Below are 119,891 nucleotides of genomic sequence, written 5' to 3'. Positions count from 1 at the left end.
CTAGAGCAAAGGTTTTGGTTTACTGTGCCAGACTGTACCAGTGTAAGCTGGGACTTACCCAAGAGAAGCCATCATTTGCTTGGTCTTATAGAAAAGTTCCTGTAAACAACCTTGTCCCGTAAATAAACTTCCAATTACCAGTCCCCTGAGCCATTTTTCATGAATTAGAAACACGAGATATCGTCTCCTCAAGCTGAACTGGAAGAGATGGGAATCTTCAGCTTTTTGAGACACCGTCTCTCCCTTGCCTACACACACAGAGGTTCACATTTGTAGCTTTGAGTCTGGACCAGATATTAACCCTGACCAGGCATCCAGGTCTCTTTGGAAATAACTATTGCTTTAATTTCTGTTGTCACATTTCTTCATGGGTCATTTACATGTATTATCTTCCCACCTGAACTGACTTAATTCTTAACTACTCTGAAGACCCTAAAGAAAAAAATGGGGGTAGGGGGAGACTGCAGTATTCAGTTTTTAATGTCTGGGATTTAAAATACAGCTTTCATTTTTAAAATAGAAGAATATTTTAATTGAAAGTTCAGAACAAGTGTTTGGTTATAGCAAACTTACCACTTATATGAATTCTTTGAAAGCCACTCTTACTATTAAATGCTATACAAGGAATCCTCATACACTGATGTTTGAATTACAGTGGTACTTTAATAGTCACAAGACTTGACACTTGTAATAAATAACAAAGGCAGAATGCTTATCAGAGTTTTAACAGACATAATGTTAAACTGAGAGTCAGTTAACTGGAGTAAGGCTCTAAGGGACACCAGAGACGTTGATACCTGCTAGAATGTGCCCTACCACTTTCTTACTCTGGGTTACGGAAGAGGTTCTTGGTGGTTAGTTACTGCATAAAACCAGTCTAACCTGTACTTTAGGTATGTTTTCTGTAGTTCTAGAACCTACAAGAGATACTAAATGTCCCCTTGACAGAATTCAAATTACTTTTCTAGAGATCCCTAGAGTCAATAAACATGATCTTATGTTCCTGTAGCAAGTTATTTTATGGTAGGCAAGCCCATATTTAAGAATTTGAGAGAGAAAAAAAATATGGGAGAGATTGGGGTCAAATGAAAATACATTTTCACCATTGTTAATTCTCAACTTCAGAGAATGGTTAAGCCACAAGACTACTTTAAAAAAAAATTTAGATACTAATGCACACTAGAATCACTAAAATCTAAATGCATAATTTCCTTTATAGAAGCAGGATATAGGAATGCACTGACAGAGCAGAGAAATGCTAACTCCTTAGTGGGTGCCCACACTACATCTGCTTCTCAGAGTATCTCCCTCCTGACAGCAGCTTGGTTTCTTCCCTGCGCCTTCCTGAGTGACATGCACAAAGCCCTCTAGTGTGTTTGCCGCTCTGGTCCCTAATCCAGGGTGATTGCTTGTGGTCCTTGGCTTACACAGCTGGAAATTTGCTAAGGTCCAGACTCCTTGTAAAACAATTGCCGATAAACATAATTAGAACCTGAAATCCCTAAACTCAACACAGGTGAGAGGTGAAAACTTCATCTTGGACTTTTAAATAAAAGCCCAAGAACTGACTAAAATCTAAATCTGAATTATTCGTGTCTGGCATTGTGTAAACATATTTTTAAGTTCATTTTGTTGAATTTCGTTAACCACTTCGGGTTCTGCTGGACTCTTCTGAACTTTGGCAACTGCCAAGTTTATCCCATGAGTTAGCCCAGCTTGGGTAATATTAGCAACCTGGACCATGGAGCTGCGGATCTTTGCAAAGGGAGAGACTGCTCTGCTGCTGCTCTCTGAAGAAGGAGTTACGCAAAGCCCTGCCTCAAGGTCCAGCAGGCTGGACCCGGAGCCGGGGGTCTTCTGAGATACCGCTGGATGTGCTGGTTCAACTGATAACAACTGTGGGCCTGTCACAGAACAAGAGACATTTAACTGAGAGGGCCGAGAAGGCATCTGTTCCACTGATTCTGACTGGGTTTCTTCATTAGAAACAGGGTTAGTCTTGTGATTTCCCTCCTCGCTGTTCTGAGCTACAGCCCTGACCTCCGACAGCGCGTTCATTTTGTTCTGTGCATCCTGCACGAATCTCTGGCAGTAAACGTCCATGGGCTTTGCAAAGCCAGTCAATGTGTGTATGTTGTCAGCAGAAGGGCTTTTCTTCAGGGGAGACTCCAGGCCTTTTCCGAGCTCATGTCCATGACCAACAGTAGCTTCCGAGGGAGCATGGATGCTAACGTCGGTGCTGCTGGCCGACTGGGACCGGCTGCCTAACCGAGGCGCTGAGGCGATGATGCCACAGCTCGGGAGAAGGTAGTCTGTTGGCCCTGCGCTCTCCAAAGAGTTGGCTAGCTGCTTGCCTTCCTCAGACCTGGAGTTTGTAAGGAGTTCATCAGAGTGGTAAGAGTCATTATCTGAGGACACGTCCCCATCAGACTCCCCCTGGACCTTGTTACCCATCACTCCTGGGTTCTCCATGGTCTCAAGACTACTATCTGATTTCCAAAGGTTGACTTTTAAGTTTGGTTTTAGAAAGTTCACTTTCACTTCAGGCTTTGTAAAGTTTCCTAATTTGCGTAGGTTGCCAATGTTCACATTGGATTTGGTCTGCTTTACTTTTTGATTTAGAGATGAAAATTTGCTCATTAAAAAGCTTTTCCCCTGGGCCAGAGAGCCTTGGTTTTGAGATCTGATACCAATGATGTCTTCATGAGGCTTGCTGCTCTTCCTGTCAGTGGAAAAGAAAAAAAGTCAGTTCCTCATGCAATTCAAAATAACCCGGTCAACAGTAAACTCCACCATCCAAACGGCGGTGGGCGGTGGGCGGTGGGCAGTGTTTTCAGTTACGGATGTAACTGAAACTTTCTAGCAGCTAAGAAAAAAAGAGAAAGAAAAAAGATGGAATTAAAAAGTTTTACTTATATTAAAAATACTATACCTCAATATAGATATATAAGAAAATTTGTATTTTGGTTTTTTTTTTTTTTTTTTTTTTTTTGCACCAGGTCTGCACAGTGGTCAGTGTGCAGTCAGTCATGTGATCACAGCATACCTGAACTGGGACTGGTCACATTTCAAAGGCCAGAGCCTCGGGTGGCATCCTGAGAAGCGCAAGGCTAATGCATGCTGAGTGACACTGACCTCTCGAGTTTCCTCTCGATTATGGGCACATGCAGCCCCATGGCCTGCTTGGTGATCTGCAGCATCTCCGCAATGCACTGGAGAGTATCTGAAACCCAAGCACAGCTCTCAGCAGCCGCCCCAGACACTCCCACAGCCTGCAGCCAGCCTGGCTACAGACCAAACACTAGTCTATGCCTGCACCTACAGAAAACTTGTTCACATTCTCCACCCTACCGATTCAAAGTGTTCTAGATGGTATTTTTTTAAAGGTAAAGTTTTATGTGGCTCTGCCTTCTCACACTTAATGCTAAAAACAGAGACCATGTACTTCTGCCTTTGCCAGTGCACAGGACAAAAGCAAACAAGCGAACAAGCCTGCAGTTCTACCTCCCTTTTAAGTTCAGGGTGAAGCTAGAATAGAGCAGAACATGAATTCTCTGTGTTACACCACCGAAACCACAAAGAACACCATCAAGCAGAGTAAGCACTATCTGCTGTGTTTACACATAGCTAAGTGGACCATATCAAATGGCCCCATATTCCAAGAGGGGCTCTGATTGAAATGAGTCACCTGCTCACAAGAGCTGGTCAAAACTGTCCACTGAAGCTTTGACTTTCTTGGGTTTGATTCGTTCCCTCAGGGCAGCTTCACTCACATCTTCAGTCTGAGGCTCAGAGTGCTCAGGCATTAAGCACAGTATATGAGGCTCAGCTGCATCCTTTGGGAATACTCAGGATGTTGCAGCAGCCTCTCCAGACTTCTTTGCCAATAAACACAAAGGAGGCACAGCAGATGTTGGTGTGAGGTAAGGTCATCTGGTGTGGTACGGTGCAGCTGTAGGACCCCTGCTCACTGTGGCTGCAGTGCCTGAAGCACAGCCACTGTGTCCCATGTTTTCTTTGTAGACTTTTTATTTCTTCAATCTGTTATATCTGTTCCTTCAACCTCTGGGAAGGATTCACTTCCAGGATAAAGTCTGCAACAGAGCTCTGGGTCACACACACCTGCCCCACAGTGGTCTGTAGCAAGACAAGCCTGCTGTAGAAGGGCAAAGGGCAAAGGGTGAGCAGCCACTGCGGCTGCCATCGTGGACCCTTCACAGAGCACGTTAGATGATGATTTAACAGGTGAGTCAAGTGCAAAAGAGCTAATGAACAGCAAGTAACTGGAACTCACAGGGATCTAAGCACTGTGCTAGGCGCTGGGGCAACACTCAGGAAAAAGTAACTGCGGCCTCTGGAGGCAGGTGAGAAACACTTCACAGCCACTCAAATGGCAAGGATCTCAGCTACTCCTTGAGCCGCCTTTCTAGAAATCAGTTGTTCTACAGTGCCCCATGCAATGGACTTGCAATAAACAAAAAGCCATCACAAGATTATCTGTGAATAACTCGGTGTTTTCCTCTCACCTTTCCCGTCTTCTTCAGGACTGCGTGGTACGGCTCTCAGTGTGTGGAAGTAACCACCTGCTTCTTTACACGTGTAGTGCAGCCGCATGCAGGAGAACTTTGGTTTGCCAAAAAGAGTAGGCTCGGGACCTAACGCAAATGAGTGTGTTTAAAGTTGTTTTTCACATAACGTCTTCTCTCTTTACTTCCAATACACATATCACTTAACTGTGAGTATACTCCATTCATAATTTAAACAAGTTTATAAACTTAAGGCCATTTGTACAATGTCTTCAGAATGACATTTGATGCATGCACGTATCCCAACCATAACAGAGCATCCCTGTGTGTGCCCTCTGTTTTATCATGAACATACGACTTTATGAGGCCATAAAAACACTTGTTCAGTTGTAACTGTTCTCAAGAGGCACAGGACGAAGGCAACCATGCCCACTGTTAGTCTCTGAAGAGGAGCAGGAACTCTGCCCTCACGGATGGCTCGGAGCACCCTCCTCGGTGGTGCCAACCCTGAAGCACTGTGGTGTGTTAGTTAGCATTTACCTATTTCTATCTTTTCCAGGTCTTCAAGGCTCCGTCGTTGATACTGGCTTACTTTATCAACTTCATCATCATAACTAGGGGAAAGGAGTACAATGAAGGTTAAAAGCAAGTGTTTGGCTTTGGCTTCAAAGCTGGGGTATAATGTTACAAGCTACCACATGCACTTAAAACAAAATCTTTCTAGCATGCATTCCAGAATGAAGTGAAACATAAAAAATATATAAAATAAGAGGACTATATAAGAGGGCTAGCCCAGCCCTCAGGAGGCAGAGGCATGCAGATCCCTGTGGGTTCCAGACCAGCCAAGGGTCTCAGGGGTGGGGGTGGGAGTGGGGGGTGCCGGGGAGAGTAACATAATTTAACAGCTAAAGGGGAATTTTACATATAAATGAAAATCAATTACAAGGCAAAAGTAATTTCAGTTTTATAAACAAAATGAAAACAAACCTAGTTAAAATGAAAGCAATATACATTGAAATGCTTTAGTTAGGGAATATACAGCAGATGGATCTGATACCCCAAATCAAGGAAGAAAACTCATGACCTGTGCCAGAGGTATGTGGAATGACAGGAAAACAGCAGCTTAAACCAAGCTGAGAGTAAAGGCTATTTTACTCAGGAAACACGTGTTAAACCTGCATCCGGGATGAACGAGCACTTCAGCTTCGGCAGTAGCACGTATAATTGCCTTTGGAGATGGTGCTAACAAACCACCAAAGTCACATAATTGATCATATGCTTGTAACCAAGGAAACACTGAAAGTCACATAATCATATGCTTGTAACCATGGCAACACTGACGTGTGCACATGCGCACATACAAGCTGTGCATCTGCAGAGCTGAATCATTCAATGGCAAAAGCTGCAGGGAATTCAGTGTCGAACAATGGGAAAAATACAGTAAGACAAGCCATGATACATGGCCATCCATGATTAATAAAACAAACTGTAATGCCCAGGTCTTGATAATTCCAAGTAATACTAAGCTAAGACAGTAATAAATAACCCAAAATTTGAAAGATTATTAAAGGGCTCAATGAAATCTCATACATGAAGGCAAAAAAAAATGTTAACAATTCTCAAAAGCAAATGTTTTACAAAAACAAACTAAAAGCTTTAAATCAATGGCAACTTACTAGGCCACATAGTAGGCAGAATTAGAAAGCAGCAGTAGCACGTCCACATCTCTGTGAGCAGCATCAGTGAGGCTGTACAGATATGACACCTGATAAATTATTTTTATTCACATTTTTTGCAAGCATATTCCTACTTACATGAAAAGACTGCCCGGGGGAACAAGTGAAAATGAAATGGTTGTACTTCTGGTGTTAAACGTAATATAAAAACAATCTATATTCATTTGGGGGTAGCAGAGACTCAAATACCTTCCCCCACCCCCACCGTTAGGAGGGAGCAGATTTAGGTAATGACGAGCCTGAGTGGAAGGGAGGTCTGTTCCAGACATGACCAGAAGAGGTCGCAATACTCAAAGGAAAGGGAATAACATAAAAGAGGGAAAGGAATGGTGATAGAGAGGTGGCTACTGGGAAGAAGAAAGAAAAACGTGACACCCAGAAGGAGAAATCATGTTAACTCGCATTTGCCAGTATTCAAAATAGCATACTAGACACTGAAGATATTTTTGCACTACTAGAAAACAGCTATTCTGAAATAGCCTTAGATAAACTGCCGTGAACATGAAGACAAGCCACACACCGTCTTTCTCACTATAGATTTCCCTTGGCTTTCAAGGAATGAGTAAGCACTGCCTTATGGCCATTTTGTCACATTACCCACCCCACCCCCCATCCACTGAGCATTCTCTTTCTCTCTCTCTCTCTCTCTCTCTCTCACTCACACACACACACACACACACACACACACACACACACACACACACTCCACCACCACCATCACAACAGCAGATTAAAATTCAGGTGAACTGTTGAATCATTTTAAACCAAGGGTATAGTAAAATGCACATTCTTGAGATGGTTCTAATAAGAAAATGCCCAAGAATTAAAGGATACAAATAATAAACAAGCAGGCATAATCCAAACTCAAGTGGAATTTCAACCTAATTTCTAATCAGGCATGAATAGCCTTTCCAGCCAAGTTGATAAGCCCCAAATTCTAACTGCTGACCTTTAGATCCCACCACCAGATTTTCCTGCCACGGATCGCAAACCCATCCACTAGCTCTTACTATTATAAAAGCAGCAGCAAAAACAAACAAATAAAAGACCCAAAAAGGAAATATCAATTATAGATGGAACGTAAACCACTAATTTGCCTGAGAATGAGGTCATTGTTAGATGGGACTGCTGAGAACTCTGTTTTTACCAAAACCTTTACTTTGGTTTTCTGCATCAGCACCACCTTGTTGCAGCCTAAATTCAACAGTTTAATTTGAAATGATTTCCTCAGTTTTCGCCTACACTCTAGACCTCAATGAATGAATGGAAGCACCTAATAAAACACGGACTGATTTTGGCAGCCAGTATCTGAGTAAGAGAAGACCATAAATTCAGAGATGCTGGCGGCATTGCAGAAAATGACGCAGAATGATATGGTAAATGGAATTGAGCTTTACGCATACTTACTGCATTCTGAAAACTGTGGCTTGAGCCGAGCCACACCACAAAAATTACATCACAACACAATTTTTACACACACACACACAAAAAAATCTAATTACAATGTCACTTCCATCCTGGCTGCCTATTCTAGAGTTAGTATTTACATCAGTCAGAAACATTATGTCCTTACCTAAAAGCATTTGGCATGAAACAAGCGGTCGAATGTTGTCGGTCGAATGTTGTCGGCCTTTTTTCCCCTCCTACCCCATTTTTACTGCAGTCTTAGGTGCAGTAAATAATCCCTCCCCGGCCCATACACCCACCCCCCCTACCCTTTTAAAAAAGAAAAAGCACATTTGATACGAACAAGAAAAACAAAAAACAAACAAACAAAAAAACCCTATGTATAACCTACTCCCACCCCCTGCATTGCAGCTCCTTACTGCTGCACTAATCATTTTTGTTTTCCCGCCACTGTGGCAAACCTTCCTCCCATACTATAAAAACAAAAGTTGCCAAAACGACATGCAGCCCAACCACGGAGACAATGGTCGCATAAAAAGCGCTGTCTTCCGGGGACATTAACATCAAGCTTTGGAAAAGAAGTAATTTACAGGAAAAATACAGCCCCACCGGTACTTTAACCATAAGTCCTGCAAAAAGGAGGAAAATCTTAAAAGTCATAGCGAGAACACCATCGGACTTAGGTTCCACAGCGTTGGCAGCTGGAGCGCGAGGCACAGGGGGCGGCTGCCGATGGGAGCACGGCATCTTCGGTCTGCACTGCACCTCGCGCCTGCAGAGAATGGCACTGCGGATTCTCCTCCAGTCATGCCCACTTCCACTGTGGCAGGCTGCCACTGTGCGTGCGCACTGTATCTTGCGCATCCTGCGCCCTCCAGCCCGTGGAGCTGGGGATGGGAGGGCTTCTGGCTTGCACCTTTACCACAGCTTGGTGGGCAGACGGTTACCAAGTTGTCGCCTTCGCTGCGTTCCAGTTGTTGCAACACCCTGCGAAGGGAAGATAAATGGAGCAGGGGAGAGTCGGAGCTTCTGTAAGTGCTCAGAGTCCTGTCCGCAGCTCTCCTAGTTCCTTTCCAACCTAAGCCCCTTTCTAGGTGCTAAAGTCCGGTTGTTCTGTGGCAACTGAGGTGGCCGAGTGCACAGACAGGAAATTTACAAAGTTCACGAGGGCTGCTTCAGTCCTGTGTCTGCCAGAATGGACTGTGAAGCCAGCAGAGTGCTGCGTTGCCGCACTGCGTACCTGCCGCAGCATGGTGCCGCGCTAGACAATTCCCGCTGCCGTTTCTGGTCTCCCCTGGCTTAAGACTCTGGTAAACTGCTTTCCAGACAGTTTTCCGTTGCCGATACTGCAGTGAATGCGGTAAAATCTGTTGCACTGACGAAACAGTCCTTAGGATAATGCATTACGCAGTATTTTAAAAATACAAACACTACAATAGCATAGAGAATAAAACATCAAATGTTTATGAAAAGACGCCCACTCCTGCATTTGCACAGTCCTGCTTTACTCCCCAGGCCCTAGTCCTAGCCGTGATCTTGAAAAAAGCCGATTACGGCTCAAGGACAAAAAGAGGAAAGCACTGGTGTTAGTACCACCAGAAAAGGCATTTGCCATGCAAGACTGAAGACCTTCTTTCACACAGGAACACACGTTCACGCGCATGGACACACACGTATGTACACACGCACAGACACAAACACACTAATAATAATAACAATAACAATAATAACAATGCGTTGTTGGTGGAGTCACTGAGTAATAAACACCCTAGGGAAATCAGACTGGTCTCAAAATCAGACCTGCCTGCCTGCCTCTGCTTCTTGATGCTGGGGCTAAAGAGTATGCAAGCACATCTGGCCTAAATACATTTTTTTTCCCAAAACAAAAGCTACCGAACTAAACTGGGTGGTGGAGGCACACACCTTTAATCCCAGTACTGGGGAAAGCCTCAAAGAAAGCAGTGTCTAACAACAGTAAGTGGGGGGGAGGAGGCTGGAAAATGGCCGAACACCTCAACCACGTATGTAATGCAGCCTGTCAACCTAGCAGAGAGCCTTCTGGGGCCTGAGTGGAAAGTATCAAGACTTGGCAGCCCTGGGTGTCACAGAGGAGCAGACCATGTATCTGTTCCAAAAGTCTGCAGCCCTGATCCTCTGTTCCACAGCCACCTTGCGAGCAGCAACAGTGTTCTTTCAGACATCCCTTTTGCACTACGGAGAATGCAGCTCCCAGTGTGCTTCTATCGACCAGAGGCAAAATCGGTACTAAAAAGCTGACAAGCACACCCAGTCTGGCTTAATGTCCCAGAGGAAAACGAAGAGTAACAGTAGGGACTCTGGCCAGTGAGACAGCAAACACATACTCCCATAACAATTTTTGGTGACTGACCATCCAAGGAAGAATTGGACAGCGTTATTATCAGGAGAAGAAGTGAATCTAATAAAGAACTAGAGAAGAGCCAGGAGCCGTAACCCAAGGCCCATGCCTGAGGATGACCTAAGGTATGAGAAGAAGTATATTTATGCCTGGTGACGGGTCAGGAAAATGAAGGTGAAACAACAGAAGCCTAGTATGGATCTTTAAGAAGCCAGGGATTAAAGGCATGTACCGCCACCCCTGGCTGTAGCATGCTATTAATAATAAGTATTCTTTATGAAGGCCTCCCAGTCACAGTGTGCAGAAGATAGTCACTGGCTCCCTATTATCAGAACACCAAATTTTACTGCTATTACAAAGTAGGGAGTGAGCGAGGCATGACAGAGAAGGTCTGTAATCCCAGCACGTGGGCGGCAGAGGCATAAGGATCTCTGTTAGAGGCCAGCCTGGTCTACACAGAGAATCCCAGGACAGCCAGGGCTACATAGTGAGATCCTGTCTCAAAAAAAGGAGGATAGGGGAGGGGGAAGGGAGGCAGAGAAAGAAAAGAAAAGAGAAAAAAAAGGTGTGGGAATAGAGAATTGTTAGGTCGTGCTAGTGGTACACAGGAAAAGAAGCAATTGTGTTCCTCCAAGTGTTTGGTAGCTGAGAATTCAAGATCGCCAACCATTCCCTTTGAAGCTGAGGACAACTGTGAGCCTCTGAAGCTCCTGCCTCCCTCCATCTTCCACATACTGGAAGCCTAAGGTGCAAGTGACAGAACCCAGGGCTCCATGTCTATGAACTGAACCCCACTCCAGACTTTGGGGGCTTCTTAAAGATCTACTACGAGACTCACCGCTTGCTCCAACACTAATTCCATAAACCCGGTCATCAGTATTTCCGGGAATCTTTGTAGAAGGTTTTAATGACTCTCCAAAAAGCACTTACCCTAATTTTGAGGCATTCAATATCAGCTCTTAACCACTTCAAATTCCGTTTAAGATTTGGTTTTATTGTGTGTGTTTTGCCTGCCTGCATGTCTGTCTGTGCAGTAGCATGTGGGGAGAATGCCGTCATACCATATTTAACAAATGAGGCCTGGCGGTGTGCAGGTGACTGTGTAGATCCTCTTGAATCCTTCTCCTGTACGTCTGGCTGACTGTACTGAGGCACACGTGTGAAATCACCAACAGGTACAAGGATGCTTTTTATTTTATTGGTATAAAGAGGTCCCATGCTGGGGTTGGGGATTTAGCTCAGTGGTAGAGCACTTGCCTAGCAAGTGCAAGGCCCTGGGTTCGGTCCTCGGCTCCGGAAAAAAAAAAAAAAAAAAAAAAAAAAAGAGGTCCCATGCTTTCATAGAATAACTAGGCCAACTCACACTTGAAAATTTAGAAACAAAAACACCTTGTTTTGAATGTTCTTCAAAACATGGATGCAGCAGAGCCATCTGAATGCTGTTTTGTTTCACTTTTGAGACCAGACTCCTCTGCAGCCCAGGCTGACCTCAAGCCCAACCAGTCCTCCTGCCTCAGCCTCTAAAGTGCTGGGATAACAAGTGTGAGTTACCATTCCAGGCATGACTTTTTTTAAATCAAATATCATATTGAAGTTTCTTTTTTATGGCTGACATGCTTGTTCAGACCCCTTAACTACATACCCGGTATGCGTTTGCCTTGCGCTGAACTGGCCATGCTTGATGCAATAGAGCCCGCACGTTATGGACAAGAGCAGTGTTAATGGGACAGCTTATCGACCCAGAACATGAAGCAGGCCGAGTGCTCACCTGGGGTCACAGTCAATGAGGGCCCAGCCCCCGTGGAACTTCTCATCCCCCGGCAGCAGCAACTGCATGTAGCTCTGTAAGAGCTGGCTGATGAGCTCTTGGTGGCTTCTCTGGGTCTCCTTCTGCAAAGCTTCATGCTCCTTCTCCTTGGTAAATATGGAATAAAGATCTTCCGTCACTGGAATGCCTTGCATCAAATCTAGGGTAGAAAGTGTTAACACTGTTGTCACCTTAGCTTTACTAATGTATCTTCTAAAAAACAGAGACTCCAAGACCTAAAGCTACAGAATTCATCAGAGAAAGCAGAGGCTTAAATAATTTTCCCTTAAAGCAGGCTCAAATTTTTAGACTGGATACCAAAAATATAATAAAACAAAACAAAACAAATCAGATGTCATCAAAATTACAAACTTCTGTGTTTCTGCAAACATTTTAAGGGTGAGAAGGCTAGGCTTTCCCTGGCCCCATACGTGTTGTCCCTGGGGCCTGGTGACCGTTAGCCATGGCATCAGCCACTTCCTACTGTTACTGTGTACAGCACTGTGCCCTTTCCTTACAAGCTCTGCACTATTTATTGCCCCTGCATGTAAGGACAAATATTTCAAGATGGACCTCATCTCGGACGTAAACTTTGTACTATATACTCGAGTGATGAGCTCTGATTGGTCACAGCTAGCACCTAATAGGAAGATAGTATTCTGGGTAACAGGAGACATAATCCCCCAGGGGGAAGTCCAGTTGAAACAGATAATGCATAGAGAGCATGTGAACTGAGGAAGATAAGGCTTCTACTGACAGCGGTCACCCTCTGCTTCCACATCCTGCGGAGGAGGGGTTGCTCATGAGGCTGCAGGAGAGGCCAACAATCTATATGGACCTGATGCTGAAGGAACTGGCCTTCTGGGTCCCAGGAGAAGGCAGCTCAGTTGATGAAGTCATGCACATCACCCACTCCTTAGTGGGAGATACTGTCCACCTGTTAATGAGGCTGGCCTTTGTGCTCAGAGCACATCTTCAGTGAGTGTCGGTTTGATGGAGACTAGGGGGCAGCTCAATGGAGAAGTTCTTAAAATGAATCCAAGGTTATTTTGTGTATGTGATTTTTTTTTTCCAGAGCTGAGGACCGAACCCAGGGCCTTGCGCTTGCTAGGCAAGCACTCTACCACTGAGCTAAATCCCCAACCCCGTGTATGTGATTTTTTAAATTAAATTTAAAAATGCATTAACAGAAAGTGAAAAAGTCCACAAACCCCTGAAAATATTTACAACTGTTCATCTTGTGGGGGATCTGCATACTTAATCCACGAAGAACTCCTGACAGCTCGGCATACAAAGTATATCCAATTTTAAGACAAGCAAAAATCTTAATGGACGAGCTAACTTCCTCCCTATGGGTTATGGAGCTAAAGCTTTCTTAAACCACTTTGAGTCTATTCCTTAGGAAGGCATTTTGGACACTAAGACCTAAGGCAGCTGATGGGGAAGATCTGCCAACCCCTGGCCTCACAGAAGGACTCAGTGAGCTTCTACTGCTTCTGGCCTCTCCCTCAACCTTGAGGAGACCGATCATCAGACCAAGACGAACAGACAGCTGAACTGAGACAGGCACATACCCAGGTTCTCAGTGACATAAGTACACAGACACATCAGCCGCTGGAAGCAAGACCTCTTTTTCCCTTTGAATATACTACTAAAATCAAAATCTCAGCCAGACGTGGGTCACAGCTTCAGTCTCAGCACTCAAGAGACAGACAGGTGCATCTCTGAGGTTGAACCAGTTACAAGTCGGCCAGCCATATAAGGTTGGGATCCTGTTTTAAAACTCCAAGTCTCTAATCACACTATGAACTTATTTCTGGCAAATGAATAATACCTGCTGTTTTGTTATGGAGAGTAAAGCCTCATATTCACTAGGTAGTACTCCAAAACTGAACTGCAACCCAGTTCTGAGTGCACTTCCTCACGTCAGATGCCTCCAGTTCCTACCTGCAATGTGGCTGGGGTCATTTTACATGTGCTAATAATCAGGTGAAAGAAACAGATTTTTAAAAATATTCTTAGAGACCACAGATCACCTCTGTCATATTTGTTTCTAATCCAGAACACTGTACTTTCACTTTAATCCTGTAACTTTTTCTTGAAAATTAAATAAGTGTTCATGTAGGAATTTTATGGGCAATCTACCATTCTGCTTCCTCTTCTAAAGAGTAGTGACTTGGTTAGGATAATCAGTAATTCCTGCTAAATCATGCTTATGGAAAAGGTTGGGGTATTTGTATGACAAATGACTAACAGGAAAAGAAAATCCTATGATTTCATGGCTTCAGCAACTGGAAAACAAAAGAGCATGCAGACTGTACATGCTCAGGTTAGGTACCGCATCCCACACATGAGCAGCCTCAATCCTGCTTTTCAATTACTTAACAACTGACTAATACATATGTAATTATCTGTTCCTTTGTTGCTCCAGCCAAAAACATTTGTCAAATGCTAAGCCTGTAAAAGCTTGAATTTGATATATTAGAAGCACGAGTACATTACAAAACATGGTAAATGCAAGAAGCACAGTTCTACAAACTATCGCTCACAGAAGGAGAGAGCAGCCCTGCCCCTCACCTATGACGGCGCCCCCTGCCCCTCACCTATGACGCGCAGCCCCTGCCCCTTACCTATGACGGCGCCCCCTGCCCCTCACCTATGACGCGCAGCCCCTGCCCCTCACCTATGACGGCGCCCCCTGCCCCTCACCTATGACGGCGCCCCCTGCCCCTCACCTATGACGGCGCCCCCTGCCCCTCACCTATGACGGCGCCCCCTGCCCCTCACCTATGACGGCACCCCCTGCACCTTACCTATGACAGCTTGCCTGTAAGCATCCTTGAACCGGCTGAGGTAGTACCTATTTGCTGAGTTAACTCCATCTTTCATAACTCCTGCCAACTTCCTTTCTCCTGTTCTTGTAAAGTCGCCCTATCAAAGAAAAGTTAATTGTGGAAATTTATTCAAATGTAAGAATGTTCTCAAAATTCATTTTGGACTTTCAGTTTAAGATAAGAATTCCAGAGACTTCCAAATTATACATTTAAAAACTCCTAAATTTTATAGTAAAATAAAATATGTACTAGTATTTGACTCAGATCTAAGCTTGTCAAATAATTATATGTAATATTTACTCATGGCATCAACCTTGAGTTACATGGAACTTTAGGACAAAACTATTGCTAGCAACTATTGTAGAATTTCTGAAATTTCTAGGTCCAAACCAATTATATACCAAAAAGGCAAAAAAAAATTTTTTTCAGGGCTCATACTGGTATAATATTCAACACAAAAACTTCGAGGGGATAGGAAAGAGTTTGAGACAACTCACATGTAACCTAGACTGGCTTTACTCTGTAGCCAAGAATGACCTTGAACTCTTAATCCTCCTGCCTCCACATCCCCCTTTTATAAGAATTGCCTTGATCATGGTGTTTCTTCATAGCAAGTTTTAGGACACAGACTTGTTGGAAACTAAACCCAAGAAATTTAGGAAAAACATATTGCCAATAAGCTGGCCACTTTCAAAAAGTCTTAGTTCAGCAACACTTATAGATGGAAAAGCTTGAATGTGGACTCCAGAGAGTTTTAACTCACAGGAAGAAAATGAGATAGTGTTTGATGAGGCTTTATAGAACTTATTTTCCTTAATTATTAAATAAAATGTTTTTGAGCCAGGCAGTGGTGGCACACACCTTTAATTCCAGCATTCAGAAGGCAGAGTCAGGCAGAACTCTGAGTTTGAGGCCAGCCTGGTCTACAGTGAGTTCCAGGACTGACAGGGCTACACAGAGATACCCTGTCTTGAAAAACTGAAAGAAAATTTTTGTGGGGCTGGGAAGATAGCTCAGTGATTAAGAGTACGTGCTGCTCTTGCAGAGGACCTGGCTTCAGTTCCCAACACCCATATCAGGTGGCTCACAGGCACCTATAACTCCAGGATCTGACATCCCTAGGCCTCCTCAGATACATAAATGTATGTGATGCACAAAAACTCACAGACAGAGACATACTCCAAGCCAGATGAGGTAGCTCACACTGATCATTCTAGCTGAGGGTGTACGGTGCCAATATGGCCTACACAGAGGCCCTGTTGTAAAACAAGCTTGTTATATTTATTATTCAACCAAATCCTAGAGAAGCTGATATCTGCTGAGCCCTTGGTCCCACTTATTTTGTTTGGTTTGGGTTTTGCTGGGAATCAGCTCCAGGCCTCACACATGCCGGCCAAGTGCCCTACCAACCAAGCTATACTTTATTAAAAGAGATACGGCCCTAGGTGAAATAGTGTCTTGAAAAGAAATCAACATAAACCTAATTTAAACTGACTCAACCACTTCCTACTGCCTATAAAGAGTACCCATAAATTGAGAATTTGTTACCAGAGATTTACATTTAAGTTTCTAAGAAGCTTTGTGGGCTCTTCAAAACACTTAAAACAAAACAAAACAAACAAACAAACAAACAAAAAACCCTAATAAAGCATGCCTTCAGCACACATTCGGTGTCGCTGAGCCCCAGCCCTTACAGCCCCTAAGAATCTGTGACAGAAGGCCTGGTGTCTCCACAGAACACTAGTGAACAGAGTGGGTAAGTGACTGCCCAACGTTATGCTGAGTCAGAGGCAGGCTTAAGATTCACATTCAGAGAAGACGAAAGTGTCCCAGGACAGGTCATAGAGGACATGTTTTGTTTGAATACAGTTCTCAGTGAGTTTCGGGAGAGTCAGGTCTACACAGTGAATTCTAAGACAGCCCTGTCTCAAAATAAAATAAATGTACATGGAACTTAAAGTTCCCAGATTCCATTGAACAACTAGAAGACAAAGCAGCAAGGGGCCTCCTGAGAAAGAACAGCCTTCTTCAGGGACAGGCCCACACAGGCCACCTACACCTGACTTAAGAGCAGGCTCTGTCACAGTCAGACATTTCAGAAAGAAATCAAGTGTGCAGACCTTTCCCTCTGGGGCCCACACCCTTTTTTTTTTTTAAGTCAAAAACAAAGCTTGTTTTGAACCTCAGATAAAATGATCCACAATGGCTGCTACACACAGTTACCTTTAGAGCAGCTGTGCCAGCATACTGTCTGCTGATGGAGTCGCCGTTGTTAGCCCACATTATCTGGTAGGTCCGATTACATTTCACAGGTAGTGGCTGCTCAGGGGGCATCACACCTAGTTTTTTAAGCTAAAATAAACACATTAGTGGGTAAATAATATATGAGAAACCACAGCATGAACTCTGTACTACAGAAAAACAGAAAAAACTGACACAATTTAGGACCCTTGTATAAAAGAAGTGTTTTCAGATCTTACTTCTTTAACTACGGGTTGAGATCACGGGGAGATGGGAAAACAACTTTGGGAAGTCACTTCTCTCCTTCTTCCCAATATCAAATTCAGGCTTTCAGGCTTGGTGGCAAGTGTTTAGCCACTGAGCCATCCCGCTGGTTCCACCAGACTTTATTTTTGAGACAGTCTTGCTATGTAGCCCGAGTTCTGGATCCCCTTGACTCGGCTCATGAGTGCTAAGAAGACAGTACCAGGGTGCCCAGCTCACACATGTCTTTAAGATGAAGCACTTCCAGATGTGTGGCACATGGCTTTGCTCCCAGCACTCAGGAGACAGGGGCAGGTGGGTCTCTGTGAACTCCAGGCCAGGCAGGGGTACATATGACACCCTGTTTCAAACACAATTGTTAAATAAAGAAAATACTGCTATCAGTTACTATAGCTAAATAAATGTAAGAGTTACAGGGCTTTTTTAATGTATAGGCCAATACTACTAAATTTTGCCTATTTTAAATTTGCCTAAGAAGTAGAACCAAATACCAGAAACACATAAAGAAACAACAGCATTAGCAGTGGCCGAGTTCAGGGGGTTGGGATGGGCTGTTTGTTTTGTTTTGTTTTTAACATGAGTTATCTCATTTACTCATCACAACAACAATAACAACAACAACCCTCTATTAAAGTTGTTAAGAATCAACAAGGTTTCCTGGATTCAAATCCCACATGGTGAAGACAGAATTTAAATTCAAGAGCCTTATCGACTAAATATACTTCAAGTAACAGACTGAAGTCCTCCAAGAATTGTCACAAGGCTCTGTGGGGGGCAGTAAAACAAACCAGAACTACAGTCCATGTCTCCACTGTGGACTGTAGCGCAGGAAGCTGGTCTCCAGGTGTTAGTTAGAAGGCTGAAAGACCTACAGTGGAGGAGCACCGAGGCAGCAACATCCAAGGGAAGCAGTGCCCACTCAGAGTTGGGGTACAGGGCAAGGGACCAATGAGTCCCAGAGAGCCATCGGCTAATGGGTGCAACAGGCTTTGCTGCTTTCTGTCCTTGATGGAGAGCTTCTCTAATTCCCAACCCCCAACAGCCCCACCCCTACCTCATACTGCCAGGGCTAGCTAACCAGAAATGCCACTGCAGATTCCCAGCCCAAAACACAGAAGGGCAGGTTTGAAATCCAGAGGACAATGGAAAATAAACACATAATATCCCCAACAGACTTCAAATGTTTGCAAGTTGAATAGAATACTTAAGAAAATGCTATCACATTCTATTTAATTCTAAGTTACATTTCTCAGGTTTTTATGTAACAAGAATATTTGCATGCTAAAAAATGTTCCACAAAATATTTGAACTTTGAGAAGACATTTCACTATTTACTTACACGTGAAGTTTAAACCATTTTAAAATTTCAAGTGAATATCTGGAATCAAACGGACTCCAGATTACCTGCTGTTCCATGACCACTCGTGCAATGGCAGCTTGGACCACGTTGGTGCGATCCAGGCAGTCCATGCAATTAACTCGAAAAATTCCTTCTTGCTTACATATCACACCAGCTTGATCAACCCTTGTCAAAAGAAGCATGGGATTAATTTACAACTTCAAAAAAGTTTTCGAGAAACACAACTCTTAAAACTATGGCAACGACAGCCACAGCATCAACTGCCAGCTGTGTAGGAACATCCTTAACTGTCAGACAGTGCTGAGCCCCACGCACTTTACTGCTGGTTACAGTAACTTGGCAGGGAGGGATTGTTATCCCCAGTTAAGAACTCAAGAGCCAAGATATGAGAAACTGGGAGTGGGCAACTTCCCTCCCTCTCAATACGGCAGAGCTGTCACAACTTTGGGGCAGTGAGGTTGCACACATAAACATTTTAAACACCATCTTGTCTTCCCTTTCTAACTCCAAGTGGAATTCTCTAAGACATACTAATTGACTTTACCCGCTGCCAAGGAGTCATGCAGTAGGCCTCTGCTCTCTAGTCTCTCAGGCCATCCATGCAGTCTTGACATAAAATCAAATGTTCCCTCCTGGCCTCTAAGACCATATTTTTTTGTCCTTACACCTATCTCCTAGACTCTGAGCATCTTTTCCTTCTCTGTTACTTTCAAAATGCCTAAAATCTGAATATCTTTAAGCTTCCCTTTCCCTGAGGGATGACAAAGGAAACAAAATGGAAGTCACAGAGTGAGAGGAACACACTTAAGTCCTTCAAGAGCAGCAGCTGCATTCCACTTCATTTTCCAACTATCTGACACTGGTCCTGTTCACAGAGCACTGCCTAACGACCATACTCACAAAAAAGGAAGGAAGAGCAGAACACACACACACACACACACACACACACACACACACACGCGCGCGCGCACACACGCATGCACACGCATGCACGCATGCACTGTGAGCAAATGCTGTCATGTTGATATTTAGATGTACTAGATGAGCACATGATTTCACAAACCAAAAGTCCAAACAACTCTTTGTAAAATACTGTGGTAGTTTGAACAAGAACGCCCCAAAGGCTCAGATAGTTGAATGTTTGGTCCCCAGTTGATAGAACTGTTTGGTAAGGATTAGGAGGTGTGGCTTTGTTGGGAGAGGTGTGTCACTGGGTGAGCGTCCATCCTTCCCAGGTAGTCTCCTCTCTCTCCTCTCATGTGCTTATGAATCAGATCTATCTGCTCAGCTGCTGCCCTAGAGCCTGCCTGCCTGTCTGCTGCCGTGATCCATGCCATGGACTCTAACCCTCTGGAACCATGAATCCCAAATTAAATGTTTTCTTTATAAGCTGCCTTGGTCACAGTGTCTCTTCACAACTGTTAGAAAAGTAACTAAAACAAATACCTACCAACACCACTTCATATCAAGGATGATGTCATGAATGGCATCCGTTAGGGTTTGAACATTCTCAAACTTCATTCCTCGGCTAAATCCCATTCCCCCAAAACAAAAAACAAAGAATGGTCTTTAGTATTATAACAAAATTATTTTCTAATTTACTTAAAAGGGGTGGGGCTATAACTTGGTGGTACAGCACTTGCCTCGTGTGCACAGGTTTCAATCCCCAGCACCATCAAAACAGACAGAAGCTGAGTGTGGGAGCACACCTTTAATTCTAGCATCTGAGAGGCAGAAATGACCCTGTGAGTCTGAGGCCAGGGCTGTATAGTAAGACTCTGTCTAAAAAATCTTACTAACTGTTTTAATATTTAAATCACATTTTATTTACTTATTCTTTTTGTGTGCATGCGTGAAGTGAGAGGCACATACGCCGTGGTGTGCACATGTGGAGTCAGAGGACAACTTTCAAAAGTTGGTTCTCTCTACCATCTGGATTCCAGAGATCAAATTCAGGTCCTCTGGCTTGATAGCAGACGTCTTCACCCACCCAGCTATCTCTCCAGCTCCTTAGGATCCTTAATAAGTAGCTCAAAATCCTTAAGAGTGAATATAGACACTTCTATACCTATTTGCACTTGAAAGCACGCATACAAACACACTGAGGCGATGCACAGATGCCTCTTTCCCCACAACTCCTTACAACCTAGGCAACTTCACAGGCAGAATGAGCACTGCAGCCAAGGGATCCTGCTTTCAGAATACACATAAATTAAAGGTGTCCGTGACAGGAGTCACCTATCACTGACCAATCAAAGCAGACTAGGAGGTATCCTAGGGACAGAGAGGTTGCTAACAGTATGGAGGCAGTCAGAAGGTAACTAACTGGCTTTCAGTGGCTGTGATTATGGGTCCTGATACATTCTGGAACAGAAAGACTGACTGTAAATACTTCAGCAACAGCTTAAGCAAGGCTCACAGACATGAACAGCAAGTAAACATCACTTCCTTCCCTTCTGAGCAGAGAGGGGACATTTTCCTTCCCAGGATAGAGCAAAGAAAGTGAAGTCGCTTCCCTCTGGGGAAGCCCTTACCAGTGCTCGTGGAAATCAAAGGAGACGTAGGTGAGCCTGGGGTTGTTGAAGAGCAGCACCTGCTTCAGGTAAGCATCACCAATGATCTTCTCCCTTCCAGCCTGGTCCACCAAGTTAACAATAACCTGTGAGAATGGAGAGTGACAAAAGACACAATATTAACCAGACAGGCCTCAGAATCGTAAGGCAAGTGTTACCAATTCACTTGGAATTACATTTTACAAATATAGCTGTGCATAGATAGAAACTGATCCACTCACACACCAATTTTCCCATAAAATTAAAATATCTGTTACATAGACTTAGCTGTATGAGAACTGTTGACACCAATGGTAACAGTCCTATAAATTTGCAACAGCCAACCACAGCGCAAAATGAAGCATGCTTCTTTTTAACAGCCACTTTTTTCAACTGTGTGTGTGTGTGTGTGTATGTGTATGTGTGTGTGTGTGTGTGTGTGTGTGTGTGTGTGTGTACCCCTGGGGGTCAGAAGTATCAGATCCCAGATCCCCTAGTTGTAAACTGCTGATGTGGGTGCTGGGAATTGAACATGGATCCTTCTGGACTTTCACGGTCTTGACTGCTGAGCCCAGCTCAAACAATGAGTATTTTGAATAGGTAGGATAAGTTTTGAAACAACCTACAAATTAAACATCATAAAACTACTGAAATATGTAAAAGGAATTCTGAATAGACATAAATATGTACCATGTTGCTGAATCTCAAGGTCCAATACTGTAAAGATGTCAAGTCTCCCCAATTAATCTACACACTCAACAATCCCAATCAACATTCAACCAGGATTTTTGCATGGACAAGATAAGTTAATTCTAAAGTTCATCTGAAAGAATAAATATTTGGAAAAAATTGAAAAGCAATAAACACAGAGGAACAAACTTGCCTCATTTGGAACAATTCTATGAAGTCTACATAGCAAGCAAGCCTGTGAAACTAGAGACAGGCAACCGACACAAGAGAACTCAGCTGAGGGACAGAGACCCGAGTCCACCGAGCATAAAGGGCGGCTAAGCACAGCACTGCGGGCAAGCACAGCACTGCGGGCAAGCACAGCACTGAGGGCAAGCACAGCACTGCGGGCAAGCACAGCACTGCGGGCAAGCACAGCACTGCAGGCAAGCACAGCACTGAGGGCAAGCACAGGTGGCTCAGGGGCGCTGGGAGGCTGTCTACAGGAAGAGATTTACAGTAGCTCCCTACATCTCTTTAATGAAACACAAACGCTAGATGCATCAATGACCTAAATGTTATGAGAGAGAGAGAGAGAGAGAGAGAGAGAGAGAGAGAGAGAGAGAGAACTTAAGAGTAGTTTTTCCACAGCTGTAGGTGGAAGCATGACCTTCCAAGCATAATTTAAAAATCAGAAGACAGATGAACAGATGTGACAACAGGAAAAATGTAAATCTGTGTATAATGACATTGTCAGCAAAGGTTTAAAAGGACAAAACAACAACAAAACAAAACAAGGAACTCTCATGAGAACATACGAGCCACAAAAAAATCAATACTTGATAGAGTGCCATATATAGAATAAGAAAAAAAATGGGTAAATTCACAAAAGAACCCAGTAAACAAGATGCTACCATCCCATAAATAGTAAGTTGCAAATGTTAAGATGTAAAAGTGGTTTTAACCTACAGACAGGTAAATTTAAATACTAAACAGAGTCAGCATTGGTGAACATGGGAAACCAACAATAGGGTACCACTGTTTCTGGGAATATAAACTGTGTGATCTCTTAAAAAAATGTTTTTAAATTACTGTTGTTTGTGTTGGGTGGGTAGAGATCAGAGGACAGCCTTGAGGAATTTCACTGGTTCTGGTGCAGTATCTCTGAGGGCAACTGAGTGCTAAATATCAACTTTAAATGTATATGCTGCTTAATTCAACAAACTTGCTTTCACAAATTTATTCTGCAAAAACAAGTACCCTAATTCTTGGACTTTTAAAATTGTATTTACCATGGGGGGAGGGCATATTTCCCAGGACACAGGGGAAAGTTAGAAAACTTACTAGAATCTGCTCCCATGCCCTGCCCACTTCCATGGGTTCCAGGGATGTAAATGTACACATGGGTGGTCAGGCTTGCCCATCAAATGCTGGACCTGCTGGGCCATTTGCCAGCTCTTTCCCTTTGTTTAATTTTGTTTTGTTTTTGAGGCAGGGTCTCACTGTGTAGCCCTGGCTGTCTATGAACTTGCTATATAAAGACCATGCCAGCCTCAAACTCACAGAGATCCACCTGCCTCTGTGCTGGATTTAAGGTATGCACCACTATAACCAATTTGTCTTTTCAAACTGAGTTTTTATATAGCCCAGACCTTGAATTTACTGGATAGCCTAGGCTGGATTAATCCCCTCCACAATCTCTACAGCCTCCTACTGAGTGCTGGGATTATAGATACACACCATCATTCCCAATTTAAAAAGTTCTTTTTATTTCTGCCAGCCTCTGCCTCCTGAGTGCTGGGAGTAAAGTCATGTGCCACCACTGCTTAGCCTGAGAGTTCTTACAATAGCAAAAGGTACCCATATATTCTAAAGGTCCATCAGTGGGGGGAAGGCTAACAGCCAGAGACTTTACTGCAGAACAGTATGCGTGCACAGGTCTCTGTGACTTCAGTTCACTGAGTGTGCTGGTGTCAGGTGACTCTTGCTACAAACAATAGATTGCTAACTCAAATCTCAGAATGCATCCGTAATGCGTCAGAATGGAATCCGTAAGGCTGAGCGCAGCGACTTCAGAAACTCCTGAGGACTCGGGTTCTTTCTGCCTTTTCCTCTGCCATTCCCTCATTGCTTTTCCCCAGCAGCATACTGGATAAATGCCCGACTGGTTCATTCACCATCTTGAGACAGATGCAAAAGTCCCTGACATCAAATCCTGACAAAGCAGCCTCGGGGGCACTGTGGGTTCCGGTATATCTTTTATTAGAGCAGGAAGCTTTTCCCCCATCAGACCTTCTGTCAAACAGCCCCAGCCTAAACCAATTATGAGCTAGAGCAATGCAGCCACACGGATGAGTCACACTGACCGTGGGCCCCTCATTGCAGAAAGCAATTATCCAGGAGAAGGACACAGATAACACAGATAAATGAACACTGCCAAGCTACCGCTGGAGGCCAGGAGGTGTCTGCTCAGCGCACGCCCCTAGATATTGACGCGAGTCAACAGGGAGCAGGATCGAGTGTGGGAAGAGGTTATTTCCCGGCATGCACATCTCAGTATTGCTCCTTTTTACAATTTTGTGTTGCATTTAAATATGGCTTATTCTTTCTAATGCTACTCTCAATTGGAATATCAACAATACATGAATCAACACATGATTAAGGAACTCAATGTAGAATAAGACCAAATCACTCCTGACCACTGCCAGTCCTTCAATCCTCCCTCAACAGCCGCCTTGTTCTGATGCTGCAGTGAGAGTTCCCGCATAAGCGGCGTGACTGACCACACTTGTAGATGTTTTTCTATTTAAGTGCTAATTGCTCTGCATCCTTTCCCTACTTGATGGTCTCAGTGGTTTCCCTCAGCCTTCACCGTGTGAATCATGGCTTTAATTTGCATTTCCCTGATGATTAATGAGATGGCCCACCTTCTCTCATGGATCTGACTATAAAATACCCTTGTACAGAAGGATCCTGTTGCAGTACTGTGTCCAGTGTTTTTTGTACTGTACATCCTTTCTAATAAATTTAAAAGACATTTAAATGTGCTGCAAGATAACAGACCAAATCTTAACTATTAAAGATTTATTTTATGTGTGTCTTGCCCACATGTATCTATGTGTACCATGTGTGTACTGCTGCCCTTGGAGGTCAAAAGGAGGTGTCAGACTCCCTGGAGCTGAACTTACTCATGGCTGTGAACCACTACATGTATACTAGGGATTGAACAAGTGCTCTTAACTCTCCCGCCTCTCCTACTCTTTGAATAACCTTCCATTCTCTTCATAATGCCTTTTTCAAAGTGTTTTTTAATTTTATGCATGAGTCTCTATTGTGCATAATCAGAAATAATAAATAATAAAAAATTTAAAGTCAAAATCAAATTAATTTTTTCCATTATGGTTAGCGTTGTTGTTTTGTACATGTATGTATCTTTGTGTGGTGAATGCACAGCACGGCACATGTGCAGAGGTCAGAGGTCAACCGTGGATGTTGGCCCTTGTCGTCCATCTCGTTTGGGGCAGCCTTTGTATTGTGTAAAGCAAGCTGGCCTACACACCTCTAGGATTCTCCTTTCTCCATATGCAAGCTCCTGAAGAGCCCTGAGCTGACAGACCATGGCCCTCGATTGTGCCTGGCTGTGCATGAGCTCTGAGGACACACTCAGGTCCACGTCACACCGGTGGGTCACTTTACCTGTGGAGCAATCTGCCCAGACACTGCTTTTATTTTTTTAAGTAACTGTTTTTGTTTTGTTTATTGGGACAGGGTTTCTCTGTGTATCCCTGGCTGTCCTGGAGATCACTCTGTAGACCAGGCTGGCCTCAAACACACAGAGATCCTCTTGTACCCGGCTCCTGAGTGCTGGGACTGAAGACATGTGTTATGTTACTACTTCTCTTCTCTCCTCTCCTTTTCTGTTTTTGTGAGTGGGTGCTGAGACCCACGCTCAAGTCCTTGCGGAGCAGTACATACTCTTAGTCACTGAGACATCTCTCCAGCCCAAAAATAACTATGAATTATTCTTTATTAGGTGACTAATACAATGTGATAGGCAATCACACATTTGAAACAAAGATAAGGTAACTGCTTTTATAAATCCTGCTCATGACTCACAGTCAGAGACACCATGCTGTCTCCCGAAATCTTCAATGTTTAACCTTTTACATTCAGATCAAGAGTCTGTCTTAGAATTATTTATATATATATATATGAAGTAGATAGTGGGTGTCAAAAAGAAAAGTACAGTTAAGCATATGTGTTACTTTAATTTGTAACAATATTCAAAGTGCCTGTACTAGCTTTTGCTATTGCTAGCAATATCTAAGTTTCCATTTTTAAAAGCAAATGCCTGCCTTTATCTATTATAAAACTATCTAAAGTTTGAATATGATTATTAAATGATTGAAATAAATAAATAAATAAATAAATAAATAAATAGGATGTTCTTTCCTGATTTTCTTTTCTTCCTGCTGCCTATGAGACTCTGGCTGACACTATGTGAATCTAGATGCTAATCTGGGAAGAACTGAAGTCATGCAGCACTGAGTCTGACCTTCCTGATCTAGAACTCAGCATCTTCTCTCTTTTCTCCTCTCCTTTATTTAAGACACGGTCTCACTATATTGCCTGGCTAGCTGGCCTGGAACTCTCTGTGTAGACCAGGCTGGCCAGGAAAAAATGGCTCCCATGTCATTTACAGTCAAACTGGTCATTCCTAAGAGACAAGGACATTGCTGACTTTCTTATGTTAATCTTGTATTAAAATTATTGAACTTGTTTTCTACCTAGAGGTTTTCAGTCCATCTGCTTCGACTGTCCTGCATGTGTGTGTATGCGAGGTCCTGAGATGCCCATCCTGGTCTGTGACAACTGACAGCACCTACTCCATCTTCTCAGTCTAAAGCAGCTGACTCCAGAGCACTCTCAGCTTACTCGTGTTTAATCTTCATGCTAAAAGTGCCTATTTACTTATGAACTGTACATGTTTTTTCATGGAATTCCACATGTAAGGAAACTATTCTTACTACATATTGAAGCCCACCTGCTTTTTGTAAATTTTCAGTTGTTCTTCAAAATGGGCACAGAAACAGTCGACTGTCTCCTTCTCACCTGCAAAAAAGCAAAGCAGAATCCATTTCTCCTTCCAGTGCTGTGCAGATGACTGCCTCCTCCAGCTTTTTTTTTTTAAGATTTATTTATTTTATATATGTGAGTACACTATCTTCAGACACCAGAGAAGGGCATCAGATCTCATTACAGGTGGTTGTGAGCCACCATGTGGTTACTGGGAATTGAAGTGCTCTGAAAGAGCAGTTAGTGCTCTTAACCTCTGAGCCTTCTCTTCAGCCCCACCTACTCCACCTTTATTCTTACTTTTTATTTATTTTTCGAGACAGAGTTTCTCTGTGTTGCACTGGCTGTCCTGGAGCTCACTCTGTAGATCAGAGATTCACAGGCCTCTGCCTCCCGAGTGCTGGGATCAAGGGCATACACTACCACGGCAGGGCTTAGTCTTACTTTTTAATAATTCAGTAACGGTTTAAAGCACTTCAAATTAAGATTTCTTTTTTTCCAATTAGACTGAGCTAAAATATATCCGGAAGTACCAACTGTGAAATTATAAACGCACACACAGGCACATGCACGGATGCACATGTACACATGCGCATACACTCACACACACTCTAGTTTTCAGTAAAGATTTTGTGTGATTTATAATAAGAAAATGTTATTTTGATACTAAAGTTAAAATAGTCTAAAAAATATTAAATATTTCAATGACAACAATGCCCCCCTCCCCGCTGATTCCCTGTGTACTGCTGTCTAGTTAACACACTCCCTGCTTCTACAGACACTGGCTACATTCGTCCCTTCCCAGAGTGAAATGTTCTAGAAGGTAAAAGCATCAAAGCACCAGCAGCTCAGTATCTGTGAGGTGAGGTGCTTTATTGCTAGCTGAGAAACTGCGACATCCGGTAAAGTCCTCAGTCCTGAGGCTACCACCTCACCTCTGTCACCTGTGAGGACACACCACAGTGGGAGGGTTGGCTTTTGTTGTGCAGTTTTTAGTACAGGGATTGAACAGGGCTTCCAGCTGGCTGGTCAGCAAACCATTCCTCAGTCACATCCCAGCCCTGAGAGTTATTGTTTTAAATGAAACAAATTTATACCTATCTGGCACCTGATTTTTATTTAAAAATTCCCATGGAAACCTTCACTTGCAAACCAAATAACTGATGTGCGTACTTTTGTCTAGTCGAGGTCTTGGATTATAGCGATACCCAACCTGGCTCCAAAAGACGGGCACGGAGCCTCGAGTTTGAATAAACGACAGAGTATGATTATGAACATGAATTAACTGCTCAGTCTCCACATAATTTGCAACATTTCCATTTTTATCCACTCCTCTTCGTTTATACCGCATTCCTGGAAGAAAATTAAACGGAAAGCAGCAACAGTTATAAAAAACATGTTCAGTTTGGCTTGGTACTGGAGCACACACTTGATATTTCAATGTTCTGCAGGCTGTGGCAAGAGAACTACAAGTTCAAAGCCAGCCTGGGCTACATAGCAAAGCTCTCAACAAAACTATCTGATTAGGTTGTGCTTCCTAATGACGAAGCTACAGGAAAACCTGGGAAGCCTACACACACTGACAGACAAACAACAACATGGCCAGGATCACAGCTGTACCCACCACTGCTAAGTTGAGGCCTCTGAATGAAAGACAACAGTTTTCCCAAAGGGGCTAGTTAGCACTCTGAAAGGATTTATCACTGTGACACAGGCTTTTACTTGGAACACTGTCCTCAGACACATCCCAAGTGATTTTCTTATCGTCTGTATGCATGCTGCCTGCTCTGTCTGACTCGCTAAGCCTCCCCTCTCCTCCACAGCAGAGAGCAGTCTCTAATTGCACCCCAGTCTTTGGAGTTTGCAGCTAACTGTGCTTTCCAGTCCATGCCTGTCACCTGCATTTCAGCACATCTGCGGCTCCTCCACGCCTGCCTGCAGTTCATTTGCATGCTCTTACTTACCTGCTCTGTGCCTACTCCTGCGAGATATAAGAGCCACTAGAAATCGCGGGTGAATGTCATCTACACAAGTGGCCTCCTGAGGGGGCGTCTCTGGGCTGCTCTTGTCATCATCAGATGGCTCGTAATTAACCACCAGTTCTTCAATCTGCACAAAACCCTGGATAATGGGGATGATCCAGAAGTCCACGTCCGGAGTCTAGGATGGGAACAGCATCATTATTTGTATTCCGCACAGCACTGCTACTTAGACCCAAACAACAGTGAGCAGATTGCTTCCAGCCTGCCACAGCACAAGCCCTTCCTTAGCCCCATGTTCTACTCACAGGATGTCAGGGGAGGATGAGGACTACAGGCCTTCCCTTTCCTTTACCATGATTTCCTCCAGACTTGACTGACAGGGAACACAGCCTGAGTGCCAGGTTGTTCCACACAAACGCAAACTCCACCACCTGACAGAGTGGCTCACCCCCCTCACTATGCCTCAATGTCCTCCTCTGTGAAATGGGACTACTACTGCCTCATAAGGCTGTAGTGTAAAGTGAAGCTCACTGCCTGCCATGGAGTAGTTAACAATGATGCTCTTATAACTGTTCCTTTTGGTATAGGAAAGCACAGCTTTAAAGTTGATTTTCAAACTTCAACTGCATTTGCCTATAACAAAATGCAATCAATCCCGATCGTCCATGACAAAACAGTTTACTACTTAAAAATAATAAATAAAAACCCCACTTTTTATTATTATGTCTATGTGCCTGCTTGTCTGTATGTGCACCAGGTGTGTACAGTGCCTGCAAAGACCAGAAGAGGGCGTCAGATCCCCTGAAACCGGAGTGACGAGGGAGGTGCTGAGAACCAGACCCAGATCCTCCCCAAGAGCACCCAACGCTTGGACCTGTGTAACCATCTTCTCCAGCCTCTTCTTACTTTGAGGCAGAGCTTCCTCTACAGCTCAGACAGGCTTGGAATGGTAGGTGGTGCCTTTGCCTCAGCACTCAGGTACGGGCTGGCAGACACATGCTACCTCCGCCTCCACATAGTTGGCAGCAGGCACACGCTACCATGCCCCATTGTTGCTGTCATTTGTAGGGCTGGGAATCAAACCCAGAGCCCCAGGCATGCCAAGGAAATGTTCTGCAGCTGAGCCCTGTCTCGGCCCAGCTTTACTTCACAAGCTACTTTAGGGAGACACTTTCCTCACCAGTCTAAAATTCAAATAGTAAATGAACAGCAGAGAGTGTTTCCACAAATGTCTCATTTTAAATGTCATCTAACTAATTAGGAGAGTCCTGTTCAGAGATTCTTCTGTTCCTCTAAACTAAACACATTCAGACTTTAAACCAAGCACTGAGAGGAAGAAACACAGTGGAAAGTTCAATGTCGTCCTTAGCTACATAACAAGTTTGAAACTACACTGAGCTACATCAGATCCTGTCTGGAAACAGCAGAGTAAGGCTGGGGAGAAGCTGGGTCTAAAGCACTTCTGTGCTAAAGCCAAGCCAGGCATGGGCACTGCTTTCTGACCCAGTGCTGGTAGGTGGGGGTAGGTGGATCCCTGGGGCTCATTGCTAGGCTAGCCCAGCCTATTTGGTGAGCTCCAGGCCAGTGAGAGAACATGTTTCTAAATAAACCAGGTGCCTGAGACACAACATCTGAGGTTGCCTTCTGACATCCACAGATACACACACAAATGTGCACTCATGCACACATGTGTGTATGTGCACACACACGCGTGCACATACACACACAGTGTACTTTGAGAAAGGGTCTCCCTGAGTAGCCCAGGTTGTCCTGTCTCAGCTTCTAGAGTGTGGGATTACAGACATGTGCTATCACATCCCTCCTTCAGCATCAGTTCCAAATCCATCTGTCCTCTGTACTGTGCACTGTGGGTCCCACCCTGTCCTCTGTACTGTGCACTGTGGGTCCCACCCTGTCCTCTGTGCTGTGCACTGTGGGTCCCACCCTGTCCTCTGTGCTGTGCACTGTGGGTCTCATTAATTTCACAGCTTAGCTTTGCTTTTTCTGTAAACCAGACCTTCAGAAGGCTAGTGATGGTAACAATTAGGTAAAGGGTTGGCCTAGTTTATTATTTTACTAATATTCTTACTACTTATAATTTTGTTCTAGCAATAAATCCAAGTTCTTGACAAGAACATAGAAACATTTGCCATATTATCCCGTCATCAGCTTTAACAGTAATGTGAAAGTGTCTGACAAAAGCTCACCAAACACTGGAATGTCATCATGAAGACAAATATTCATTATAAACACCCTTATCTGACTCTTGTCACTGAGTTTTGAGGGTCACAGCACGGTTAGTTTCAGAAAGCTAAGAACAACCCATGCCTCAGCTTCAATAGAGACATGGTAGGTATCTGGCTAGGATCTCAGTAACTGCTATGAACCATCTGTAAAGGGGGAAGGGAGGAAGGGGGAAGGGAAAATAGCTGAAAGCTAAGAAAACTGGCAGATGACCCCACTCCATTACTTCTGTCCAGTCTCAGTGTCTAAACACATAGCACACAGGAGCCCTGAGCCATAATTCTCCAACACGTGTAATAGGATCTGATGGCTAATCTCCAGTCACCTTGGCTGGACTCAGAATCGCCTAGAAGAAGAGTCAAACCTCTGTGTGTGTTTCTAGAACTAACTGCACATGAGTGGGATCATCCCACCATCTGAGGCCCAGACAGCGTAAAGGGGGAAAAGTGAATGTCCGTATCCCAGTCTCTCTATTGCCTGGGCTACCATGGCAAGATGCTTTCCCTGACAGGACAATGCTCTGAAATCAGCAGCCATAATAAACCTTTCTTCCCTTAACCTGTCCATCTCAGACATCCTTATCACATGACAAAAAGTCACTATGCTCAAGTACTTCTGCACAAAGAAAATGAAGAAAGTAACCATCACTCCAGAAAGAAACAGGCAAAATGGCTCAGAGGGCAAAAGCAACTGCCAAGAAAGCCTGACCACCTGACTTCAATCCCTGCCTGCCACAGTGAAGAGACCCAACCCCAAACGTGGTCCTCTGACCTGTCAGCGTGCATCCACTCACACACGCATGGTACACGTGCATGCGCAGGTACCAGACACTCCATGCTGTCCGTCTGTCATGCCACCACCCTATAGTTTGTAACCACTTCAGTACTAGTCAGGCCTTAAAGATCCATCTGCTCCGAGCCCCCGGAGATAAACCAAAGTGCTGTCATTACAGAAAACTAGGCTTCTGCATTTCCAATGGAGGTAAGAAAAAAAAAAAAAAGATCTTTACAGGAACTCTATGGACATGACTGGTTCCTTGGGCTTATTAGTGCCCCCACTCCTCCTTTTCTGATGGTAGATCCTGCTATATAGCCTAGCATGGAGTTGACCATACTTATAGAGCCCAGAGGACCTGGCACTGTGATACATCCCTTGCTTTGGCCTGGGATTACAGGTGAATGACACCACATTCATCTAAACAAGTGCTGAGGAGATCGGCTGTGGGACTATAAGCTACCTGAAGGCAACACCTTCATCTCCTTTAGTTAAATGAGTCTCTTCCATGGGAGAATCTCCTAATAAAGTCTCAAAATCACCTTCATCAGTCACATTTGCTCAACAGCTGCAACTACCATGTTTTAAAAGCATCTACTCACACCAATCTCAGAGAGGTCTTGGATCATGTACTTATTCCAGAAAAATCGATCATCAACCTAGAAAGGTAGAGGGAAAGATCAGCTCAGGAACACTTCAGTTCCCTATAAAAGGCAAACAGGCACTGGTCAGGAGCCAAGACTGCCCTGTGCCGTGAGCATACCTTCTGCCACAGGGGGCGGCCATCCTTCTCCCCAGTGCTCTGCCTCTGCACTGAGTTGGTTAGGTCATAGGTCAAGCTATAATAGAAGGACTCTGAGTCCATGAACATCTTCAGCAACTCCTCAAGCAAACGCCTCTCCAGTTTCTCCTTTTCTTTACTTTCTTTAACCTGTAAGAAAGCAATCTGTAAGTACAGGAGTCAGACGTAAAGTTAAGAAATGGTGCGACACTTCAAGTAAGGACAATCCTCAAAACACAGTCTTCTGATACATAAAAAGAAAAAAAAAAGGTTTGAGATAGATTTATTTGCCCTCAACTTCTGACTAATCAATGATGGATTCAAAGCCCATGCCAACCAAACTCTTACTTTCTTTTTGTTGGGAGCAGACACATTGGATTTGATATTTGTGAATGTCTTCAGTAGAAACTTGGAGTCATCAGGAGATGGTACAATCTTCTCAGGCTTGTTAATTCCAAAATGATGCTTCTTGCAGAGCTAAATAATGTTTTAAAAGGATGATTCATTATTAATTATTATCTGCGTTGAATGTTCAAGTATGAGTACAGAAGTGAACGTTACTGCTTGGGCATTTGGGTTAAAAGTAGACCCTAAGAATTAGTGAAACGACTAAGCAGGCAGAATACAGTAATGATTTCAATAATTAGAAACTGCACTACAAATAATACACAATACAGGCAAGGGTGTACTTAGGTTTGGTTAAAGGCAGCAAACCCAGGTTCAGAGCATAGCTTACTCTTATCTAACACGTCCAAGGGATACAATGTTCTGTTCTAGCCGAGGTTATTAATGCTTTGAAAACTGGCATCTAAGAAGAAAATATTCCAAAATACACACCGGCTATGCCTCAAGGTCATTACAAACATCTGTAACTACCTGAGTGTTTTGGTTGAGAAAATGCCCTGAGTCTGCTCTACTGGGAATCTTAGAAGCTGGACCTTTCAACAGTCTCTCCTCCTATCTTTACACACAATAATGAAATCAGTAAACAACATGGTTTGGGTCCAGACCTTGGTTAAGTTTAAAGAGCAGTAATTAGGGGAGATGTACCACACACACACACACACACACACACACACACACACACACACACACACAGTGCAATCCAACTGGCACAGGAAGGAGGAAGGTAACATGAATATGGATGTGTTGAAGCAAGAACAGGTACACGAATGATAGCTAGTGAGACAATTAAATGTTTTATTTTATAAGCTGCCTTACTCATGGAGATCAACAGGTCAACAGAACAGTAGCTAAGACAACTATCTTTGTTCTTATTTCCTCCATCTGCTTTGTGTCTACTATCCCTTAGCTTCTTATCAGAAAAGCATAACACTCTAAGAGCTGAACATTTATTTTTGAAATTTATTAAAATTTCATTTCCTAAGGACTGGAAAAATGATTCATCTGTTAATTGCATTGCCAAAGGACCCAGATTTAATTCCAGGCACCTACATGGCTGTTGGACACTCCTGTCCCAGAGGACCCAACACCTTCTTCCAGTCTCCAAGGGCACCACACATTCATATGGAACACAGAATACAAGCAGGCCAAGCAGCCACACACAGAAACCGCCAATTAAAAGGAGTGCATTTATAAGCTATGCCCTGAGAATACATAGCAGCCATCATTTACTAGTTGGCATAAATATTTACTTATGAGTTTTCAGTATAAATACTCATCTGGTTCTTTAGGAAATACTAATGTCTTGTGGGATAAGGCTTTAGATTCAGTTAGGGACATAGATAACTACATGGAATAAACTTTCTGATATGGTTTGAGAAGAGAAATGCCCATTAGCTCATGTATTTGAGCTTAGTCCCAATTGGTGGCACTGCTTGGGAAGGTTCTGGAAGCTCTGGGAGGTGGAGACTACTGGATGAAATATGCCACTGAGGTGGGCCTTGAGGTTTTATAGCCTTGCCCCATTCCTGCTTGCACTCTCGTGCTCAAGCGCTCGCACTCGTTCTCTCTCTCTCTCTCTCTCTCTCTCTCTCTCTCTCTCTCTCTCTCTCTCTCTCTCTCTCTCTCTGGCTCTCTCTCTCTCTTTTTTCCCCCAACCCCTGACTCACTCTCTTGGGTGAGGATGAGAATGAGATGAGAGGGTTGGGGACTTAGCTCAGTGGTAGAGCGCTTGCCTAGCAAGCAAAAGGCCCTGGGTTCGGTCCCCAGCACCGAAAAAAGAAAAGAAAAAAGGAAAAAAAAGAAAGAAAAAAAGAGAATGAGATCAGTCTTTCCTTGCACCTGCTAAAATACTTTACCTGTCAGTTGCTATACCTTCCCTGACATGATGGATTATGGCTCAGAAACCATAGCCAACTATCAAACCTGTTCTAATTTGCTTGCTTTATAGTATTTTATTACAGCAATAGAAAAACCAACTAATATACTGTGTGTGTGTGTGTGTGTGTGTGTGTGTGTGTGTGTGTGTGTGTGTGTGTGTTTTCTGAGGGTAGGGGTGACAGAGAGACAGACAGTCAGACTCGCTCACTCCCTATGCATCCCTGGCTTGTCTGTTATTTGTTATATAGATTAAGCTGGACTTGAATTCACAGAGACCCACCTGCTCCTGCCTCTCAAGTGCTGGGATTAAAGGTGTATGCCACCATGTCTGGCTAATACACTTTTTTTCTAATACATTTTTAATATTACATGCAAGTCTGTGCACAAAACCAACTAAAAACAGAACTGTAAAAAGTATGGATAAAAACATTCAGATAAGAATTACAGATCTGTGGAACAAAGCATAAACTCACTGAACTACCTTAACCAAAGCTCATGCTGATGAATATTCTAGAAGCTTCTATATAATTACTTTTAGAAAGGACAAGTATAGATTACTATACTTGTTATACTGAGCTAAAAGTCAGCCCTATCAGAAAATAGTGATAAGAAAAATGATTTCTTGGAACCCTTCCAGTCAAAGTATTTTGTTTGGACATGATCCTCAGATGTAGACACTAGGGTCATCTTCCTTTTCCAGCAGACTATAAGCTCTCTAAAGTGTATGAGAGGCCCTTATTACAACTTTGATTATTTTTTAAAATTTTCACTACCATAATCTCCCACAGTTTTTTTTTATTCTTCTTACAAGTTATACTTCACAACCAAGATTAGAAGCTGATGCTGAATAAAAGGAAAACAAATGGTTTTGCTTTCAAATTTGTTATCTATATCCATTCTGAGATAAAATTTTAAACAGCTTTCTGATGGGAAAGTGGAAAACCTTGCTGCACTCTATTTCAGCAATGAGATACAGCACATATGATATGCAGGCGGGAGCAGAAGCCCTAGCCGCTTGAAGGGTGTTTTCTCAAACTGCATAATGCATGGTCTCTCATTTTTGTGAGCCCTAAAGTTCCACCCATCACCATACACACACATATATTTCTCAAATGATACTCTATACAGGAAAACAGTATGGCAATTTTCAAAAAAATTTAAACAGAATTAGCAAAATGACCCAGGAACTCTATAATCAGGGGAAATGCAAACCTCTGTATACCAAAAGCTTGTTATGCATAATAGTTTAAAAATGAAAACAACTCAAATGTTCATCATCTGATGGGAAGTTAAACAATAAAAGCACACTCACACAGAGAAATATTATTTGCCAATAATAAGGAAAAAGTGCTGAGAAATGCTACCACATGTAAACTGGCAGGCAAATAAGCCACAGCCACCTCAGTTCAAGCACAACTAAGGCAGCAACTTCAGTTCTAATACTAGAATCTGCAATAAAACCATTTCTGCTCCAATTACAGACAAGAGCCAGGCTGCAGCCAACCAAGGAGGCTGACCTGACGGACAGCTGGAGCACTGTGCTGGGAAGGGCGACAGTGGTGTGTCATCCAGAACAGTAAATCAGAGGGGTGAGCTGCAGAGAAGACGTGCTCCAGCTTCCCCTGACAAGTGCTTATGTTAGTGCCCATGAGAGACAGAGGAGTTAGGTGGGAGAGCTCCTTTTAACTGAGTTTACATGAGCAGATTTAAGTTAATATTAGACGATCAGAAACACTTTTATGATTTTCAGCATCAGTGTCCTTGCCTCTCCTGTTACTCACTGAGGCAAAGCTCCTTCACTGTGATATAAATCAAAAGTAAAAGGGAAAGGAATGATAGTAACTTCTAAAACATTCACCCAAGGAATGGAGATACTTTCTCTACAGTTACTGCATAGTTTGAGTGAAAACCATCCATAGTTCTGGCATAGTGAGTTCTGGCATTTGAATACTTGATCCCAATTGTTTTGTGAAGGATTGGGCAACGTGGATGGGGCAGGCTTTGAGGTTTCAAATCCATGTCATTCCCAGTGTACACTCTGATTCATGTGGTGATTTAAGGAGCTCTTGGCTTTTGTTCAAGCCAACAATGTTTGCCACTCACTGTCATGATGGACTCTTAACCCTCTGGTCCAAATAAACTCTTTCAGTTGCCTTGGCCATGGTGTTTAAGGACAGCAACAAAAAGTGTTACCCTCCCCCCTAATTTGCACAGGTCATAACATATATTCCATTGCTAACATGAAGCACAATAGGCACTGTAGTTCAAACAGCCTGTCATTCTAAAATACACAGTTATGCTGGGCATGGCTCAGCGGGGAAAGGGCCTGCCACACCGTGGGGCCTGGATCTGAATCCTCAGCACCAATGTAGGAAGTCATGGACGGAGGCGTGTGCCAGTAACCCCACCACCAGAAGGTAGAAAAGGCCAGACAACAGTGTAGCCAGTCAGTGAAAGACTATCTCAGGAAGACAAGTGCTAAGCTGGTCATGGTAGCACACACCTTTAATCCAGGCACTCAGAAGGTAGAGGCAGGAAGACCTCTGTGAGTCCAAGGCTAGCCTGATCTATGTAGGGAGGTCCAGGGTAGCTGGGGATACATACTGAGACCCTGTCTCAAACCCTCTACCCCCCAAAAGAAAACAAGGAAAGTTAGGTGGTAGGGTGCGTGAAGTTGTCCTGTCCTCCATGTGCACACATGAGCACTTTCATGAGCATATGCATGCACACATTCATACACTCTCCTCTTCCACACAAGCACATCAAGAACCAATTATGCCATGAGGGAAGCTTCATTTTCATCTTATTTAAAGATATCTTCCCCTCAACCCTTAAAGTGGCTCTGCTTCTGTCTTACACACTGCAATTCATGATCCTGAAGGGTCTGCTGTTAATGCAAGGTTTGAAGACACAAATTAATGTCTGCTATCACATCATCGCTGTGACCGTCCCCTCGATGCCACCTTACCTCCAGCTCAAGCTCCTGAGGTTCCATTTCAGAAAGTGACAATACAGCAATCTTGGTGACTTTACAGACCTCATGGTCTCCTGGGAGTTTGCCCACCAATGCTTTCTGCCGAATTAAAATAAGCCACCACGGAAGATCTGAAAGAAAAAAATCTAATAAATGGATGATGTTCATAGAGTGCTGCCAGCCTGGGGTGAATGGCCCAACAGTAACAAATGTAAGACACAATAAAGACACAAAAGTCCCTTAAACACAAGATGTCCGGTCTCCCTCACAGCAATGTAAATTTTAACGCAGACACTTGTGGTTAGGCTATGGGGAAACAAGAACTCTCACACAGCAGTGCTGGCAAAATACAAGTGGAAAAACACAACTGGATACAACTGGAAAAACAATTTATGATGCCTATAAAAATAAAAGTATTTTATGATAAGATGATTCCTGCACGTAATAAGTGAAAAGCTTGGGTATGTTACTAATGTATATATATATAATATAGTGTGCTACACTCTGAGATGCATCCACATGGTTCTATAACATTATAACGGATCTGGGAAATTCCCACTGCCTAGTGATATAATGGCACAGTTCAATGTGCCACGCATGTTGATTTGATCTGATCATGTTTGTAGTGATGAGGAATTCTGGTATAAACAAACTTTCTATGTTGTCAGTGGTATAAAAGTACAATAAACAATTATATTCAGAATGCAAAACTTAATTGAATATACACAGTGTGTTACATTTGCCACTGATTTATTACGGAGTATTTGCTTTGGGGCAGTGATTCTCAACATATGGGTTGCAACCCCTTTAGCAAACCTCTATCTCCAAAAATATTTACACTGCAATTCATAACAGTAGCAAAATTACAATTATGAAGTAGAAATGAAAATAATGTTATGGTTGAGGTCATCACAACGTGAGGAACTGTATTAAAGAGTCACAGCATTAGGAAGGTTGAGAATCACTGCTTCGGGGGATGGTACTGAGTCCAGGGCTCTGCCCACCAGAGTAACACTCTTTCTGGGCTGCATCACCAATCCTACCTACCACCATTTTAAATTTACTCTCACGCCTGCTTCTCTTACAGAAGACTCCGCTTCAGTTCCCAGTACCCACCTGGCAGCTTAAACTGTCTGTAATCTAGATGCAGGGCATCGAACACACCCCTTCTGACTTCCACAGGCATCAGGCACTATATATATATATAAATTACACACACACAGCAATAGTCCATATATATATTACACACACACAGCAATAGTCCCTCTTCACCAGTAGCTTTACTCTCTGTAGTTTTACTCTCCTGTTGTCAACTCTGGTCTAAAAGCACCAAATGGGAAATTTCAGAAATAAACAATTACAATGTTTTCAATCATAGGTCATCAAGATGAGCATGGGGGTGGTCTGTAATTCCAGCTGCTAAGGAGACTACGGCAGGAGGATTGGGAGGTCAGGCCAGCCTGGACATCTCAGCAAAGGAAGGAGCCAGCAGACTGGAGAGATGGCTCAGCAGTTAAATATACGTACTGTTCTCGCTGAGGCCAAGTTACTAATGTCTGCGTGGCAGCTAGCGACCATCTATAGCTCCAGCATCCAGTGATCTAAACACTCTTCTGGCCTCATGGGCACTGAAGGGCTCTCTCTAGCAGGCCAGAGCATGGCAAACAGGTTTTTTCTTTTACCTTCTCCCCCATTCCCTTTGCCTTGCTAAACTGTTATTACATTCCTAAAGCTACCTTCCAAGGTCTAATCCCTTATTTAACCACTTCCTCCCCCTGGACACCGGACACTACCAAGATACGGCTATCAAATACTGAAGTCTAACAATCAAAAGCCTCCTTTGGAGTACTTAATTAATATGCCCAACCAAAATTAACCCACTCGTCCTAACACAGGGCTCCCCAGTTTCCCTTTATAAACTGTCATTTGCCTATGGGCCACATTGGCTGTCTCCTCTCTATCCAGGCAGTCCTTTTGTCCCTCTCCCTCATTCTCTTCACCCTTCTCCCTAGTCCTCTGTCTCCTGCCTCTGTTTCTTATTCCCTGTCCTTTCTCCTTTTGGGACAAATAATCTCCTTTGTGCTGAGACTTGGTCTTGGACTGTCTTGTGCCGACTCTGGTCTTCTTTGGTACTGCAAGCACATGGTGAACAGATATATATGCAGGCAACACACACATATAAAATAAAATAATATAAATCTTTTTTTTTTTAACGAAGAAAACCAGTGAGGTGGCTCAGTGGGTAAAAGCACTTGCCACGAAAGTCTGACAAACTGAGTTTGATTCCTAGACTCCATAGTGGGAAAAAAATGTTGGCCTCTAACTTCCACACATCCTGTGGAGCACACACACATTCACATTCTGTGTGTGTGTGTGTGTGTGTGACAAATCAAACACATCACACACAAATAAAATGTTAAATAAAATTTAAAATAAAAGATAGGGAAAGGCTGGAACATAGCTCAGTGGCAGAGCACTTGACTAGCAAGTAAAAAGTCCCAGGTTCGATCCCTAGCACTTCAAAAATAAATAGATAAATCGCATGCCTTTCTCACTAGTATAATGAAGTCACATGGCATTGCACTCTGTTTCACCAGTGAACTCCTCTTTGTTCGATGTATCCGTGCTGTATATGTCACTCTCATTAGTCTTGCAGTACTTGGGCTTACCAGACTGACTACCACAGTATCAGCCCAGTTCAAGTAGCCTACACAGCACCCACTGCAGTTACAGTGTTGTTTGCCATTCAACTCACTTCATCTCATTACTGCAAAGCTCTTATTAAGCCTAATTTGAAAATTCAAATTTATCAAGGTATTACGATTAGAAAAACTACAGTAGCATTATGAACTGTTTATGACAGGATACATTCTGAGGAGTGTGCTACTAAGTGATTTCATGTGAGAACATTTAGGATGTACTTCCAGACCAAGATGACGATGATGCCATTAGGACATGCTCTTACTGGGCCACTGTGGTATCTTACTGTTGACCGAAATGCTGCTGTTGGATGTAGCTGGTTTTTGCTACTTGGTGGGTTCTTCTTTTCCCATCCTTTATCTGTCCCACCCCCCATAACTAGGAGATAAAGAGAGACAGAGGGAAGAGAGAGAGATCATTAATCTAATCTCTTTCCTTTTGTTTCCTCTTTGAATACAACCACTAAGAAACCTTAAACATTCTCTCTAACCCCCATCAACCAACCAACCACCACTGATCCTGCCTGTCAGGGCCCTGGCATTCATAGAGCCTCTGAAAATGTTTCCAATTCCAAACGTCACACAACCAGCTGCAGCTGGCAAAACCACATCTCTGCTAGAGCGAGAGGCAAAGCATAGACAGCGACTACTCGTTCCAGTTCTTAGAACAGAAATGCTTCAGTCAACCAGAATGTGAGAGAACTCAACACAAGATGCAAGGGGCAAAGTATTCTATGGCAAGTTGAAAACAACCAAATTTAGAACACAAGAAAGAAAAAAGATGCCTAGGACTGGAGTTATAGCTGACTGAGCCATCATGTGGGTTCTGGGGATGAACCCAGGTCCTCTGAAAGAACAAGTGCTCTGAACTACTAAGCTGTCTCTGCAGCCCCAATATACTCCTTTTTTTTTTTTTTAAGATTTAAACATTGTAGATAAAACTAATGTTCTCTTAATTACCTTTGGCCACCATCCCTTATTCCACGGAAAGTCTTGACTGGACCTCTACTTTGTTAGTCTTTCACATGAGAACCACAGAGATAGAGAAAATGCTCACTATTTCTTAGGTTAGTCCTACAAATTTTGCTTGAGGGCGTAAGAAACAGTATAGCAATTACCTATTTCATAGTTACCACTCAGCTACTTGTTCAGACGCTTCCTGATTTCTCTCTCCACACAACCAACCCTGTAATAAAAAGGATTTCTTATATGCTCACTTACATTTATGGCCTAGCTCTGCAGGCTAGACTCCTGAGGCCAGTTACCCCTCCTAGAAACAGAGCCCTGAGCTACCTTAACAGTCACACGGTGGTGTGGTTATGAGGACCAGTCACAATAGTTACACTTACAGTAATCCAAAGATGGGGTGGAGATCAGTTATTATTGTACAGCATAAGACTTAAATTGTTATTGTTGATACAACCTTGTTGAGACAAAGTTTCATAAAACCTACACAGGCCTGGAATTCACCATGAAGAATGACCTTGAACTCCTGATCCTCCTGCCTCCACCTCTCAAGTGCTGGGACTGAAGATGAGAGCCACCAAAGTCAGGCAAAGTTTCAAATTCTAGACGGGCTTCTGCAGTTTAATACCTCAGATACCTACACAAAGATCCCTGCATTTTACCAGTGATTTCAGAGAATGAAAATATACTGGTAACGGGGAAAAAGATTAAGATTTGTTCCCTTTCCTTTGTTCTCTGTAAGCTTAAGAATAAGAACATTTGCATGTTTCTCGTCATTTCAAACTGACATCTCAGGGACGAAATGTAAGCAGATGACTAATCGCTTTCACTGAACCTCGGAGGCTGCTGCTCAGATGCACTTTTTTTTTTCAGAGCTGAAGATCCAACCCAGGACCTTGTGCATGAGCGCCAAACCACAGAGCTGCAGCCCAACCCACATACAACTTTTAATTTTCCTTCTGGTGTCCTGGTCACCAGAGTTTTGAAATGTTCTCTCTGTGTGCTTCTTGCCTTAAACCTACTTTGATAGTAGCACAACTATACCAGTTTTTATTAGGTTAATTTGTACAATTTTTTCCCTTCTTTGATACAAGGTCTTCACTGTGCAGCCCTGACTGGCCTGGAACTCACTTTTGTAAGAAACATTTTTTTACAATGAAAGGTAGATAGTTGGCAAGGACTCGTCTTTCCTAGCCCTTCCTCTTCCCGCTTTGTGTGGATCAGAAAATCAAAAGAAAGTGTGAAGTATGCTCCCACCAATGGGATGAGACGAGGGCCAGCTAACGATGTCAAGCACAAGAGACAGATTCCACCTTGGCCAGGTGTGCTTGCCAGGCTATGTGGGACTCGGTGCATAGATTTTTCCAAACAGAGTTGCCAGGCCAAAGCCAATTTTGCTTTGTCCATGTGTCTGTCGCTTGTGCAGCACTGAGATTATTACTTGCTTCTACCACTGTGGAGACCAGGCTGGCCTAGAAGTCCAGAGATCTGCTTACCTCTACCTCTGCCTCCTGAGTGCTGGGATTACAGGTGGCAGTTTCTTTGTCATAACTCTTTACTTCCTGCCTCTGTGTACATATAACACCTACTATGTAAGGTATTCATCTTGCAAGCAGCATGTAAATGGATTTGGGTTTCCAGTGTTACAAAGTCTTTGGTTTTTTATATGAAATGCCACATCTAGTGTGTATCATCTGTTACTCTTGTCAGCCACTCCAAGTATGTCTTTAACTTTCTTCACTTCTTTTGAATTAAGTCTTTATTGTTGCGGACATCAATCTAGGAAGAGACCTAATATCCATCTCCAACCTCCATAGGCACATATACACACACACTTGCACAGGTACTCATTCACACAGGCATTCACAGTACACAGAGAAGTGGGTGGAGTCCCAGAAGGAGAACTCTCTGAAAAGAGCCCCTCAGGTTGTTAAGGACAACAGTGGAGAGCTGTGTCTCAGGCAGTGCTTCAGCACCACTAACAATGGACCCAGTTAATTTTAGCTTTATGTGACATGCTGGTTTTGTTGTCCATCTGTCTGTCCATCTGTCCATCCGTCTGTTTGTTTGAGACAGGGCCTACCTACACAGTTCTAGCTATTCTGGAACTCCCTTGAAGACCAGGCTGGCTTCAAACTTACAGAAATCCACCTGCCTCTGCCGTTGTGCTCCACTACACCTGGCTATGTGATATTTTAATGGTTAATTTGATATGTCAATTCAACTAAAATAAGTAATATCCTGATAACTGGGTACATGCTACCATCAAGAGGTGACCGGCATTTAAAATGGTACACCAGTGTGGATGAGCACCAATCTGCTGAGGGCTGAGAGAACAAAGGAAACGGGGAAGGACTGGTGCCCTCTGGTTGACCTCTGGCCCTGAGAGATTGGTTCCGTGGTTGTTGGCCTTTGGGTCTGGACCAGGTCGTGTAGTTCTAGCTCCTCCAGACATCTGTATTTGGGCCTGCACTGGAGCCACTTCAGAGGCTCTGCTGTTTCCCAGGCTTGCAGATGGTAGGTCTGGGTCTTGTTTTGTTTCTCTAGAGAGCCCTGGCTCATGCTGATGTTAGACAATGAAGCAGAGGCTGCTGTAACAAATTCCTAAAACTGTGAGACAACTTTGGGATTAGACTGAGCAACAAACAGCAGGGGCTGGAAGTTAGAAGGTACACGCTGGGAAAAGCCAACACTGTCATGAATGAACCCTTAAAGGTGATTCAAACAACCACTCAGAAACTAAAAACCTGAAAGCCCCAGTCTTCTCAGGAGAAGACCCAAAGCAAGTCTAGGAAGTCCTAGATGGAAACACGTACTGGACAATGTTACAGAGGGAAAGACTGAGGTGTGCTCACATTTTACTGTCTCGTAGACAGTAGAACCGAAGAATAATGAAGAAGCTATTTCTAAGTAAAATGTCATTGCTAAATGACTCTTCTTGACTGATTATGGTAAAATTCAAGAAGACAAATGTGACTCAAAGGCACAATTGTTAAGCAAAAAAGGAAAAAAAAGCAGAAGCAGAACTTTAAAAAGAATCGACTACTTCTCAACCCATCCATGCTGCTAACTGAGAAAGGCAAAGGCACTCTGAAAAAAACATTGCGGCCCAGCATCTGTGTGCCAAGATTAGTGTAGGTGAGTAGGCCTGGCTCTCCTGGCAGGAAGTCAGTGTGGAGGGGAGGCCAACAAACATTTGGTGAAAATGTACGGTGTTCTTCAAAGCCAGGCAAGAATGACTCCAAAGACGGCTCTGACACCACGAGCCCGTCTCCTCAGTTTCAGAAAGGAAGGCTACGGCTGACTCACTTTCACCCGGCCAGGGGACTCTTAGGTAAAGCCAGGTGGACACGGACACCCAGCATCTAAGGGTCATGGTCCTTCCTGAGTAGGAGAGCTGGGGCAGAGCCTCCGACTCAGTAGGTTTGGGAAGAGGAACCTGATTACTACAGTGGCCATTTTTTCAACTTTTTTTTTTTACATCTGTGTGTGTGTGTGTGTGTGTGTGTGTGTGTGTGTGTGTGTGTGTGTGTGTTCATGTTATGGTGCACATATGGAGATCAGAGGTCAACCAGCGGGAGTCAGTTCTCACCTTCCACCATCCCAGGAATCAAACTCTAATTGTCAGGGATAATGGCAAGTACCTTTACCCACTGAACCATCTCAGTGGCCTAAGGTATGTATGTATGTATGTATGTATGTATGTATGTATGTATGTATGTATGTATTATGTATGTATGTATGATGTATGTATGTATTATGTATGTATGTATGTATGTATGTATCTATCTATCTATCTATCTATCTATCTATCTATCTATCTATCTATCTTTCAGTCAGCTCTCCTCCCATGTGGGTCCCCAAGGATCAAATTCAGATCATCAGGCTTGGGGGCCGCCTCCTTTACCCTTGGAGCCATCTTATCAACCCATAAACTTTTACTCTCAGTGCCCAGAGAACTCACTGAGGAAAACAACTGGAGCTTGAAGAAAATGAATGGAAAGTAGAATGTGCAGGAGGCAAGCTCCTAGCTCTGCCATCAAAGGAGAGATAGGTTGTGTGCACAGTAAACAACCTCTGGGGGCTCAGAGCCATGGGTCACACTCGTCATTGCTCTCCCACAGAGGAGGAGCCATCTGCATCTAGGAGACCAGAGTTCACAGCAAACTTAAAGGAGTCAAGAAACTCTGGTACATAAAACCACACAAGCTGAGAGAAGTCAAGAAAAGGATGAGATATTCAGCACCTGGCTAGGCACCCAGGGAACAGGAGGGACGGGAGAAGAGAGACAAAACAGAACAGGCTGATCACCCAATCACTACCAACAACTAGTTGCTGGCTTCTAGAACAGAGCTGCTAATAGCATGGGCTAACTAGGCCCAGTCAAACATGGATTTCACATTTGACTTCGTGTGCATTAAGAGGACAGCCAGTGGTTGGGGATTTAGCTCAGTGGTAGAGCGCTTGCCTAGCAAGCACAAGGCCCTGGGTTCCGTCCCCAGCTCCGAAAAAAAGAAAAGAAAAGAAAAGAAAAAAAAGAGGACAGCCAGCGAGAACTGGTTACTCCCCAAAGTGGAGTGGACTCCAGGCATCAGGCTTGGAAGCAGCTGCCTTTACTTGCTGAGCCATTTCAAAACTAGCCCAAAACTCCTTTAAAATTACCCAGAAACCTACTTAGTGGTAAAAACTCTTACCAGTGGATGAAATAAATAATTCTGAAATCCCTGTGAAAAAGAAAATGAATATAAGAAGCTTCATTTGAAGAACACTTTACGTCATTTCTATTATGCTATACTATATATAATACTATGCTTGAAGGAAAATAGTCTAAAGAAACTTGAGTCTAGGAGTAATCACCTATAAATACCAAAACAGAATCGCTGGATTTTTGTTTTTGTTTCCTGTGCCACAAATGGGGCACAGCCTGGGGCATGTGTGTACCCACCAAGCACATGCTCTCCACCAAGCTTCCTTTCCAGTCCTAGTTCTGGCTTTGTTTGCTTACAGTTATGTATATATTTATGTACTATATATGTTGGCATGCATGTACGTATTTATTTATTTAGTGTATATGTGTGTGTATGAGTCATCTCAGCCCATTTTTTGTTTCTATTTTTAATGACTTTTCTTTTTTTTAATGAGTAGGAGTGTCTTGACTGCATATGTATCTGCACACTGTGTGGGTACAGTGCCAGAGGAGTTCAGAAGGCGGCATCAGATCCCCTGGAACTAGAGTTATAAACAGTTGTTTGCTGCCATGTGGGTACTGGGAACTGGGCCCAGGTTCTCTGCGAGAACACCAAGTACTCCTAACCAATGCGCCATATTCCCATTGGATTTTTACCACTGCTACTGTTTGTTTGCTTTTGAGACAAGGTCTCACAGTGTAGCTCTGACTGTCTTGAAATTCACTAGGCCTCTAATTCAGAGATCTACCCTACCTATGCCTCCTGGGTGCTAAAACTAAAGATGTGTATCACTACCCTCAGCCCATGTCTTTTAGTTTAAATGAATCAGGAGCTGGGCAGATGGTTCAGTAAGTAAAGTGTACTTGCCATCAAACCTCATGACCTGAGTTCAATATCCTAGGACCCATATGGTAGAAACAAAGTACCAACCCCCACAGGTGTTCCAACATCCACACAATTCAAATGCCCACACAACGGGGAAGGGATTGCTCTGTTTTGAATCGAGGTCTCTGTGTGGCCTCCACTGACTTAGAATTCACTCATTATGTAGCACAGGCTAATCTTGAACTCATAATCCTGCCTCTGTATCCCACTTGCTGAAATTATAGGTTTTCTTCCATAACACTCAGCTTTAATGAGTCTGAGGCCCTTTGTTGAGATATAAATTATATACCATAATTTATATATAATTATATATAATATATATTAATATAAATATATATTAATTAATATATAAATATATATATATATAATTCCATGTAAGAAATGGCCAGGTGACTCAACAGATTAAGACATCTGCCCCCAAGCCTGACAACACGAGTATTGGAACCCACTCACATAGGCACGTGCATGGGGAGTGCTCTCTCTCTCTCTCTCTCTCTCTCTCTCTCTCTCTCACACACACACACACACACACACAAACATAGGACCTAAATTAGTCAATTAATTAAATGTAAAACATAAAAGCAAAAGCACAAGAATTTTAAATTTAAAAATGAAAAGTAAACTTTAAAAATGTAAAAATACAGCACTCAGGAGGCAGAGGGTGGTGGATCACTGTGAGTCTGAGGCTTCATCTATATTGAGATCGGGCCAGCCAAGAACACATAATGAGACCTAGTCTCAAGAAGCAAACAGAAAACCAACCACTTGTAGAAAACTCAATAACCTTAATCAATCCGCAGTTGTGAAAGTCTCATCATAATCACAATCCAGGTTGTTGGTTTGTCGCCATTATCTGGTTTGTTGTTTTTAAGACAGGGTCTCCTGCAGACTAGACCAGCCTTGAACCTGCTTTGTAGAAGCCCTTGAATTTCTGATCTTCCTCCCTGCCTCCTCAGTGCTGGGATCTCAGGCAAGGGCCACCAGCTTTCCTACATGTTTCCAACAATGTGACCTGTCAGTAGATAATGAAAAATTTATTCCCACTTGGACAATCTATATAGATATGAAACTCATGTTTAAATTGGATTACTGTGGTGGTTTTAATAAGAACGCCCCCCCCCCCCGCTCATATATTTGAATGCTTGGTCTTCAGGGAAGGGCATTAGTTGAGAAGGATTACAAGTGTGGCCTTATTGGAGTGAGCACGAGTGTCAATGGAGGTGGGCTTTGAGGTTTCAAAAGCCAAAGCCACACCCAGTATCTCTCTTTTCCTGCTGCCTGAGCATCCAGATGTGGAACTCTGTTACTTCTCTAGCACCAGGCCTGCTTGCCTGCTGCCTTGCTCCACCCCCACCATGATGAAAGTGGACTAAACCTCTGAAATTATAAGCAAGCTACAACTAAATGCTTTCTTTTATAAGAGCTGCTATGGTCGTGGTGTCTCTTCAGAGCAATGGAACACTGGCTAAGGTACGCATTATCTAAAGCTCTGTCCTAGGAGCCAGGCCTCCATAGTGCTGAGATCTGCACAGGCTCTTGTCTCTAATGCCCTTGAGGAATAGGTTTTTCAATGGCTTTGGAGGCAAGTACTGAAACAATGCTAATGACAATCAATTTATGCAATGTTAAAGCATATGAAATATTTGTCATTAGTCCTATAGCAAGGAAGCCCTAGATATAAAGACTACAGTCAGTTTAAAAATCATATGCACAATATATTTTACCATCTTAATGACTGAGACAGATTCACCACTTCCAAACTAGGAAAAACAGATGGTGAGTACTATTTTAATGAATGAGATCTACGCAAGTGAGTCTGTCTGTGACTATTCAGTACTATGAGAACTCATTCATTCAATTACTAAACAAAGAGATATGCCAAATTAATCAAGACAATTTTCAAATGATTTCTGATATTTCATTCGATATGTATCTTTGCTAATGAATATCTGCACTTCTTATATTTTGTTAGTTCTTACCTTAATTGAGCCTATCTTCTTGGACTTCAAAGTGTATTTTAACCTAAAGAGCTTCGGAGGCATGGCCATCTGGCACCTGAGATTCACACAGAGTCCTGACCCAAGGTCACCATGTGATCTTTCAGTCTCCCTCCTCACTGCTCCGTCAGTCACATTTGAAAAACAAGTCACCATGCATCAGAGACAACTGGGACTGGAGAATGCCCTGCACCGCTTTAGAGTCAAGTGCTTCTACCAATACCAGGTTCCTGCCGTGGGCTGAGCCGTCTCTTCTGTTATAGTCCTCACCTTAGAATGTGACCACATTTGGAGACAATCTCTAAAGAGGAATTACATTAAAATGAATTCACCAGCGTGGATTTAATCCAGTACAACTGGCTTTATTATTTTTTTTAAATTCTTTTTAGTTACACATAATTATGCAGGTTGTGTGTATGTACATGTGGACACCAATGACCAAAAAGGCCAGAAACACTGCACTCCCTGGAGCTGGTGGCCGTTGAAAGTCAGCTCACATGGGTACTGGAGATGTAACTCAGGCCCTCTGCAGGCCGAGTGCTCTCAACTGCCAAGTGAAGACGAGGGGGGAGGGTCGCCGCAGCCATCTGTAAACCAAGAAAAGGGGCCCGGAAGAAACCAGCCCTGCCAGCTCTTCAGTCTCCGGCACTACGGGAAGATGAAATGCTGTTGTTCAATGCCTCCCACAGCCGAGGGGACTGGTACAGCTCTAGGAGTCACAAAAGCCTGCTGCTATATTCCTTGAGTCCAGAGTTCAGTGACAATCACGAGCAGCAGCACAGCTCGCCCACGCCATTTTTAGACTGACAATGACATCTGTTCAAATAAAATCATGTTCCCATGACACTAGGCAAGAACAGCAGTGCCTGCATTCACATGTAGAGAGTCAGTAGGAGGAAAGAGGGGGGAAGAGAGCTTCCACACAGACGTCTAAATCCCCTCATGTCCTTCCTCCTCCTCACCCCCAAATAGTAAGACACCCCCATGGGACAGTGCCCCAAAATACCAGCTCAATTCTGGCACACAAGGAGCAGAGCTCCTTCCCGCCAGTCTGACTCTGAGCAAGAAAGCAGAGGGATGACCACCCTGGAGGACGGAGGATGAGAGGGAAGAGGAGAGGAGGGTGGATCTTCATCCTTCAGTGAGGAGCTGGGGGCAGATCAGCACAGGGAAGGGAGAAAAGGCTGTGGGGGCATGGGAGAGTGGAGAAAGAACAACAGAGGGCCCCAGAAGATCCCCATCTGCTTCTCCTATGGTTTCCTTCTTCTAAAACCAAATCTCCTAAGTGACCAAGACTAGGACAAGATAAGGATAAGACTAGTGAATAATTGAGAGACTTGTTCTGCTCTTTTTTCCATTGTTATTGTCTTTCCCCAGTTCATTCCCTCTTCCAAAACGTCCTGTATTGCTATGGTCTGTATGGCCTACACAGGCTAAGCACAGACCTGCATCCCGTCAGCAAGGGAGAGATGTGTGGCAGGCACTCATTTCAATTTAGCCTGTGATGATAAAAGACAACTTAAGGTTCTCCCAAGGTTACTCCCTGCTGCTCTGACCGCCCCTCATCTGGGTAAGTGGTCTGTGAACTAGGTGACCTGGGAGATCCTTGGCCAAGCAGGACCAATAAGCTTCTTCTGTACTGTATGAGCCAGACTCCCTCCCTAGCCAATCTGTCTGATTGCTAGTTTGTCTCTCCTGACTGCAGGGAACCTCAAATTAGGCTTGAAGGATGCGAACACCATCTTTAGAGCAGAATTCTTTTTCTACATGTAACTAGGTCTCAGGCTGGAGTTTGGCTGGTAGAGAGTCCTTGCCTAATGTGCGTAAAGTTCTGGGTTCAGGCCCCAATACCACCTGAACTCCTCCGCAGCACCACGTATGGTGGGTGCATACCGTAATCTCATCTCTCCAGAGGAAGACAAGAAGATCAGTTCAAGGTCATCCTTGGCTATATGGGAAGTTTGTGGCCAGCATGGGCTACATGAGACCCCCAATCTCAAAAAAGAAAATCAAAGAGAAATAGATAAAGGAGATATGCAAAGAGAAATGGTGGTGAGGGACCTCACATCCTATACCAAATCCACTTTCAGTTTCCTGGGTTCTTATAAAAAGTGTGTTCGCACCAGCTGATAGATTTTCCCCTTTAAGTTAAGCTGATCGATTCATATAACTAAGAGAGCCTTGATTAGACAGTGCCTTGCAATTTTACTAAGAACCTTCAGGTACTACCTCGTTCAGCACATAATGAGCAAATTACTCTGACTCCTGCTTTATAGCTTAGGAAATAAGGCCCTTAACCTGGAGGGTTGTCTTCTTGGCTCCCAGTCACTCCCTGAAAAGGTGTCCCCACTACTCAGGAGAAAGAACAGGACACCAGAATAGAAAAGAGGATCCCAGGAGAGAGGTCCTGTAAGAAGAGAGCCATGGAGGGATGCAGAAAGGCCACATGAGGTCCAATGTGGCAACCTAGGCAAAGCCAGGGACTGCACACTGTTGCTGTCTTAAGCCACTCAGCCTTTAGGAGGGCTGATCACACAACAGATAGTGAAGCAGATATTAGAGTTCGATAACAAATAATAAAAATAAATATTAACAGATGGAGCCTGACTCTTAGTCTCCTGACTCCAGTGATTTATTCACTGCTCTGAGATGTGACTGAAATTGGAGAAAAATAATCAGAAGTTTCATACATGTCATTTACATAATAGAAAACGAATTTTAGCTGAGAACATCCAGCTGTGAAATTATCTTGTCAGTATGTAAATGAATTAAAGATATCTGTATGTAAATGTGGACAGGTAGGGGAGTGTTACTAAAATCCTTAGCATGGTTACACAATGGCTGAATGCTTTTCTCCTCTATGCTGAAGAAAAAATTTTTTTCAAGACAGGGTTTCTCTGTGTAGCTCTGTCTCTCCTGGAACTTACTCTGCACACCCAGTTGTCCTTAAATTCAGAGATCAGCCTGCCTCTGTCTTCCCAGTGCTGGGATTAAAAGGATACACCACCACTGCCTCGCTATGCTGAAGAAAAATTTAAAGACCACCAAAGACAGAGCACACAACAAAACTCAGAGCAATGTTATTTATAACAGGGCAAAGGAAATAAAGACCCAGGAAGAACTAAGCAAGCCAGTGAGGGAAGACAGCCAGCTCATGAAATGTTCAAATAAAGGAAGAACAGGAACTCTAGTTCCATGTATCAACACAGGTTAACCTCAAAAACATTAACAATAAAAAGAAGTGGGGAAGGAGGCATGGTGGCACAGGAGTAAACCCAGAAATCAGGAGGCGGAAGCAGGAAGGTCATTATTTGTTATGTGGTGAGTTTGAGACCCACCTGGATATTTGAGACTCATCTTAAAAAATAGATAATAAACAGAACTGCCAGGCACAGTACTGCAACACCGTTCATCCCAGCACTTAAGAGGTAAAGGCAGCTGGGTCTCTAAATTCTAAGCCAGTCTAGCTTGGTCCACACAGTGAATTCCAGAACAGCCAGGGCTACGTAGTTAGACCCTATCGCAAAATAATAATAACTAATAAATAATACAAAGAAGAGAAAGGCCAAGTACAGTGGAACATGCCTCTTATCCCATCATTCAGAATGCAGAGGCAGCCTCTCTCTGTGAGTTCTAGACCAGTCTGCTCTATATAGCAAACTCCAGCCCACTCAGAAATACACTGTCAAGACCCTGTCTCAAGGGGAAAAAAGAAGAGAAAAGATTTAAAAACAAGAGGTTAGCTGATCAGGAGTGAGTGCCAAAGCAACTTATGCTCCAATAACACATAAGCACCCACCGAGCACAGGCACATGTGCTCATGTACCTGAATTCCTGCAAAGTCCAGGGCAGTGAGCTGTAACCCCAGCTCTGGGCGGACAAAGACAAGATGCGGGAGCCCACTGGCCAGTCGGCCCAGCTGAAGCCATCAGCTCTAGACTCAGTGAGACCCTGAGCCTATCTATCTCAAACAATATAGTGAAGGGCGAGCAGGGAGATACCAAACACTGATCTCTGATCCCTACAGTCTGCACATGTATGCACGCTCACTCACACAGACACACATACACAGACAGACAGACAGACACAGACACACACACACACACTCCAAGAGAGAGGGAAAGGGGAAGGGAGGGGGGAGGGAGGCAGAGCCAGAGAGAGAACAAATAATTTAATGGAATTTTCATAAAAATCTCCAAAATGCAAATTGGCACATACACTTAGGAATATATATATATGAAAAAAATAATAATTTTCAATGAAGTAACAAAACTCAATAACTGATTGCCTTCAAAGGAAGAAATGGAAAAAATGGCAGTGATTGCTCTGAAGTCACCAGTCATAAGTCACTTCTTAATCTGGATAAGAAATAAATGTGCACACTTTATAACACTCTATACTATTTATCTGTGATAAGCAGTCCTGTATACTTATAAAAATATTTCATAGTAAGAACATAATTTAAAATATGATCAAAGAATTGTTGCAGTAAAAATAAAAAAGGGTGGAACGGTCTCCATTGATTATACAGCCATAATCTCATTTGGTAGAAATCCTTATGTTTGTTACTAAGCTAAAGTTATGATCTTTTACATTGGTACTGAATTTATTTGATGCAAGTTTAGGTTTTCTTTGATATAAATTCCTTATCGACTTAAAATTAATATTGTTACTGTCATGTATAGACATTGTGCCCATACAACACATTTAAGTATACAAGGCTTATACCCAGTTCTTTACTGCTATTAAAAAACTAATCTTAGATGATTAAATATGTGAGTTAAGGGCCAGACAGTAAATTCATGGTTCTAAGTTTTAGTGTTAGAGTGCTTTCAAGATAATTTATTAAGATAATTAACAGACAACAGTCCAGATTACTTACATAGTTAGATGGTTTTTTTGAAAACATCAGAAATCCACAAAATCTGACATTTAATGTTATTTTTCTTTTGTTGAGACATGTTTGCTCCTAACAGCTCCCCTTTGGTGGATTCAAGGAAGAAATTGAACATCTCCATCTCCAGGTTATTGTGGTTAGACAGGCACTAGGCAAGACTGGCCTCAATTCATCTACGACTAAATATTGTCCAGAAAAAGGACATATTATAGAATAGTTGACTGATAATTTCTGCCAAGTCAGAGTGATCAGCCCTTCAAAATTCTGCATTTCAAAAGTTTGCCAGATGATCCTAGACCAGAAGGCAGAAGACTTGCTCTCATGTGTTGCTGACGGGACTGTGCAAATAGAAACTGGTCTCTATAACCTGTCTCAGTTCTAGAAGCTGTGTTAGGCTTCCTATATTTACAGATATACTGGTCAGTCTCAGATTTCTATGGGGTTGAAGACTGATTATAGTCTCATAGCCTACACAGGCTGTTTAGCTTTGAGAATACATATTTAATTAGACAGTTTTCAGATAGTATGCAAGCTAGCCAGGATATAACATGAATTTTAAGCCTTTCTTAAGCTGAAATGGATAACCAAATGTTCTGTTTAACTGCTAAAGTGTTGGACTGGGTGTTAGATATATTTTATACTTTTAATTACAAAATAATAATAGTTGTGCTCAGCTTATATTTGAGAGAAAAGTTTTTTTTTTTTTTAATTAGACAGAAAGGGTGAAGTGTAGGTTGATGTCAATATGCAGGTGAGGGACAGCACCAGTTAGGTCAAGGCCACGATTGGACAGTAAAATATAAGGTGGGGACAAAGCTTTTGTAAGGCAGGAGAGAAGGAGAAGGAGGGAGAATCAAGATGGAGACAGAGGATGACCCAGATCTGGGTGGTCCTGAATTGCTAAGGGAGTTGGGATGGGTTTCTGTAGGCAAATTTATCTTATCTAGTTGGGCAGTTTATATCCTTATCAATTGGTTGTGAGTTTATTGTGTGGATGCATTGTGGACTGAGATATAAATCTGATGTTGGGTTGCAGTTTGTTGAGTCTTGATTTTAAGGGGTGGTTGGGAGTTTATATCATAACTATTAGGGGGCAGATGTTGGGAACGTAAACAGAGCAGTGGCAGAGCGTTACAAGAGGATAGCTGCTGCTGGGACCAGGGGGTGGATGCTGGGAATGTGAACAGAGTCCACACACAGGAAGAGAGCTGCAAAATAGGCGGTCTCTGCATGAAACTGGCATGGCAGCGACCCACCCGTGTCAGAGAGTACTAGGTACAGTGTGAAGCGCTGAGATAAATTAGCGCTAGTTCCAATGGCCCTCTGGAGCCGGGACTATCGGGAGTGAGACCGCCAGCTTATGCACAGGAACCATTCCGCCCTTTTTAATTTTTACCTCAACAAAGAATCCTGTAGCTGGGTTTGTCTCGCCTCCACCACCACCCGCCTTATCCAACCTCCCCTCCATTTTACCCACTATCACTAGAGAGTCAAGAAGGAAGGACAAAGGGAAAAGAGAAAGAGAGATTTCTGAACCTAATTTCTTTCTCATTGTTTCTTTGAGTATGACTACTAACAAAGTACAAACAACCTCCTTAAACCACCAAAAACAAACAAACAACAATCTACCTCATGGGGCCTTAGAATTTATCTACCCTCTGAATGGTCCCAGAATTCCAAACATCACACAATTGCAGAAACTGTCTACAGCTGGCAAAATTATACCCCAACTAGAGCACGAGGCAAATCATAGTCAGCTGCTGGGGACAATCTGAACCAGCCCAAATCACACACCTGAGATTAAAACCTACTGAAAAATTTCTGTTTATAAAGAATCCAAAATTCCAAAAATCTCACTACAGAATCTAGCAAAAGAAAAGTACAAATTTTTCCAGGAATGTTTTGTAATTCACAAAAACCAACCTAGTGCCTAAACGCTCAAGAATCTTACTTCAAACTTAAAAACAGCTGTGTTAGTGCCTCATACCTATAATCCCAGCACTTGGAAGGCAGTGTCAGGAGAAACGCCCTACATTCAAAATAAACCTGGGCTACAAGATGAGACCCTATCCACAAAGAAAAGAACAGGGCCAGCAAGCGAGATACTTAATGGGTAAACACAGTCTGAAGACCAGAGTTCCACCCACTGAACCCACAGTAGAAAGAGAAAACAAACCCAAGAGTTGTTCTTGGACTTCCACAAGTGCACTATGGAAGACCATTGTACTAAGCATATCTTTTTATTCTGCTGTTGTGATATCTGGGACCTTAATGATCTTAGGCTGTTCCTCCCAGAGCTAACCAGTTTCTGGGCCATAAGCAACTGGATTGTATCCTTCGTACACAAAGCAGCCATGTTGGAACACACCAACTACACTAAACCACCTATGTCATGCTCTCTCATGCTGGGCTACTGTCTACCCACCCTCATCACCCCATGGTCAGGTACAAGATAACTGGGGACAGTCTCATATCCAGAGCCTAGTAAGAATATGCAGATTGACCAATCCCAAACACCCTGGCCTTGCTTGCCCTTCCCAAGGAATGACTACACACACAAACACACAAATACACACCATTGCACACACAATAATCATTAAGAATAGAAAGAACAAATGAACAGAGTCACAACAGGCACACTACAAAGATGTAACTGACTTCACAGGCAGTTACACAGCAATACTACCAAAGCCTCCTACAGTTCATAATCATACTAAAGTTACCAGAGGAGCCAGGTACATGCCTATAAACCCAGCACTCAACAGACACAGGCAAAGAATAGCAAGTTCAAGGTTAACCTGGACCCCATCTCAACTTCTTGGCCAGCCTGGGCTACACTGAGACCATCTCTGAAAAACAAATGAGGAGGCTGGAATGAGGACTGGCAGTTAAGAGTCCTTCCTGCTCTTGGAGTTCCCAGCAGCCACATGGGCCTGGTCACAACTGCCTTAATTCCAGCTACAAGGGATCAACACTTTCTTCTGGCCACCCACCTCTGGTACCCATACATAAATAAATAAATACTAGACTTTCCATCCATTTGCCTGCTGTGGGCAGAGGACAAAAAAAATGCCACACCACACACTGACTCAAGACCAGTCAGCTGATCCAAAGCCAGCCAATCACAGCTGCCTGCCCTTGCCCACCTTTCTAGCTGTGTCCTTCCTGCTTCCCTCCTGTCCAGGCACTTGCTGTAATGTCTGTCCCTTAATAGACAGAACCCATTTCCACACCCAAGGAATGCACAAGGTCCACATGGTCACACATTCTGTGTTTTCCTCTAAACTGAGCTCTGGGCAGGTAGGAAGGGGTCAGTTTGGGGTCACAATTGTGTTAGGCCAATTAGTACAATTCCTGGCTCAAAATAGGGATTTTTTTTGTGAGAATTTTTCTTTAATAAAAGAGTAAAACAATTGTAATACTGTGTCATCTCTTCTCAAAAGCTCTATTTTCATTTCATTAAATAAAATACATATGCTTTGACCCAAAATTATGACCAAGTAACCAAAGTCATAACAGAATCTACATGCCACCTCAAAAAGGACATCACAGAAGAGCATGTTAAATTGTGCACGTGTAAGGAGTTTATGAAAACGTACCTGAATGGAGTTGAATCTTCCCAATTACTCCTTCTACCAATCCCAAACAAATGGGGTTCCAGGCAAGAAGTAGGTCAGTGGCTAAAATAAAGTAAGAAGAGTCGTGAGGACACACACACCAGGAATGGGAAACTATCTCTTGCAGTGTATTTTAAAATATTTTTATATTTTAATTTAAATATTTTGAAATATTTTGGGGGATCAACAGCCCCCCAAAAAGCAATTATAAACATCCCCCCCCCACTGAACATATTACCATCAATTACTCTGTGGCAAAGTGTTAACTCTCAGACCTCTCAGTGAGACTCTGGAAACCTGCACAGTTATGGGGTAGTTGGGCTGAGGAATCGCACTGAGTGGAGGCAGTGCCTCGGCACCTTACAGTGGAGGAAAGAGGCTGCCACACTTCAGAAGGCAAATGGGAGGATAGCCCACCTGCCTCAGATCAAAGACAAGGCCTGATGGCGACCATGGAGCTTACGATGATACTCTGAAATACACCATTCTGAGAGAGTCAGACACTATGGCAACAAGGAAATCCAGAAAGTCACTTTCCTTATCTGTGACTTCTGCTTAGTTATCGAGTGCCACCCCACCCTGTGTCTCTCATCTGAACCACAGAACAGACTACAGTGATCTGTAGGCACTTTTTTCTCATTTCGTAAATTAATAACACTCTAGATGCCCAGAAGAGAAGCAAATTACATATAAAACATGTATAAGGACAAAGGATGTAATTTAACTCTTCTGCAACCATGGTTGCAAAAGATTGCTACACATAGTGATAAATGTGATGTTTCTGAGAGCTCAACAGCTGACAAAGATTAGCAAGAATTAGTATTTCTGCTGACTCGGGCCAGTAAGATAGCTGAGAGAGTGGAAGCACTGCTCACCATGAAAGCAGAGTTTAAGGCCCAGAACCTATGGTGGGAGGACAGACCAACTCCCAAAAGTTGTCCTCTGACCTCGACATGTGTGCTGAGGCACATATGTTAATAATAAATTAAAATTTAGCCCAGTATAGTGGCATACACCTTTAATCCCAGCACTCAGGAGGCAGAAGCAGTTGATATCTGTGAGTTCTAGGCCAGCCTGATAAACAAAGTGAGTTCCAGGACAGCCTGATTGTTGCACAGAGAAATCCTGTCTCAGTAAATAAATTAATTAAAATTTAAATTTTTTCTGCTAAAAATTGCATTTTAATTATTACCACTTAAACTTTATTTTACTGAAATTTTTCTGTCATTCACAGATAATTATATACAGTAATAGTTCAGTTTTGAAATTCATTTAGGTTTTGATTTTTTTTTCATTATGCATTAATTTCTTGAGTCAGGGCCTCCCTGTGCAGCCATGGCTAGCTGGGAGAATGGCTGGCCGTGAGAACTCAACGGTGACCCTCCAACTCCAGCCCCCATAACTGAGGCTGTTATTTCTTCCCTGTCTTTACTGTTACATTTTCACCAAAAAAATAAGTAAATAAATAAACAATAGATTTCTTAAGTTGATGGTGGCTATTTGGCAGTGCTAGGGGTGAACCCAGGGTTATAACACTAGGGTTTCATGCATGCTGGGCCATCCATACTCACCTCAACTTCATTGTTTTTATTGTAAGAATTAAAAACATTTTAAAGGTTCCTATACACACTAGAATTTCTAATATTTCTTGCTTTGATTGTTTTGTGTATCTGAAAGTGGGGACACAAGTGTGCCAAGGTGCATATGTGGAGGTCAGAAGTTAACTTGTGGGAGTCAGTTCTCTCCTTCCTCCATATGGGTTCCAGAGATCAAACTCAGGTTGCCAGGCTTCTGAGGAAAGTCCCTTTACCAACTGAGCCATCTTGCCAACCTTCATTTTCAATCTTGACATTATGAGGTTGACATTAGGAGGCCCAGCTTACAAGTGAAGAAAAAATGCTTAGAAAAATAACATAGTTGCTTGAGAAACCCAAAGAGGACGGGGACTTCACAGGAAGACCAACAGAGTCAACTATCTGGACCCTTGGAGACTCCCAGAGATTGAATCACCAACCAAAGAGTGAGCATGGGCTGGACCTGGGCCCCCTGCACATGTGCAGTAGACGAGCAGCTTGGTCTTCATGGGGACCCCCCAACCACTAGAATCTCTTTCTGAATCTGTGGCCTGCCTGTGGATCCCATTCTCCTAAATAGGCCACCTTGTCTGGCCTCAGTGGAAGAGGATGTGCCTAGTCCTGCAGTGACCTGACATGCTGAGAGGGGGAGGGAGGAATGGGGGAAATGTCTGTGTGAGGAGGTACTAGGAGACTGAGGGAGCTGATATTGGTATGTAAAGTGAATGAATAAATAAACTTAATAAAAAAAGAAAAAGAAAAAGAACACAGTCAAATCACCCACAAGACAGGAGTCAGGGCCCCAATCAAAAGAAGTATATAGTAAGGCTCACTCAAAAAACTTAAGTTAAGGGGCTGGAGAGATGGCTCAGCGGTTAAGAGCACCTGACTGCTCTTCCAGAGGTCCTGAGTTCAATTCCCAGCAACCACATGGTGGCTCACAACCATCTGTAAAGAGATCTGATGCCCTCTTCTGGTGTATCTGAAGACAGCTACAGTGTACTTATATATAATAAATGAATAAATCTTTAAAAAAAAAAAAACAAGTTAAAAACATTAAAAACAGGTCTAGTGGCACAAGCCTCAAGTAAATACAAGTCTTGAGCTAGGAGCAGTGGTGCACACCTGTAATCTCGGCTGTCATTCAGGATAGAGCAAGAGGATCTCGAGTTTCAGGCCACCCTGCTCTAATGGCAAGACTGTTTCTCAGAATAAACAAAACCAAAGAGGCCTGCCTGTCTGACTGGAGTTGTACACCTCGGCAACCTGCTTCAACACCTCCCCCAGAAACTAACAGAGCTACTGAAACAGGAAGTTTTAAATGTCGCGTGTGATTACAAAGTAACACTATGAAACGGAGGGGAAACTGGCCACTGAGGTAAGATTATTCTGTCTCATTTCCGGTTTCTGTCTGCATGTTAACTGCAGTGCCACACAGAACTACCTCCTCTTAAGTCTTTTTCAAGGGCTAGAGAGATGGGGGGTAAGAGCCAAGCTGATATGTCATATTCCCTCAAGCCCTGATGTTTTCTGATGTTCTTAGGGGACCCCTATTAAAGGGCCATTCAACCCCCAAAAGGAGTCATGACCTAAAGAGTTACAGTTATCAGTCCCAAGGATACTATGTGTGTACTTGGCCTGTGACAAACTTGAATTGTCCTGTACTCCCTTTGTGAAACACTGATTTCAACCCATCATATGAAAGTTTCCTCTTACTGTCTCCTTTCCTGCGAATTGTATATATATTGTACTACTTAATAAACTCGCCCGGATGATAAGACATAGCTTGTACCAGACCTCCTGGGCTTCAACTTTCCCATCTTCTCTATTTTCTGACCTCCTGGTCCTTTCTCTCAAGAACCTGTCACTGAAGAACAACCTCTTAATCCAGGTCAATGGTACAACTGTTAAGAGCACTTGCTACTCTTACAGAGGATGATCAGTTCCAGAACCCACAAGATGGCTGGAACGCCAATTCCAGGGCCTCAGACACCCTCTTCTGACTCCCACGGCACTGCACATTGGGTACACTTACATACATGCAAGCAAAAGACTTAGACACATAAAATATAAATACATTTTACAAAAAAAATTTAAAGAAATAAAATCATGACTTCATGATGGCAGAATTTTCCACTTAAGTATGCTCACATAAATATTTAAGTTTTTCCTATTACAAAAATACTGTGATAAATGATGAATTTATACAAATATTTTATCTCCATCCTTAATAGCTTTAAGATAGATTCCTAGGAATGAAATTAGTAGTCACAACACTTAAAAAATTAAGGCTCCCAAGTATTACCAAATTACTTCTATAAATGTTATATTAGATTTCTGCCAAAAGCATATTTAAAAGTTTATTTTAAAAATGACACATATATAATTTTCCTGCATACATATGCATATATATAAAATATATTTACATATACATGCAGGTAAGTTTTTTTTAAACACACACTCACACACACACACAGATATGGTCTTTCTATGTAGTCCTTGCTGTCCTGGAGCTTACTATGTAGCCTAGACTAGCCTGAACTCACAGAGATCCACCTGCCTCTGCTTCCCAAATACAAAACTTACCAGGATTTTTTTTTAGTCTCTTAATTTAATGGCATCCATTGCCTAGATTTAGGCTATTTTCTTTGTTGATAATAGTAAACATTTACCTATAAAAGTAGCTACTTTTCTTCTTCTACCATGTTTCTTCTTCAACGATTTTCTTGTTTCTGTCTTCTCCCTGCTTTGCCCTTCTTGTTTGTGTCTTTAATTTCTCTGTGAGACTAAAATAGGAAGTTCTGCTTGCAGTTAAGACTAGGTTCCTTTTGTCCTAGGTTTGTTTGGCCCATTTGATGGGATGTGCTTGATCACACGTGGGCAGGAGGTACGTGGGCAGAGAGTACACCAGGATGTATGCTCGTCCTTGACGGGAACTGATAGGAAATATGAATGATCGGTTTTGCCTTTTTAAGACCCTACAAATGTGACTTGTGGCCATTTTCTGGAAACCCAGAGGCGGATTTGATTAGAGTCAATCCTGGTGAGTATTTAATTAAAATTGGCTTTAAATTTAGTTTAAATTGTAAAGTGGTCTTATTCTCGACCAATGGGATTAACACTAGCAAATGTGAAGCCCTAGAATTCTATTTCTTGTTGACCTGTGAAGCCTTTGTGTACTTAAGACTTCAAATATTTGACTCATTTGCAGATATTGTGTTTTTATCTTTTATACAAATCTATCTTAAAGTTTAAAAAAGCATTCCTTACCTAGTTATCAATTATGGATTAACTGCTTTTATCTGTTACTTTTAAATGCTTTATTCCAACCTTTACTCAACAGTCAAGCCTATATCAGACATGCTAAGTTTCACATTTGCCAACACAGACGTTCCTGCAGAAGAAAGAGCACCAGCTTCCTCACCCCTGACACTCTGAGCTCCAGAGGTCCCAGCTCTACTAACCTTCGTGGAAAGGAAGAGGGACTACTGAGGATGTGTTCTGGAATCTGTCCCATTGTTAGGGAAATACACATCAAATTCTTGTAAGGACACAAGCTCAGAAGACACTGAGCTAAGGAAGCAGGGTGGGGGATTATCTTTCAAAGGTAGAGTGCTTGCCAGAGGTCCTGATAGAGGCAGGAGAGTCGACAAGGTGGTAAGAGTGGTTGCTGATAAATCATGAATGAGGTCTACAGTTTGGATCCCAGGACCTACATAACATTGGTGTCCAGCCGCCAATTGGGGGTGAAAGTGGAGACACAAGAATCTCTAGAATTTGCTGGTTCCCAGTCCACCTAAGCCTACCTAAGCAAACATAGCTCCGGGTTTAGGGAGAGACCCTGACTCAATAGAATAGATCAACCGAAAAAGAAGGCCATACCAAAGGCTCACTCCTGGTCTCTATATGTGCATAGATACATGCAGCCTCCCCCCACTCTCCTACTCCCTACACACGTGCACATACACTGTAGAAAAAGAATCTATTGATAAACATCATCTGTCAATAAGAAAGCTTATGGCCAAATGAGCTGAGATAGAAAATAGGAGGTGGGACATCCAGCAGGAATTGAAAGAATTCTGGGAAATAGTCAGAGGCGTGGGAGATTCACCACAAACACTGAGGAGACGGATGTAAACCAGTAAGTAGCTGAACTCAGGGTACAATAAATAGATTCACCCCAGGAACTCTGAGGAGACAGACAGCATGAGAAGACAAGAAGAGAAAACCAGCCACGTAGCTGAACCCAGTTAGAATAAAAGGGATGATAAGTTAAGGGCAAGTCAGACAACAAGCCGGAGCTTATGGCCTAGGCATTTATTAACAAATAATTAGTATCAGAGTTGTTATTTCTGGGAACTACATAGCCAGGAGGAAAAATTTTGTTTTGTTTTGTTTTTTAACAATAACACAGACACAAACAACAAATAAATTAATTAAAAATAAATATTTAAAACAACAGCAACAACAGTAGTAGTACCTAGGTAACACAAGAACAGCAGATTCGGTGGAAATTTGAACAGGACGGGGAGTAACCAAGGTCAGCTCAGGAGAGTCAAGTGAATAAGGGCAAGGAGCCTGCACTTCCTGGAGTCTATGGCAGGCAGACAATGACAGAAGTGAAACAAGATTATGACCAGGATTTTATTCAGTTGACACAATGAACGCTCACCCAAAAGTTAAATAGTGCTTGCGATTGGTTGAGGCCCACAGTAAGAAATACTGCTCAACCTTGACCTGGTGAACACATCAAATATGTAAGTGCCAAAGTACAGCTTCCTGAATGGCCTGGGAGCAGAGAAACCAGCTAGTCACTGCGAAGAGAAACAAGTGAGCTTGGGAGGCGGGTAGGCAGGGGGCTTGTGAGGCACCAAGTCCCCTGCAGAAACTAGACACAAGACATGCATGAGATGCACATACATACATATAGGCAAGACATTCATACGCAGAAAATAAACAATCTAAAAAGGTTTTTTTAAAAGACTGAAGAAGAGGTTGGGACAATTTAGTGGGTACAATGCTTACTATACAAACATGATGGCCTAAGCTCAGATTCCCCAACAACCATGTAAAATGCAGGACCCAGTGGCATACAGCTGTAACACCAGAGCTGGTCTAGGGAGTATAGCAAAGACAAGAGGATGACTGGGGTTTACTGACAGCCATTTATTTAGCTGTGCCGGGGGGAGGGGGACCTCAAAGGTAAAAAGGCAGAGAGCAATAGCAGACACCTGATCACCTCCTCTGGTCTCTACATTCACATACAACAATAAACACACACGCATACATGCATACACACATAATAGTAAACACACATACAACAGGAAGCACACACATACACACACATAAACACACACAGACACAGGACATAAATACACTCATATACTACACATTCTGAAAATAAACAAATATTAAACAAATGTACCACAAAGATTAATAGGAAAAGAAATGTAACACCTCAAAGGACACACTGGGAAGGACAGGGGAGAATAATGATTGTACACTGAAGACTATACTGAGGCTGGAGATCAGCTCAGTTGGAAGAATGCCTATCTAGCATGTACACGGCCCAGGGTCCATCCCCAGCACTGCATAAAGTAGGCAATCCTACATTACGGTAGCAGTGAGTTCAAGACTACCTCAGAAATTGAGGAGGTGGGGGGGGAGCAGGAGGAGGAGGAGGAGGAGACAGCAAAGGAGAGGAGACACACGGTGGCATCTGAAGCACAGCTGTAAGTTAACCTTGGAAAGGAAGGACTTTTTCCTCCAAGTCAGCAAAAAAGGGATGAAAGGCTAAATACAGAAACAGAGAAGCAAAGAGCACATCAAATGGCAGTAACTTAGTGAAATGGGACCCCAAGTCCCCTTCCTTCAGTGAGGGGAAGGACATGGCAGCAGGATGAGGTGGTCAGCACAGGGACAAAAATCAATAAATGTTCTGTGGCTTCCACACAGACACCAGCATTAAGTGTGAGTGCTCACGCGCTCTCTCTCTCTCTCTCTCTCTCTCTCTCTCTCTCTCTCTCTCGTTCTCTCTCTCTCTCTGTCTCTGTCTCTGTCTCTGTCTCTGTCTCTCTCCTAAAATAACCAAATATTAAAAAAAAAAGTATCACAATAGGAAAAGAGATCTAACACCTCAAAGGACACACTGGGAAGCTTATGTACATACATGTTTTAAGATTATTTTCATTATTTACGTATACATATGTGTATGTTCTATGCACAAGCATAATGGTGCCCACTGGGGCTAGAAGGTTGTAAGCCACCCAATGGGAATATTTGCCTAGTTTAACATTAATGTCAAAGAAACACATTAGGCATTATAAAGGATAAATATAAACACTGCTAATTCACTCATTACTTATACACCACACATCCTTGGAAACAAAGTCCAAATTCCTTAGAAAGGCTTTTAAGCTAAGTGGAGGAGGGAGGAGGCTTGATGATGCATGCCTTTAATTCCAGCACTCAGGAGGGAGAGATAAGGAGGTCTCTGTGAAATGCAAGCCAGCCTGGTCTACATAGTGAGTTTCAGGATGGCCAAGGCTACATAGAGAGAACCTGCCTCTCCCCCTCTCCCACACACACACCCAAAACTGTAAAAACTAATTAGAAGAAAGGCTATCCTGCCTGCCCTTCTCCACACTCAGCATCCTGGCCTGACGTCCCCTCCACCCCTCAGGCTGCTCCCCACCCTCTTCTGCCTGCTCTTCCTTCTACCCTCAGAATAAGGGTTAATGGGCTCAAGACACATCCCTCACTCCGCCCACCCTAAGAACTGATCATACTTTTTTGTAGCAAATCTCTACCTCAGCACCTCGCTTTAGTGAATTATTGACTTGGCTAACTCCTTGATCACACAGGAACTCATGAAAAACAGGAAACTCACAGAGACCTTTTAAGGTTCAGTTTTCTGTTCTCAGTGCATTATAGGTTCTGAGCTAGACAGGCCACTTCAAAATGGAAAGGAATTTACTAGTCAGATAAAATTTAAGTTACCACATAGGAAAGGCTCAAGAATTAAACTGACAAGAATTAAGTTCATGTGACCATCAAGACTGACAGGCATCAATCCTGACACCATACAGCGTCTGTCAACCACACCCAGCCAGTTAACCTCAGAACAGTTTCCCATTCTCAGCCCAAGGGGCTCTTTCTAACACATCTCCAACACCATAGGTTTCCTTTCCAAATACCCACTCCATGCCCTACTCTCATATTTGCCCGGGGTTTGGGGTCATTGTCATCATCCCAGCTGTCTGAGCCACAACCTACGAGCCATCTGAAAGGCCTTTGCCTCTCATCAGGACCTACTGGTTCTCTCCCCTGATGATCACTACACTTCTTTCATACCAGGCAGCCAGCCACACACGTGGGGAGAAAGCCTCAGGGACAGTGAGGAGAAGCACCAGGAAAAGCATGTTCCAGTTCTGATCAGCATCCAAAAGAGACAGAAAAAAAGGAAAAGGGAAAGTTGTATCTTTCTGTGTCAGGGGGCAGAAGGAGGATCTGCGGTACTGGGTGGGGCTAAGAAGGGAAAGTTATTTGGCCTGTCTCTATAGCACAGCTTAAGTGGGGGACCTACCTTCTAGGGCCGGTCCCTGTGATTGGTCTTTTATGTTTTGGGTAGCTTGGAATGCTAAGATCCAACACATTTCTTAACAAATAACAAGGGCTGAACGTACTGGATGCACAGAAGACTCTTAAACACTGTAAGTTCTGCTAGGCCAGATGGCAGAAAGTGGAGAGTTACAAGAACACAAAGATCAACTCAAGGCAGTAAACTCGGGAGCTGTCTTCCTCTAAGCAGGCTAGATTTGCAGTTGAGATAGGATGAGTCTGCAGACAACACACAAAGACAAGCTTGAAATCAGAGGCCCAGGCAACTCCTAGGAACGGACAAGGTGCCCTGGAGCTGACGCTAACATCTAGAAGCTGGACAGAGTCAAATACTGGCATGCAGCATAGCCACGGCTCACACGTGGTGCTCCAGGAAAGACCCTGGCTCCACTACAGCCCAGAGCCCTTTCAGCTTTGCTTTGCGAATGCTATCCAGCTTACAAGGTCTCCCTGAGGATAAATGAATCGGGTGATACTAGTAATAATGTCAGTAACGTTCAGCTCAAGTGGGGAAATGTGTACATATTTAAGACTTCAGGATCTCATAACCCAACAATTTGCCTGTACATTTTTATTTTAAGAACCTACAAAAGCTTTTAAAAAGTAGGTAGAAGGGTGGCACACATCTGTAATTCCAGCACTTGAGAGGCAGAGGCAGAAGATCCCAACAAGTTTAAGGCCAGTCTGGTCCATACACTGAGTTCCAGGATTACACAGCAAGTCTAAAAAAAAAAAGAGAGAGAGAGAGAGAGAGAGAATACATATATATATATATATATATATATATATATATATATATATATATATATGTACACACACACATACACACACAATACATACACACACATACACACACATACATATTTAATATATATTAATGTTTTAAATTTAAGTTTTATAAGTTTTAAATCTTAGAGTTAGGCTATAATTCCTGAAGCCTTCCTTCTGCAGGTGATATTTTACGGAGATATCACTATGCCTGGATTTATCCCAGAATTCTATTTCCTCAGAATATGAAACATTGAGCTATAGTTCTGATGCAGGTTAAAACTGGACATCCAGTCTGACTGTCAGCAAACCAACAATGATCCAAATAGCAAATTGAGCATGACTGCCAGCCTCCTCCCTCTCCTCCGTGGGAGCATCTAGAAGCACAGCCTAAAAGGAGGAAGCTGTGTATGGGAGAGTCATGGACAATGGTGACATTAAATACAGACGTCAAAATAAATACTGGATCCCAAGTCTTAAAAAACCACTAAGGGATATGAATAGAATGTGCAGGGGGGCTTTCTGGTTTTTTGGGTCTCACTACGCTGATCTCAAACTCGGAGATGCGCCTGCTTCTGCCTCTGGGTGCTGGGATTAAAGATGTGCACACCATGTTTCCATGATGGGCTTTTGTGTTTGTTTTGTTTTTAATGGGGTACTGGAGAGTAAATCAAGGTCTTGAGCATGTTAGGCAAGTACTCTATCACTAAAATACATTCTAGGCCTAGGTTTTTATGATGTAGCTCTGACTTGCCTATTCTGCTATTTCTGACCTTAGGATATGTAATATAAATCTGATGTAGAAGCTAGGCATGGTGGCTCACACCTTTAATCCTAGCACTTAGGAAGCAGAGGCAGGTAGATCTCTAAGTTCAAGGCCAGCCCAGTCTACAGAGTGAGTTCCAGGACAACCAGGGCTATCTAATAAGACATTGCCCTCCCCCCCTCCAAGAAAGCATAGGTCTATCAGTAAAATTAATAATTGATGATGAGATGTAATCCAAGACTAAGCTAAAAAAGTCTTTAAATCCCAAGCATGTGCACTTAATTTCTCAAACCAATGGCTCAAGGGACAAGGAGACAGTGAGACCTGAACAGGTTCTGTAACTGACCAGGGAATGGAGGACTATTGGGCTTTGCAGAACTGCTGAACTTTACTGTATAGTACAGTATGAAATGGACAAAGCATGTGTGTGTGTGTGTGTGTGTGTGTGTGTGTGTGTGTGTGTGTGTGTGTATTTTCAGTAAAGCAAGTTAGCACTAGTGAACCCAATGTATAGGGAATGTGTGGAGGTGGCATTTGTCTGGGCACACGCAACACCTAAGGACTTGACAATGACAATTTTTTAAATGGCTATTCTGGGAACAGAAAGGATCATAATGGCAGAGAAAGTGGTCATGCCTTATGCTATTCCTCCACAGAGAACACCCATGTAACCGAACTGCTCCAACAGGTTTTAACCTGTCCTTCAGCTAGTATGCTAACTGGCAAATGAACTCAAAGAGAAACATTAAATTCACAAATAAGTTTTAAAGTTTAATATTGTCAATTATGTAATAAGAGCTATTATAAACTAACAAGTATAGCATTTTAGAAATAATGCCAAATTTTAATTCGTGAAATTATAAAGAACCACATAAAGTCTGTAATTGAAATAAGCCCAACTGTTTGACCACTAAGTCAACAGTTCCACTGGTTTCATGTCCATCTGGCAGTAGTACACAGCTTCTATTTTCATATGCCCTTCTCTTCCTGGTACACAAAAAACAAGTGATTAAGCACTGTGTGCCTGCAGAGAGCATGAGTCATTCATTCCAAGATCCCAGAGTGAGGGCACTCCCTCAAAGCAAGAGCCAGCCAGCATAGGTTTTACAGTTTAAAAGCAAGTTTCATCTGTGTCTTTAAAGAGGGGGCAGATAGTTTATGCATATCTAATCAGACCCCAGTTTCACTTCCTGCTAAAGACAAAGGCTATTATTGCTCTGACAATCACCGACACCAAAATCAAAAGGATGAAGAAAAGAGCTTTAGGATGAGGAACTGAAAGCCCCAATTGTTAGCATGTCATGCTTTAATCTCAGAATTTAATGAGGCTGGCAGACAGGATAAGTAATAATTTCATTCAGGTGCCAGCTTAAAGTTCAAAGTTTGATCCTCATTTCCTCAGTCTCCATAGTGGTTATTATGTCTCTACTAGGGCAGCAAGCTGAAGAATTCATCCAATTCAGAAGTTCAGACAACTGATTTCCCACAGTAAAACCAAGCTCAACCAGCGGCTATCAATCCAGGCTGCTCACTAACGTCATCTAAGTGATCTCCAGTACTGAGGTCTGGGCTCACCTAGCAGAGGTGGACCTACACTGGCCAAGGTGGGCCCCAGCATAAATATAATTTTTAAATTCCTCTAGGTGATTCTAACATAGAGGCAGGTTTAGAACTATCTTGCTAGGGCTGAAGAGATGCCTCAGTGGGGTTAAGAACACTCACTGCTCTTCTGAAGGTCCTGAGTTCAGTTTGAGCACCCACATGGCAGCTCACAACTGTCTAATGCTGTCTTCTGGTATGCAGATGTACATGAAGACAAAGTACTTATATACATAAAATACACAAATAAATAAATCATTAGAATTCTCTTGCCTAAGTGATTATAGCTCCCTGGGAAGACTCCATTTGAGTAGCTTAGTTTTACTCTTATCAGTCAGACTCAGGAATGACGCATGGGACACGTCATATATGAAAGTTGTAAAAATCCAATTGCACAGACATTACCTAATATGACTTGGCATAAAGGCTGGTCTAAGGTACCAAAAGGAAACATATCTAATAACAAGAGGTGGCACCTACTCAGTGGGCAGAGGGCTTGCCTAGCACCCACAAGGCCCAGTGCTACATACACCAAAGCAGGGGAAATACTCCTGTAACTCCAAGGTGTAGACAGGTTATCAAAAGCCAAAGGTATCCTTGGCTACATCGTTAGGTCAAGGCCAGTTGAAGGAGGGAGGGAGGACTCTGAGAGGAAAATCCAAACAGAGGGACACTACTATTTCCCTTTCCTCATTTTCAGACAGAGCTATTAAAAAATATGCGCAAAGCTAACTTCTAACACCAAATAGATGCAGCCTTTCTTTCAGCTGGTCTTCAGATAATTGCATTTTTTCCTAAAATCTTTATTTAAAAGTTAACTTACTCTTTCCTACCTTCTATGGTTGCTTGTATAGTATATACTGTGGGCCCTCACAAAAGCTACCTTCAAACCCATCATCATTGTCTTGGATTGGCTGTTTCACCTCAGATAAACAACTGTTTCCAGATTTTTAAAAAAAAACAAACAAAAAACAACAACACACCAGAGAGTGGGGAAGCAGAGGAAAAACGGTACTCCTTCTTACAGTCTGGCCAGTTACATCCTATTCTGTTCTATACGTCCCCTGTCTTCTCTGACACCCCGTTAGAATGAAGGAACTGTATATAAAAAGCAGTATTTCAGCTGGACTCAGTGGCACATGCCTTTGACCCAGCACTTGGAGGGCAGATTTCTGTAAGTCAAAGATAAGCCCGTCTACATAGGAAGTTTCAGGCCAGTCAGGGCTACATAAGAAAAACAAAAGTCAGAGCCTATCACAAGAAAAACAAACAAACAAAAAGTATTATTTTTGATTAAATAAAATCCCCACAGTTCATGGTACCTTCCAAAGGTCTTTTTACTTTTATAAGGTGATATGACCACTGGGAATTTACAGCTGAAGGAACTTCATAGAATTAAACCAAAGACCACCTTTCTTCTCATTTTATTAGGAAGACAACAGATTTTCCCAGGGGACAGGGTAGTAACTGCCTAGACCTCAAATCAAACCTCCAGATTCAAATTACTGAGCCAAGCATAGTGTTCTCAGCACTCCGTTCCCACTAGCCCTAGCACTGGGCAGGTAGAGGAAAGTGCTATCCTCTGGTACTCACTGAGTTCAAGGTCAGCTAGGCTGTATGAGACCGTCTCGAAGCAAAATGACACAGATCAAATCTTGCATATAACTTTGTGTTAAGGCTCTAAGCTAGTATCTGTCTCTAGAACCCCTGTGTGTCTCCTGTACCGGCCCACACATCCTGCTGGTCTGGTAGCAGTGTTATTCATCTTCCTACCTTGGCACAAACTGGGTAGACAGCCTTCAGTCAATATATGCTTCTGTTTAGTTTGAGACAGGTTCTCACATCACACAGACAAGCCTCAAGCCCCCTAGGTATCAGAGGATGACTTTGAATTCCTGATCTTCCTGCACCCCCACCTCCCAAATTCTAGGCTTTCAGGTCTGCACTACCATTTTCTACTGGGCTTCATGCAGTACTGAGGCAGCACCCCAGTTTAGTGCATGCGAGGCATGAATTCTGCAAACTGAGCTACATGCGTCTCCAGCCCCTAAGCAACACCTCTTTTTAAAGAGACTAAATGATGTCACAATGTAAGTAAGAAGACAAAAAATATATATAATGCTAAATTAAATGGGAGAGCGCTTCTTCAAGAAATGAGAGAACTTGAAAGTTACAAGGGGAATAAATGGCACAGCTCTGGAAATAAGTCCAAGAAGGTAGGCTAACACACCACCCACCATCCTCAGAAACTCTTCAGTGTGCCCAGACTGCCTAGGAAAGACAGGGGCCTTGGGCTCAGCATAGGAAGAAGAATCTTTGTATCTGGCATAAAAGTCATGTTTTATGATGCAAACCATCAGGAATCTTATGTGCGTACGCACAAACACACACACACACACACACACACACAAAGCTTAACATTACAGTACATTACAGTTAGTTGTTATAACTGTCTACTGAGATATGATGTTTTGGAAAGAATTAGATTCCATAAACAAATTAGAACATCTTGATGTATCTTACCACTGTTAAGGAAATGCAAGAGTAAATTTGAAAGAACCTGAAACTAAAATAAGTTTTGTAGTTTTGCTGCTTTTTTTTAGTATCTCACACATATGTGTATGTGTGTATAAAAGACATGGTCTCACTAAGTAACTCTAGCTGGCTGTCCTGGAATTCACAGAGATCTGCCTGCCTCTACCTCCCAAGTACCAGGATTAAAGGTGTGTGTATATATATGACATAATTGTTATATATGGTATAATTCTTTGAGAATTTAATAAAATGTATTTTGATCATATTCACCCTCCACTCCTCCCAACGCTCTGGTGTTTTTCAGACAGGGTTTCATATGGTTGAAGACAGCTTTGGAGTTTTAACCCACATGGTTCCCCCTCCCAAATTCCAGGTTTAAGGCATGTGAAAATAATTTAAGAGAAAGCATTCCAAGGGACCTAAAACCCACCTGTGTTTCTCAACTAGCTTTATTTACTGAGGAAAAAATATGACTGTTTTTCTTTTTTTTTTCTTTCAATGACTGGAAGCAGTTCCCTTAAGGGTCTCTCAGCATCTTGGAAATGAGTCAGCCGATAAGGCATGTAACTGAATTAGAGGCACTGCCAGTGTGTTCTGAGTTCTACAATGTTGGATGTTCAATGTTTAGCCTCACTTTTAAAACACTATTTATGGGGCTGGGGATTTAGCTCAGTGGTAGAGCGCTTACCTAGGAAGCACAAGGCCCTGGGTTCGGTCCCCAGCTCCGAAAAAAAAGAACCAAAAAAAAAAAAAAACCACTATTTATACATTATTACTTATGTTTTACCACCAGCTAGAAATAGAAACATCTCCCCCCTATTTTGATAAACAGACTTTGTTCAAGTGTTCTCAGTTCACTTATGGCCAGTGGACACACGATGACCACAACTGAGACAAGCTAACAAGTCATGATTTATCAAAGGCTCTGTGATATCACTGGTACCTCCCAGACTTGTATAAGCAAGGCTAGACTTTGAAGAGTCGTGTTTTACAACATTTGGACGGGAAAAGAGCAATCTATAAAAATAGATACACAGAGATAGCAACACAGTTTGTAAAGAGCTAACACACTTAAAGCCCCATAAAGCTACACCAAAATGAGAACATACTAAATCAACAGTACAGGTGAACTGGTTTGATTTTTCCAGTAGTCTAGTGTCTGTGTGCAAAGATATGAGCCTACTCCATCATAAAGTCCAAGGAACCTTTGTGGCAGAAGGGCCAGGGCCAGGGCCAGGGGAAAATAAAGTGTGTGTCCCACTTAATTTCATTTAAAAAGAAAACAGATCTACTGAACTTCACAACTTTCCAATGACTGAATAAAATGTCAATGAGAAATGAGCACAGGACCAGAGGCAATGTTGTAAAATGTGCTTGTCTCTATTTAATCCTCCCAACAAGCCCTTTGATGCTCAAACAGGGTGAACAGGGACAATAGTTACTTCCATACAACTCTGGAAGGTACCCTATGAGGGACATATACTGCAGTCTGGAGACAAGTGCATTGTACCTCCATTAGAGAGCTGTGCTAGCTGGGAGGCCCATGATGCCAGGCGTCCTGGAGAGCATAACACAGCCAGGTTCCTGAAGGACCACACTGAGGTCACCGAGGTCTGCCACCTGGCAGCTCTACCTTGTGTCAGTCTCTTCGCCCTTGCCACTCCTTCCTCAATGTCCTGGCTTGACGGTACTCTCCTAGGACCGAGTCGGAATACAAGTATCTAGGAATCAGGGATTAAAAACAAAAATTCCGGGGCTGGGGATTTAGCTCAGTGGTAGGGCGCTTACCTAGGAAGCGCAAGGTCCTGGGTTCGGTCCCCAGCTCCGAAAAAAAAGAACCAAAAAAAAAAAAAAATTCCTCCCATCCATAAAGGTGATAGCCTTAAAGATCTTTTCCTCCCCTTCCAACTCTGTCTCTGCTCTGTGTACTCTAAAAGGTTGCCCTGAAACTGGATCTAGGATCTTGCAAAGCCTCTTACAAGAGGTTTCAGGTTGCTCATCACCGGGGGAAACCGTTCCTATCCAGCACATATCAATGTCTACTCAAAGATCTGTCCCCACGATCTATCCCCTTCTTCTAATGCGGATGTTCTAAAAACCCAAGAGAAACCTGAAGAACTGATACTGGCTGGAAAGGCTGTTTATCAATCTATTACATAACATCATGGAGTTTCTTGTAGCTACATAAACTAATTCTGCAGGAAATGAGGTAAGGTAGGAACATGGACAAAAAACAAATGAGAAGCCCCCACTATCAGCCTGTAAAGCCTGTAATGACTTTTTTCCTTAATGTGCTGGCTTTGACGTGTGAGGGGCTTCTTATTTCTCTACAGGTTACAATATAGCGCTGTAGGTGCCCATGAAATATAAATCCTACAACTTTGTAGTCAACAAGGTAGAGAGGTTTATAAAACAACAACGTTAGCGCTGAAGAATGTGGCTTTGAAGGCATACACTGGACTAGAAACTCTTTCTCTTTCTCTAAGAATCTGGACAAATTATTCCTCTATGCTTCAACTTTCTCATCTGTAATAGTACACTAAACTATCCTCGGAGTTTTACTGTGGGAAAAAATAGAATTAGCTATACAGCAGTCCATCAGAACACAGGACCCAGACAATGCTCCACAGGTTAAGGCTGGTACTGTAGGCTGGTATTGTACGCTGGTATTCATCTTGGGTGAAGACACAGGAAGCTAATGTACAAACCTCTTCAGCCCAACGCCACCGGGATAGCACTATACCATATGTAGGGTAACAGAAAAAGTACAGAATGTAAAACTAGTGTTTTCTAAAAAGAAATTAAAGACTAGAGACAGTAGTAAAGCTGGTTACAACAGTAATAAAAAAAAATGATTAGGAAGCTAGGCATGGGGACTCATGCCTATAATCCTGGCACACAGGAAACTGAGGCAGAAGGATTGGGGGGAATTCAGAGTCAGCCTGAGCTAAATAAGAAAAAGTTTTAAAGGGATTGGGGATTTAGCTCAGTGGTAGAGCGCTTGCCTAGCAAGCGCAAGGCCCTGGGTTCGGTTCTCAGCTCTGAAAAAAAGAAAAGAAAAGAAAAAGCTTTAAAGTAAAATGGCAGGACATAAACTAGTAAACAAACTAAATACAGTTCCACACAATATATCTCAAGAGATACGGATTCCATGTAGATTTGAATTCCATAATAATCTCTCATCTTAAAGTTCAGTTAACTTGATGGTAAAAAATAATTTCAGGGGGCTGGGAATTTAGCTCAGTGGTAGAGCGCTTACCTAGGAAGCGCAAGGCCCTGGGTTCGGTCCCCAGCTCTGAAAAAAAGAACCAAAAAAAAAAAAAAAAAAAAAATTTCAGGCTGGCAAAATGGTAAAGGGGATTGGGTGAAGGGGACTGGGTGAAGGGGATTGGGTGAAGGGGACTGGGTGAAGGGGATTGGGTGAAGGGAACTTCTGCTAAGTCTGACAACCTGAACTTGATTCCTAGGATCCACACAGTGGAAGGACAAAATGGGCCCACAAGTTGTCCTCTGACCTCCACAAGTACAAAGCAACATGTATATACTCCTTTCCCCCTCAAATAAAAATACAAATTCAAACTGTAAGAAGAACAAGCAAACTTCATGTGGATTCTGATTAAAAAAAAGAAAAGGAAAATAAATGTCCACTAGTATTTATCATTTAAATTTTCACTTTGCTACATACAGACTACATGCTTATAAATGCTGTGTGTATGGCAGGTGATTTTAGATCCTCCATGGTCACTCAGTCTCAGAATAGAATGAGGTAACAGAAATAAATTACATAACACTGCCCCTTCACACAAAGCCGAAAGACTGCAAGTAATTCTAAAATGGGAAAGACTGCATAACTACTCCCCAAATTGATTGTATTATACTTTAATTTCTTAAACTACGATCCTCTTAAAAATATGTATTTATTTTTCAATTATCACACACAGTATTTTTTTATATATATTTTTTCAAGCAAAATGTGTTCCTGTTGCTTCCTCTCCTCCCTCATTCCCACATGCCCCTGGTCCTCCCTTCGCCTTCTCTTCATACCCACCATGTCCACCTCCCAGAACCTCTTTTCTATGTCGATCCACACATGTCACACTACCCTCCCCTTCTTCAACTCTTCTTCTTCCTTCTCCTGGTTTCCTATAATTCCATAAACTATAATTCTTAGTGTCTGACTCTCTTAGTGTCAGTTAAATTCTACTCTCTGGAGAGAACACCGCACTCAATCACTTTCCTGGGAGAGGTTAAAACAAGCTAGATACTTTTTTCTGGTGGCTCTTAACTTGCAATTGTGATAAGGATCTAAAAATAAATAAAAAGCAATGCATTATGAAAATACAGATTCCCACTACTGTTAGGAAAAGGAAAACAAAAATATTTGTACTATTTCAAAAAATGTAAACAGTATCAAAAACTAAGGGATCCATCACATACACATACAGAGGGAGAGGGAGGGGAGGAGGGAGAGAGAGGAGAAAAGAAGAGGAGAAAAAAGATGCTGCCGTATCAGAGGGAAAAAAATCCAAGTGTACGTTCCCACATTTCTCAATAAGAAATTTGGGAGATTTCCCACCCAATTAAATAGACCTTTTTTGTTTATTTTTTTTGAGACAAGAGTCTCTCTGATATGTAGCTCTGGCTGTCCCAAAATCTGATATGTAGATTAGGGTAGCCTCAAATTCACAAGAGACCTACCTGCCTCTGCCTCCTGAGTGCTGGGATTTGGGATGGTCACCACCACTCTTGCCTAAATAAATCCTTTACAGCTAGGTGTCATAGGTCACACCTGTAATCCCAAAAACCAGGAGAAAGCAGAGGCAAAAGTGTTGTTGAATTTGAGAGGAGCTACACAGTCAGTTTTAGGCTACATAGCAAGATGGGGGGAGGGAAGAAACATCAAAATGGGGACTAAAATAAATACTAAACCTAAGAAATCATCTCTTTATTTTTATACAGCAATAATTTAATTGTGGGGAAGTTTAAGAGTTATATTTAATTCGGGTTAACTCAATCACAAAGTCTGTTCTGTATTATAAACATTCATAACCCCAGAGACACCAAGAATAGCAAAGCAAGGCTTTGTGTTGAGGCCTGTGTCCACTGGAGAAGCACATAATATATAGACAGGGAGGGTAATAACTATAGTGTATACGAAGGACAGAAAGGTCAAGAAAGAAAATAAATGTGGCCAATAACTGCCCCATGGATGGGGGCTAGACTAGCCCAGGGCAGAGGGCCTTAAATGTGAATCTCACATGGTAAGCAGGCAGGGGGAGGACAGAAAGTAACAGGGGTTCCAATGGTTCCAATGACCTTAAATATCAGTATCACTTATTTCTCTGATGTCTCCAGGAAAAAGAAAACTTCCTGTTTCTGGCCATTCAGTAGCCACGTGTGAAAATCCCAACCCCAGTGGTTGGTTCTACAGCACCACTTGTGGTAAAAACAAAAACAAAAATTAAGTCAGTAGTCTCTTCAGCTGTTGAATAACCAAGGGGGAAAATAAAACTAAAGATTTTAACTCTGTCACTTCGAACAACAAAACACTCATCATCAAAAAGAAGAGAATGTTCAACAGAATAAAGAGAATTTGGAATAACTCTGTATAGGTAAAAAGACCTAATGAGCATTCAGATCGATTAAATATTATTACTAAGATAGCTGTGCTTAGGATCTTAAACATGGAATAGGTTAAACTAGTAACTACAGGGGACTTCATGTACTCAGCTTGAACATTCAAGGCTCACAATGGCCTTGTTAATTCTGAAATGTGAAGGCCTCTGCCTTCCTCTAGGCTCCTCCTATGTATGTGGATGATGGGATATGTGCATAACATAAACTGAACTGAGAAGTTATACCTAACTTTTTATAATGGGGAAAGGTCTTAAGTTTGCTTTCTGATATGAACTTTGGACAAACGAAAGGCAACCCAAACCTCATGGCTTGTTCCAGAAAAGGCCCTGGTTGAGGAAACTGACTTGCAGAAAAGTCCTGTCTGATGAGTTGATAAGGACTCCAAGTTCCATCCATTTATGTATTCCAGCCCCCAGGAATTTGGCTTGTGGGAATTTTACAGCCTAATTCTCCCTGCCTTAAACCTCACGAGGGTGGCAGTCTAGGTAAGTGGTCAAATGCTGATACAGAAGGAAACGGAAAAAAAAAAAAAAAACTAGCCAAAATTAGCCCACCTACATCATCTATCCCAAGGTCGCTGAGTCTTATTGTAGACACGGTAGTGCCTCCATTCTGAAAAGAGGAAATAAAATACAGCGGCAAGAAAATACAACCAGAGCCATATTTCTGGAGGAGAAAACAAGTTCTCCTTCATCGCTCTAGCAGTGTAACTTAGCAAGTCTCCCCGTAAGGACACAGTGGACTCTGCCGAAGAAAACTGTCCCCAAACCATTCTCCTACATGAGTGGTCCAACTCTACTCTCTGGGACCTTACACCTCTCTCCTCACCTGAAAAAGAAGATCCCAAGCCTACTCCTGCTAAGACACTAAAGGACTTGTCCTTGGAAACCATCCCATAAGAAGTAATAAGATGACCTGAAAAGTTCCCTTGAAGTTATTCTACTAGTCACTTAAGGAACACAGGATAACATCCAATGCGGTGGCTCTTCCAAGAGTTCCAGTCTCAGTTCACTTTTCCTAAAGTAAAAAGATCTTTGACTGATGAAGAAAAGGCACTGGTGAACTAAGTCGAAGCTACCCAGACTCCCCAGAGTGATAACTGGCCGCAGCAGTCTGAGAACCGGAGCTGCTGCTGCTGCTGCTGCTGCTGCTGCTGCTGCTGCTGCTGCTGCTGCTGCTGCTGCTGCTGCTGCTGCTGTTGAACCCAACTGCAAACAAAGTTTCCTAAAGCAAACTAGTGGCTGGAGACTTTGACCTCTCCTAACTGTGAGTGACATCCAACACAATTCCTTCTCGAAAATGGCAATTCAGACACTAGTTTTCGATCAACTGCTGTGAGGTAACCGTCCTGAAGTCACTCTTTAATAAGGGACTGGGAACAACCCAAGGATGTCAGCAAGAAGTGTCCCGCAGGCGGTTCCACTGAACTAATGGAATTGGAACCCAGAACTTACACACTGGACGGTGCGAAGACGCTGCAAGTGGGGGTCTGCGGGATCCCGCTCCCCAGGCACCGCATACTGGAGGTGCACTAAAAAGGGGGTGACCGGCCTTTCCCGCCTCACTTAGACAAGAGTGCGCGCCAAGGCGGCGGCCGCTCCCCTCAGGACCAGAGCTGACATCCCCAAGTCGTCCCACCCAGCCTCCGGATCCCAGCTCCGGAGAGGCCGGGCCGCGCCCCCCGCGCTCCAGCTGGCCAGTGCGCCCCACCCAGCCCGCGCAGCGCGCCTCACCCGGTCGGAGCTGCAGGCCGCCGTCGCGCCGGCTGCACCACAGGGCACGCTCGCCCTGCTGCAGGATGTAGTGGTCCTTGGCCTGAAAGAGCTCCATGCCGGCCCCACGCGCTCCGGGAGGCGGCGGTCCCCCGACCCAGGCACCGCAGCGGCCCGCCCAGGAGCGATGCAGGCGTCCTCCTCCACCGCGACCACAGAGCCCGTGCCTCGAGGAGACTCCGAGGAACCACCCCACGGAGGAACAGGGCGGGGAAGCACTAGGGGACCTGACCCGCCGGCCGAGAACACGGTCGGACAGCCCAGGCCCGGGAGGCCTTTCCCCCTCCCCCCACAACTCCTGTACCTAGGCTCCGCCCCTACTCTGAGTCTCCACCTCCTATAGTTCATCCTGGCTCCCCCTAGACTCCGCCTCCCCCCAGGTTCCTCCCAAGTTCCTCCCCGCGCCATGCAACTTTCCCTCCTATAGTTCCTCCCCTCTCCCTTAGGCTCCGCCCTTGTTCAGGCTCCGGCTCCGACTCCGCCTCTCTCGGTGGTTCTCCGAAAGCCCTCCTAGGCCCCGCCCTGGTCCCGCCTACGAGTTTCTGGCTCAGCCCTCTCCCAGTCGGTCTCAAGCCTCCGCCTCCCTTTCAACTCTCACCCAGCCTCTTACAGCTCCTCCCTCTCTGTTTATAGGTTCCACTCCTCTGCTTCTCCCACTCTCCGGCCTTTTTACCAGCTGCGACCTCAGGCAGACCCTGGGCCTGACTAAGTCTGGTTAGACTGGCTAGACGCCCTTTGTGCAGCCATTTCTGGATCTTTCCCTGGTGTGCAAGCCGGTCGTTCCTTCCTTCCATTAGCTTCTAGAAAGCCTGATCAAGTCCCCAAATCCATCTGACATTCCTTCCTTCCGGAGTACATTTCCCCCAGTCTAAGCAAAGACCAAATCAAGCTCAGAAGTGCAGCCAGGGCTGGCTCCAGGGTTCTATCCCAAGTTGGCCCTCTAATGAAAAGAGGCCACTCTGTTTTGGCATTTCCTACTAGAAGCTGGACACCAACAATCATTTAGTAAATGCACATCAGTGGAGATGCATACCAACAGAGTACACACTAGAGTTAGCAGGGCTAATGAGGAGAAAGTACAGGAAAGTCTGAGAAGCCAGCCTACAGGAAGTCAGTGCTAAGTAAAAGTGACGTCACTCAGAGACAGTACCATGGCCAGGTGGCAATCTGAACCAGAAAAGATTTGGGAGATAAACATATTTCCCAGTCTCTAGACCCCTCTTTGGGTCTATCTTGCTGTGTGATCTTGGAACAATTTTAGTCTGTAGTGGTTGAATTCATGACCTTTATTACACTCTTAGGCTCCCAATTCTGTATGTTAGTGACTCTTCTTCCTTTCCTGTCTTTCTTTAATGTCTGTAAAGCAATCTTTTTAAGAAGAGAAGAAGAGGCCTAAGTACTGGAGAGATGGCTAGGTGGGTCAAGAGTACTTTGCTACTTTTGCAGAGGACCTGGGTTCAGTTCCCAGCCCCTCCAAGGCAGCTCACAACCATCTGTGATTGGTCACCTCTTCTAACCTCTGTTCCTGTATGCATGTGGTGCACAGGTACATTTATATAAAGTAAACGGTTGTTGTCATCGTCGTTGTTGATCTTAAGAAGCCTAAAATACCACAAAGGATATAATAAGTTTAACCTTTTGCTCAAACAAAACTGAGAGGTCTCCAAAAAGAGGAAGGAGCTCTTATTACTAATCATTGCTAAGCCCATACTGATTTCATTGTTGAATTTCCACAGACCATCAAAAGTCTCATGACAACAAGGTGTCCTGGGATCTTTATCCATAAGCTCAGGGCCTGATGACTGCTCCAGACAGCCCACCTTAAGTGTTGTGATTTCTCTATCAAATCTGCACTGTGATTTAGACAATGTGATGTGATGATGGTTTGTATATGCGTGGCCCAGGAAGTCACACTCTTAGATGTGTGGCCCTGTTGGAGTGTCATGGTGGGCATGGGCTTTAATACCCTAGTCCTAGTTGCCTTCAGATGAAGATGTAGAACTCTAAGCTCCTCCTGCACTATGCCTGGCTGGTGGCTGCCATGCCCCTGCTTTGATGATAATGGACTGAACCTCTGAACCTGTAAGCCAGTCCCAGTTAAACATTGTCCTTATAAGAGTTGCCTTGGTCACGGTGTCTCTTCCCAGCAGCAAAACCCTAACTAAGACAGATAATGACAGTAAAAAGTTTCAACAGAAACTTAGAAAATTAAATCAACTGTAGACTTGTTATTGAATTCAGGCAGATGCTGACTTTCTTCAGCAAACATGGGTACTGAGAAAGTTCTTTGAAGACAGTATGCCTTGAAAATGATGTTATTGGGGTTAGGGATTTAGCTCAGTGGTAGAGCGCTTGCAAGGCCCTGGGTTCAGTCCCCAGCTCTGAAAAAAAGAAAAAGAAAAAAAAAAAAAGAAAATGATGTCATTACTTATTAAAGAATCACATTAAACATTCCTGTTTAAAATAGACTAAGCCGGGCATGATGGTGCGTGCCCGAAACCCCAACACATAGGACATAAAGGCAAAGAGGATCAGAAGTTCAGAGCTAGCCTGAGCTACATGAGACCATGTCTCGAAAATAAAAAATTTAGTTGATTAAAACTTTTCCAAATGTTTTAAACCAGTGGTTCCAACCCTGCCGCTATATACTAGAATCAGCTGGAATTTTTTTAAAATATATCAATGCACAGACCTCAGACCAACTGAAGAATTTAACTAGTGTAGGGTATGGGCACCGGTAATTTGTTTTCTAAACGTAACCAAATGAGTGTAATGTATACCTAATGTTGAGGAGCACTGTTTTGAATAAAATTAATTGGAAAAACTGCCTGACAGTCTGGTAAACACACCAGTTACTCTTTAATGCCATTGTGTGAGATTGGGAACCTATAAATCCAGACTTAACACTCAATAAGAGAGAGGAGATCCTGAGAAAATGACACTCCCGTTATGTGTCTGACTTAAAAGCATACTGCTCTCTCCCTCTGGTTCCAAACCCACGCATTGAGCCCCGGGGTAGGCAAAGTCCCAGCCAGGTGAAAGGGAGTGAGGGAAAAGGGGCAGCACTTTGTTCCTCAGGCGGACCACAGCGTGTCCCCGCCACAACTGACCTCCCTTCACCTTAGACGTTGTGACCCTTGGATCCTGCAGTTCCTGACCTGTCCACACTTGGCCTATTTTCTAGCCTTCACTCCTCGCCCAACCTGCTGATTCAAGGTCTCCTACTCGGCTTGTCACCAGGTTACAAAGGAAGTAGTTTCTGCTGTCCTACTTTTTGAACAGTGATGACCATTATACATGTTAGTTACCTTGTTTTTACATGTATGGCTATAGTTTAATTGTTTTAATTGTTCTTTTGTTGGTTTGTTTTTCAAGACAGAGTTTCTCTCTGTAACCCTGGCCGCCCTGGAACAGATCTGCCTGCCTCTGATTCAGAGTACTGGGACTAAAGGCATGTGCTACCCAGCCTGGCTTATTTTGGTTTTTTAAGACAGCGTCTCACTATATATTGGCCTGGAACTCAATACCTAGACCAGGCTTGGTTTTGAACTCACAAAGATTTGCCTGTACCTGACTCTGCCTCCCAAGTACTGGAATGAAAGGCATGTTCTACCATACATAGCCCTGCCTTTTATTTTTATTTTTAACTGTATATCCATGTATAACTGTGTGTGTGTGTGTCCATGTGTCCATGTGTGTGTCCGTGTGTTCGTGTGTATATGTCTGTGAGTGTGGATATGTGTGTATAGCCTCTAGTGCCCAGAGAAGCTAATAGAAGGTGTCAGATCACCTGAAGCTGGAGTGGTTGTGAATACCTGTAACTTTCATTTTTTTTTTCAAAGCCTTTTAATAATGGTTCTTAAACGCTTTAACCTCCCTTCTCTCCCACCACCCACCAAACGTAGTGCAAAAGTAAGGACATGGGGGAAGTGGACCTGTTTAAAATGTTCTTTGGAGCAACTCCCATCTGTGTTGTCAGGAAATCAGCAGTTCCGTTCACAGGTCAGCAGGCAGTGGCAGCTCAATCCATTCACAACACCTCATGAATGCACCAGCAGTGCAGTCTGGTAAAGTCAGGAGAGCAAACACGAGTCAACATCGGTGGCACAAACTAGCAGAGACAGCCAGGCCCCTGCTGAGTTGGCACAAGTCAACAGGAAGAACCAGGACCAAGAGGGATGGATGCCAGGAGAAGTTCTTTGCCAATGCCTCTCTCAGTGAAGCGTCTCATCTCAGAGCAGCGAAGACTCAAGACCAAGAAGCTTTGCAGAGATAACTCTACAAGCCTTTCTCACAGTCCGCTGAGTCCTATTTATACGCCCTCCAAACATCACGTGTCCTCCACAGGTCTTGCCTCACCACATGTCTTGCCTCACTGTGTGAGTCTGTCTTAGCAAACCTTCGCTAGTCTGTATCAGCCGACATCAGTCTGTCAATCGACCTGAGTCCAAGGAAGCAGCAAGAAGCTGCCAGAATGCCAGCCGAAGTTTTTTGGGTCAATTCTTTCTACAGAGTCCCAATGAACTTAGCTCAGCTACGTGATGCAAGGCAAACCAATACATGTGTGCCATTATTGAAGAATCCTTCATCACGTGCCCTTCCACATGCTTGCTTTAGCAGAACATCCTTTCACCTCTGTCTGCTTCACTGAAATGTTCCTTCATGAGTCTGCCTTAGCGAAACATCCTTTCACTTGTGTCTGCTTCAGGAAAACCCTCCCTCACATGTTTGCCCCAACAAAACGCCACCCGACACAACTGACTTTCCAAAGAACCCTTAAGTTTACGCTTCAAGTACACTCCTCGCCCTCCCCCAATTCAGGTGCCAAGGACCAAACTCAGGACATCTACAAGAGCAGCATGTGCTCTTAAATGCTGAGTCACCTCTCCAATTTCATTAAAAAAAAAAAAAAAAAAAAACAAAACAGAGAATCCCTACAGCCCTGAGATCAACAACTGTACACAAAATGTATCCTGAAGTGTAAGCTTCCGGTTTCTTTGGAAAGTTAATTATGTTAAATGATGTTTTGCTGGGACACACAGTCAAAGGATGTCTTGCTAAAGCAGACAGGGGAAAGAATGTTTTCCTGAAGCAGACAGAAGTGGAAGAATGTTTTAATATAGCTAACACGTGGAAGGACCTGTGATGAAGAAGTATAAACTTCCCACAGACAGTGGGAGACGAGCACTGAGCATTGGTTTGGTTTGCTCAGCCTCACTATTCTTCGCTAATGACGTGCTTTGCATAGCATTGTCAAGCTCAAGTCATGCTAATGCCACCATCAAGAGAAGCTCACCCAAGAACTGCTTTTGAGGTTCCTACAGCAGCTCTTCTAGGCCAGTGGTAGGCCTGGCAGTTCCTTCAGGATTGAACTACAGCTGCTGGTTCGTGCCTGGTGTCTGCCTGCCTGGAGGACTGGTCAGTAGTTGCTGAGTCTTATTTGGTGTTTGCTATGGGACTGAGCTGCTGCCCAAGAAGATCGAGCTCACGCCACCCCCCACCCCCAAAGAACTTTTGCTGAACAGGTCTACCTCCCCCACACCCTAATAACTTTTCTCTTCTACTACCTCTGCTGGTAGGCTACAGGCAAGGTTGAACCCTTCTTAAAAGTAGGTTGCAAAAAATTTATGTCAACAGTATCCACAGGCTTAATTCCACCCAAATAAAAGTGGTGCATGACCCAACTCTGATAAGAATTTTGGACCTTCAATGTCAGGTCCTTTTGTGTGTTTTGGTTTTGTGGTAATGGAAATCAAACTGTTGGCCTCACACATGACAGACCAGAACTCCACACTATACATCCAGTTTCTCAATGTTAAGTGTTATTATTTGACACTGAGGTTTTTTAAGTCTGATTAGACTTTGGTATCCTCTGGTGAAATTTGACCTCAGCACCATTTCCTGTCTCTTGTTTATACTTGTTCACAATCATGTACATTGTATGTCTATGAGAGCTTTTGCTTTCCTTTTTTTTTTCTTTTTTAGATTTATTTATTATTTACTTTATGTGCATTGGTATTTTGGCTGTATGTATGTCTGCGTGAGGGTGTCAGATCCTCTGGAACCAGACTTACAGTTGTGAGCTGCCATGTAGGTGGTGGGAATTGAACCTGGGTCCTCTGGAAGAAATATCCCAGTGGAGAGATTGGTTTTGTTTGTTTGGTTGTTTGGCTTGGGGTTTGAGATAGTCTGACTCTACAGGTTAGGCCATCCTGGGACTCACTATGTTCCTCCCGTGTCTCAAATGCAGCAGTCCTCCTTGCCCCAGACTCCTAAGTGCTAAGATTATAGGGTGAGACACCATACCTAGCAAGAATAGGTTTTTAATTTTGTTTTTACAAACATTTTGCCTATTCACAGGAGGCTAATTTCTTAGAATCAGCAGTCTGATGGCTTCTTCCTTCCTTCCTTTCTTCCTTCCTTCCTTCCTTTCTTGTTCGTTCGTTCGTTTGTTTGTTTGTTTGTTTGTTTGAGAGAGGATCTATATCTCTGTGGGTAGATGGAAGTTTGCTGCAATCCTTAACCTCTGCATGATGGAATCACACTTGAGTGCCTACTTAGATAAGCAGTCAGATGGATTAACTTTAGGATTAAGAACCCAAGACACGGGGTTGGGGATTTAGCTCAGTGGTAGAGCGCTTGCCTAGCAAGCACAAGGACCTGGGTTTGGTCCCCAGCTCCGGGAGAAAAAAAAAAAAAAAGACACGGCTGTGATGGAGGATGCTTTGAGTTCTGTGGTGGTGTGATGGAATTTTCTATTACTAGAGATGTCCCCCTTGTCGGTATATACAGTTGTATATAATTCAGTGGCGGCTGCCTCAGGACCAGAAAGGCAGAGGCAGAGTGTAGGGAGCAGCGGAAGCCCTGAATGAGTGGACATTATTGGGATGAGTGCAACCAGGTCAAGGACCCCAACACCTCAGTCCCATGGAAATGCAAATATTTGTGTGAGGCACAGAGAGGTGACAAGCCTTTGTCTGGTCCAAGTATATATGAGCATTTATGTTATAAATAATTGACCAGTATATAGTTATTACTGGCCATAGCTTCCTCTTCCCAGATATGTGTACAGCCTGAGACTGTTCTCCTACAGAGACCTCCCACTGAGACTAGCTAGCCCCTCCTCCTATTAAACCTACTTCATCTGTGTGAGTACATACCACATATATGGGGGCCCATGAAATTGAGAAGACAGAGTCAGCTTCAGGTGGTTCTGAGCCGACGGCCATGGATGCTAGGGACTGAACTCAGATCCTCAGGAAGTGTTCTTAACCACTGACCTATCTCTCTAGCCCCAGATATTTTATAGATCTATTTCAGATAAAGTCTCACTTTTTAACCCAAGCTGGGCTGAAACTTGCTATGTACACTGGGCTAGCTTTGCACTCACCAAGATCCCCCACCTTTGTCTTCTGAGTGCTAGGATTAAGGCATGTACCACCACACCCACTATAGGCATTAATTTTTCTCAACCTATTTTAATAAATGTTCAACCTCTCCTCTAGCCCACCACCCACCAGAGGTGGAAGAGAAAAGTTGTTAGGACACGGGGGAAGTGGACCTGTTTAAAAATAGTTCTTTGGGGACGAGTCCAATTTGTTGTCAGGATATCACCAGTTAAGTCCAGTAACAGACACCAAACACAAATCAGCAGCTGCAGTCCACTCCACTTGACAATCACCACACGGGAACCAGCAAGGTCAGTCAGTCAATCCGTAAGAACCAGCAAGTCTTGCCAACCTACCCAAGGCTCAGAAGTGGCAAGAAACTGCAGGAATATCATGAGAAGTTCTTTGTAGAGTTTTTCTCTAAGGCATCACCACAAACAGAGCTCGGCAATGCAATATAAGGCAAACCAATGTGTGCTTGTCTTTAGCAAAGAATAGCAAGGTGGAGCAAACCAATCCAATGCTTGAGTTCTCACTAGTCTGTGGGATCATATTTATATTCCTTCATCACGCATCCTTCATGTGTCTGCTATAGCAAAACATCCTTTCACCTGAGTCTGCTTCAGGAAAATGTCATTTGACAAAACTGACTTTCCAAAGAGACCAGAAGTCTCCATTTCACCAGCCTTACACATGTTTTTATGGATACGATTGGTTCTGTTTCTCCACACAGACCAAAAAGCACATGAATAAAGCCCGACAGAGTGGAACATTAGGGAGGCAGAGGCAGAGAGATACTTGGGGTTTCCTGGCCAGCAAATTTAGCTGAATCAGTAAGGTTCAGTCTAGATTCAGTGAGAGATCTTACCTTGAAAAAGCGAAGCAGAACACAATGGAGGAAGATCTGTCTTTGGCCTCTACAGTATAAAAACACAATTTCACCTACATTCTACACACGCAGAGCAAGAAGCTGAATGCTTAGGTCCTCTCCTTGTACTTCACAGGTTAAAGAGCTACCCAGTATATGACACGTTAGAAAGAGGTTTAGGGGATATCAGTGTCCTGATGAGGGATGAGAAATGAGCTTCCTTAAACCTTTCACTTTTTGTTAGAAAAACCCTATCAGAAAGTCACTATGGACAAGCCAGGAAGTAGGCTCTCATCAGATCACAAGTGCACCAGCACCCAAACCTTGACTTCCTGGAAGTATGAGGAATTGTCTGTTGTAGCTAGTCTCCAGTCTTCCTTTGGATAGTGATTTACAATCATCATCTAGTTTCTCATGGTTTTGTCCTGTCTATTCATAACCTCATGAAAGACAACAGGAAATGGTTAAGGGTTGTTTTGGAGTGGTCTGATTTATGTGCATGCATACATATGTATTTTTTAATTTATATATTCATGTATACACACACACACACACATATATAACCTCTTGCAGAGGACCAGGTGCCCTCAGCATCTACACTGAGGCTCACAACCATGAGGCAGGGCCCCACTAGCCCAGGGTGGCCCCAAATTCACTATGTTGCTGAACCTGGTCTTGAACTCCTGATCCTTCGTCCTCCGCGTCCCCAGTGCTAGGATTAAAGATGTGCATGCCAATGTTACTGAGCACTAGGGATCTTTGTGTCTGAGTACCTAGATCTTTGTGAAGACGGCCCCCGACTGCCACACCCCCAAGCCAGCGTTTTTTATTTTTGAACCAAGTGCTCTTGATCTTTGAAGTGAGAAAAGGGGGTCAGGAATTTAGTTCAGTGGTAGAGCACTTTGCCTCACAAACACAAGGCTCTGGGTTCAAACTCTCTTTTCCTAAACAAATAAGCCAGGCGGTAGTGGTACATGCTTTTAATCCCAGCACTTGGAAGGCAGAGGCAGGGGGATCACAGAGCTCAAAATCAGCCTAGTCTTCAGAGGGAGCTCCAGAATAGCCAGAGAAACCCTGTCTTGAAAAACAATAACAGAAACCCCAAAGCAAAAATTAAATAAGCACACCCTCCCTAGTTAGGTACATATGTGTATACTATTTCCTAATGTACACAAAGACGTTTAGCATCAGAGGCTCCAGAACCTTTTGCCTTTGCAGACAAGAAATTCCAGGACGAGGCTCTTTGAATTCATTCCTCATACTGCTTGAGAGCTACAGCCCCTTCTAAGCTGTCTGTCAGGCTTCTAAATGGAATAGATGGAGCCGAGTTCCCCGGTTGCACGGTTTTTAATGTCTCCACTGACTGTAATTCTCACATAACTGACGGCCTGTCAGGGCCTGTACCATCACAAGTCAATAACAACTATCCAAATGCCTTTCTGCTGGGTCCTCGTGGTTGAGGTTGGTTTTTCAACAATACTTTGCAGTGCCTCAGTAAGCAGCGGGGAGGGGGTGGGAATGGGGGCAGGGGGGACAGAGGATGATGGCCCTGGGTAGGAAGATCTGCACATCTTTGGAAAAGCTGCTCGGTGGATTGATTTTGGACCTGTTGTTTCTTCTGCTTTAAGAAAATCATAGCATTGTATATATAGCATGTGGACATCTTGTGAGAGTAACACTTAGAAGCAAAGAGCTACAAGGCCCCGGCTTGGCTTTCCCATTTCTGTTCCGTTCTCTTCATAGTGATTTGACTGCGGTCCTTCATCGTGTCTGACTGGTGGGCAGACTGGCCTGGCAGGCAGGAGCTGAAGCAGTTGGGGTGGGATAACTCTGCTGGTGTGGGGGTGCTCACAGGGCTCTGACCATGATCAAAGGCTTGGGGGTGGGGTGCTGAAGGGGAAGGGCAAGAACAAACTGTGACTTGCCAAATTTCCAAGATGGTATTTTTAACTGTGAGAGGAAACCGGGGAGCAGCTGAATAGAAAAACATGGCAAATATACTTGTCTTTCCTTTCTCACTATGTAGTTCTGGCTGGCCTGGAACTCACTATGTAGATAGAACAGGCAGACCCAATCCTTAGAGATCCACCAGCCTCTAACTCCCCGTGCTGGGATCAAAGGATGTGCAGCACTGCCCGTGTGACTTGTGGACATGGTGTTTATAAAGCTACAGTGAAAAGGAGTCAGTCCAAATTAACACATACACACACACACACACACACACACACACACACACACACACACAGACACGCATATATAAAGCCCATTTTACATAAGTAAAAGTGATTCTTTTTAAAAAAGAATATAATTCTTAATTCTTTAATTCTATAAAGTCCTGTGTATGTTTTTTTAAAAAATCTTATTTCATTTTTTCCCCCTTGTTAACCATTGTCTTTTTGTAACACTATACTTCCATGGGCTTCTTCTGGGGAGGAGGGAGCACTAAGGTTTCTTTCTCTCCTAGCCTCTTTTGCTGCTGTCTGTCATAAAATCTAACCAAGCCACTGAGGGCTACTTCTTCTGGTAGGGCCTGACCTCTTTGGTGGATGGGAAATCAGTCCTTTCTGCTGGGAGAGGGGAAGGCTGGGAGGGCTGCTTGGCCCTTAACCTAGCCTCTCCTCTCTTCAGCACAGACATGTCTAGGGAAGGATTGCTGAGGTCTCGGGAAAGGCATTAACGAAATGTGAACCGCGAACTATTCAATTTGGGGGCTTTATATTAACAACTGCAGACTAGCGTCTGGACTTTCCCTCCCCTGCGACTTTCAGACTAGAGCTCCAGCTCGGCTTAATTCACAGAGGAACAGCTACTTCAGGGGCTTTGTTGGCTCTCTTCTGTCTTTTGATGTTTTGTTTGTTTTTCTTTACAGGAGCTGGAAGCCATCGACAGAGATGGACCTGCTACAGCTCAGAATCAGTTCCCCAGAGCTTCACCCACCCTTGTTTACTGCTGATCCCATCTCCTTGGAGCAAATTACTTTCAGTCCTGCAGGGGAGGAGTGGAGGCGGGAGCTGAATGTTGAGGGAGGAAGGGAGAGGGGCAGCTGAGGTAAATCCATCAGCTAGCTCAGTCCTACTCTCCATCCTCCCCCAACCCTGCACGGCCTGGATAAGCAGCTGTGCTTACCAACTATGGTTCCCCCTCTTTCAGTGCTGACACCTGAGTCCTAGCCCATCTCTCCCTCTCCTGATAACCAGCCAGATGTGTCCAGACAAATGCTCAACCTTACCAAGGTCAGTGTCTCCTATAGAATTGGGGATAAACTATAATTCACACACCCGCGCATGCACGTGCAAGCACATATACACACACACACACACAGAGGGGGAGAGAGAAAGAGAGAGAGAGAGAGAGAGAGAGAGAGAGAGAGAGAGAGAGAGAGAGATTTTACTAAACAAAACACGGCAGATGTAATGAACAGCTTTAATCCCAGTGCAGAGGAGGAAGAGGAAGTGGATCTCTGTAAATCCCAGGTCAGCCTGGTCTATTCAGAGTTCCAGGCCAGACAGGGCTATATACTACATAGTTAGATCTTGTCTTCAATACATATAATATATAAAGTTTCCCCTTTGAGATTCATCCTGTGAGAGAGCCCTAACATTTTAACTATGAACAGAAATTGCCCAGGAAAAGCCTGTCTATGTGGAAGGTCTTACAAGGCTGATTAATTAAAACTTTAGTGATTCTGGTAAGCTGGAATGTAAAATATGAGTCATATCGTCTAGGGCCATCGATTCTGCTTCCTTAATAACAATTCACTGCCTGCCGTGTTCAACCTAGCGTCCGTCCTTGTGACTATCGGGTATGTGTGTACACATACGCACATAGATATGTATGTATGACTCGAATGTGTCGGTTCAAAATGCACCATTGGGAAGTGAGAAGAGGGAACTTTGACATTCAGCTATCAGGAGTATTATCAGAATCCTGCCTCCCAGAGACAGTGAGGTGACTCAATTTCATACAAAATTCTGATCCTGTGATTATTGTTTTGTTTTATTTCTAAGCTCCCTTCCCATTTAAAAGAGAGTTGAGTACCAGAAACCTAGTCCCAGCATGTGCGTGAAAGAATTTTCTGTGCTTTCACCCCCAGAAGACTGTTGTGTCTGCTCACTGTCTTCTTTCTTTAATCATTATCCTGTAACCCTCCCCCTCTTGTGAGTTTAGACTTGCCCACCAGTTGTTCTTTAATGAATTAATAATTATATAGCTGGGTATACACGCATGCACGCGCACACACACGCACGCGAGCACGCAGTTCTATTAGGAGATAAATTTAGAGATAGGAGACCACGTGCTCCAGGATGGCAGCACTCATCCCAGTGACTCAGACAGAGCTATTTCCAGTTCGTGTGGAGCCCCGACAGTGAACATAGAGCTAAGAAGAACTTTTGATTCAGTAAACCTAGGGTTATAGATTCCCCATGGGTGGATTCAAGAGCACTGTTATTAGGAAGAAAGTGTTTTCATATGTGATGTTGGACTAGGTTGCCTTGGGAAGAAATGGGACACTCAGTGGCAAGGTGAGCTTGTCCTTGGGTGATTCAGGAGTCACAGTTATGCCCGGACAAAGCCCTGCTTGGAAGCAGCATGGTACCACTGTCCTTCCCCTCCAGCAGTGGGGGTCCAAGGTCACTCGGTCCACCCCCAGGGCAAAGCTAATCTGTAGAGAAGCATGGTAAGCATTTAAAGATTACAGGAGGGCTGGCAGGACGGCTCAACAGGTGCGCTCGCCTCACAAACCTGCAGACAAGAGTTCAACCCCCTGGGGCTCACATAGAGGTGGAAGGCAAGAACCATGTCTACAAACTTGTCCTCTGAACTCTCCATGCTCACCCATATATACACTAATAAAAAAATTTAAATAACATAAAGATGGCAGGATATTAGGGGAAATAAAGATCAGGTCTCAACCTGTGGACAAGGGTGGATTTTCTAAGGTAGGGATAGGGAAAAGTTTCATTGAAAGGAGACTTAAAGAAGGGTAGGAAATAGAACTCATACGTGGTTCCCATTCAGTATGTTTTGAAAGCCTAACCTGAGACCAGTCTCCATACCAGCGTGCTAAATTATATGAGCAAAAGAACCATCAGACGAAGGTACTGTGTCCAGTCCCATTACTGAGTGGTTTTAAGTTGCTTATCTGATAGTTCAGTAAAGATACCATCAAAACCTCTGTAGTCAACTGAACCGTCATCATCCTCAAGGATATCAAGAACCCAGGTTATTGTGATGCCTCATTTTACTTATAAACACATCATGATCTAGAATCCCCAGAGAAAAGAGTCCTAGTAAGGAACTATCTGGATCGGGTTTGCCTGTGGGCATCTCTGGAGGGAATTACCGTATTGGTCCACGTGGGCAGATCCAGCCTGAAAGTGAGCGGCGCCATTCCCTAGTTTGGGGCCTTTGCCTAAGAGTAGAGAAAGCCGGCTGAGCACTAAACACGAGTGCATTCATTCTCTCTTCTCGTGACTGTGACTATGATTACAGGGAGCCCACCAGAGATGACCACTCAGACACAGCGTTTAGCCAACAGAAAGGTGGCTGGGACCACTTTGTGGCTGTGGGTATCGAGTAAAGGCAGAGCACACCTCCAAGCATCTTGCTCAGTGGCTTGGGGAGTCGGGGGAGGGGAGTTTGCAGAGTAAGCAGTTGAAGCAGGAGGTTTTAACAGAAGCTAAGATAAGAGGTTGTGGGGGTGGGGGCGGGGCTGGAAGAATCTGTATAAACAGGCAGCTAAGATGAATGGTTAGCTAAGGGAGGTTCTGCACAAACAAGGCAGTTCTAACAATGGCTAAGAAAAGTTATCTAGGCCATCCTGACCTTTGGTTCCTAGAATTGGAATTCTCCACCAAGGAGATCAAATTCTAATTAAACCTGAAGCCAGCTTCAGCAAGAATACAAGATGGACGAACCTCTGCACTTTCCTTGCCTCATCACCATGCGGCCTTCAAGTTTCTGCCTTGACTTTTCTGTAAGGATGAGTCGTTACCTGGAATTGTTATCAAAATAGCTCCACTCTCCCGCGCTTTGGTTTTTCTTCTGGGCGTTTTATCATGGCAGCAAAAATGAAACTGGAAAAAGTACGGGAAAAGGGTCTTTGTAGATGGGATTCGCTGTCGGATCCTCGATCATCTGGGTGATATTACATCGAGCCACGTGCATCCAGATAAGAAGAGCAGAGGGAGACTTGGCACAGAGAGAAAGTTTGTACAGACAGAAGATGTGGGCCTTGAAGACAGACGTGCTATGGCCACAAACCAAGGAAAACGGACCATCAGCAGAGCTGATGGCAAGAACTGACACACCCTTACAGCCTGGGCAAGGGTCCTTCTGTCACCTTGATCTTGGCTCAGTGAGATTAATCATGACCGTGATGACAGTGAGACTGGACTTTTGTGCTCCAGGATGAGTTTACGGCAGCAGGCGTGTAGCCACTGACATACCAGCCATAGGAAGAAATATGACCGCTATTGGATGCCATATGAGTTTGACTCGGCTAAGATACAGATCACGACTGCCTGTGGGCGATGAGGGTAGAAAGACTTTTGCACCAGTTGTCTTCCTCACTTGTAGGGATGACATTCATTGGCTAGGGCTGCTGTGAAAATGACTTCCGACTTGGGAGAGGGCGTTAAAACATAAATTTAGAGGTCAAGGAAATGGCTCAGGAGGTAAAGATGCTCGCCTCCACACCAGATTCTGATTCTTGCAACCTAGGTAGGAGAGACTAATACCTGTAAGTAGTTTTTTGACCCCATCCTCATCTCAAGCTGCTGATGATAATAGGAGATAATACGGTAAAGGACCCCAAAAGGGAACAGTGTCTCTTAAGCTAAAAGCCTTTAACAGCCTTTTTCTTGCCAGAGGCTAGAGGTGACAGGTGTTCATAAGTCGAAACATCTTTGGTTCTGCTCTAACCATAGGCCAGAGATTCCAGGAAGGAAATTGTATCTCTTTTCTTCTTAAGAAGGCTTGCACCTCCTGAAAACCATCCGTGAGGATGTGACAAGAAACTGAGAGGCATGGACCCCTGAAATGAGAACTGGAGTGACCAACTCCTTCTGGTCAGTGTCTCCATCCAATAAAGCCTTAGCAACTCTGAAGTATTGACTTTGGGTGGGGTACCACCCCCAGGGACTCCTCCTGCTACACAACAGCATACAATGTATCCACCTTCTTTTTCTCTCTAAAGCTTCCTGTAATAAAATACTTCTTTACAAAACTCACTCTCGGTGGTCTGTGAACTTCATCTTTTGAGTTAAAGAAACAAGAAGCCAAAGGCTACCAATTAGTGTAGGCCGTGTCCATGAGTATCCAGCAACCTCACTTCTCAATTAAAGCCCACCCAAGTGCTGAGAAGCATCCCAATACATATTTTAAAAACATACATTTATTTTCTCACAGTTTTGGGGAGTACAAAATGAAGAAAGTACCACGGAGCTGACTCCTTCTGGATGGTTTTAGAGAATACATTCAAGACCAGTTTCCAAGGAATTCATTGGTTCTTGTATTCCTTGACTTAGATTGTTCCAGTCTCTGCCTTCGTCTTCACATGGGCTTCCCATTGCCTTTTCTCTGTCTCTTCTCCATCACTGTCCCTTATAAGGGTATAGCTGGTTTTGGCTACTCTGTGAGTTCTTTTTTCCACCCTTTATCCCCCCACTTCACCCCATCACTAAATAGGAGAGAAAAAAAAGGATAGACAGGAAAGAGGGAGGGAGAGAGAGGGAGAGAGAGGGAGAGAGAGGGAGAGAGAGAGAGAGAGAGAGAGAGAGAGAGAGAGAGAGAGAGAGAGAGACTCGGGAATCTAATTTCTTTCCTTTTGTTTTTTCTTTGACCACAACCCTCTGAAAGGTTCCCAGAATTTCGAACATCACACAATCACAGAAACTATCTGCAGCTGACAAAATTATGCCTTGCTAGAGCATGAGACAAATCACAGTCAGCTGCTATGCTCAGTCGGAAGCAACCCCATATTCCTACACCTGGGATTAAAACAAAAACACATTCTTATGTTTCTGTATTTTTTAAAATTTATTTTATTTATGTGAGTACACTGTCGCTGTCTTCAGACACACCAGAAGGGGACATTGGATCCCATTACAGATGGTTGTGAGCCACCATATGGTTGCTGGGAATTGAACTCAGGACCTCTGGAAGAGCAGTCAGTGCTCTTAACCACTGAGCCACCTCTCCAACCCCTTGTATTTTTTAAAGAAATAAAAATTCTAGAATTCTCACTACATAAGGGCACCACAGCTCATTGGCTCTACTGCCATTAACCCTGGTGTCTTAGCGGGTATTTTTTTGCTGTGAAGAGACACCATGAGGAAGGTAGCTCTTCATTTTTTTTTTTTCCCAGAGCTGGGGACCGAACCCCGGGCCTTGCGCTTCCTAGGTAAGCGCTCTACCACTGAGCTAAATCCCCAGCCCCGAAGGTAGCTCTTCTAAAGGACAACATTTAACCGGGAATGGCTTGCAGTTTCAGAGGTTTAGTTCATTATCATCATGGTGGGAAGCATGGCAGCGTGCAGGCAGACATGGTTCTACATTTTGATCTGATGACAGCAGGAGACTGTGTGTCACACTGGGCATAGTCTGAGCGTAAGAGACCTCAAAGTCTGCCACACAGTGACATAATTCCTCCAAAAAAGCCATCATTCCTTTTAACAGTGCCACTCCCTATGGGTCAAGCATTCAAACACATGACTCTATGGGGTCCATACCTATTCAAATCACCACATCTGTGGTCTTTAATTGTATCTGTAAAGTTCCCATTTTTGTGTGTGTTTTTTTTTTAATTATGTATATTTGGGTGTGGGGAGAGTATGTCCTTGTGGAGAGCAGAAGTGCTAGCTGGATCCCTAGAGCTGAAGCTGAAGTTACAGGCAGTTGAGAGCCATCTTATGTGGATGCTGGGAACTGACCTCAGTATAAAAGCAGTATATGCTCTTAACCACTGAACTCTCTCTCTCCCTACCCTTCCCTTTTTTAAGGACAGGCCTCACTTTGTAGCCCTGGCTGGCCTAGAACTCACTATGTAGACCAGGCTGGCCTTGAGTTTGCAGAGAACTGCCCTCCTCTTCCCCTAGAATGTTAGGGTTGTCAATGTGTGTCACTGTGACCAGCCCTATTTCTCAATAAAATGACATTCATGGTCCCTTTTTGGGGGATCCTACTCAACACATTTTCAGAACAACTCCCCATTTGCCTTCTCCATGGAGGAAAGAGAAAACTCCAGCAGTCACCTGTGCAGCCTCATGAGGATTCAGTAAGTTTTGGCTCCTTGCCTACCTCCAGGGAGTAAATCAGTGATGTCATCAAGCCTCAGAACATCTAATCCAGCCCAGTTCTCACCACACCACCCGCCTCCCGGTGATTTCCAGACTCTGATGCTTGCTAGAAACCGGGACTGCATCCTTTATCTCTGAAAGGTTTAGAGGAACATTGCCAGGCGTGGAGAGATGACTCAGCAGGCCTGCTGCTCTTGCAGAGGACCCACATTGTGTGGCTGACAATCCACTGTAACTCCAGCGATAGGTTATGAGAGGCGACTTCTCCGCTGCTGGTGAAATGAGCTGATTTAAACCAGATTAAATTATATTAAAGACAGGTTTATTAAGAAGCCGCTCTAGGGCAGAAGAGTTCACTGGACACAAGTACCGAGGCCAGGGAAGTTGCCATGGGGACACCAGGGTGGGAGGGATGGGAGGGAGAAGAGGGAAGAAAGGGTGAGGGCACCGCAGAGAGAGAACAAGAGATCAAAACATGGATTAAATAAGGAAGAGCCACTGTGGGAAGGGCAGCCCACCCTGGGCTGAAAGCTCAAGGTTGGGAGCAGGGTATGCCAGGTAGGAACTGGGGGATGCTGGGAGAACCTGGAGGCCAGGTCTGCTTTGGTATGAAAAATATACACCTCAGTCCTTTGTCCCCAGGTCAGAAACAAACATCCAGCTCCAGGAGATTAACATATCTGGCTTCCTTGGGCACCTGAACACAGACACACAGACACACAGACACACAGACACACACACAGAGAGAGAGAGAGAGAGAGAGAGAGAGAGAGAGAGAGAGAGAGAGAGAGAGAGGTGGGGGGAGTTTTTTGAAAGGAAAACATTGCAGTTCCAAATGCTTAGCTTCCTGTACTGTGGCTAAATGATAATTCTGCCTCATAAGGGGAAATTTCTAAACAGTGAGTCTATTTACACGGCCAAGAAGCTGTTAGGATGGTTGAGAACACTGTGTAGAAGGTTCTTTGCACCAGAGGAAAAATAATCAACCCACAGTTGGGGACACGCTCTAATTCTAAAGCTCTCTGTGTTATCTTTCTGTGCTGATAAATTCTCTCAAGAGAATCTTCTCCTGGGATCTCAGCCAGTGATTTCCATTTGTATGAGAGGGAGAGAGAGAGAGAGAGAGAGAGAGAGAGAGAGAGAGAGAGAGAGAACTCACATTTGGATGATCCACAGGCTTGGCATTTTGGTGGATCTGCCAAAATACCCCACCCACAAGAGACAGACATTGCCTAGAACAAACATGCTCCTGCCCTGTTCACTCCCATATCAGTGCCCGAGGGGTGTCAGGCAAAACACTGCAAACAGGTACCTTAAAACAATAGGAACCTGTTCTCTCATATCTCTCTCTCTCTCTCTCTCTCTCTCTCTCTCTCTCTCTGTCTCTCTCTCTGTCTCTGTCTCTCTCTGTCTCTGTCTCTCTGTGTCTCTGTCTCTGTCTCTGTCTCTCTCTGTCTCTCTCTCTCTCTCTCTCCCCTTCTACAGATCTGTTTATTTCCAAGGAAGACTAGAGCAGTAGCCTTAAGAAAAACAGGGTATTTTGCAACCAAAGTACGAGTATGTAGACATGTGCAACCATCGCCCTCGGTCCCTGCTGTGGGTGGCTTCCGGTGTCCACATTTGTCCCCTTCGATGTCTTCAAAAGGGATGCCTTCTCTGTTAGCCCACCTGTATCTGATGACTTACCCAAAACTCTCAATGTTGGACCCAGAAGATGTCCAAACCAATGGCTCTGTCCCCCTTGGGCGCTTTGAACCGATCTCCTGAGCAGGAAAGAGAAGGAGTCTGGGCTCCAGCTTCTTCATCCTGTTGGCACTTCCATAACAAAGTATCACAGGCTCCAGGGCTGAGACAACTGTTCTCCTCCTCAAAGTTCTGAAGGCTGCAAGTCCAAGGTGTCAGAGGGGCTCATCTCTAAGTTCACCCTCCCTGGCTTATAGTTGGGCCTGTCTCACTGTGATCTCTCATGCGATTATCCTCAGCCTCCATGTTCTGGGTGTCTCAATCCCCTATGCCTTCCAGGCCCCGAATCTCATTTCTCTCTGACTGGCTTTGTCAGAGTCCCGTCTCCAAATGCAGTCACTTCAACAAGCCAATTTTAGCAGTACATAACACCCATGACACCAAACAGAGAGCTCGCTACAGCTTGCTTACTCTTTCTCTCCCCCCCTCCTTAATCCCTTCTTACAGTTAGGGGTAGCCAATCTCCAACATCAACCTGACTGAATTTGCAATTGTCTGTTAGACACACTTCTGGCTGTGTCTGTGAAGGTGTAACTGAAGGGGGAAGACCCGCCTTGGATTTGGGTGACACTATGCTATAGCCAAGGGTCTCAGACTCAGTAAGAATCCGGGAGAGCAGAAGGAAGCCAATAGCATCCACCAGTATTCACGTCTCTCTGCTTCCTGACTGTGCATTTGATGTAACCAACTCTCTCCTGCTCCTGTGACAACAGCTTCCCTGCTGTCATGGAGTACACCTTGAACCGTGAGCCAAAACTAACTCCTTTTCTTAATTTGCCATTGTCTAGAGTTTTGTTACGACAATGAAAAAAGTAATTAATATTAAAGTCCATCCAAATTGCTGTGGAACTGTGATTCCTTTCTCTCTCTGTAATATGAAAAGTCTAAAGTCATAAATATACAAATAAGCCAGATACTTGACAAAATGTATCCATGTATGATACGGTATAACGTTGTTGAGCAAATGAGAGTAGCTATTAAAAGTGATTGTTTCAGAGACATCACACAAATATTTATTAAGTAAACAAATAGAAAAAACATAGGTATGAAACTGACTTCATTTCATTACTAATATGACCTAAAAACCACAGGTTTGTTGTATGCTAAAGATAACCCTTCAGCACAAGATAAAGACTCTGCGTGCGTGAGGAAAATCATGACGTTTTTAAAAGTTAAAGTTTATGAAGAGCATCAATTGGGAGACAGTGTTGTTGTTTTGTTATTCTTTTATTGTGTTTTGTTTTATTGTGTTTTGTTTTGTTTTGTTTTGAGACAGGGTAGCACTTTGAAGCCCTGTTTGGCCTCAAATGAGAAAACCTGTTTTAAACGTCCCCAGTGTTAGCATTAGGATAGACAGACACCCCCTGGCAATATTATTGTTCCTTCAAAATGAAGAGAGATATGCTGGTGTAGGGCTCAGTTAGCAGGACACAGCAGGTCTCTAGCACCAAACAGACAGGTGTGGTGATATATGCGTAGGGTCCCAGCCTTCAGGAGATGCAGGCAGGAGGAACAGAAACTCAAGGTTATCTTCGGCTACATAGAAGTTGCAAGGCCAACCTGAACGGCCTGAATGAGAGCCTGTCTCCAGAGGAAGAAAAAGAGCAGACAAACAACAATAACAACAACAAAAAAGAAACAGTGGAGAGAGAGAGAGAGAGAGAGAGAGAGAGAGAGAGAGAGAGAGAGAGAGAAACAAACCCAGCTACTCATATTTTCCTTTAGGACACGAAGAAAAAGAAATATATGCAGTGCTCTGTGAAAGGGTTAACACCGAGCCCAGAAAGCAAGCATACAAACATCTCTAGCACCAGGACAAATGAATCCTCTTTTTTTTTTTTTTTTTGGGGGGGGGGGTTCTTTTTTTCGGAGCTGGGGACCGAACCCAGGGCCTTGCGCTTCCTAGGTAAGCGCTCTACCACTGAGCTAAATCCCCAGCCCCATGAATCCTCTTTCAATCAGTAAAAAAAGGACCTTTGTTGACTCAGAAAGTAGGAGGCCACCGAGGGTCTGGCTAATGGTGATGGCATTAAGCAGAGGCTCTCTTCTCAGGTCACCAGCCTATTGTTACTTCTAGGTTCTATGTGACTCATAATCGTCGTGGGAGGAGTAAAAAAAAAAAAAAACAAGGGTTTACGTCAATTTCACAAATTACCAAAAGAGCAAAGCAGGATGCATCCCATTTACACTCATCTTTATAACGTAACAAGCCAAGGATCCATTAAACGGAAATGTCCATCTGTCCAAGTGCATAGAATGGGATAATTGTGTTTCCCATAGAAAGGGAAGAATAACTCCTCTGCAGCGATGAGTCAGAACAAGGAGTTCTGTCAGGTACAGAGCACAGATGAAATGAATAGCGAGTCTGGATGAGAGGGAGTCGGTTCAAATGGAAAGGATATGAGAAGAAGAAAGGCAACAACACCTCCAATTATCACGGCAGCCCCCACAGAGCAGAAACTACTGTAAAGATGTATTTCATTCTAAGTGCACAGGAAGTTGTATAGAGTGGGGATTTGGACACCAGATGTACAAAATGAAGACATGGCTGCTTCAAAGTATGGCTGGGGAGGAGGGTTTTTTTTTTTACTGTAGATATGAGGGAGAGAATAGCCAGAGGCCTTTGCAAGAGTCCAGAGCAGGGAGTAGTAGACTAAACATGGCTGGTAAGGTGGACCAGGCCATGGGGGTTGGAGGGTAGAGGGAGCCAAGAGAGAGAGAAGACCAAGAGGGAGGTGACCGAAATGGCAATGTTATAAAAGAATGAGTAGCCAGGGAAAGGGGCACCCATGAGCTGGAGAATTTAGGGTAGGGGGCAGGGTGAGAAGAACTGAGAAGAGCTACCGAGTAGGAACCACAGTTAGCCATTTGTACTGAGCTTCTTTTGGACCTGACAGAAGTAAGGGGCAGTGTTTACAGAGGAGGGTGAAATAGAAGCTTCATGTCCTAATTCATGGCGATGCCTGATGTTTCCGTGGCTGTCCTGGGTGGCTCCTGTAATGTGCCTCTCCTCCCCCTCTCTCTCGCCAACTCCTCAGTCAATCAGAAGGCTTTCCCAGGTCACATATAGATTAAAACAAAAATGGAATGCACAGGCTAAGGAGCCCACGTAGCTTAGGAACAAGCTTGCCTTGTTCAAGATCACAAAGCTCGGGGTTCCGTCCATAGCATCTCAGGAAATGAGGTGGTAGCTAGCCAGAGCACTTAGGAGGAAGTCCTGGAGGACTAGAGTTTAAGGTCACCCTAAGCTCCAGAGCCAGCTGGAGACTAACATGGGATCTAAGAGGCCCTAACACACACACACACACACACACACACACACACACACACACACACACACACACACACACACACACACACACGATGAAAGGATGATTTAGTGGGTAAAGCACTTGTTCTGCATCACTTTAATGAACCAGCATAATCCCTAACCATGCTCTAAATATTTATACCCACCGAGAAGTGTGCTTCTTACCTCTCATCAGGAAATTTCTCTTTGCAGCAGAGAGATGGCTACATAAGCCACAACCAATCAAAATGCAGTTATAGAGCTCAGTCCTAGTGGACCCCAACACAACTCCCATGCCTCAGGCTCAGGAAACATTGTGCAAGAGAGGGCAAGATCAGGACGTTTGCTGTGAGACATTTGCCTCCTACTAATGTCAGAAGCAACACCCATACAGTCTCACCAACCTGACTAAGCGTGAGCTAAATGAGGACTGTAACAGGCCCCAGACCTTAGCACAACTGACTCCATGATGGAAATGTCATTCAGGCCCTTAAACCTCACACGTAGATAGCCCCACCAGACAAAACTAAAACAAAGATCTAATCCACCCAAGCCCATTGTTCTGGAAAAGTCTCTAAACGTACTAAGCTTGCTTTTTTGGCTTCTATAGCTCTGCTTCTGGCTAACTGTTTTTGTTAACTGAAGTGTGTCAACCTGCAAGATGGTTTTTGTGCTTAAGAGCTGACCCTGAGAAAGGTTTGGGACTATAATGGAATCATGAACACCCAGTATAGTCACCACTGACTTTCTATTGGCTTAAATCCATGTCTGCCTAGTCTTCCCTGGTGGATACCCCACAACAGATGACACCAATAAGCATGCCAAGATGGGTGGGAAAAGCCCATGAGGCCTCAATCTTATACAAAAATCTATAGGCAACCAAGGGGAGAACACAACCAGTTGGTTATCTAAAACTATATATATATATATCTCATAGCATGTGTGTGTGTGTGTGCGTATAGACATACATTTTTGTCAACGTACTTTTTTTTTTTTTTTTGGAGCTGGGGACCGAACCCAGGGCCTTGCGCTTGGTAGGCAAGCGCTCCACCACTGAGCTAAATTCCCAACCCGTCAACGTACTTTTAAGAAGGGTTCAACCTCTTCTCTAGCCTACCAACCACCAGAGGTAGTAGAAGAGAAAAGTTATCAGGCTGTGGAGGAAGTAGGCCTGTTTAGCAATGGTTCTATGCAAGTGAGCTAGATTGTTCTCAGCAGTTCAGTCCTGTAGCAAATGCCAAATACAACTCAGCAATTGCAAAACAGTCTTCAAGGCAGGCAGACACCACACACAAACCGGCAGCTGCTCTCCAGTCCTTTCTGCAGGCAGACACCAGGCCCAAACCAGCCGCTGTAGTTCAATCCTGAAGAAACTGCCAGGCTCATCAGCGAGCCTGAGGGGAGGCCGCAGAAGCAGTGAGCTGCTGCAGGAACCTCAGGAGCAGTTGTTGGCCGAGTTTCTCTCAAGGGCAGCGTTACAAGTTGAGCTTGACAACGCTATTCATGTAAGGCGAACCAATACGCGCATGTTGTTAGGGAAGAATAGCGAGGTAGAACAAACCAAATCAATGCTCAGTGCTCATCTCCCACTGTCTGTCATATTTATACTCCTTCGTCATGGGCCCTTCTTCTATGTGTCTGCTTTAACAAAACATCCTTTCACCTGTGTCTGCTTTAGCAAGACAGCCTTTCACCTGTGTGCCCAGCAAAGCATCATTTGACATAACTGGCTTTCCAAACAAACCAGAAGTTCCCACTTCTCATATTTTATATATATCCACACAAACATACATGTATACATACACATTATACCTATGCATATGCATATACATATAAGGAAGTAACAATTTTAATGAAAAAAGAGGCCATGAACTGAAAGAGCATGGAGAGGTATATGGAGGGAGGAAAGGAAAGGGAGAAGTTATGTAAATATATTTAACCTTAAAAATAAAAGAAAATCTAAAATAATAATAATTTAATCATGGAATAAACTTAAAGATAAAATTTTGATTAAGAAAAAGGGCAGATGGCCTGGTGATCCTTGATGGAATGATTCAGAAGGTTTTTCTAAGTTTTCTAAGAGGTTCCTCCTGCCTTTAAAACCCAAGATTCTAGGGGTTGCAACCTACTGGCCTAAGGGTTCTGGGCAGGACTTTTTCATTACAAAATATTTCTGGCTAGAAGCTGTTAACAGAGTCTATCATGGAAATTTTCTGAATTAGGATAGTCTAGATAATTCACCTATATTTGAAAAAGAATTTATTTTTATTTTAAAGATTATTGTATATATATGTGTGTCTACATGTGGGTGTGTGCACATGAGGACAGGGGCCTGAAGAGGCTGAGGTATTAGATCTCCTGAAGCTGGAGTTATAGGCTGCTGTGAGCCACCTACCATGGGTGCTAGAATCCAAACTCAGGTCCTCTGGAAGAGCAGCAAGGCTCTTTACCACAGAACCATCTCTCGAGTTCCTTCATTTTTGCATGTGCAGGTGTGTGTGTGAGTGTGTGTACATGTATGTGTTATGTGTGTGTGTGTGTGTGTGTGTGTGTGTGTGTGTGTGTGTGTGTTTTGAGAAAGGTCTCATGCAGTGGAAAGTCTGGGCTAGAACTTCTGATCCTCCTGCCTTTACCTCCTGAGTAGTCCTGGGATCATAGGCATCCACCATTAAGTGTAATACTTGTGATGTTGGGGAAAGAACGCAGGGCTTCTCGTTAGCTAGGCAGGGACTCTGTTTATCCCTGGCACCTCTTCTAGTCTGATTTATTTTTCATTTTACTTTACTTATCTATTGGGAGGGCACATGTGGAAGTTAGTAGACAGTTTGGTTCTCACCTTCTATGCCTTCTATCTTGTAGGTCCCAGGACTTGAACTCAGATCATCAGGCTTGGCTGTAAGAACCTTTATTTGATGAGCCATTTCCCATCTATTCTTTAAAGGAAAATCAGAATATCCATAAGGGAAACACATGAGAATAATTAACATGTTTGAGCTCCCCGTCTCTATCAGGTTTTGCTGAAAGCACAGCTAGTCGGCTTGGGACAATAAAAAATGATCATTTCCTGTCAAAGTTGTAGGAAACAAGAAGCAGAGCACAGAAGAATCTTGCTAAGATCTTGTGGGCCCTGAGGACAGAAAAGGGAAGCCACAGGGACGCTCCTACTTCCAGCCACAGGAGTAAGACTCTGTGGGAACGGAAGTGAGTGGAGGGAAAGGCTGGGAATAAAGAGAAGCGCCCTCCTTCCTTCTGTGCCAAGCCCTGATCTGCTTGGGGAGCTACAGTGTTATCCCTAGCACCCTAGCAAGTTTCTAACCGACCAACGGAAGCAGACTAAGCCACCCACTCATTTAGCACCCTACAATAGTGACCCGTTGTCACAAGGGTCAGGTGACTACCAGCTAAGAGTTGTCTTCTTGATCTGAACCAACCATCATTTTGAGGGTAGATAAAAATCCTGAAATGCGAGCGTCCTCCAGAATGTCCTGTAAGACAATCAGCAGAATCGGATGAGTCATTCTCAAGTGACACGTTGAGGTCTCTTTTCACCCACAGCATTCTGTCTGCAGCTTCTCCTGCAGAAGCATCCATTCACTCTGTAACTGCCACTTGCCAGCTTTAGAGGTTGCCAACCCAAAGTAGTAGTAGACGCAGGGAGGCCTGGTCTCAGAACACTGACAAAACGGGGCTGTTGAGATGGCTCCGTAGGGGAAGGCACTTGCTGCAGCATCTGAGGACCGGAGTTTGCTTTCCAGGACCTAAATGGTGGAAGGAGAGAAGCAACCCCTACAAGTTGACCTCTGACCTCCACACATACACTGCCAACTGCTTGGGCATGCATAAATAAATAAACGAACAACGGGGAAACCTTCATGTCCCTGCTGTGCTTGCTGACTTCTTGAGCCACCTGGCAGGTGCCAAGTCACAGACTCTGGGCCGTCAGGTATAGGTGTAGAAATATTATTGTCGCATACATACATTTATTTATGTTTGTAGAGGGAAGGAATCCATGATCTCCCTGTGTGCCAGGCAAGTGCTCTACCATTGAACTAGATCCACAGCCCTCTATTAAATTTTTATTTTGATTGGTGTTTTTACTCTTATTGTTTGCTGTGTTGGGGAATCAAACCTGTGAATTCTGGGAAAGTGGTCCCTACCCGTGACTAGGTCTCTACTCCCTCCTTGTCATTTTGAGATGGGAGCTCACTACGCTGCCACGGGTGATCTTAAACTTGCTCTGGAGCACAGGTGGTCCTTGAACTTGCAATTTGCCCGTCTACGCCTCTCTGGCAGCTGAATTACAGGGCTGTGCAAGGTTTAACTATTGGCTTAACATTTTTGAAGAGTCATTTTTCTGAGTATGTGACAGGAGATTTCATAAAGGTTTGTAAAATGTGGTAACCTTGTTGTTTAACTCTACAGAAAAAGAGAAATACAGAGAAAGGGGAGCAGGGACATTTTATGCATGGTTGCCAAGAGTAAAAGTGTTGAAATAGAAAAGGGAAGAGAAACCTTGTAAGAGAGAATCTTAGTCCTGACTTTCTCAGATGTCTCCTCTAGCATATTAACAGCACATTTAGGTCAGAGGTCAAAACAGGCAGTTGAGGCAAAGGAAGAAGATGGTACTTTCTGCATGGTAGAATGGGACCCAGTGTCATCCAGTGGTGTGGTTCAACAGTTCTCAGTGTTCCCCATGCATCCTGGATGCCAAGGACCTGACACCCAACAGATGTTGACCAAAGCAAATAGATTGTATATATAAAGTCAAATTATGGTTGACTCAGGTTGTAAGGCCTAGAGGGTAGACCCTCTTATTCCATAATGTTTTTAAAAGATTTATTGGAGGGGGGAGGGCGGCAGAGAAATGGCTCAGGAGTTGAAAGCATTAGCTGCTTTTAAGAAGGACCTGGGTTCAGTTCCCAGGACCCACACAGCGGTTTACAACCTTCTGTAACTCCAGTTTCAGTGGATCCAGAGCCCTCTTCTAGCCTCTATGGGCACTAGACATGCATACAGTACACATATATACATGTAGGAAAAACACTCAGACACAGAAAATGAAAATAAATACATGTTTAAAAAGAAAAAAAAAGACTTATTTGGGGCCTGGATGTGGTGGTTCATGCCTTTAAACCCAACAGTTGGGAGGTAGGGCCAGAAGGATCTTTGTGAGTTCAAGGCTAGCCTGGTCTACAATCTAAGCTAGCCAGAGATACACAGTGTCTGGGATACATGAGATTCTGTCTTTTAAATCAAAGTACCTGTATGAACGCAGAAACTAAATCAGGACATGTGCATGTTTTCGGCAAGATCAGACACTCGAGTGGCTAACACAGGTTTCTGTGCTGCGGAAGAGGGAGCCAGCTGAGACGGTAAGCAGTGGGAGCTTCTACACTGGCACAGCTGTCATGGTATCTATAGATGGAGTTTGATTCTAGAGAATGAAGATTGGCAGGACACAGATAGAAGAAGCCAATGAGCGACAACCTTACCTGGCTCATGGGAGGTGCATGGTAAATTGCTTTCATTCTTATTAAAGGGTGGGAGGGGGAGCTGGTGTTATGGCTGTCAGGTCACATATCCAGTCCTTGTCTAGTGAGAGGCCACACTCAGTGCCCCTGTTCATGGGGCAGGGAGTCCTGACTCATTCTAGGATTCACACCAATAGAAAACGAAACCCAGCAAGAGCATCTGGTCATATGGAAAACTGCACACCATTTTTGAAGAGAACTTTAATGAAGGCCAGATTCTAATGTGACTTTAAAAAACCAGGCCTAAGTGAGACAGCCCTCCTCCCTGATTACTGAACTGAACAGGACTCACAGCCATCCAGTCACAATGGCGGAACCAGGAGAAAGAGAGTGATGGATCTGTACCACTCTCTTCCTCAGAAGGTGGTCTTGTCAATGGATGACAAACACAGGGGAGCTCCATTCTGATCTCAGAAAATGGAAGAAGAGCAGTGCCTGGAGCCTCATCTCTAAGGCCACCTACTGATAGGAGTGGCCTCCTCTTCCCAGGGAGAGGGAGCTATTAAAGGATGACAGTGTTTCTCCCAAAAGGGGATAAAAGCAGGCATCATCGTTCTTCCACTCTGCAACAGAAAAGGAACTGAAATTGCATAGCACCCTCTTTAAGCTGTCAGGTGTCTGAAAGTTGAAGATGGTTTTCCAGGCATAAAAAAGAAGCCAGACAAAGACATGGGACATAAAGGAGCCTGTAATTTATTTTCTCTACAGTATGGTGAGCATGTGTGTCCAGACAGGAGGGTAGGAACGGGAGGTTATTTTTTTTCAAGGCTGATTAATTGGAAGAAAGGTATTGATTAAGACCCAGCAGCAAATGTGGTATTCATCTATGAAATGCCACAGGCGTTCTCATTAGGTGAGGGAACATGAGGTGTAAGTCTCTCAGCGCCCAGCATTTTTACCAGACTCTGTAATAGCACAATAAGAAAGGCTAAGAAGCACCGTAATTAGAACAGAGAAAGCAAGAGCTTTCCTATTGTCAGTCTCTTGCTTTGCCGCAGGAGCAGATGGGCACTGAGATCATCTTAGCCAGAACAAAGCACCATAACACTGCCTAGCTGGATGTGCTGCAGAGCGAGGCCAGCACACAGTGGGTGCTCATCTAGAGACTGGGGGTGGGGGGCCAGGGTCAAGGTGAAACAGGGTCCTTGAGTTTCTCCTGGATCCTGGCAAAAACAGCAAATGCTCGTATGCGCTAAGCTACCTCTCCAGCAAGGCCTCTCTATTTTCTGGGAGGATATTGACTCTGCTATGTTACAGCCCCATCCTATGATCTCACTTTGTTAGCAACTGTGGAGCAGATCTGGAGGCACATTAGGAATCTTTAGCGGCCTCGAGACTTCTTTCCTGACAACTCTCACCAGAAGAAGCTCAGGTTCCTGACCTCACCACAGAAAAGAGTACCATCCTATGATCTCACTTTGTTAGCAACTGTGGAGCAGATCTGGAGGCACATTAGGAATCTTTAGCGGCCTCGAGACTTCTTTCCTGACAACTCTCACCAGAAGAAGCTCAGGTTCCTGACCTCACCACAGAAAAGAGTACCAGGGGGAGCTGGTGTTAAGCACAGTAGGAGTTTTATTAAGGAAAGGCTTGAACACTGATTTCAGCACAGGGGTTAGCAGGAAGAAGGTGCTGTCTCTACAGGAGTCACACAGACCATTTTGGTGATGTTACATTTCAAAGGCTTTTGATTTTGTTTTTTGTTTTTGTTTTCTCTGTGTAGACCTGGCTGTCCTGGAACTCTCTCTGTAGGCCAGGCTGACCTCAGACTCACTGAGATCCACCTGCCTCTGTCTCCGGAGCGCTGGGATTAAAGAACTATGCCACCACTGCCTGGCTTGGCATTTTGACATTCGTCTTTGAAATATTTCTATGCAAAAGGGATATCGTTTCTATGCCACCAACTGGGGAAGTGAGCATTGGTTTTTAATGATACTAAGGAATTATTGTTCACTCTTTTAGGCAAAATCCTTCTCTTTTAGAAGTCCATATTGAGATAATGTACGAATTAAATAATGATCAGGCATACTGCATTTGTTTCAAAACGCCATGTGACCCATTTGGCCCACATCATCAGTGCTTTTGGGGGCTGGGAGGGAAGAGTAGTGCTATAATCTATAATCTATATTATTTATCTTCTTTGTTTGATTTTACTTTATTTTTTTCCATGACAAAGTTTGAACCTAGGACCTTGTACCTGCTAGGTGAATAATCTGCCCCTGAACCCTGCCTCCAGCTCCTAATATTCTGCTTTCTTTAGCATATGTTCAAGATTCTGCATAATAAAACACTTGATAGTAACTAAGAAAGCTGGGCAGTCGTGCTACTCACCTTTATCCCAGCATTTAATCTCAGGTAGAGGCAGGTGGATCTCTGTGAGTTCGAGGCCCTCCTGGTGTACAAAATGAGTTCCAGGATAGCCAAAGATAAACTGTGAAATCCTGTCTTGAAAAAACAAAAACAAACAACCGATCAAAAAAGAGTAGCTGACATAGATTTATCTTAAAGCAAGCAAGCCTTCCTCCCTTTTGCAGTGATTAGAGTTTTTTCTGTACATTTAAATTACTACGACTACATTTGCTTTAAAAAAGAGCAGTAGTGAGCTGGAGAGATGACTCAGTGGTTAAGAGAGTGCATAGCTCGTGCAGAGGACCTGAGTTCGGTTCCCAGCACCTTTGTCTTGGCATTTCAGCTCCTGGGATCTATGCCTCTGGTCTCCCTTCAGGCATCTGTGCTCTCACACACATACCAACTCCGGATTCAGTCGTTAAAACAATAAAAATACATCTTAAAAAATTAAAAGGAGGAAGGAAAGGAACTGTCAGAGCTGTGAGGTAACTAAAGTGGGGAGTTGGAGAACTGAAGGTCAGAAGCCTTGCTGGGAGTCTGAAGAATGTCAGGACTTACAAGCGTGGTGGAAGGACAGCAGGACGAGACACTTAGAGGCTGGACAGCGGGGATTTAACGTAGGGAGCCACTGGTGCTGATTCCTTAATGTGTGGTTATTGAGTTCAGGGTAGAGTGAGGGGGAGCGCGACTCTGAGTATGATGCTGTTCTCAGTTCGAATGGTGGGTGGAGGCACCTGTTGAAGTCACGCCCTTCAGGGGAGGGGACACTGTGAGGCCCTGGGTGCTGAGTTGCCTTGAATCTTACCTAGGCAAGACTATCGGCCCAGGCCATTAAGCGGTCTAGGGGGCTGAGTAGATGTATAATGTTGGAGCCTGTCAGTACAACGCAGGCGACCGGCTGAGGCCATGTGGAGAATGAGATTGTCAGTGGGAGAAGTAAAACTATAAAAACAAAAGCAAGCAAGACCCTGGAGAGGAGAGGGAGCCAGGCTTTGAAGCAGAGCAGGAGGAAGAAAAGTCCACAGACAGCCTGGAAAGAAATTGCAAAACAGTGGGTAGGAGGGGAACGAGAGGCACTGAAATTACAAAGAGTCAACAACTTGGAGAACCACAGAACACTTGTCCACAGACAGCAATGAATACCGCCCATTTGGTACAATAACAAAGACATCGTTTATGAGCACAGTGAAGCAGCTTCCGGGCTGCTGAGCACATGGGCCTGTTGCTTTGGATGGAAGAGTGAAGAGGCGTACAAAGATGCTCTTCATGGCCCATTCTCCCCTTCCACAGTCCCTAGTAAGCAAGACATCACCCCCGCTTCCTGGTCCTGAAGCATTAAATAGTCACAGCCGGTAACTAGAGGCCAGTGATCTATGACTTGTCTCTTCACCCAAATAGATTACTGGGCTAACTGGCTTCCATCCTTCTCTGGCAATTGTCTGCTGACAATTCAGGCTGGGCTCAAATCCTGAGGTGGACTACGGATAGAAGTGTCTGTTACGGGGGCGGGGTAGAGAGAGGGCAGAGAACTAGAGATGGACAAAGAAAAAGAGAAGACAGGAGAGGGAGGGAGGAGACATGGGGAGAGAGGGAAGGTTTCAGGAGTGTCTGCTCTTGACAGGCTTACACTGTCTGTAGATCATTTCTGAGGGGCTGGCCCTGCTTCAGCATCTTGTCTCTATGCCTACGTGTGATTGCTAATGTGGTCCTACAAGATGTAGCTCCCAAGAGCCAGCCCGATAAGTCTGTGCCCTCAAGACTCCAGCAGAATAGGAAGTAAGAAAGCAGACAGCATAGATGAGGGCCATTTAAAGATAGCTTTTAAAAATGATTTATTTTTATTTGTGTGTGTGTGTGTGTGTGTGTGTGTGTGTGTGTGTGTGTTAGGGGTGGGGTGTGCTCATAGAAACCAGAAAAAAAGGCAAAGGGCCTTGGGTCCTCTAGAGATGGAGTGGCAGGCAGTTGAATACTAACCAGATCCTAGGACCCAAACCTGGGTTCTCTGCAAAGGCAGTACATGCATTTAACCACTGAACCATCCCTCCAGCCTGCACTTAAACATATCTTAATGCTGCTGAACATAGCCAGTATTAAGAGAGGAGTTAGGACAGCTAATAAATCCCACAGCAGGGGTTAGTGTATCTCCTTTTCTTCCAAGAAGGCAGAAACTAGGGAGGTAGATAAGGGAGGACTCACTTTACCCTGGCCTTAGGCCCGGTGTACTGGCTTCACAGGGTGTATTTGAGGATGACAGCCTCAGAAGTGTTCTCTCTGCGTTGTAGAACCTCCAAGGCCTCTCCTACACATTGCCATAATCACCCTGAAACAAGGGGCCCTACAGCCAATGGCATTGACTAAGGACTAGGAGGACTCAACACAGACTCAACAAGGATTAACACTTTCGTGAGTCAGAAAGCAAAGGAGAAGCATTAGAAATGCATCCCTGCGGGGCCTTCCCTCTCCGCCGAAACACAACAGAAAGCGAAGAATGTACGTGTGTACCCCCACAGGGGAGTAGCATCTGTTATGGTTTTGGGGTGTGGTTTGTTCTCCAGAGATCTGGGTACTGGAAGCTTGATTCAGCGTGTTCACGTTGAAAGGGAGTAGAACCTTAGGAGGGGAGTCTAGTACAAGGTAATTTAGGCCATGGGGCCATTGCTTTGACCTCAGAAGAGATTAATGTGGTCTTGTAGAGTAAGTTAGCTATTGTGAGAGCCTAAAATTATAAAGTGAAGCCACCATTTTTGCATGTGACTGCTTCCCTTTCTGCTTCTAAACCACATTGTGACATAGCTGGGTGGTGAGAATAGGGGGATTTGGGGATGGGAGGTTGGGAATAGTATGGCCTGATCACAGATTTTCAGCTTTCAAAACCTTTAAGTGCCTGGCCTGCTGTATATTTTTTTATAGCAACAGAAAACAAACTGGTATGATATCATTCCTCCCTGGTTAGATCTAGGAGTTCAAGTCCTGTGGTTAGGTCTCAGACTCCTCACTCTACCCACCTCTTGTGTCTGTTTTCTTCTGGTTGCCTTTTTTGTGATAGACTTTCTCTATGTAATGATCATCAGATGTTCTTTACTTTACCAGCTGAGGATCTCCAGAAAAAGATAGTGTCTTCTAGATGCAGCAAAAGCCACACAAATGATATTAAGGCTCTGTCTTAGTTGGGGATTTACTGCTGCAAACAGACACCAAGACCAAGGCAACTCTTATAAAGGACATTTAATTGGGGCTGGCTTACTGGTTCTGAGGTTCAGTCCATTAACATCAAGGCAGGAAGCATGACAGCATCCAGGCAGGCATGATGCAGGAGGAGTTGAGAGTTCTGCATCTTGTTCTGAAGGCTAGAAGACTAGCTTCCAGGACACTAGGATAAAGGTCTTAAAGCCCACACCCACAGTGACACACTTCTTCCAACAGGGCCACACCTCCTAATAGTGCTGCTCTCTGAGCCAGTTTATTCAAACCACCACAGACTTTGATTAGCCACACCTCAGGAAGTGGCTACAGGGTGGGAAGGTGTGGGGGTTTGAATGACAATGGCCCCCGTAGGCTTATATGTATGAATGCTTGGTTCTTAGTTGGTAGAACTGTTTGGGAAGGATTAGGAGGTGTGGCCTTGTGGGAGGATATGCGTCATTGAGGATGAGCTTTGATATTTCAAAAGCCCACTACCAGGCCTGAAACTGTACGCAAGCAAAAAGTTGTCTCCATCTTGGTGCCATTTCACAGCAATAGAAAAGTAACCAGACAGAACATTCCCATTTGAGTCCTGTGGGCTGATCAGAGAGGCCCAGAGTCTTCGCAAAACGGAGCTGAGATTTTTCTTTTAGCTAAAGGGGCAATGGTAAGCCAACCTCAATGTCATATGCCCATGTTAGTGAACAGGTTAATTCTGAGACCTACTAGCTCCTTTGTAGAAGTATTTAATCTCTGTTAAATGACATATGGACAGTGATATCCACATCATAATGACCATCCCAAATATCACCAAAAGTTCTTTCCAGCTATACACAAAGGCTTTTTTTGTTGTTTTCTTTTTTTTTTTCCTTTTTTGTAGGTAAAGGGGAATACCTATAGTGATAACGCTTTTTACAAAAAGCAGGTTCATTTTAAGAAAATAAAAAATAGGGGTTGGGAATTTAGCTCAGTGGTAGAGCGCTTGCCTAGCAAGCACAAGGCCCTGGGTTTGGTCCCCAGCTCCTAAAAAAAGAATTAAAAAAAAAATAGAGCAGTAGTGGACAAAGGAAAAAATTGGAGAAAAATAGCCCAAAATATCCCAGGTAAGAGGTATTCCCCTCGAGCATCATATCAGCCTGAGCGCTGGCCATCTGTCAGGCCAGGTGTCTGACTCCATAAACAGCGAGGTTCTAAGAACAGCATGATACGAACAAGAAACCTCACAGCTTCCGGCTTGACCTCAGGGCTCAGTGTCGCTTCTCCTGACCAACACTGTGTGTCCAGTCACCCTTGAGCCCTTTAGTGAGGACAGTAGGGTTTTTTGTTTTGTTTTGTTTCATAAGATTTCTTAATTTTGTGTGCTTTTGTGCATCTAGGCATGTGAGTGTAGGTGCTGCAGTTACAGACAGTGGTAAGCCCCATTGTGGAAGGAAAGCGAGGTCTGCTGGAGCAGCAGAGACTCCTAACCCCTGGGCTACCTATCCACTCCCGCAGGGTCTTACCTAATGGGATTACCTGTGTAGCATAACACTTCCCTGGTGAAGAGCTTTTCAGATGCTCCTTTTATCAAGCAAATTTGACAAAAGGCTTAAGGGCGCAGTGTGGTTCTCATGTAACCTGACTGACACATTAACCAGGTCGCACAGGAACATAGAAACATGGGAACCATAGGATCTCCGCGCAGCCTCTCACAGACACAACTGTTTCCAATATGCTGTCTGTTCCAGCTGCACCTGACGGCTCCCTGTGGGCTGTTCCCCAGCGGAAGCAATTATCTGTCTGCAGCCTACCCTGCTAGACAGACTCTAAGAGACTCCGGGGAAGGACTGGGAAGGGGTGTGTGTGTTCGCTCTGTTACTGTTTATTCATTGGCTATTTTAAGTTCATTGTCTGGAGGTTTGGTTGGCTTGGCTTTGATTATTTTTTTTAAGTTTCTATGAATACTTTCATTATTAATCCGAAACTGTTAGAAATGAAAATCCAACAAGTCCCTAACAAGCAGGCTGAAAAGCATTAATACACAAAAGCAGCTGATTTCGGGGCAGGGTGGTACATGACACTGGTTCAAAGAAGAGAAACAAGCAAACAAACAAACACAACATTGGTTGGGCAGCCCCAGTACCTGGGAGGTGGAGGCTCCAAATCCCAGGCCAGAAATAAGAATACAAAAATCCAAGATGGGTGTGACAGCGACAGAGGGATTAGGTCAGCATCTTCATCTTCAAGGGCTTGAAAGCCAACCCCAGGTACATAAGTCCTCTCAGAAAAGAAAGCTGCAGCCAGTGCCTGCAGACTAGGGGTCGGACCTGGCCCTGCAGGTCTTCCCTATGGATTCGGGAATCTTGTGACACACCATCTCTACTTTAATAACCAGATGTCAATGTAGGCAGTGTGTTCTTCCTCAGTGCTCCCACACCTCTGAAGAGCCCTGGGAGTGCTGTGGTCCTGGCAGGTCTGTCAAGGGTGGCTGGTTCTCCTCCATCGCTGTTGCAGACCTGGGCTAAAGCACCTAGTGGTGGCTGCACAGACAGCTGAGCACAGGTTCCAGTCCTGCAGGGGTGGGGATGGGGGGGGGGTTGGGTCAGTGAGCAGCTGCTAGCTAGTAGGGTGAGGCTCTGATGCTTCTGCTTGCTCCCGCATCAAAAGAACCAAGCCCTAACTCCTCCTTCTTCAGGTTGAGCCTGTTTTCCAGGACCTTGCAAGTCTTCTGGTTAGGACTGGGGTCTGACACCTTAAGGTGTCAGGAAATAAGAGAGCACAGAACACAGAGATGTGTCCATCTGGACTGTAGCTCTGTCCACGTGCTTTCTGGTTTTGAGGGGGTTTTTTGCTTTGTTTAAATGATTCGTTTTTTATTTTTATGTGCATTGGTGCTTTGACTGCATGTTTGTCTGAGCGAGGGTGTCTGAGCGAGGGTGTCAGAGGACGTCTGGAACTGGACTTCCAGACAGTGTGAGATGCGAAGGCTGGATGCTGGGGATTGAACCGGGCTCCTCTGGCAAAGCAGCCAGTGTTCTTAACTGCTGAGCCATTTCTCCAGACCTCATTTTGAGGTTTTGACACAGGGTCTCCCTATGTAGATCCAGTTGGTTAAAATTCACTATAGAGACCAGGCTGGCCTCCAACTTGCTGGGATCCTCCTGCCTCTGCCTTCCAAGTTCTGGAATTACAGGTCATGTCCTACCTTGCCTGACCAGAATTGAGCCTTATTTGTCTCTAGTTTTGAGTACAGCCTGCACAGAGTAGGCTCTTCATAGCAACTACTCCATGAAAACCTCCCAGACACATACCTGAAGGCTTTCGCTCAATATGGCTGCTCAGTAGAAAGTCCTCTTCCCCAACTCCAAAGTCTTAACCAGATTCCCCTAGTCCTCCCCGCCCTCCTTTTCTTCCTTCCCTCTCTCTTTCGGCCCTCTCCTTACATCCCAATTACATCTGCCTCTTAGTAACCAATCATGTACTGTCATGCTGAGGCTTCTAGGTTGCCTTTGAACTACTGGTTCATTGTTTTACAGATACACATCTCCCCCGCCTACCACAGCTGAGAGAACTTTCTGGCTACACAGGATAAGTTTTATTCATCTCTGCCTCTCCGTCTGATACCTTCTAATAGCAGCATTAGAGTAATGCCTATCAGATCGTAGGCATCAAAGATACCCGGATAAGGCAACTGAAAGAGTTTCCCACTCCTGTCTTCTGGACCACTTCTGGGAAGCAAATAGCGACAGTAATTGAATATTGTTTTATTACCTTCCAGTGCGGAAACCGCCATCAAGCTTCTTAAATCTGGAGGCCCTGGTAGCACTTCCCTGGCAAGGGTGGGCGAGCAAAGCTGTGCTGGAGACACCCAGGTTAATTAGCAAAGCTCTCCCTTCTGCCCAGTGGACCAGTCTTTGCCAAAGCAAATAGCACCTGCCCCCAAAGTGCAGGTAGATCTTACGGAGTTACCAGGATTGCTTTTGGAGGAAGTGAAAAAATGGAATGTCTGAGAACCAGGCCCAGTGGTTCATCCCTGTAATCCCAGCACTCACTCAGGAGGCTAAGGCAGACAGCCATGAATGAGGTCAAGGACAGCCTAGGCTACATACCAAGACTCATTCCTTACGAGTTAGTTCTACAGGACTGGAGAGAGAGAGAGAGAGCTTTGCATTTAAGAGGTCATTTTGCTCAGCAAGGGACACCTTTAGCAATGTCTGGAGTCAGAGTGACTTAAGAAAGGGGACTTGCAACTGGCATCTGGGGGCTAAAGGCCAGGAACACTCACTCTTCAATAACAGACAATCAAGGACAATCTACAGAAGAGCTGTCTGTGCTTTGATAAGGCTGTTGTCAGTGTTGGTGGCACTGAGACAGAGAAGCCTAGTCTTAATTGCATCAAAATTTATGCTGATTGGAATCCAGGCTACTATGTTGGTGAGGTTCTGTGTTTACTCTTCTGACAGGGGGAATCTTTGGAAGTTGCAGCTGAATATCCTTTAATACAGTTCCTCGTTTGGTGACCCCCCCAACCAAAAATTTGTTTTGTACTTCATAATTGTAATTTTGCTACTGTTGTGAATCATAATGTAAATACTTGATATACAGGATATCTATTATGTGACCCACAAAGGGGTTGCAGGCCATAGGATGAGACTCTGGAAACTTCTCCACCTGCCTCTTCAGATAGGCAAATGTGTCAATACACAAAGCTCTTTCTCCAGGGCCTTAGTCCGCAAATCTTCACCATTTGGGAGTTCACCTTCAAACACAGCCTGTGTATTTGGCCAGTCTTTCTGGCCTTAAAATTTATATGTGTTGGGCTGCAGAGATGGCTTAGCAGTTAAGAGCACGGACTGTTCTTCCAGAGGTCCTGAGTTCAATTCCCAGCAACCACATGGTGGTTCACAACCATCTGTAATGGGATCCTATGCCCTCTTTTGGTGTGTCTGAAGACAGGGACAGTGCATTCACATTAAATAAATAAATAGAAATTTATATGTATTTATGTTTGTTTGTTTGTTTATGTGTGCCTGAATCAGTCAATGTGCACCATATGTGTGCCTGGTACCACGAAGGCCAGAAGAGGGCATCAGATCCCCTGAAACTGAAGTTACAAATGGTTGTGAGCCACCATGTGGGTGATGGGAACCAAACCCAGGTCCTCTGCAAGAGCAGCAAGTGCTCTCAACCTCTGAGCCATCTCTGCAGCCACTGGCTGTTTAGAGAGCTGATCTGCCAGTCTGTCACTAGGGGTGGTGTCTCAGTATTTTCTAGAGACTTTCAAATACAGGCTTCAGGCCACACTGATGCCTGTGGAGGTTCTCCTCTGCCCAGTTGTCCTGCTGCTGCTGGGAAGAGGGTATCATGAGACCCCAGAGGGGGAAATTGATGGTGTCTTCATTCCCCGTTATTACCCCAGCACCAGAGCTCTGAGGTGTGTTTTAGGGCGCATGGACCATGCCACCATAGGAACCGGCATGAGATGGGTTCAGTCCCCAGCTCCAAAGGAAAAAAAAAAAAAAGAAAGAAAAAGAAAAAAGGAACCGGCATGGGACTGGTGAGGTGGAGCATGCTCTAACCCCCAAACCTCGGCGTTTGAGACAGCAGGAGTAGAGTTAACTCTCTCCCTATCTCCATGCCTGCTTTGGGGCACTTAACCGCGACTAAGTGATCATGGAGTCAGTCACGTAGCACAGAACCTGGAATTTTTTCCCCATGCAAATAGAGCATCACCAGTATCTCAGCCTCAGCCAATAGAATATATCTACCCCCTAAATCCCACCCCACTCACCAAGGTCCGCATGGAATAAGTTATCTCACCAAGGATTGTCTGAGACTGGCTGTTTTTATTGACCTGTAACACTTGCGGGAAGGTCCCTTCCCTTCAAGTGCTCATCCTGGGACCTTGGACCTGCCTGCCTGCCCGGGTTCCTACTGCCCGCAGAAGCTCACCTCAGAGCACTGGCTCCAGACATCACCACCGCAGCTGCTAGGGGACCCAAGACCCTGGGCACCTACCAGGAGCTGGTTGCCTGTACCAGAGTCCCGCGGAACCTATTGGTCCTGGACTCCTCCTTGGTCTGACATGGAGCGATTCCCCAGAAGGAAGAAGCAGTTGTGGACTCCACCAGTTGTCTGGCACCCCATCAGGAGAGGCAGAATATGGAACCAGAGTGTGTGTGTGTGTGTGTGTGCGTGTGTGTGTGCGTGTGTGTGTGTGTATGTTTGTGTCTATGTGGCTGTGTATAGGTGTGTGTGTATGTGTATGTGTGTGTGTATGTTTGTGTCTATGTGGCTGTGTATAGGTGTGTGTGTGTGTGTGTGTCTGTGTCTGTGTGTGTGTCCTTTCTACTTA

General features: G+C 43.9%; 1 protein-coding gene across 6 annotated transcripts; it reads right to left on the bottom strand.

Annotated features, from left to right (window-relative positions):
- Positions 1–464: 464 nt before the first annotated feature.
- On the bottom strand, positions 465–80,255 carry Inpp5f (inositol polyphosphate-5-phosphatase F). 6 transcript variants are annotated; one of them, NM_001107554.1, is given in 20 exon segments: positions 465–2,722; positions 3,136–3,223; positions 4,527–4,655; positions 5,067–5,140; positions 6,203–6,274; positions 11,815–12,013; positions 14,667–14,784; positions 16,911–17,039; positions 18,597–18,717; positions 20,003–20,080; positions 21,087–21,211; positions 26,818–26,885; positions 28,023–28,202; positions 28,814–29,009; positions 32,452–32,508; positions 32,613–32,780; positions 32,979–33,107; positions 37,882–38,018; positions 57,619–57,699; positions 79,869–80,255. In NM_001107554.1, coding segments are annotated over 20 exon segments (3,393 nt in total). In that variant the 5' UTR covers positions 79,966–80,255; the 3' UTR covers positions 465–1,575.
- Positions 80,256–119,891: the final 39,636 nt, after the last annotated feature.

The sequence above is a fragment of the Rattus norvegicus genome, chromosome 1 (assembly GCF_036323735.1).
Source record: "Rattus norvegicus strain BN/NHsdMcwi chromosome 1, GRCr8, whole genome shotgun sequence".
In the NCBI taxonomy this organism is placed as follows: domain Eukaryota; kingdom Metazoa; phylum Chordata; class Mammalia; order Rodentia; family Muridae; genus Rattus; species Rattus norvegicus.
This window is presented reverse-complemented; position numbering and strand designations above follow the sequence as displayed.

Excerpts from the sequence above, each read along its gene's own strand:
- Inpp5f (XM_063263413.1), bottom strand. The coding sequence starts at position 79,965 with ATGGAGCTCTTTCAGGCCAAGGACCACTACATCCTGCAGCAGGGCGAG. Across the intron at positions 33,108-37,881 it reads CTCAGGAGCTTGAGCTGGAG|CTCTGCAAGAAGCATCATTT; the intron begins GTAAGGTGGCAT and ends AACATTATTTAG. Across the intron at positions 12,014-14,666 it reads TTACAGGCAAGCTGTCATAG|ATTTGATGCAAGGCATTCCA; the intron begins GTAAGGTGCAGG and ends TTTCTACCCTAG.